The 144,179-nt window shown below is 41.7% G+C and overlaps 5 protein-coding genes and 1 long non-coding RNA gene across 7 annotated transcripts; 5 read left to right on the top strand and 1 right to left on the bottom strand.

Annotated features, from left to right (window-relative positions):
- Window positions 1-33,101: 33,101 nt before the first annotated feature.
- On the top strand, window positions 33,102-38,111 carry rtn4rl2a (reticulon 4 receptor-like 2 a). The gene is made up of 4 exons (XM_061733110.1): window positions 33,102-33,174; window positions 33,785-34,011; window positions 34,108-34,341; window positions 35,307-38,111. Exons 1-4 carry the CDS (start codon window positions 33,117-33,119, stop codon window positions 36,165-36,167), a joined length of 1,380 nt encoding a protein of 459 aa, XP_061589094.1. The 5' UTR covers window positions 33,102-33,116; the 3' UTR covers window positions 36,168-38,111.
- A 24,339-nt stretch (window positions 38,112-62,450) lies between these two features.
- LOC133453631 (N-acetylaspartate synthetase-like) lies at window positions 62,451-75,294 on the top strand. The gene is made up of 3 exons (XM_061733109.1): window positions 62,451-62,698; window positions 63,726-63,887; window positions 74,724-75,294. Exons 1-3 carry the CDS (start codon window positions 62,485-62,487, stop codon window positions 75,086-75,088), a joined length of 741 nt encoding a protein of 246 aa, XP_061589093.1. The 5' UTR covers window positions 62,451-62,484; the 3' UTR covers window positions 75,089-75,294.
- Window positions 75,295-78,675: 3,381 nt separating this feature from the next.
- Window positions 78,676-91,286, top strand: LOC133446794 (CD209 antigen-like). The gene is made up of 7 exons (XM_061724882.1): window positions 78,676-79,048; window positions 80,655-80,790; window positions 86,086-86,184; window positions 86,275-87,069; window positions 87,313-87,455; window positions 90,446-90,555; window positions 90,646-91,286. Exons 2-7 carry the CDS (start codon window positions 80,682-80,684, stop codon window positions 90,782-90,784), a joined length of 1,395 nt encoding a protein of 464 aa, XP_061580866.1. The 5' UTR covers window positions 78,676-79,048; window positions 80,655-80,681; the 3' UTR covers window positions 90,785-91,286.
- Window positions 91,287-103,386: 12,100 nt separating this feature from the next.
- LOC133453620 (uncharacterized) lies at window positions 103,387-103,970 on the top strand. Its single transcript, XR_009783358.1, has 3 exons — window positions 103,387-103,477; window positions 103,685-103,768; window positions 103,875-103,970. It is a non-coding gene; the product is annotated as an uncharacterized LOC133453620 (long non-coding RNA).
- A 106-nt stretch (window positions 103,971-104,076) lies between these two features.
- Window positions 104,077-113,504, top strand: LOC133446772 (up-regulator of cell proliferation-like). The gene is made up of 7 exons (XM_061724849.1): window positions 104,077-104,155; window positions 105,906-105,989; window positions 107,114-107,393; window positions 107,485-107,521; window positions 108,017-108,286; window positions 108,375-108,641; window positions 109,729-113,504. Exons 2-7 carry the CDS (start codon window positions 105,907-105,909, stop codon window positions 112,182-112,184), a joined length of 3,393 nt encoding a protein of 1,130 aa, XP_061580833.1. The 5' UTR covers window positions 104,077-104,155; window position 105,906; the 3' UTR covers window positions 112,185-113,504.
- A 2,720-nt stretch (window positions 113,505-116,224) lies between these two features.
- cabp2a (calcium binding protein 2a) lies at window positions 116,225-139,797 on the bottom strand. 2 transcript variants are annotated; one of them, XM_061724860.1, is made up of 7 exons: window positions 124,755-125,101; window positions 124,304-124,525; window positions 120,238-120,268; window positions 117,637-117,771; window positions 117,200-117,309; window positions 116,964-117,111; window positions 116,225-116,721 (listed from the first exon to the last, which is right to left on the bottom strand). In XM_061724860.1, the coding sequence occupies exons 1-7, from the start codon at window positions 124,800-124,802 to the stop codon at window positions 116,696-116,698; spliced, it is 720 nt and encodes a 239-aa protein (XP_061580844.1). In that variant the 5' UTR covers window positions 124,803-125,101; the 3' UTR covers window positions 116,225-116,695. The 2 variants fall into 2 exon arrangements, with proteins under 2 accessions (XP_061580844.1, XP_061580854.1); XM_061724870.1 differs by lacking the exons at window positions 124,304-124,525; window positions 124,755-125,101 and adding exons at window positions 139,128-139,310; window positions 139,657-139,797 and having other exon boundaries at window positions 116,235-116,721.
- Between the last annotated feature and the right edge of the window lie 4,382 nt (window positions 139,798-144,179).

The raw sequence follows: 144,179 nt of genomic DNA, 5'->3' as shown, positions 1-144,179 counted from the left end.
GCGGTGAAGACGTCACCGCATTCGCACCTGGAGCCACACCTGGGGCAGAGGATACAGGATGCTCCCTGGATCTGATTCGCTGATTTTTCATGTCACAAAGTTGCCAGATGAAAGCGCTGGGATCCGGCGAGGAGTTGCTAGGTAGCTCAGGGAAGAGAGAAAATACAAACGCGGAGGGATCCAAATGGACGGGCGCAGAGCCACCTGGGAGATTTGCGAGGCCCTGTGCGAAATGGCCGGGGGGGGCCCTCGCGCAAAGTTTTTTTGGTTTTTCGGGTCGGATCGGGTGTCTATATGCACAATTTTAACTCTCCAATTAGCAAAATACTGGATACCTTCCCCTGCCTCATCATCATCTCCGGCCTCGACGCGGGGCCCCGCGGCTGCTTGAGACCCGGTCGGATCGGTGATTTTTGTAACAAATTTATCAAACAAGCCTTTCAGAGAGGCATTAAACTCTTCCATATTCTTTAGTTTTTTTTCTTTTTTCATCCCCTGATGGAAATTTCCTGATTCTGTCTCGTTCTCTCGACATTGTGTGACAGTTTGTTCCACACTCCACCTGTGGATCAGAGCAGCTTGTGTCTGCGCTTGGTCTGACGTTGTATTGAACAGCAGACACGCGCATCATTGCACACATTTATTGATATGCACAGACTAGCACACATTTAGGTCTGTAATGGAACGTGACTGTTGATATTTATAAGGGAAAAAACGAAAAAAAAAAAAACCAGCCCATAGCGCGAGGCCCCTTGGGGCACGAGGCCCTGTGCGGTTGCACGGTTCGCACACCACTTGCGGCGGCCCTGGACGGGCGGGTGGACAGATAGACGGGGCGGGCGGGTGAGTTGGAGCGGCCGCTGGCCGTGGAAGCCACACTTTGTTTCTGCGTGGGGATTACACAAACACGACGTAGTGAGCGTTGCACACGCCGAGCAGAGTGTGCCTACACAGAGCTGCAAGCCTGCTGTGTAGGTGACTGACTGACTGACTGACTGACTGACTGACTGACTGACTGACTGACTGACTGACTGACTGACTGTTGGACCGTAGTGGCATTTACACCAAGGTCAGGCGGCTACACACACATGCACAGTAGCTCCTGTGGGCGTGTGAGAAGGGGGGAGGCAGTAAAGGGCTGGTCAGTGGGCACTACAGGACCCGTGTCCAGAAACGGACGAAGCAGGAGGTGTGAGGGAACAATGACACCCAGCGTGTGATGGATCCCCTCACTTACTCATTTGTTTATCACTCCTGCGGCTCTGCCAGCGTTGTGATTACAAGAGAAGGTGTACCACCAACGTGTGTGTGTGGATGCGTGTGCACTGCATGCACGCGTGCTCACGTATGACTCTATACTCTAACATTCAGTCATCTGTCCAACCTGCTGTCTGTTTCTATGAATGGCTGTGCTTCTGCTGTCCATGCCGGTGTCGTCATCGTCGTGGCATTCATTTTCACCGTCAGAAATATAACGGAGAAGGAAGAAAAAGCTCTGACCTTCACTGCTTCGTCCTCAGCTGAAACCTCACTGGCCCCGGGAAATCACAAAGTGCTTTACAATAAAATGTAGAGTAAACTAAAATGAAATTAGTAAAAACACAAAAAATAAGATGGATGTAAAAAATGACAATAAAAGACACGTATACTCAAAAACAACTCAAATGAAGACAAGTCAACTAAAAGCGTGTTTAAATAAAAATGTCTTCAGCTGTTTTTTAAAAGAGTCAACATTGGCCAGATGCAGAACAGGAGGTGGAGCGATCCACAGTCGAGGGGCAACAGATCGGATCTGTTCTTGGAACAGATAAAAGGTTCTGATCTGAGGACCGAGCTGAACGAGCTGAGGAATAAGGGGTTAAAAGATCACAAATGTGTTTTGGGGCTTGGTCGTGAAAAGCTCTAAAAGTCAGAACTAACATTTTAAAATCAATGTCTGGCAGCCAGTGCAGAGAGGATGATGTTGAGGTAACATGTTTCCATCTACCAGCACCAGTTAAAAACCTGGCTGCTGGATTCTGCACATCTGCAGACGGTTTAAGGACCGCTGGTTAAAACAAGTAAATGGAGAGTTAGAATATTTTAGCTTCCACAGAACCAGAACCTGCGGGTGCAGTTGGGGAGAGGTACCTTAACACCCCCACATTCAGTTGAAAATGTATCATAATAACCATAAAGATGCATTATAAAACAAGCAAACACGTAATATGGCTAGGTATGACTGAAGTACAACGTAAAATTTTAATAGAAACTGGAAAAACGTGCAAATGAATTCCAACAAGCTCTCAGATTGAAGAGGCTCATCAGATCTGCAGCTTAATCAAGACCAGTGTAAAATGATGCTTTCAACCTTGAAGTGGGCTTTTCTGCAGCTCGGAAGATTAAAATGGCCGATGCTCCCGAAGCAAGAGAAGGTTATGGGAAAACATCAAGGGGGGAGCACTTTTACATCTTCAGACTTTTCACTGCAGTTCTGCGGGACTTGAGCTTCAGTCTGCAGAGATCTTTCATCTCATGAGTCTGCAGGGATGAATGAAATGACAAATCATACAGAAGAGACAACACTTTCAGAGTAGAACATCAGGAAAAACTATTAGTTTAAACTGGACAAAGTCAAAAACTTCAGGACTAAACAAAGAAAGAGGACCAACAGAAAACCCTGACAGGTGGAGGAGCCTAAAGGCCGGAGGCATCAGCAGATAACTGGGGGAGGGGAGATCTGTTTCTCTTTAAAAGTTTATCTGACTTTATTTACAGTTATTATTTGATGCCTTTTCTCTCTATTTAATACATGTATTAATATCTGTCTATTTAAAAGTGTAGAAGCCTAAATGTAATTTCAGTTAATATTTGGATAATAGTTTAAGTTCATACGTTAATTGGTAATTTATGTTTATTCTGATAAAAAGGTTACTTACAGTATTTACAGATTGAAATGTTGAATGTTCGTATTTACAATGGGAAAATAATAGTTTGATTTACTGTTAAAATAGCACGTTACTTAAGGATCTGTGAGGGTGGGGCTACCTGAGGAGGCATTCAGTCAGGACAAGCATGGAGTGGAGCCACATGGTTTTTTGATCTCTCACTCTCACTCTCACTCTCACTCTCACTCTCAATCTCACTCTGTTTAGCTCTCTTTTTTATTTCCTTGTATTGGATTATTTTTGTACCGTTGTTTATTTTTGAAATAAACACTTGAATTCAATCAAGAAGATCCTGTGGAGGTTTTTTGTCATTGTGCATGACAACAAGAGAATGAGTACAGAGCATCAAGCTTAAGGCTTCATTGATCAGGAACATACAAAAAGTTTGTAGTGGTTATTTTTATATAATTCCCTCTTGCATTTTCTGTTCTTATTTATTCCCCCAAATAAATCTATTTCTGGCTTCTTAGTATTTTTCTTCATTATGCAAATGAAATATTCTGCCTGGAGTGTGTGAGTGTGTGTCCTGGGAGTTTCAGAGCAGAACAGAAATATGGAAAGAGCTAAATTTCAGAGCACTATTTTATGGCTGGCAGTATCGCCTACAAACCTTCCCAGCGTGTTGAACACACAGTTTAGTCCCATCGTAGCTGCAGCACGTCCAGTTCTCCAGTCCCGGTTTCTAGTCCCTGGCGGCTCATTAATGACCAACCAGTAGGTGAGAGGCTGACCCCATGACACACGCTGAAAGCTGAAAGCTTTGCAAGATAAACCCCCCGCAACCTTCCTGATGGAAACAGACACGTACAACGGAGACTAAAAATAAAAAGGCTAAGTCTACAGAGTTGAAAATGGAAGCAGAAATGTCAGTTTCTACGCCTTAAGGATTGCTAAAATTAAAGTGATTATTTCTTTACTTATTCGTGTGTATTTTTTTAGGGGGGGGGGTTGTTTATGTCCATCCCCCAAATGTATCAGTATGAAACATTAACTGAATGATACACGCTCACACACGGTGACAACTGGCAACAGTCGTGGAGGGTGTGGGGAGGGATCTGACCCCTTTTTTTCTTTTTTTTTTACTTCATTTTTAACTTCATGACCTTTTGTTTTACTCTTGGCTAGTCACAGTAACAAAAGTAATGCCAAATGTTTCAAATGTAAGAAAGAAATTGTGTTTAAAATATAAACTATTAAGTTTGAATAGAATTTAAAACCATGAACTGACTTTCCACATTTTAATCCTTGTCAGTATGACAGATCACATGTATCTCCTCTTTAAGGATTTATTTTTGTTCTGTTTCAACAATTTATGAGACGGTAACAAAACAAAAACACTTTTAAATTAAATAAAAACAGTGTTCTGTGTTACTCAGCAGTGTTAGTAGTGTTGCCTCTCAGCTGAAACTGAATCCCGGCCTCTTTCTGTGTGTGTGTGTGTGTGTGTGTGTGTGTGTGTGTGTGTGTGTGTGTGTGTGTGTGTGTGTGTGTGTGTGTGTGTGTGTGTGTGTGTGTGTGTGTGTGTGTGTGTGTGTGTGTGTGTGTTGGTATTCCTATCTTTATGGGGACATTGATCTGTTTACACAGTCACGCCATGGGGACCTCCAACCTCATGGGGACCAAAATGCAGGTCCCCGCGAGACAATGCCTCTTAAATGAATGCTGGAGCCATTCTGAGGGTGCCTGTGAAGTTTTAAGCTTCGGCCCATAAGTCATGTTTTTCCGTCGGGAAACACACACACAGATTTCTCACTATCGCCCCCTATCGGCCCCCATGAAGTATTGCAGTCAGTTGATTCACACACATTCTTCCATATATGGTAAGTTCCGCCCCCTTCCTGGTCCCCATAAAGAATGTTAAAAGCATTCATAGTGTTATTAACACTAATATACACAAAGTAACACTAACATGTATTAAATATGTATATATATATATATATATATATATATATATATATATATATATATATATATACACATATATGTATGTACATACATATATGTGTATATATATATATATATATATATATATATATATATATATATATATATATATATATATATATGTATGTACATACATATATGTGTATGTATATATATATATATATATGTACATACATATATGTGTATGTATATATATATATATATATATATATATATATATATATATATATATATACTAATTGTCTGATATATGGTGAAATGAAGAAAGGTACTATGAGTGAGAGGCCTGTGGTCCTTTATGTAGTTGATGATTTACAGGAATGTGTAGGTGAAATGGAAAGGATGAGAAATATTCTTGTGACTTTGGTGAACAGAACACCGGGGTCAAATGTGGAATTATTTAATTATTTAATAATACTTAGGAAGTAAATAAACTATGATACTATCTCATAAGGGTCAAATGGAATGGAGTGTATATAGAAGACCTAAATGCTGCACATGAAACATTTTTAAACAGCTTTGGTATTATGTGATAAACATGTAAGGAATAACATAGAGTGGGCCGGTCACTATAGAGAAATAAATCCCTTCAGGGTGATGCAGAAGCCTGACATGCATCCTTCAAAACCATGGAAAGACAACACCTATTCCGTATCACTACATACTGTATTAAGAGTTAAGAAGGCTCTTGAGAAGAAGTACGCTAAAGGCCTCTACAGACAGACCGTGGTTTGCGCAGCGCATACCGCGGAGTAGGGCACAGTTGGGCGCAGAGCAAGCTGCACGCGTGCGCAGAGAAAGGTGCATGCACGTGTTGCCTAGTGTTTTTCACGGCTTTTCCTAACTTTTCCCTTTGCTTTTGGACATACCATACTGAATAGGGGAGAGTGGGGTGAGTTGTGCAGGGGGGAAGATGTGCCCCCCCCCCCCTCCTTCCCTCCTCCCCCTCCCTGTGCACATCATGTTTTGCTATTGCTGGAAAAAATTATTTGAAGAAGCAGAAGTAAAGAGTTACAGAAGAACAGTGGGCTGCTGGTCTTTCAAGGAGAGGAGGCTTATTTTGGGCCTATATCATAAAATGTGTCAGTTTATTTTTATTATGTTAATTCAACCCTCCGGTCGCTAACGAGCCGGGGCTGCTGCACGAGGCTAGTGTGACCGGCTGTGAATGCTTAGTGACTGTGGAGCGGCTCATAGCAGAAGCCACTGCTCGCTCGGGACAATAACTGCAGCGCAACAGAAGTCAGAGTCTCCAAACACCAGTACAGTCTCCAATAACACTAGTACAATCTCCAAACACCAGTACAGTCTCCAATCACACAAGCACAGTCTCCAATAACACAAGTACAGTCTCCAATAACACCAGGACAGTCTCCACTAACACCAGTACAGTCTCCAAACACCAGTACATTCTCCACTAACACCAGTACAGTCTCCAAATAACAGTAGTCTCCACTAACACCAGTACAGTCTCCAATAACACCAGTACAGTCTCAAATAACACCAGTACAGTCTCAAATAACACCAGTACAGTCTCCAATAACACCACTACAGTCTCCAATAACACCAGGACAGTCTCCAATAACACCAGTACAGTCTCCACTAACACCAGTACAGTCTCCAAACACCAGTACAGTCTCCAAACACCAGTACAGTCTCCAATAACACCAGTACAGTCTCCAAACACCAGTACAGTCTCCAATAACACCAGTACAGTCTCCAAACACCAGTAAGTCTCCAAACACCAGTACAGTCTCCAATAACACCAGTACAGTCTCCAAACACCAGTACAGTCTCCAATAACACCAGTACAGTCTCCAAACACCAGTACAGTCTCCAATAACACCAGAAACAAGCACACGCATTCCAGTTCACGCCTAGAGATCCTGGCGCTAACCCCTGGCGAGCTGTGCTTGACCGGAGAAAATTGAGCTAATAGTGGCTAACATATGGACCTAACTCCGATAAGAGGGGACGCGCCGAGCTCTGTGCACCACCGGAAGATGTCATGTACCCAAAAAACGACGGCAGCGTTTGGTCCTCTGTATTTCGGACTTCCAGAGCAGTACAGTGCAGTGATCGTTGTGATTTCAGCCATGAGAGAAGAAGCATGTTGTCGTTAGGGGATTAGGGGAAGCTTCGCTCGCTCGCTGCTCTCTTCCCTGCAGCTTCTCACTGTGGGCTGCGCATCCATGTTTGTGGGGGCGTGGACTTAGACAGATCACTGATGTGAGGGGGAGGAGGGGGGTGGAACTTAGATGAGGTGCTACTTTCAAATCTTGCTAGCTCTCCAACATTACATACTATAGCTTTAAAGCCTGCAAATATATTCAGACGCCCAAAACGATGTCCTACCAGTAATCCAGTCTGCTCTGCTATGGTGTTTCGTTAGCACTACCTGTGACACGTGACTTGTGTTTTCTGATGAATAAAAGATGCAATATGTTGTTGTTTTGATAATAATAATATGACAATGATATATAGAGTAGATATTAATGGTGATAATAATAGTAATAATAATAATAATAGAGCAAATGTCTGAGAAATGAATGTAGCCTACCTATTATGCAGACACACATAATAATAATAATAATAATAATAATAATAATAATAATAATAATAATGATAATGATAATAATAAAGACCCTAGAAACTAAAGTCTCTAGTGTTGAGTGTGAAATATAGCATGTTGCTTCAGCCTGCAATAAAACGGTTGTCAATTGAATTCATAATACTTTCTCATCTCCTAATTTTTATACTCAATATACAATGCCAATGCTGTGTAAGAAGAATGATTACATATTTAAATGCTGCTACACAATAAATAGGATAATATATGGATTCAACGCTTCAGTGATCAGTGATCAGCAATATGCAGCAGTATCGGATCGGTGATTGGTTCCAAAAAACATGATTGGAACATCTCTTCTTCTTAACCCTCTTGTTGTCTTTGGGTCAAGAGGGAAAGACGCAAAGGGAAGCAAAAAGGGATGGAGGAAAGAAGAAAGGAAAGGAGAGAGATAGAAAGGTGAGGAAGAAAGGGGGAAGAAGGAAGGAAAGAAAAGGAAAAATGAAGGAAAGAAAGAAAGGAGGGACACACGCACGGCAGACATAACAGTGATTATGTCCAATAAACTTAAATAAAAAATTAAAAAAATACAGATATCAACATTTTTATTAATGTAATGGACATACAAATATCAAGAAAATCAAGGGACAGTTCACTTCTGTGATAAACTGGTCTGTGGTAAACTAAATCATTGACTATGGGGAGACAAACGACCGACAAGACGAGGGAAATGATAGTGGATTTCAGAAAGCATCCTCCTCCCCTACAGCCTCTGCACATAAAAGGGACAGAGGTGGTAAGGGCCTAAAGCCTTAAATTCCTAGGCATGCAACTAACACCAAACCTGAGCTGGAGTTTGAACGCCACATCCATAGTAAAAAAAGCCCAGCAAAGGCTGTACTTTGTTAGGATACTCAGGAAGGCTGGACTGAACTACCGCCCTCTCACCCAGGCCTACAGAGGACTAGTAGAAAGCATCCTCACCACAGGCATCACTGTCTGGTATGGCAACACCACCCAGGCTGAAAGGAAGTCTCTGCAAAGAGTCATCAAGACTGCAGAGAGGATTATAGGCACAACACTTCCCTCCATGAACTCAATGTATGCAGCCAGAAGAGAGCAGAGAGAATCATTAAAGACCCACTCCATCCAGCTGAGGTCCGCCCGCTATTCAGACATCCCGCTACTCCGACATATCACTATTTAGACATCCCCCTATTACGACATCCCTCTATCTAGACATGCCGGCAGTCCGACACTTTTTGATACCACTATTCCGACACGTCTTATTTTTTTTATATATACAGCTGCGATACCCAGGCGCCTATCTCTCTCTCTTTTCTTTTCAGCATGCCTATCACTGGTTTGATGAGGGAGTGATGTTCTTAATCTCAACAACTCAACTATCAAGTCGCAAACAAAACTGACACATATGATAAACAAACAGAACTATGCTGCAGTTTGTTTGTCAAGTTAACCTGTCACCTTCAGCACCACGGACAGCGCCGTGGATGAGCCGCGGAGCTGCAGCTGTGAGCGTCTGGACTCTGGGCTTATGGCCTGGGGCCTCATTTATCAAAACTGTAAGTAAGCAGTGTAAAACTGCTGCTACTAAATGTTTTGCTTAGGCCTACGGTGAAAAGACAGCCCAAAATATTTACACCTTTTTCAGATCTATCAAACTGTGCGTGCACAACTCTGCACCTCAACTTTGATAACTGGATCCAAGAATGGTGCGCAGTTGCGCACGTGAACACACCTCCGTCCCCGGAATGCCTACACAACCATATATGGTCAGCACGTGCATATTAATTAGCCATGTGCACTCTGTGGAGCGACAACAAAGTGACAACGAAGACAACGGGCGGAGGGAGGGGGAAAGAAAGCGAGATACATGGCATCGGGCAATAAATCAGGGAAAAACCTCCCAAATCTCAACAAAAGGGAGCAGAAAAAAGAATAATCTTATGTAATATGCCTCTTTATTCCAGACAATCTTATTTTTCCTTCTTTTACCTATGTTAAAACAATGTAAAGCAGCAGGATAAACTCAGGTGACAGAATAATAACAGTCTCAGCTGCAGATCAGTGTGCGCTGCTGCCGGTGTGTTTTTAAATTTGGAGGGTTTGTTTTTTCTTCTCTAGGCCTATGTAGGCTATGTGTGTATGAGAAACAGTGTCTCAAATGAAAAAATAAAAATAAATCAGAAGGACACGTCTGACTATAACGTAATCAATTAATGACGGAAAAGCGGAATGTTTGAAAAATAGTAAAGTGCCGCTACTCCGACAATGAAAAAAAAAAAAAAAAAAATGTCGGAATAGTGGGACGCTTAAAAAATAATGTTAATGCCGCTATTCCGACAATTAGAAGTCAATGTCGAAATAGCGGCATGTCTGAATAGCAGCATGTAACCCATCCAGCTTACTCTCTGCTCAGACACAAGCACTGCACACCTGAGACACAGTAGAGTGGACCCTACGCGTCGGCTACGCCGTCGATTTAACGCGGAACTATAATTCAGGCGAAGCTGCAGTCTCTGCGCTGATCCTGACACACCGGGACGGAGCGGATTTGGTCATGATGTTTAACCTGTGTTTTGTGATTAATAAGCACGGGTTTTAATTAAATGTAATTTAATTTGGCAGTTTGGCACAAAGGCTTGGCCTGCTTGTGGGCGAGTGGAGGGGGGCCCAATAAGAGAAGGTCGCAAGATATAAGGCGAAGAACTAAAGAAAAGGTGTCCTTTAATAAAACTTGTGCAACCATTTTTAAAATAGCATGCAGCAGAATAAAGACTCTCTCTCTGCGTATTCTTTGATTTTGGATGTCGCCTCCTTGCCACAATAACAGCAGCAGCAGATTAGCACCTTCCTTTCGAACGTATTAAATACAGACGCAATCACAATAGGCGCAACTACTTTCAGGCTTGGTAAATCTCATTGCGCGTGGTAAATTAACCTATTTGCATTTTCCCCTCCCAGTATTTAGGATTTCTGCCGGGTACGCCCCATATTGATTATTCATCAGGGCAAAAGTACTAACTGAATTGCGTGTGCAATTTTGCGCATTTGAGAGACGCAGTCCTCTTTGCACGCTGTTAGTAGATCAGCTCGCACATTGGTTTGCGGGTGCTGTCAAGTTTGCACAGGTTTTTACACACGCAAACCTTTAGTAAATCGGGCCCTTAGTGTTTGTTTTCCTGCTTTCCTCCTGACGTGCGCACAGTTGATTGATGTCTGTCAATCGCTTTCCTCCTCTTTTCTTTTTTCCTCGGGTTAAAATGGCTCCAAGGCGATCTATGAGTACGTCCTAACTTGACAGAGAAATAAAACACAGCGAGAGCACAACTAAAATGTGATATTATTCGCAGCTTATTTACAGATTTTACTAATGGAGGAGACAGCTGTCTGTCTGCTGCTCCAGCACGGCAGCACCGACAGGATCAGCACCTGTACGTCTGTCTGTCCGCATGTCTCGTCCTTTCCTTCTCCGTGGTCGTGGTGCTGAAATAACGCGGAGCACTTCGCTCTCATTACTTTTGTTGCCAATTTAAATTCAGAATATTGTTAAAGCCTGTGATTGTGTTAAGATTCCTGTCCAGGTTTTTTTTTCTTCTGGTTTCTTGCCCTGGTAGTGATTTTAACACAATGTTGTGCGTACCTGGGATGCGTTTACTGCGTCCTTTCAGGGTTTAAAGCATCAGCGACACATGGGCACATGGCTGGCAAATAATTTTATGTTTAACAGGGTAGGGCCTCATATGAAATATTGAACGGGCCGCCACAAGCTTCTTCCCCGCTACAGTCAGACTGATGGCAAAACAGAACATTTGATCTCTTATATATTATTTATTTTTATATATTTTTTCGATTCCTTGATTTTTCCACTTTGGATCACTTTTTTGAATGACATTTGTCTCTTTCTTTTTTTTCTATTTATTTCTTTCTATTTATTGACTTAGAGGGCCTGCACAAGAGTTCCTATGTGCCTGGACTACTAGTCCAGGCACAAATGGCAAATAAAGAACTTTGAATAAAGAACTTTGAACTTCTCCCCTTTAAATTGCCTGAAATCGGCACTTCCGCTGGTGGACTTTTATTCTGAAATCGTTCAACATGCGGTCAATGAAGACGTCGGATGATTACCCGGAGCTGTCTTGAGTTCGTGGTCAGCGGCGTTTTTCGGTATGTATTAATCATTTTATTGAAATATAGCAGTTTATATTTGTTCATTTATTCAAACTATCGTGTGTTGTTGTTGTTGAAGGCTAAGGCGAATTTTTCGGCAACCAGGATAGATTTATTAGGTTAATGTTAATGCACATGTAGAAAGTAAACGGATAATGTTAGAAGCCAAGTGAGAAGTCGACGTTGCACCGTGTCAAATGCTCTGTTTAGTCAATATAGTATGTAAATTATGTCTTTTAACTAAAGAAAATAGCCGTGATGCCGTGACGCTACCGTCGCACCTGCAGCATGCCGAGCTGTTGCAGCTAGCGTTAGCTCCAACAGCTCGGCATGCTACAGGTGCAACGCACAGACAACAGCAAATAATACGTGAGGTGATGCTGCAGTGTGAACGCTAACATCATCGTGCTGTGACTTTATGCTTTTGGGGGCTACAATAATCTTCTGAGAGCAGCTGAAGTTTTTAGAGTCAGTTTCTCCGGCGTAGACTGTAGGCTTCTTCAAGTTGAAGTCCACCTTGGCTGGGGGATGGCTGAGCGCACGTGGCAGCAGAGCCAGACATTTAACTGGGCCTAGTCTGACTAGGCCCAGACAGTTGTCTGTCTGACTAGGCCACTATTAGTGTTATATTATTAAACATAATAATAATCTACTAACAACGGCAATTTAATCGTGATGGTGGGTCATTAATGACAATGATGATATTGTCCATCGGCACAACCCTAGTTGGAATAGCACCGTATGCATTTTAATAAACTGTCTTTTATACATTTTTTTTTCAGTTTGAAATGCCGCCCAGGCTCAGTCCTGTTAAAGATGCCTGCCACCATGTTGGTTTAAAGACCGACAAGACATGGAAACTGGAGGTGAAATTCGTCAATGCAGTGAAAGGTAAGATGATGTCTTATAGGCGGGGAGCCAGGAGGGTCTGCAAAACAGCAGCAACAAAAAAATTAAAAAATAAATTAAAAAAACAAAATAAGATGAATAAAAATTAAAATAAACTAACATAAGAGGAACCCTAAAAAAAAATGAGACATGGTTAGCAATATCATACTTCTCTGTAATTAAGTTAAATCAGATTAAATTAATCTTCCAAGGATGCCAAAGAATTAACAAAAGAAAGAATAGGTTCCCAAATATAAGAGAACTTATCAGAGCAACCCCTAATACCGTATTTAATTTTCTCTAAATATAAAAATGACATCAGGTCTTTCAACCAAGAATTGGGAGATGGAGGTTTTTGGTCCTTCCATTGAAGTAGAATATGTCTACGAGCTACAAGAGAGGAAAAAGCAATTATATTAATCTCCTTCTTAGTAAAACTATTAAAATCTTCAGGTACACCAAAAATAGAAATTTAAAGGGCTAGAATCCACCGGTTTATTAAGGGCTTTTGAGAGAGTATTATAGAAAGATGACCAAAATGAACATAGCTTTGTGCAGGAAAAGAACATATTTGTATGGTTAGCAGGTGATAAAGAGCATCTGTCACATTTATCACCTGTATCAAACAGTCTATGAAGCTTGACTTTGGACATGTGAATTCTGTGTACAACCTTAAACTGAATCAATGTCAGCTTGGCACAAGATGAGGTATAATTAATTCTGTCTAGGGCTCTCTGCCACCATTCAGATGAAAAAATAGTACCAAGTTCTTTTTCCCAAATATTTTGAACTGTTAAAGGAAATGATAATGATGATGAGATTAATTTGATTGCATTTGAAATGTTTCTGCGAGCTACAGGTAAAGATAAAATTGTATCGACAAGCGACTCGGGCAATTGATGAGGGAAGTTAAAAAAGTTATGTTGAGCAAAGTTTCGAATTTGAAAGTATCTAAATAAATGAGATTGTGGAAGGTCAAACTTATTTTTAATGGTGTCGAAAGGAGCAAAAACTTTATCAATGTAAAATTGACTAAAATAAACCAGACCTTTCTCTTTCCACGCAGAGAAAACAGGGTCGAGAGCCGAAGGAAGAAATAAATGATTGTCACAGATAGGTATCAGTGGCGAAAGAGAGGCTATTTTAAGGTTACGTCTAAACTGCTTCCAGATCTTTAAAGTAGGTGCAACAATTGGATTGGAAATGTGTTTAGCAGAATATGAATTTAGAGGAGCACAGATTAAGGTTGATAAAGAGACTGAGTTACAAGAGTGAGCTTCCATCTGACACCAGTCTGTATTTGGAAAGTTGTACCAAGTATGGATTTTGTGAATATTGGCCGCCCAGTAGTACATCATCAGATTAGGTAGTGCAAGGCCACCTTTTTCTTTACTTCGTTGTAGAGTAGAATATTTTATTCTTGAGGTCTTTCCTGCCCAAATAAATGATGAAATAGCCTGATCGAGTTCCTTAAAAAAAGCTTTGGGGAGGAATATTGGTAAAGACTGAAAAAAAAACAGAAATCTGGGTAAGACATTCATCTTAATGGAGTTGATTCTTCCTAAAAGAGAAAGGGGGAGCGTATTCCGATGCTTAAGATCAGATTTTATCTCTTTGACCAACTTCATAATATTATATTTGTAAATTAAAGGAAGACTATGAGAAATATTAATACCTAAATTTGGAAGTGTTTAGTTGAAAAGGCAACTTCCTTGTTTTGACCAAAATTTCCTTTAATTTTTTTCTTGCAGGACGTGGATTGTTCGCACTAGGTTCATTCTGCCAAGGAGATTTTGTGGTTGAATACAGGGGTGATTTCATAGATGATGCTGAAGCGCAGAGGAGGAGGAAAGTGTACCACCCCTCCTGTGCTGCATTTTTCTTTCTCTTCAAATGGAGAGGGAAAACATGGTGGTAAGTGCACCTTTATCTCTGGTACATGCCTTTATATAATTTGTATAAATTGTTAAAATTGACTGCACAATCGATGTCTGCCATTTAATAATGTAATAACATTATTTTTAAGTAAAAGTGTTTTTATTTTACTCTCATCTCTTTGCCCATTCTTAGTATTGATGCCTCCAGAGAAGACGATTCATTTGGCCGCCTAGTGAACGATGAACACAGACATCCAAATTGCCGGATGAAAAAAATTGAGGTGGAGGGAAGCCCATACTTGTGTCTTTTTGCTCTAAAAGAAATAAAAGAAGGTGAAGAAATAACTTACGACTACGGAGGCAATGACTGCCCGTGGCGAATGCAGGTGTGTCCACAGGACAGTCCTCAACAGGTACATTCACCTTCATCACTTGATGTTTATTTTACAGCCTCTCTTAGGTTTAAGTAACTAAGTAAAGCTAATGGGGTCATTGTGCAGTTAATTTATTGTCGGTCAGATCTACTAACAGTTAAATCTAATGCCTCAATGAAGCAAAAGATAAAAGCTCTTTTAAGATGGATCTGAACCTGTCTGGACATTTTCTTTTGGCCTAAATATCACTGTAATCCAACACATTTACGATGTCCCCACAATGTACTTATGATACTATTAGTGTTAAATAACATCCAGAGATGCTTAGTCCCCGTGAAGGATGTTAACATGGTGTGTATTAAAGTCCCCATGAAGCTTGTTGTATTGAAGATGTGTAAAGCAAACACAGGTTTACTCATTAGTCTGAAATATTACAATTTTCTTTCTGTTTTCTTTCCTCTGAAGTCTGGTGTTTTGGCATGTACTAAAGTTTAAAGATCCTTGAACATGTATGTTTATCTACCTGAGTTTTATATGGTGGGCACATTAAGGTCTTAATTTCTCCATTGTTTTCTTTATACATCATTGCAGATGACATTGTGTGCCCTGGATATTGATCCTACAAAGACGTCCCATCCTCTTGCCGTGTCTGAGACACGGATGGAAGCAGCTTCGTGTTCACAGGACACTCCTCAACAGGTACATTCACCTTCATCACTTGTTTACTGCAACAGCCTCTCTTAGGTTTAAGTAACTAAATAAAGCAAATGGGGTCATTGTGCAGTTAATTTATTGTCGATCAGATCTACTAACAGTTAAATCTAATGCTACAATGTCACAATGTCATTTAGCAGACACTTTTATCCAAAGCGACGTACATTTTAGAGTTATACATTCACATTCACACACAAATGGCACAGCCTTTGGGAGTAATTTTGGGTTAAGTGTCTTGCACAAGGACACATCGACATGGAGAAGCCAAGAATCAAACCACTGATCTTCCGATTGGTGGACGACTGCTCTACCTCCAGACCACAGTCACACTAAATAAAGCAAATGGGGTCATTGTGAGGGTAATTTATTGTCGGTCAGATCTACTAACAGTTAAATCTAATGCCTCAATGAGGCAAAAGATAAAAGCTCTTTTTAAGATGGATCTGAACCTGTCTGGACATTTTCTTTTGGCCTAAATATCACTGTAATCCAACACATTTACGATGTCCCCACAATGTACTTATGATACTATTAGTGTTAAATAACATCCTGAGATGCTAGGTCCCCGTGAAGGATGATAACATGGTGTGTATTAAAGTCCCCATGAAGCTTGTTGTATTGAAGATGTGTAAAGCAAACACAGGTTTACTCATTAGTCTGAAATATTACAATTTTCTTTCTGTTTTCTTTCCTCTGAAGTCTGGTGTTTTGGCATGTACTAAAGTTTAAAGATCCTTGAACATGTATGTTTATCTACCTGAGTTTTATATGGTGGGCACATTAAGGTCTTAATTTCTCCATTGTTTTCTTTATACATCATTGCAGATGACATTGTGTGCCCTGGATATTGATCCTACAAAGACGTCCCATCCTCTTGCCGTGTCTGAGACACGGATGGAAGCAGCTTCGTGTCCACAGGACACTCCTCAACAGGTACATTCACCTTTATCACTTGTTTACTGCAACAGCCTCTCTTAGGTTTAAGTAACTAAATAAAGCAAATGGGGTCATTGTGCAGTTAATTTATTGTCGATCAGATCTACTAACAGTTAAATCTAATGCTACAATGTCACAATGTCATTAAGCAGACACTTTTATCCAAAGCGACGTACATTTTAGAGTTATACATTCACACACAAATGGCACAGCCTTTGGGAGTAATTTTGGGTTAAGTGTCTTGCCCAAGGACACATCGACATGGAGAAGCCAAGAATCAAACCACTGATCTTCCGATTGGTGGACGACTGCTCTACCTCCAGACCACAGTCGCACTAAATAAAGCAAATGGGGTCATTGTGAGGGTAATTTATTGTCGGTCAGATCTACTAACAGTTAAATCTAATGCCTCAATGAGGCAAAAGATAAAAGCTCTTTTAAGATGGATCTGAACCTGTCTGGACATTTTCTTTTGGCCTAAATATCACTGTAATCCAACACATTTACGATGTCCCCACAATGTACTTGTGATACTATTAGTGTTAAATAACATCCAGAGATGCTTAGTCCCCGTGAAGGATGATAACATGGTGTGTATTAAAGTCCCCATGAAGCTTGTTGTATTGAAGATGTGTAAAGCAAACACAGGTTTACTCATTAGTCTGAAATATTACAATTTTCTTTCTGTTTTCTTTCCTCTGAAGTCTGGTGTTTTGGCATGTACTAAAGTTTAAAGATCCTTGAACATGTATGTTTATCTACCTGAGTTTTATATGGTGGGCACATTAAGGTCTTAATTTCTCCATTGTTTTCTTTATACATCATTGCAGATGACATTGTGTGCCCTGGATATTGATCCTACAAAGACGTCCCATCCTCTTGCCGTGTCTGAGACACGGATGGAAGCAGCTTCGTGTTCACAGGACACTCCTCAACAGGTACATTCACCTTCATCACTTGTTTACTGCAACAGCCTCTCTTAGGTTTAAGTAACTAAATAAAGCAAATGGGGTCATTGTGCAGTTAATTTATTGTCGATCAGATCTACTAACAGTTAAATCTAATGCTACAATGTCACAATGTCATTTAGCAGACACTTTTATCCAAAGCGACGTACATTTTAGAGTTATACATTCACATTCACACACAAATGGCACAGCCTTTGGGAGTAATTTTGGGTTAAGTGTCTTGCACAAGGACACATCGACATGGAGAAGCCAAGAATCAAACCACTGATCTTCCGATTGGTGGACGACTGCTCTACCTCCAGACCACAGTCGCACTAAATAAAGCAAATGGGGTCATTGTGAGGGTAATTTATTGTCGGTCAGATCTACTAACAGTTAAATCTAATGCCTCAATGAGGCAAAAGATAAAAGCTCTTTTAAGATGGATCTGAACCTGTCTGGACATTTTCTTTTGGCCTAAATATCACTGTAATCCAACACATTTACGATGTCCCCACAATGTACTTATGATACTATTAGTGTTAAATAACATCCAGAGATGCTAGGTCCCCGTGAAGGATGATAACATGGTGTGTATTAAAGTCCCCATGAAGCTTGTTGTATTGAAGATGTGTAAAGCAAACACAGGTTTACTCATTAGTCTGAAATATTACAATTTTCTCTCCTCTGAAGTCTGGTGTTTTGGCATGTACTAAAGTTTAAAGATCCTTGAACATGTATGTTTATCTACCTGAGTTTTATATGGTGGGCACATTAAGGTCTTAATTTCTCCATTGTTTTCTTTATACATCATTGCAGATGACATTGTGTGCCCTGGATATTGATCCTACAAAGACGTCCCATCCTCTTGCCGTGTCTGAGACACGGATGGAAGCAGCTTCGTGTCCACAGGACACTCCTCAACAGGTACATTCACCTTTATCACTTGTTTACTGCAACAGCCTCTCTTAGGTTTAAGTAACTAAATAAAGCAAATGGGGTCATTGTGCAGTTAATTTATTGTCGATCAGATCTACTAACAGTTAAATCTAATGCTACAATGTCACAATGTCATTAAGCAGACACTTTTATCCAAAGCGACGTACATTTTAGAGTTATACATTCACATTCACACACAAATGGCACAGCCTTTGGGAGTAATTTTGGGTTAAGTGTCTTGCCCAAGGACACATCGACATGGAGAAGCCAAGAATCAAACCACTGATCTTCCGATTGGTGGACGACTGCTCTACCTCCAGACCACAGTCGCACTAAATAAAGCAAATGGGGTCATTGTGAGGGTAATTTATTGTCGGTCAGATCTACTAACAGTTAAATCTAATGCCTCAATGAAGCAAAAGATAAAAGCTCTTTTAAGATGGATCTGAACCTGTCTGGACATTTTCTTTTGGCCTAAATATCACTGTAATCCAACACATTTACGATGTCCCCACAATGTACTTATGATACTATTAGTGTTAAATAACATCCAGAGATGCTAGGTCCCCGTGAAGGATGATAACATGGTGTGTATTAAAGTCCCCATGAAGCTTGTTGTATTGAAGATGTGTAAAGCAAACACAGGTTTACTCATTAGTCTGAAATATTACAATTTTCTTTCTGTTTTCTTTCCTCTGAAGTCTGGTGTTTTGGCATGTACTAAAGTTTAAAGATCCTTGAACATGTATGTTTATCTACCTGAGTTTTATATGGTGGGCACATTAAGGTCTTAATTTCTCCATTGTTTTCTTTATACATCATTGCAGATGACATTGTGTGCCCTGGATATTGATCCTACAAAGACGTCCCATCCTCTTGCCGTGTCTGAGACACGGATGGAAGCAGCTTCGTGTTCACAGGACACTCCTCAACAGGTACATTCACCTTCATCACTTGTTTACTGCAACAGCCTCTCTTAGGTTTAAGTAACTAAATAAAGCAAATGGGGTCATTGTGCAGTTAATTTATTGTCGATCAGATCTACTAACAGTTAAATCTAATGCTACAATGTCATTTAGCAGACACTTTTATCCAAAGCGACGTACATTTTAGAGTTATACATTCACATTCACACACAAATGGCACAGCCTTTGGGAGTAATTTTGGGTTAAGTGTCTTGCCCAAGGACACATCGACATGGAGAAGCCAAGAATCAAACCACTGATCTTCCGATTGGTGGACGACTGCTCTACCTCCAGACCACAGTCGCACTAAATAAAGCAAATGGGGTCATTGTGAGGGTAATTTATTGTCGGTCAGATCTACTAACAGTTAAATCTAATGCCTCAATGAGGCAAAAGATAAAAGCTCTTTTAAGATGGATCTGAACCTGTCTGGACATTTTCTTTTGGCCTAAATATCACTGTAATCCAACACATTTACGATGTCCCCACAATGTACTTATGATACTATTAGTGTTAAATAACATCCAGAGATGCTAGGTCCCCGTGAAGGATGATAACATGGTGTGTATTAAAGTCCCCATGAAGCTTGTTGTATTGAAGATGTGTAAAGCAAACACAGGTTTACTCATTAGTCTGAAATATTACAATATTCTTTCTGTTTTCTCTCCTCTGAAGTCTGGTGTTTTGGCATGTACTAAAGTTTAAAGATCCTTGAACATGTATGTTTATCTACCTGAGTTTTATATGGTGGGCACATTAAGGTCTTAATTTCTCCATTGTTTTCTTTATACATCATTGCAGATGACATTGTGTGCCCTGGATATTGATCCTACAAAGACGTCCCATTCTCTTGCCGTGTCTGAGACACGGATGGAAGCAGCTTCGTGTTCACAGGACACTCCTCAACAGGTACATTCACCTTCATCACTTGTTTACTGCAACAGCCTCTCTTAGGTTTAAGTAACTAAATAAAGCAAATGGGGTCATTGTGCAGTTAATTTATTGTCGATCAGATCTACTAACAGTTCAATTTAATGCCTCAATGAAGCAAAAGATAAAAGCTCTTTTAAGATGGATCTGAACCTGTCTGGACATTTTCTTTTGGCCTAAATATCACTGTAATCCAACACATTTACGATGTCCCCACAATGTACTTTATGATACTATTAGTGTTAAATAACATCCAGAGATGCTTAGTCCCCGTGAAGGATGATAACATGGTGTGTATTAAAGTCCCCATGAAGCTTGTTGTATTGAATATAGAAATTTCCCTAAGTAGTGGCTTAAAAACGTCTGTCAATACATTTTACTATCATTCTCTAAAGAATGTTTGAGTCTCATTTAGCTTCATACACTACTTTTTTTTGTACTTTTCAGTTTAATTTCATACTGTATAATGATTTAAGTTGTTGCTTATTTTTACAGACTCTGAAGGACTTCCATAATGAGAATGAAGAAATTGTACCAAGACTAAGACGGACAAAAAGCATTATAGTAAGTCCACAACTAAGTGCCTGGATTAACATTGTGGAAATGTTCCACAATCTTTCATAAAGTACATGATTTAATGGAGTGTTTATTTTAGAGAAAATATGTCCAAGTGACTTTTTTTTTTTATTCTCATCTAAAAAAATCTCTTAGATGAAGGACATATTTCTTGAAGACACAGAACTGTATGATACCACATCATCAGTCAGTGGAGATGAAGACGAGTATGTTCCTGATTCTGACCCGGACACTGACAGTGATTCTATTGACCTCACGCCAAGAAAAAAAAGACTTCTTGATTCTCGTCTAAACCTTGGCTCATATATGCCTTATGAATGTGACACCACAACACCTGGATTGGACACCCACTCCGTTGCATCTGAATCCTCTGTAGAGGAAGAACCCTGCCCTGAACTTGATGTAGAGGAAGAACCCTGCTCAAGTCAGCGAACCAATGATAGTCTAGTAGTTGGTGCTCACCAAAATAAAAGTGGCAAGAGATGCTACGATAAGAGACACTATTGTTTGTATTGCAAAAAGCCATATGCCAAAATGGCAAGACATTTGGAACATGCACACATAAATATGGTCGATGTGGCAAGAGCTTTTAGCTCTCCAAAACAGTCCAAAGAGAGAAAAAATCAGCTAGAATATATTCGGAACAAAGGCAACTATGCCCATAATGCTACTGTGATGGAGTCAGGAAAGGGACAACTTGTCCCATGTAAACGGCCACCAAAAGAAGGGCAGGGAAGTGACTTTATGCACTGTGCACACTGCCAGGGACTTTTCACACGAAATGTTCTATGGAGACATATGCGAGTTTGTAGATTCAAGTCTGGATCAGTCAACCCAAAACCTGGCAAGAACCGTGTTCAGGCTCTATGTGCATACACTGCGCCTGTGCCTTCTCATATCAGCAGGCAGCTTTGGAAAGTTGTCAGTGCCATGAATCCGGGTCCTGTCACAGAAATAATTAAGAATGACCATGTCATTATTGAATATGGAGAGCACTTGCTCAATAAAGGTGGAATGACATTAAAAAGTCAACAGTGCATCCGTGAAAGAATGCGTGAATTGGGACGACTGCTGGACAATGCCAGGAAAAATACCAGGTTAAGAAAGATTGAGGATTTCATTAATCCTGCGAATTACGTGGAGATGATCAAAGCTGTCAAAAGTACTTGTGGCTATGAGAGCAGTACCAACGCATATATCATTCCCTCACTGGCAACAAAACTTGGAAATGCTTTGGTAAAAGTCAGCAAGCTCTTGAAAGCTCAAGGACTCATTTCCGGCGACCAAGAGCTTGTGAAGCGTGCATCCGAGTTCCAAGAAGTGCACAACGAGAAGTGGAATGCATTGGTTTCTGCAACAGCACTAAGGAACATCGTTGAGGCCAAGTGGAATGCACCCACTGTGATGCCCTTTACCGAGGATGTGCAAAGACTGCACCAGTTTCTCAGTCAAAAACTAGATGAATGTTGCATCACATTGTCTGAAAGTCCCTCGACAAAAGCTTGGATTAACCTTGCAAAAGTTTGTTTAACACAGACCATCATGTTTAACAGACGCAGAGAAGGAGAGGTGTCGAGCATGCCTTTGTCGGCTTTTTTGTCAAGGGACACATCAGCTCCCCATGAGGACTTGGACTGGGCACTGTCAGAGGTAGAAAAAAAGCTCTGCAGACATTTCTCCAGAATTGTCACCAGAGGAAAGCGAGGGAGAGCAGTTCCAATTCTCCTGACTCCAAAAATGCTCCATGCTTTGGAACTCCTCGTTCAGCAAAGAGATGCCTGCGGGGTTCTTGGTGATAATCCTTACTTGTTTGCAAGACCTTCAGCTATGTCACATTTCCGTGGCTCAGACTGTATACGTGGCTTTGCAAAGTCATCTGGCGCAAAGTGTCCAAAGGCGTTGTCGTCAACCAAACTGCGAAAACACGCTGCAACTCTATCCACAGTGCTCAACATGACTGACACCGAGATGGACCAACTAGCGAACTTTCTTGGTCACGATATCAGGATCCACCGAGAGTTTTATCGACTCCCTGACAAGACCCTGCAACTGGCAAAGATCAGTAAAGTTCTGCTGGCACTAGAGAAAGGAAGACTGGCTGAGTTCCATGGAAAGAACTTGGACGAAATCACAATTGACCCAAATGGTATATTTGATTTTCACTGTACTTGATGTATCGTCTTTTCATTTTGTCTGACCGAATTATAAGCGTGTCATGTCTCCTGCAGAAAACGTTATGGGGAGTGATGAGGAAGATTCATGCGGAGAGGATGGAAATCATTCATTTCCTGTTGATGGTATGTTTCAGTAATTTCATGTAAAAAAAAAAGAGTAAGATGGTTGTTTTTAAAGGTGTAATAAGGGATTTCATTTCACCGCTAGGGTTCGCGTTGTGCGCTGCCTGAACACCAAAACATTAGTCACACCAAAATAAACTCAGATTTTCATGAGATTTAATCGTAATAAAGTGATCAAAAGTATCCCGAAATGACAATATCATGATGCAGATTCATAAAAAGTCTGAATTGTTTCTTTGTGAGGTCTGTCTGCAAGACGACACGCAAACAACTGTTAAAATGTTTTTGTGAATGAGGTCTGGTGGGTCAGCGCTGTACTGTGCAAACACTGTAGTTAATTGCTCTAACAACACTCAAAATAATGTAATCTAAAGGCAACTTAAACATTATAAACTGACCGGGTTTTATTGATGAAGGCAGCTGAGCCGGCGTGACTCCTCTTGCTCCACCAGGTTGAGGTTATTGTTGCATTCTTGCAACAATAAATGACCTACTTTTGTTTTCTATGACCAGAATGTTTGTATCACTTTTGAAGTATGTCTTATCGGGTACATTGTGTGAATGTCATAGAACCGTCAACAGAGGAAACTGTTGCAGATACTTTGAAGAGTGAAAACTCAACAGACCAGCAACAAAAACTGCCATCAGCAGAGCACGGATCATCTTCTGGAGTCAGTACTGTGGGACATTCTTCCAAAGGTAATTGTTTTTTTTCCTCTTTTTTTGTGAAACAAACTTTTCTCAAGTTAATACTGGATGCAACAATGTGACGTGAAGTAGATATCACCCCAACTTGATCAATTATTAAAGAATATTTAGATATAGTTAATGAAGAAAACAGTTTTTTGAAACTTGTTGTTTGCACAGATTTTTCTTTTTGTAATTTGAAGCATTTTTGCAACAATAAATGACCTACTTTTGTTTTCTATGACCAGAATGTTTGTAGTGCATTTGAAGTATGTCTTATCAGGTACATTGTGTGTATGTCATAGAACCGTCAACAGAGGAAACTGTTGCAGATGCTGTGAGGAATGAAAACTCAACAGACAAGCAACAACTGCCATCAGCAGAGCACGGATCATCATCTGGAGTCAGTACTGTGGGATATTCCTCCAAAGGTGATGTTTTTTTGTTTGTTTTTTACTCTTTTTTTTTTGGGGACTCACTACATTGAAAACCTATCAACATCACTGTGTACAGAAAACATTCTTGTTTGTTCCACGTCCGGAAGGAACCTCAAAAACTAAAGCACTTTTAAGGGCCTTTCTTATGGCCTATAATGCCATCTAATCACAAGTTGTGGCTCGGCTGTAAATTTGTCAGTTGTAAACTGATCAAATAATTGAGGACCGATGCTTATCTCAGCTCTGATCAGCCTCTTAATTTCACTTGTACTGTATGTACTGGCACAGGACTTGGAACTGTAGCGTCTCCCTTAAGGCTGAATTATGGTTCTGCGTCAAAACGACGCCGTGTCTACGGCGTGTGGTTTTTGTACACGCAGAGGACACGGCGTCACATGCGCCGTCAGTGACGTGCACCTCCTGAAAATTGTAACTACGCGTCGAGGAGACGCCGACCACACGCAGACCGAGAGGGCTGTGATTGGTTCGTTTGAAAGCGAAGCATTTCCGGTTTCCGGTTTGAATCAGTAGTGAACTTCCAGGGCTCTTTTCTTCGTTTATATGTGATTTTTTTTTTTTTTGTTTTTGTTTTTTGCACAATAGTTGTCCTTATCTCTTTGATTTACTGTGACCGGAAAAAGTCGGATAAACCATTCAGAAAAAGATCGCTAACTAGTGGCCGCGGGGGGTACTGCACCGCGACCAAATGGAGAGACGGAGAAGTCCGAAGGATCCGTGACGACGTCACGGGTGCGCCGTGTGCTCTGCGTGTGTGTGACGCAGAAGTATACCCGCACCTTTACACTGTTAATAAAACTTTTGTTTTTCTCTCCTCACTTACAGGTAAAGCTCCACAGAAAAGAGCACGCTGGCAGCCGGCAGAGATTACGGCAGTAGAGAGGCATATGAATCAGTTAATCCGATCTTGTACTGTACCGTCAAAGAGGGATTGTGAAAAATGTTTGAGGGCTGAACCTGAAGCTCTCAGGAACAGAGACTGGCAGAACTTGAAATTTTATGTATACAACCGGATTACCGCCTTAAAAAGAAAAATGTCTAAGTAGTCTAATCTAAATGTCTATATAAGGACACAATAAGGATAGAGGAAAGAAAGTTAAGTAGAGGAAGGAGGGAAGGAGGACAGAAAGGAGGGAGGAAAGAGAGATTGAGGGGAAGGTAGAAAGAAGGGTAGGAGGATAGAGAAAGGAATGGAGGAGGGATGAAAGAATGAAGAAGGAAAGGATGTAGTCTAGATGGAAAGGGGGGTCCACGCGCACCCCCCGGATTTTTTTATGCCACCTGATTTTTTTTTTAATCCTTTAAATGTCTAGTTTCAGAATTTGGTCAGTGCCAAGATCAACTAATGTCTGAAAGCCTTCGTTTTCACACTTAATTGCATCTAACTCCAGACCAGAAAATTGAAATTTGAGATTGGCAAAGTAGCATATCCTATCATACATACAAGCCACAGAGACTAATAAACACATTTATTTTTTCTGCAACCACCGAGCAACGACCAAAACAACCTAGCATACACCTAGCAACCACTGTTAAGACCCTAACCACCCTAGCAACCACCCTAGCAACCACCCTAGCAACCACACCTAAAAGAACTTAAAACCTCCTTGGTGTAGAAGGAAAATGGGTTTCAAGGGTAACCCCTATTATTTATGTCATCTACTTTTTGTTATCATCAAAGTGTCTTCTTTCAGAATTTGTCAGGTGCTAACCTGAAATCATCTCCCAAAGGCTTTATTTTTTATCCTTGTACTGCGAACCCCGACCAGAAAACTCTAAACACCGACATAGTATGTGGTGCAACTTTTGTCCTAAACAACTTACAGAGACAAATTAATACATTTTTTAAGCCAACTCTGATAGGCCATCACGTAGCAACCACCTTTAAGACCCTAGCAACCACCCTAGCAACCGCCTCTGTAAGTTGTTTAGGACAAAAGTTACACCACATTGTAGATATTTGTGAGAAAGGCCTCAAACCAGGTCAGGTACCTATGAAAAATTAATCGTTTAAAGATCAACTTAGTAAGCAATTACAAGTTTGTCACTTATTTTTACATTAAGTAATAAAAGAATAAGTTAAAATAGATTATTAATAGATTACCTGGAGTAATTGTGGCCATCATACGCGAAGAAGAGATCCGCCATGGCGCCATTACAGTGATGGAAGAGCTCGAAGTTGTTGGTTTTCACAGCAACATCCATCATAAAGACCAGCCTCGCATGATCCATCACGCAGAGCCAGAACATTCCTGTTTTACCCAGATGTCCTCTGCGTATCTTGTCTTGGTATTGTTGGTACTGACCGATCAGGTTTAGGAGTGAGGGATCCTTCAGAGTGGTGTCAAGGTTCTCCGAAGAGCAGCAGTGGATGAGGTTGATTAGGGTCTCATGTGGGATGTCTGGCTTCTCGTCATCTAGGAAGACATCGAAGAGCAGCCGTTCAAGTGCTTCTGTGACTGCCTTCAGACTAAAGAGAGCCTTGGCATATGATTTCCCACTTAAAATGTGTTTCAGGCAACCACTGGTTGCGAGGCCTGATGTACATCTTGCAGAGGTATCTTAGCTGGACAACCTCTTTGCCTCTGATCACATTGGTAAGGATTTGTTATGTGCTGCCAACTTCTGGGCCTCCAGGCTGTCGATGTTGTCTAGTGCCTTCTCATCTCTCTGCTTTCCTCGCAAATGGTTTCGCCAAACTGTGTTGAAGAGGTTCCTGCATGACTGATGATACTTTGCTTCCATCGCAAAGAGGTCCTTGCCCTGCACTTTGCGATAAAGTGCATCCTTCTTCAATTCCTGTGCCCTGGGTTCAACAACTTTCCTGGCAGGCTCCTTGTGTTTCCAACTCTGAAACTTAGTAAGCTCTTCAAACTTGCCCTTGTACTTTGTTTCAGTTTTTTCACAGAAAATACACTCATTGGGAAACAAGAAGGAACAACGAGCTCCAAACTGACTTGTAAGAGATTTCAGATTGCGGAGGGAATCCCTTACAGACAATGATGGTTCAGCCTTTGATACTTGCAACCGAGATAATTTCCCTGTGAAGCATGTATAGCAGTTTTGATGATATCCAGTTGTTGCCAAATCCAAGCCATCTAGTGTTGATGGGATCTGGTCACAAATACCTGTCATGCGGTATGGTGAACTGGATGGTTCCTTGAGTCTCATATCCCTAATTCTGTGTAGATATGATAGCTTCTCGCTTTCAAAACATCAAAACTGCTATACATGCTTCACAGGGAAATTATCTCGGTTGCAAGTATCAAAGGCTGAACCATCATTGTCTGTAAGGGATTCCCTCCGCAATCTGAAATCTCTTACAAGTCAGTTTGGAGCTCGTTGTTCCTTCTTGTTTCCCAATGAGTGTATTTTCTGTGAAAAAACTGAAACAAAGTACAAGGGCAAGTTTGAAGAGCTTACTAAATTTCAGAGTTGGAAACACAAGGAGCCTGCCAGGAAAGTTGTTGAACCCAGGGCACAGGAATTGAAGAAGGATGCACTTTATCGCAAAGTGCAGGGCAAGGACCTCTTTGCGATGGAAGCAAAGTATCATCAGTCATGCAGGAACCTCTTCAACACAGTTTGGCGAAACCATTTGCGAGGAAAGCAGAGAGATGAGAAGGCACTAGACAACATCGACAGCCTGGAGGCCCAGAAGTTGGCAGCACATAACAAATCCTTACCAATGTGATCAGAGGCAAAGAGGTTGTCCAGCTAAGATACCTCTGCAAGATGTACATCAGGCCTCGCAACCAGTGGTTGCCTGAAACACATCCTAAGTGGGAAATCATATGCCAAGGCTCTCTTTAGTCTGAAGGCAGTCACAGAAGCACTTGAACGGCTGCTCTTCGATGTCTTCCTAGATGACGAGAAGCCAGACATCCCACATGAGACCCTAATCAACCTCATCCACTGCTGCTCTTCGGAGAACCTTGACACCACTCTGAAGGATCCCTCACTCCTAAACCTGATCGGTCAGTACCAACAATACCAAGACAAGGTACGCAGAGGACATCTGGGTAAAACAGGAATGTTCTGGCTCTGCGTGATGGATCATGCGAGGCTGGTCTTCATGATGGATGTTGCTGTGAAAACCAACAACTTCGAGCTCTTCCATCACTGTAATGGCGCCATGGCGGATCTCTTCTTCGCGTATGATGGCCACAATTACTCCAGGTAATCTATTAATAATCTATTAACTTATTCTTTTATTACTTAATGTAAAAATAAGTGACAAACTTGTAATTGCTTACTAAGTTGATCTTTAAACGATTAATTTTTCATAGGTACCTGACCTGGTTTGAGGCCTTTCTCACAAATATCTACAATGTGGTGTAACTTTTGTCCTAAACAACTTACAGAGGCGGTTGCTAGGGTGGTTGCTAGGGTCTTAAAGGTGGTTGCTACGTGATGGCCTATCAGAGTTGGCTTAAAAAATGTATTAATTTGTCTCTGTAAGTTGTTTAGGACAAAAGTTGCACCACATACTATGTCGGTGTTTAGAGTTTTCTGGTCGGGGTTCGCAGTACAAGGATAAAAAATAAAGCCTTTGGGAGATGATTTCAGGTTAGCACCTGACAAATTCTGAAAGAAGACACTTTGATGATAACAAAAAGTAGATGACATAAATAATAGGGGTTACCCTTGAAACCCATTTTCCTTCTACACCAAGGAGGTTTTAAGTTCTTTTAGGTGTGGTTGCTAGGGTGGTTGCTAGGGTAGTTAGGGTCTTAACAGTGGTTGCTAGGTGTATGCTAGGTTGTTTTGGTCGTTGCTCGGTGGTTGCAGAAAAAATAAATGTGTTTATTAGTCTCTGTGGCTTGTATGTATGATAGGATATGCTACTTTGCCAATCTCAAATTTCAATTTTCTGGTCTGGAGTTAGATGCAATTAAGTGTGAAAACGAAGGCTTTCAGACATTAGTTGATCTTGGCACTGACCAAATTCTGAAACTAGACATTTAAAGGATTAAAAAAAATCAGGTGGCATAAAAAAATCCGGGGGGTGCGCGTGGACCCCCCTTTCCATCTAGACTAATGAAGGGAAGGGAGGAAAAAAGGAATAGTCAAAACATATTGGGTAAATAGTATGGCAATTACAAAGAAAAGGGTTGTAGAGAAGTTGTTTTTTTTTCTTAGATATGTAGTTTTATGATGCCAATTGTTCAGTTTGGCAGGTATTTCTTTAAAAGCTTTTTTGTTTTGTTTTATGGTATCACAGAAGTTGTGAATTTGTTGTGAGTTTGTCTGTTAATTGCAAAATTTTAATTTGTAAAGAAATGAAGAGTTCTCCGCTAATTTACCTTGTAAATAAAAGGTATGGTTTACAAGTCAAATTGGTTTGATTTTTGTGTGGATGAGTTGACTGAGTAGTAGCGCAGTCTTCATAGGCTAACAAGACCAGACATGATCATACCTGCCAACACTCCCGATTTAAGCGGGAGTCTCCCGATTTTCAACCATTTCTCCCGCCCTGCTCCCGATTTGTCATTTCTCCCGCTTATCTCCCGATTTTAAAGTGAAATGAGTCAATGGTGTTTCACATGTCGGGGTTCCTGCATGGATGTATTATATTAACGGGTTCCTGACAAACCTGGCAACCCAACCCAAAAGCACTGCCTACGTCCAAGCTCCGCCCCATGGAGCTGCCAATACGTCAACGTCGCCGCCATATTGGATGTGGCAAGACTGCGCTGTAAACTAATACAAGTTAATGGACTTATTTTCATAAAGCGCCTTTCTACAAAGAAATTTACGTTTTACGTCTCATTTATTCATTCACACACGCACTAATATACTTGGGAAACAGTTAGGTACCAAATATAATATGTTTAATTTTCACAGATGGCAAAAATAAGAACTTTATCGATCCCACAGTAATTCATGTTATATCAGCTATAGTAGAGAACAAGTTAGTGCCGAAAAACAATATATCCCCCCTCACAAAAATAAGAAAAATAGAGAAACATATTCTCTCATCAGCAAAGCATTACATAAACATATTTTAACATTTTCAAGTCACAAAATAACATATATATATATATGTGTGTGTGTGTGTGTGTGTGTGTGTAATATATTTGAAGATTTTTTCAGTTATTTTATTGTTTGGAAAATGGTTAAAATATGTTATTTTGTTATTTGAAAATTTGTTTTGTTTGAGAAAATGCTTTGAAAAAAAGCTGAGGGAAGAGTTGGTGGAGTATCAAGTCATAGCAAGCAAGGATCTCCCACAGGAAGAGAGAGTTGAAGGTTCTGGGTTCTTCTAGGGAAAGAGGAGAGCTTTACAAATCTGGCATCACTGATGAAGGCAAAGCTCTGCATCCCTCACAGCAATGCCAGCTCAGAGAGGTCATTCAGCATGGTGAAAAAGATCCTCACAGAAAACACAATGAGTATGGATAATTCTACTCTTTGCGCACTCCTTTCTTGCAGGATAAACCATACCAGCCCTGGCCACAAGTATGTTCCTCCAAGAAAGTGATTGAAGCTGCAAAGTCTGCCACCTACAATTACAACAGGTCCTTGGGGGACAAAGGGAACCTGGAAAATTCTACAAAGATTGTATTTTATTGTTATTAATAGTAAACTTATTTGGCTCCAAGAAGGCTGTAGAATCATTTTGGGAGGTACATTTTAGCACATTTCATTGTAGCTAGGGATTTAAAGCTCATTAAAAGTCGCCTTGTTTATATCAGAGCGGGGATGTTGTGAGTGGAGCATTCCAACCGCTACCCCAGAAAATCTCCCTCTTTTTCACAGCCCAATGTTGGCAGGTATGGACATGATATATATTTTTTTTACACTTGGGAATCAGTCTCCATATATTTAGCGGATACTGGAGTTAGTTCCACAGATCTAATCATTCAGGCACAGCTGTTACCCTGTTAGCACATTTTTTAAATAGCCATGAAGGTTTTGAACCGATTCAATAGGTAATGTGTTGACATGGGTAGTATTTATAATAGTGAAATTTGTCACAATGGCCATCCTTTTAAGAATCATCCTCATCACTTGCACAACACGAGTGATTAGAAATGAGTCAATCTGCATCTTTCTAGATACCGCTACAGTAGAAGTTAAACTCCCAGATGCAATATGTTGGAGAATTTAGCAAATTGTTTGCCATGTAAGTATAAAGATAGGGAGGGGGGGGTTGCAGATCACTCACTGGGGTGGGAGGGTTTCTCTTTTTGTTTTTGTTGATTAATTGCTAACATTTGGATGTGTGTATGGGTGAGGCGGACTGAGTGTTGCTGCTTGTGTGTTTGTTTGAGTGCGTGTGTATATGGGTGGGTTGACTAGGAGAAAGACGAGCATAAATGTACATAAAATGTTTCTGTTGTAGGACGTTGTGTACCGGTTTTTGTTTTTCAATGTATATTGGACAATATGCTGCTACAACCAAAGGTACAAAGATGCGCATACTGTATGTCTGCCCTGTTTAAGTTGGCATAAAATGAATTAAAATAAAAAATTGTTAAAAAAAAAAAGGTCCCCACAAGTAAAATACGCATTTGTGTGAAGTATGTAAATTTATGCAAATAGTGTCCCCTGTAAACACATTGACTCGTTTTTACGGAGGTCCCCATGTAGCATGGGGAAAACACTACATTGCCTTTTCAAAGGTTTGAAGGTGTGTTTAGGCTTACTGACCAATGCATACTTTACCTGATTTTTTTCAGACTTGTAGAACCTCTAGAAAGGGTGGTCCCCAGGAGTGATGATTACAAACTCAGTCCCCATGAACCATGGAAACAAGTATGTGTGTGTGTGTGTGTGTGTGTGTGTGTGTGTGTGTGTGTGTGTGTTAGGCTGAATGGTGATTCTAAATGGTCCTTAGGAGTAAACAGAAGGTTGGTGGATATTTGTCTACAGGATCTAGTGGGCATGGATTTTGGATGGATGGATGGAAAGATGGCGTTCCGTGTTCCTTCATCTGATTCCAGCAGGGTGCACATGTTTCTCCTCCCTCCTGTGGTAACCGACTGAACTGCTGGTGTTCAAGTACAGGCAGTGAGTTTGGGAGGGGACTTGAAGTAGCATACTCCATCTTTTTGCTCCCTGGACTCATCCAGTGTCAAGATCCTGTTTCAACTACTCCAATTTCCTTAAATAGCAGAGGAGGGTGTGTTTCTGTCCACACTGTCCTTACGACTTTTCATACTTCTTCATCATCATTAATTATGTCACAGGCTATGCTTTAAATTCAAACATCATGAGTGCGCACTAACGTCCACAACACATACTCCTAATTAACTGTTGTTTTGAGTGACTCGGTTTTGGCTCCTTGGTGGCTGAATCATATTTCGGGGGCACCCTCCTTTTGTAAGACTAAAGCATGTCGGATTTGTTCAGCCTCTCTCTGTCTGGCTACAGTGCGCCGGAAACAGGCCATAAGTGTCTCTGAGAACAGCAGCCAGGAAACGAGCCTCTCCTCCACAAAGCCCAGTCATCATTACCGGGCACGGTGCCGTGCCTCCCTCCCTCATCCATCCCTCCATCCCTCCCTCCATCCTCCATTCACCGTTCAGCTCTCCCTCCCCCTTCATCCAACGTGCGTCGAGAAAAGTCTCCTCCTCTGACAGAGTCTGCGCGCACGTCTCCAACCAGCTTTTACGCGCGTATAGCGCGCCGAGAGAATCCCCAGAGGTCGGCCCCTCCTCTTTCCGTTTTTCTCCGCCGCCCTCACTCATTCATGACCCCGGACGGTGACGTCGGAGATTCCAGGGCGCCCACCGCCGTAGGCGCCGACGGCTTGCTCGGGTATATATGGGGCCGCGGTGGCCGACAGCCGGCACACTCTCAGTCGCTCCGACTCGGGAACCAGGCAACCAGCGGAGATAGCAGGCTTTACTTCGCCTTTCTCAGGCTAACTCGCTTTGGGCTTTTGGTTCAGGATGGACAACTCTTTTCTTTCTCGGAGCCGACGAAGCTCCATCATGCGCACTTGCAGAAGTAAGTTTTTCTTTCTGTCTTCTTTGGCTTTTGCAGGATCACACTGATCCAAGCTCATTTTTATATCTGTTAGAGATTTTGCAATTATTTCTAAGTTTTGCTTCTGAAAAATCTTTGATTAATTGACGGAAAATAGAAAAATAGACAGGATTGGAGGAATGCTGTAAAATGCGAAAGAATTAGGCTTGTATTGAATCAGGAATTGACAAGTTTTATGATTTAAAGTAACATCATAGCATGCAAAAAAGTGTTAAATGTAATGAAATACGAGTTTTAAAACATAACTCTGAAATAATTTCTATATTTTGACTGAACTTTGTTGTGATAATCCTGTGCGTAATGGCCGGTGCGCACAAGCGCAGGGTCGAAATATAACCTTAGAAACTGTTCTTTTTATTATGATTGCTATGCACAACTAAAATTGAAATTTGTAGAAGCAATATGAGGGAATTAAGTAAATAGTTTAGATATAGAAGCTGCCACAAAACCAACACAGAAGTGTGATTGGTCCCCGCGCTGTGGAGTGACATGGCGCGTTTCGGCACCGCGGACAGCTCCAGCTCCTCTGATCCTCCTCTGATCCTCTGATCCTCTTCTTCCTCCCCTGCAGCAGGTCTCTCCCTCTGGGTGCTGGCATGGCTGGTCCTCGGCGAGCTCAGTCCGGCCTCGGCGTGTCCGCACCGCTGCGTGTGCTACCCGACGCCCATGACTGTGAGCTGCCAGGCGCAAAACTTCACCGCCGTCCCCGTCGGAGTGCCGTACGAGTCTCAGCGCGTGTTTCTGCAGAACAACCGGATCACGGAGCTCAGAGTCGGGTCTTTTGGCTTCGGAACTCAGGTAAGAAAAAAGGTTGAAGAGAGCATTCAACAATTCCAGAGGAAAGCAATAATCTTTTTTGTCACAGTTTATTATATTTAGAATGATGTTTTCCAGGTTCTTTGGCTGTTTTCCAACAACATCACATGGATTGAGGCGGGGGCTTTCAGTGAGCTGAGGGACTTGGAGGAGTTGGACCTGGGGGACAACCCTAACCTCCACCGGCTGGAGGGGGGAGCTTTCCGCGGGCTTGAGAAGCTCCAGAGCCTCCACATGCACCGCTGCCGGCTCACAGCCCTGCCCCATGACATCTTCCACAAGCTGTACAGCCTGCAGTTCCTCTACCTGCAGGTGGGGGCGCTGAGAACTCCGACACACAGCACACATGCAACCACCCACAACCTTCACACACAATATCACATGTCCACTTTCAGACAGTGGTGGACAGTAACGGAGTAAATTTACTTGAGTACTGTACTTAAGTACATATCCAGAGGATTTGTACTTTACTTGAGTATTAGATTTCTTTGGTACTTATTACTCTTACTTGAATACATTTCCAAGACAAATATTTTTACTTTTACTCGAGTAAATTTCTAGGAAGGCTGAAGAGTACTCGTTACTTTCAGGTCTGCTCTTTTTTCTTCTTCCCTAAAATCCTATTGGACACAAGCTGTTTTTGTCAAAGGAGGAGACCTATCACAGTGCACGCTCTCCACTGGGATGTACGTAAAGCGGAAATACGTCAAGCCTCTTCAAAACGATACCGCCAAAGTAGCCTGCGTTTGTCAGGTTCATTTAGTTTCAGTTCATGATTGTTAATAAACTCTGCATCATCATCTGTCCTCTTATGATCCCATTCATTTGATTTGTTTTTGGTGTTTCTGCAGGTTTTATATAACATTGTGGTTCTAAAAGCAGCACATCAGTGCAGCTGGTTTCAAAGAGTTAATTCTCAGAAACAAGAGTTAAAAGATCCTTAAATTAATTTAGAAAAAATATAGCAATTTACTGATGTGGAAAATAAGAAATTTACTCTTACTCTTACTTTTACTTAAAGTAAATTTAAAAGCATTTACTTTTGGATACTTAAGTACCTTTAAAAGCAAGTACTTTTCTACTCTTACTCGAGTAATATTTTGACTGAGCTACTTTTACTTGTAACGGAGTAAATTTTGATCAGTAGTATTTGTACTCTTACTCAAGTACTGGGGTCGAGTACTCTGTCCACCTCTGCTTTCAGATGATGCAAATCAAATGCAGCGCTTGATTTTTCTCATGATTAACATTTGTTATATATTTGTTTTCTTTTTTAGGAAAATAATCTTCACTTCCTGCAAGATGACATCTTTTCTGACCTCATCAACTTGAGTCAACTGTTCCTGCATGGCAATCGTATCCGGACCCTCTCGGAGAACGTGTTCCGGGGCTTGGTCAACCTGGACCGCCTTCTCCTCCACGACAACCGCATCAGGCAGGTGAATCGCCGCGCCTTCCGCGACCTGGGCCGCCTCACCATGCTCTTCCTCTTCAACAACTCCCTGGCGGAGCTGCCCAGCCAGGCGCTGAGGGACACCCAGGGAATCGAGTTCCTCCGCCTCAACGCCAACCCCTGGTCCTGCGGCTGCGAGGCCCGCGCCCTGTGGGAGTGGTTCCGCGAGGCCCGCGTCTCCTCGTCCGAAGTGATCTGCGCCTCCCCTTCCACCCGCCGGAGCCAGGACCTCCGCTTCCTCCGCGAGATGGACTTCGCCCTCTGCCCCCTGCCCGACCCCGGCTCCATCGCCGGCTCCACCACCACCACCTTCAGCACCAAGACCCGCTGGTGGTTCCACAAGAACAAGCCCCAGTCCTCCACTAAAGGCGTCTTTGAAAAGTCCTCCGAGACCGTCAAGGCCGGTTTGTACGGGAAAGGCCCCTCCACGACCACGTCGGTAGTCAAGTACGAGCTGGGGGAGGACGAGCTGGCCCTGCCCAAACTTGATCCAGAAGAGTACTGGGAAAACTACGGCAATGAGGACTCAGGTGTCACGGTGCGGTGCTTCGAGCTCGAATGTCCACCTGAGTTCGACCTGCCTCCATCTTCCTCCGCTCCCAGAAGGTCGCAACTCTCTACCTTCTCACTAATGGCTCTTTCTGTTTTCACCCTCAGTCTCAACCTGCACCAGCTATTTGGCTGAATCAGACTCTTAGTCCCAGACCCTTCTCCTTCCAGCCTGTTTTAAAGGCTGAAGGATCCCTATATGACTCTTTGTACCCCCTTTGCCCACTCTGCTGTAAGCAAATCCTCAAGCAACAGCAAGGGAGATGGGGGGGGCGGCTAGATTTTGAATCTACCATCTATAGGGCTTAACACTTTTCAGGGCTGCTAAGAGTTCTTCAGCCAAGATCATAATACATATATCTGCAATGCTCTACAGGTATGATTTTCTGTGTCTTACCTGTATGAAGTCATGCAACGGTTCCCTGTCATCAGGGCGACGAGGGCTGAGTCCATCACTTATCTGAATGGAGTTTGATAGCAGATGTGAATGATTTTGTCAATTTTGTCATCTCAAACTTAGTCAGTACTGCTAGCGCTATTAGTGCATCCAGGTATCTGGCTGCTACAAATACTACAATTACTGTTAGAACCAGTGCTCAGTAATTACAATACTGTAACCACTTAAAGTGTCATGTAAATAGGCGTGTATTCCGTGAATGTTCAGACTGGTATCTGTACTCCAGCACCAATCACCTTCATCTTGATCCAGGAAAACTGTGAAGGCTTGTGCCTCTACGTGACAGAGCACCGTGTGCAGCGAGTGAAGGGAGATTACACTGTGATGAAGAGAGCCAGAAACAGGAAAGTTGGAGGAATGCAGAGAGGTCACAGAAGAAGGACGGCCGACAGGTAAAACGACAGGACGAGAAGCGCAGGGTAGTTTCATTTTAAAGAAACAGCAGTGAGAAAAGGCAGTGACAGTGCTGGCAGTAGAAGCGGCAACCTGCTGGAGACAAGTAATAAACCACCATCTATAGTTATTCATTAACTCATACCATCCTTCCATTTTCTGTAAATATGCTGTTGTTTTGCGACAACCACATGGATTGAATGCTTCCTATCAGGAAGCCAGATATTTTGGGTTTTTGAATGTCTTTCTGTGACATGGATACAATGTGTAATTATTGTTCAATTTAATGCAGATGAAGATATTGATAAAAAAAGATATACTGAATTTTTCCTGAATCATGCGTCTCTTTGGGGCAATGTTTGCAAAATATATTTTAATTTGAAGGGGTTTCAAGGTTTACACTGGAGGCAATATGAATAAGTAAATATGGAACAGAGTTGCTCACAATAAGATATAAAAATGCAGCAAAAAAGGAACAGCTCGCCGCTGTGTGACTAAACTGTGATAAAATATCTTGAGGACCAAAAAGTTAGACCACAAGGTCACATGGAGTGGCTTTGACTCGAATGGCTATCTGTGTGTGTGTGTGATTGTAGAAAACAGAATGAATGGCTTCACATGCTGGAAGCTCTGCAAAAGGCAAAAACGTCAGTGAGCTTATCACTTCTGACTCAACGATGGGCCATGCCAGATGAACAGATGAGGTGCTAACAGTCTGATTTGTAAATACACCGAGTGAGAAATGAGAGTCTGGAACCAGAGAGAGCAGGAGATAAATTAAGACCGACAAACTGCATGACGTGCAGACTGATGGAGGGGAGGCAAACTCACAGATTCATAGTCAGAAAAGTCGAACTCCAAAAGAAATTATTAATGCTGATGCTGCGAAAGTATGGAGAGCTAATGATATAAGTGAGCTGCAGAAGGAGCGAGAAAAAAAGCAGGAGGAACAGTCCAAATATAGGCATCTCCTTCAGTAGTTTATACATTTCTCCCTTTCAAAAGCAGATGTATATGTTATGTTGTAGGAAGCAAAACGGAGTGCTGATGTATTTCATTTCTTTTACGTCCTCAGCCTTTTTGGTACTCAATTTTTCTAAAGATTTCTCCATGTTTCAAGGGCAGTGATACAACTTTTCAATTGAGGTGACTCGGGAAGGAAGAGATGCAGCAGGAGTGAGAGAGTGGGTGGTGAATTCAGAGATCTACGCACACACACACACGCACACACACGCACACACACACACGCACACACACACACGCACACACACACACACACGCACACACACATGCGCACACACAGGCAGCTACAGAGCCAGTTGGCCTTGCGAGCGTCTTTACTTGGCTTTGCTGGAAGAAGCTGCTGCCCCTTTGCGATTTCTTGCAGATTTTTGGGAAAAATTCAGTGTCTTTAAAGGAGTCTCCTGGAGGAGGTGAAACTGAGCCAGGGTGCTCTTCAGTGGCCAGGACGGAGAGGTCACTTTCAGACGACCAAAGTGCCAGTTATACCATTTTCCCTCTGGTTTCCTTGTTTACTTTGTCGGTCTGCATGTTCTATGTTTTGTATCTAAGAGAGAAATGGGAATTCTACATCGTAGATCAGCTTATTTGTTATTTATTTTTACTGTAAAACATAAAAGAGATGTTCTTGAGAGAATAAATTCATACTTGTTTTATCAAAGTGGTTTTGTGTTTGTTTGCGTGGGAGTTTGAGTCTATGTCATGGCAACTGTCCAGTCAATCACCTACAGCAATCAAATTGAACACACACATGCACACCCACGCTACACATGCAACGCCGGGAACCACAAGCACGGTGTACATTGTGTAAGCAAGCGGTTATCCAACTTTCTTGGCTCTGCAACTGATAAAAAAAGAAAGTCAGTCAATAAAGAGTGAGCAGAACGTTTATCAATTGCAAATTAAACCTGAATAACACTCAAACAACACAATAATCAATACCTGTTCTGGAAATATGCTGACGACATACAGGTAATCAAAAACAAAGAGCACTGATCCAAAAATAATGATGCAGAAAGACTTGGTCCCCTCTCTTTCAATCCTTTTTTTTATGTTTTTAAACATAATAAAATACATCTGATTGCAGTGAGTGTTGGTATTGTATTATAGCATAGTAGTATTGTTCTGGACTTAGCTGGAGACCCAGTTTTGGCCAACTGAGCTCACATTTGTCTCTAAACACACATTCTTCTGGTCTACTCAGTAGCCCCTTTTACATTCTTTGGATGTTTATTACCCCAATTTAGCATCGTGTCTGTCCTTTCAACATTAGGTGAGATGGGGTGACGTATTGAGCCTCCTACCACTTGGTCAGGTCTGATGTAAACAGAAACGTGGGCTGGCAAGCCCCGGTATGACAAAATAAGGAGCTCCTCATCCTCAGAGCTAAGGAGGCCATACATGGGCATATTACTGAACCAAAGTCTGCAACTCACTCCTAAAATGACAGACTGTGACTTTTCAAGAAGCAAAACTCAGGTCATTAACAAACTTTAAGAGGAGAAAGTAGTTCTATGTGGCCAACGAACACAAGAGCAGGACTGGACTATACATGTTTAGATTTTGTGTTTGATGATTTTGGAGGGGAAGCCTTCTGCAAATCCAGTTGTTATGCAGGGCAGCATAAATCTGCCTGCTCCACTTCCTGAATCCAGTACTGCACCTGCCAGCTCTTCAGATGTTGGTGAGGTACCTTTTTTTGTAGCTTTGATAGTGTGTCTGTGTATCTCTCTCTGTTCTTCATTTTCTCTTTCTGATCTCCCTTTTCCTCTGGTCTTCAGCAGGAGGTTCAGATCAGGTCCTGCCCAAGGTTTCTTCCCTCCAAAAGGGATTGACTTTGCGTGCTATACCTGTGTTGTGCGTGCCCATGTGAACTCTGAATTTATAAATGATTATGTATTCATGATTGGGTGAACATTTTTGTGATTATGAAGACCAGTAAAGCCAGAGTTTGGCCCTCCTTCCTGAAGTCAGTTTTGACCCCCTGCTGCTAACTTCTGGTTATCTCGGCCGGGCTCGAGATAGCCGCTTACGACCCCCGCTGCATGGCAGATGAAAGCAGGACAGCAAAACCCAGTAAACCAGACCCCTAGAGGGGGGGGTCAAAACAGCACAAAGCAAGCAAGGAAAGTTTCTGCAAGGGAACAGACTTCCTTGGGGATTTACGACACCTGGGCCGGACGCAGCGGAGCCCAAAAAGCCAGGCCTCCATGAACTACAATCCCCCAGCATGCCTTGCGTGGGGGGGGGGCGGCGCCTACAAGCGGCGCGCATCCAATCACAAACGAGGCACCGATGACGTCACCGCAGCGCGCGTAGGATCAAAACTCTGCAGCTGCTCCCTTTCTCGCTCTCTTCCGATCACCCTCTCATCCTGAGCAGCTAGACCTTTGGCTGCGTGCCCATCTCCTCCTCCCCCCCTGGGAGGGGGGAGAGAAGATCCAGCGGAGCGTTGCTCCACGGCCGGCCCATGCTCTGCATGCTCTCGCTCCAGCTTGGCCTGGAGATCCGCTGCGGTCACGGAGCGAGGCAGCGCTCCGGCCCTCCTGCTCCTCTTAACCTTTTCTCTGCTTGAGTTCCCTTAGCCCGGAAGCCAGATTCTTCCAGATCCGTGAGCCCGCGCCTTGGTGAAAGACGGCGACGGCCCTGATTCCAGTGGACTGTCCTCGCACGCCTGGAGGCGCGTCAAGCGGCTCCGTGATCGGAGAGACCTGCCCGGCTGTGAGACGCAGAAAGACTGCATCTCTTTTCAAAGGAGGAACGTGGAGAGCAAGCTGAGCAGCTGCCCGCCTCGGGGAACCCCTGCAGGATCGTCCTGCCCGTGGGGTCTCCACAGGACTGAGCCGAGACGAGCCGCATGGTGGAGCCGAGAGAAACGAGGCCGCATCGGACTGGAACCCCGACAGAGCCCGCAGACCCAGAATCCAGAGGAGACGTGAGGTGGCGTTTGGGCGATCAGTCAGTTAGAACGGTGTAAAGCTGAACTTATGTTTAATGAGATTACTGTATGCGTATTACTGTACGTTATCATTATTGTGTTCTTTATCATCTTTATTATTATTACATTTGATTCTTTTCTTTTCATTCCATGCATTTAACTTTCATTTCATTTTATTGATTGTTGTTTTCCTAGTTAATTAATTGTTTTATAATACTGAAGCCATTTCTGCCATCAGGTTTATTTGGGGTGTTGCGTTTATCATCTTTTGACACCTGTATGTAAATAAATCCTGATTGATTTTTCATGAGTGGTGGTTGTTATTTCATGCAAGATTTGGTCACAAATTGATTTGTTTAAGCAGAGCCTAGTGTTCGGATATCACGCCTTCACTGTTATTCTGTAAGATATAGTAAGATTTGCTGTTCTGCAGGATAATTCAAATCATAATGAGACTGATTTTCTGCTGTTTAGTTATCACAATTTCCTCCGAAGTAAGGCATCGGGGGTGGTGCCCCTACGAGAATTATAATTTTTGATAATACAATTTGATAAATAGTCCACTTTATTAATTATTAATAATTCTTTAATAGAATTATCATTAGCCTTCGATAACTGGACAGCCAAGCTACCCGAGTTGCACAACACCTGGCACTCTCATTAATGGATCTCACTGTGTTAGACTTTTGGCCAGTTGTTGAGGACAATCTCCTGGTAGATGAGGGTGCAAGCCATGACATTGCCCCTCAAATAAAGCTTGCATGCATTGGTAAAAAAGGGTACAAATTTAGCTTAGGATGAACGGCGTCTGTATCATAAAACTTGCACTGCTGGAGCATCAACGGAGGCTTCATCCGTCATAAACTTCAGTGTCGCTGAGGTTTATTTGGCATCGAACTGGCTTTCTATCCTCCAACTCACAAAGGTGGTAAAACCCTGGGCCCTCATTTATCAACAGTGCGTAGAAAAGGTCCTAAATTCTGTCATAGGAGTGAAATTTAGAATGTGTGTAAGTACAAAAAAATCCGGATTAATCAAACGTGCGGACGCTGGTCGTACGCACATCAGTGATGATAAATCCCACCTGTTCTAAACTGCCGTGCTCGTGCATGGTTACCGTCATTTGCATTCAGAAACGCCTCCAATTGGCCATATATGGAGCAACAACAGCTCCCGCTTGGAGGTTTACAAACTTTATTGAACAAAATTCTGTAGAGTTTACAACAAAAGGCAAATGAAACAAAATAATCAATTATCTACAAATATTCAACATTTGGGGGGGTTGAGAGCAAAAAAAAAAAAAGATACATTTACTGACAAGCTATGGGAAGTGTATTAATAAAAATGAAGAAACAAAGACATCGTTTCATATAAGCTTTTGGCAATATCGTTTTTTTCACAGTGTTTCTCAACCCTGGTCCTCGTGGGCCCCTGTCCTGCATGTTTTAGATGTTTCCCTGCACCAACACACCTGATTCTAATTAATGGTCCTAATTAGCTTGTCACCAAGGTCTGCACAGCTCTGTTGATGACACAGGTACTTTTATCACGGTGCGCTGAAGCAGGGTAGCATCTAAAACATGCAGGACAGGGGCCCATGAGGAACAGGATTGAGAAACACTGGCCGCTAAATACAGTTTACATTCATTTTTCATATGTACAATGGAGGGGTTTTCTGTTATTCCATTTGCATTTATGTATGTGATATTTACCTAGTAAAATAATTATGTTGATCATGTTTGATATATTTCTTGGAAGATTATCCATAAATTAAGATTTGGTTGGAGTCAAAAGCTCCTGCTTGGAGGTGCAAACACCAATAAAGCTGTTCTGCAGAATAAATGAGTGTTGCATTCCTCCAGGCCACCGGGCAACGACGGGCAACAGAGACATAGTTGCATCGCAGATTATTTGTGCATTGATTGAATGAAATCCTTTCATGTCCACGTAACTAAATTCATTATGTGATGGTGCTTTTATGGCAATGTGGGTGCAATCTAGCTCCAATTATGTTTGGGAATCCGGCGATCGCATGAAATCCTCGTTTAATTTCGATTTGGTGATGTGTGTATGGAAACTGGGTGTAAATTATGGCCAGAGAAATTATTGCATCCAACACTGCCGGCATGATTTTGCTTAGTGTCGGCTGCGAAATGCCGCATATGTCAAAATGTTCCGGTGGCAAAAAATCCCAGGGTGGACAGGAGCTGGATGTGACTGGGATGGCTTGCGTTTTGTCTCTCGCTCCATTATAGGTTGTAAATCACGGCATAAATCCATCAGAATGTTTTCGCTGAGCAGCCGCTCCGTGCTCTCACAGATCAACAGATCAGCGCGCTCTTTGAAAACGCGCTCCCTCGGAGCGCAAATCCTCCAACACTGCAAGATAAGCCATGGTACTTGTATTTTCTTTTCAGGTCGTCCTGCCAAAGCTGTCTTTTATAGCTTGTCACACCAATTATTCAAAATGTCTGATGTCTTATGGATAATTTTTATTAATTGGAGGAGGAAACGGGGAACATGTGCACATGTGCACATGTTCCCCGTTAGTCACAGTTCAGCGATCTCAAACTTCACATGTAAAGTTTGAGACTCTTTTAATGGGTTCTATTTGTAGTTTTACTGTTCTACCACTAGGTTTTGTGCGTACGCATGGTCGGAGCTGTGCGTATATTTACACGTGTTTCTGCGCACAAATACATGTTGATAAATACCATACTTTGCGTGGGAATGCTCGTACGCACGCTTTACGCACAGATCTGTGCGTACGCACGGTTGATAAATGAGGGCCCTGGAGTTGATTCTCACCAGAAACTGTAAAGCTGATTGCAGACTGGTCCCACCATTACACATCTATGACCACTTCCAGATCTGCTTTTCTGTTTGATCCTGAACTACCGCCTGGTGCCAGCACTCGTAGTGTCATTCCGCAATAGCCTTTGTTTCCTGTCCCCCACCCACTCCGCCTTGGTTGTTACCACTGCCTTGCCTCCTCTTAGCACATTCTCCTCGCATGAGGGCAATATTGCGATAGAGACCTTCAGCTCTACCCTGAGCTCTTGCCTGGATGCTATCTTCTATCCACACAACCTACGCGCTTGACCCAGCCTGGCTTTTGGTTGACTAAAACCATCCGTAAGTTACACGAGACTCAGCTGCAGAAACAAAATGGCTCCAAACCTCTAATCTGTAAAAACTGTAAAAACCTTTAGTCTCTGCTAACCTCCTTCTGTGCCATCACTAAAGGAAAAACTGCTAATTACGATGACATGATCAGCTGTACGAGATACTCGGAAACTATTTTCTGTCTTCAACTTGCGGCTGAATCCTCCTCCACCTACTGTATCTGGCCCTCCATCATTATCAAATGTTCCCGTAGCAAAATGTCCAAAGTTGTGGTCACATGGTTTATGTTCCTGTGAGAGCGCTTCATGTAATTTAGAAATCCCAATCAACAGACCCCCTGCCAGGAAGTTCCTTTCCTGCAGTTTTTTGTCCCATAAGGGTCCCTGAAAGCCACTTGAGAGTTTGCACACTTCATTGCTCTCCACAGGGGCAGCATGTGTATTAAATCCACATTAATGTTGATGAGAGAGATATTGGTGATATGATGGGAATGTGTGTAAAGGTTGTTGTGCCACAAAGGGGGTGCTGATTCAGTTATTAAAGAGTTATTAATAATCGTCTTACGATAGTTATTAATAATTAATAAAGAAGATTACTTATCAAAATTAATTATTTAAATGAATGAATAAAAACGGGGGACCACCTGACTTTATCAGGAAATAATAACTAAAGAGCAAAATCCGTCTCAAAGTAGCTGTTATTCCATACGTGCCAGCCTGTTACCAGGAGTGGCGTTACAGAATAATAGTGAATGAAGGAATCTGAGCTCAGACCTTTGCAACCAGCAGCTGTGATAAATATGTATAAAATAAACACAAACTGCGGAAGCTTTCTTCCCCCAGTGGTAACTGGAAGTATTGGAGGCCTGATGGCTGGGATACTTGTCCGTGTGGATTAGTAAGGAGGGGAGGAAAATTGGCGTGATCTCTCACCACCGGTACCTTTATGGTTCTGCTGTTTCCCACTCAGGAGCCAGTGTGTGGAGCTGAATCCACCACTCTCGCTCTGAGCTTTTGACAAGAAAACAGGAGCACGAACCACTTCGGTAGTGAGGGAACATGTTTTATGGGTTCACCAACACAGGCCCCTAACAATATAATAACACAAACGTAACGACCGTCGGTCTGTATGAGAGACCATCGGCACGTTACACAGTAATAAGCAAACAAACAAGAGCAAAAACAATCAACGCTTACTGCTTTAAACTAACTCTGTCCATACACAAGCCTCTAAAGCCGGGCATACACTGTGCGATTGTCGGCTTGTTTTCAACCGATTTTCAACTCGTGTGACTATCTTTTGGATAGGGCCAGATTTCGACCCAAGCGTTGGTCTTTCCTCGTGCAGAATACGTGGGGTAACGACGAGAGATTAACACCTCACGACGAGAGATTAACACCTCACGACGAGAGATTAACACCTCACGACGAGAGATTAACACCTCACGACGAGAGATTAACACCTCACGACGAGAGATTAACACCTCACGACGAGAGATTAACACCTCACGACGAGAGATTAACACCTCAGGACGAACTCCCGATCACAAATCGTGTGCTCGCAAGAAAATCAAACTTGTTTGAAATCCTGGTCGCTGCTCGTGAGTTGAAGCAGTTGAAGCAGCTACGACCCGATTGGCCTCATCCTTTCGCAGAGAGCATACGCAATCTCTGATGTCAAGTCAAAAACTATTATTTGTAGTTTAAAGTGTTGCAAATTCACCTTACAAATCATGTTTTAATAGCAGAAAAAAAAGACCGCATTTCCCACGTCTGCATAGCCAATTCCTCGTCCAATCACGGCGTTGTCTAATCTTTTTTCATATATCGCCACACAGAATGGCACAAATTGCTAAAGGCTGATTTATGGTTCCGCGTTACACCAACGCAGAGCCTACGCCGTAGGCTACGCCGTCGATTTAACCTGGAACCATAATTCAGGCTTAAGGCAGCGCGTTTGTTTTTGCAGAGCCTCTTTGGTGTCTCCCACTTCGGAGTTCCTCCTCTTCCACTTCTTTTTGACGTTGCAGTTCCAGTACACAGAAGTCTGACGTGAGTATGATGAACGTATAGTGTGAGCAGACGGGTCGCATCAGAGCATCGGGACATACAGTGTGAGACCATTACTGGTGGGCTGTGAACTTTTGAACTCAGCGATCTAGTCGTGCAGTGTGAGATGGGGCTGAATCAAACGATTTAAAATATCGCACTGTGTCTGCCCAGCTTTACTTTGAGATGCCCTGGAGGTTGTCGGCGGTGACCAGGGATTTTTGGAACTCCTGGTTCTGGTCCCGGTCCACAGGTTACTGATGTTACACTCCCACTGGTGTGAGCTGTGAGCGGCTCCCTTTTCCCTCTGTCTTTCTTTCTCTTGGAGACAAATATTGCAGCAAAACGTAAGGCAGGCAGACTCCAGTAATTTTCTGTCTGCCTTAAGTCTCTGGTTCATCAATGGCGACTCCAAACAGACAAATTTGTGGTCAATTACCGCCAAGCCAAGCTTCCAACATCTCCAAGGTCTTTCCATCCTGCCAATGAGTTCAAAAACCTCTGCTAGCCTGCGATTCTGTTCAAGAATCACAGCTAGCTTGCGATTTTGCTCCCCCAACGTTTGAGTCTGAGTGTTGGTCGCACAGCTGATCCCTTCAGCCATGTCAGGCAGCTCTGAAAGGGCGAGAACAGCTGTCGACGATTTCTGAATTTGTCAATATGCCAGGTCACCGCCAGCTCCAAAAAACAGAAATCTGTTATCAGAAATCCAATTATGAAGGCATTTTCAACATCCTCGACCAAAAGTATGGACAGACATGATCCTCCACGTCTTCCAGGAGTCCATCGTGTATCCAGCAGCAAACGTCCCGTCAGGGCAAGAAGGCTCCCCTATGCTCTGTCTTCTCGTCGAGAAAATTTGGTCAATTGCACTGAGAGACCAGCTGACCAATTCCATGATTGTAGAAAGTTTTGGAGGATGAAAGAGGCTCCAAAAAAGTGACAAGACAAGAACAAGAGAGAGAGAGCAGCAGCAGGGCAGATAGGGAGGGAGTGGGAGCAGAAAAAGACACCTTTTGACACCTCTAAGGTCAATAAACTGTAAAGCTCCCTGGCCTTTGGGGTCATTCCTTAATTTCCTTGTTTCAAACCATGCGGTCAGCTGTAAGGAATCGAGGCTGGTCTCAGAGGCCTTAAAGTTGAAATTAAGGCTTCCCATGTTCACGTAGGACTGTGGCCCAACAAGGTTGAATTGTGAGGTTTAATATGTGAGACCTGGCTGCCCTGAACTACTGTGATGACAGCTAGTTATATGACATCATACACTGCAAAACAGATGTCACCCACAAAAAAGGAGCATACCCTTAATTTATAAAGGTGTACAGTCACCCCCTTCCCCAAAAATGCAAACTTGTTGTATATTTTAACTTGAGGACTTGCAAGCTTTGGGACTTCCATGTGGGTAAAAGCCAGATTTTGCCCCTTGGAATGACAAATTTCATTGATTTAATAAAGTTCATTTTGTTTCTGGATTACAATGTCATTTGTTGGTTCTTTTTTTCAGACAGTATGTTGAATAAATGAATATTTTCAGACAAATTTAGTTTTTTTAAATACCTGACTTGTGTCAGCAAAACGATCGCCGAAACATGTCAGGTATTTAAAAATTCTACATATTTTTGTCTGAAAAAAAGAACTAGCAAATGAGACCAATTTCATTACTTCTCATAAAATCTGTTGTATTTATTCAGTGGAAAGTGTTTCCTGTGGGATCTTTGAGGCTCCATCCAGAGTGGCTGTCAACATCAAACAGTCTGTTCTGCAGTTATATTTACACAGACATCCATACAGCATCTGCAAACTGAACTTTTTCCACAGTCACCACATTTGATAAATCATTTGCACTACTTTCATGCAATTACCAGACGAATTAAATACCTAACTTTTAATTTGAACATCAATTTGTCTGCAAACACACACAGTTCCCACTTTGTGGCGCTGCATTAACTCCGTGACTTTCATGCCTATATAAGGATGAAAACAACTCATCCGTCACGTTCCCATTGGTCTCCCAGCTTTTGTTTGGCAGAAAAAATTCCATGACGCACCTCCTTTGTGAGTACGTATACGCTGTGTGGGTTTGACTGGACGTTGTCCATGTCACTCAGCCTTCAAGACAGGGATGTGGGGAGGCGGGGCATGAGTGTGTGTCTGTCGAAGGTACAGTATGTTGAATAAATGAATATTAATGGAACCAATTTATTCAAAAGAAGAGAGGGAGCAGCAGAGAAAGAGGGAGGAAGCTTTGCACTCGTTCAAGTGCGTCACTCCTTTGCCACACTCGTCTCCACCTGCTGGGCCCCCATCCTCTATTTGTCTCTCTTCCACACACTCAGATTCACACCTTCTCAGTTTCTCATGTGCATTCATAAATTGCATCCTATCCACCTAATTTGACATCGAGGAGCTTGATTAATGCCAGCTCTCTGCCTCTTCAGCAAAGGAAACATCTTTTTCACTTCATGACATGAGGTCCTTGCCCGTTTCTTTTCACACATTTCCTCTTTCTCTAAAAGCATCCTTGACGTCAGGCTCTATGTTTTCTCCTCTCATTAATCACAGACCACTTTGATCCTCATCGTTGTGTGATCGTCTGGATGCTGTGGCAAAAAAAAGTTCTCATTACTTGACTTTGATTAATCATTCACACGATTCTGCTGCAGCTTCCTCAAAGCATCCTCTGTAAAGTCTTGTCTTGTACTTGCTCTTGTCTGGTTACAGAAATCAGAGCGTCTTGTGCATCAAAGAGGGCAGCAACTACAGTAAGTGCTGCAACAAACCGACAACAAACCAACGCAGAAAAACCGTTTGATCAGGCAGTTTTGCTGTCGGTTTGAATGGGATTGATGATGACCGAATAACACATGGAAGCATTTCAATAAAAAGAAAAAAGGACATTAAAAAAGCAAAAGAGTAGTACTTTAGTGAAGAACTTTCTACACTTTATCTGCACGGTAGCATTAGAGGTTGTGTGTGACGCCTGATTAGATTAGAAACAAAATCCCACCCTATGACATGTGTCTGTGTGTCACAAAACAGCCAGAAGAGGTGGGAAGCCACTGATGCCAGCCCCGGCATAAGATTACAGAGTTGTTGACAGAATAATATGAAAATAAGAATTTGTGTGAAAGAGAAGGAGACAGAAAGATAGCAACAGAGGAGGTGTGACGTCTGAGTCACGTACTTGGATCTCTCTTCGGCTAAGAACATTTGGAGGGCTTAAGTGTGCAAGCACATGCACGTGCACATGCAAACCCGCATTGGCAGCATTCTGCGCTCGCTGGTACGAGAGAGAGGCCAACTGGGAGACAGACGTTCCTGGATGCAAAAAACGAGTGGGATCCACACACACGCATGCATGCAAACACACACAGTCATCATACAGCTGGACAGATCCACATGTTTCAGATGACATCTGTGAAGTTGTCCAGCAGTGAGAAGGACAACGCTGCATAGAGGAAAAGTCAAGTGGAGAAGGAGGAACAAATGAAGTGCGGGGAAATGTCAAAGATACAAAACCGTAAATAATCAGCTTATCTAACATTAGCTGTTGTACACAATTTGTCAAGTTCTTTAGTGCCAGGGGGCTTACCTCTAAAACACGCAGAGGTTTCTGAGGACCAGGACTGAAAAAGATATGTTCAGTCCATTTTGCATTATTTAACAGATTGTGAAAAGGTTTTGCTAAACTTCAAACCATTTAAACATGAAATAGGATCTTCATTTTTCACAGAACATCGGAAAAGCTAAGACACGATGTGCAGGTGGTTCTGACATGAATTATGGCATGAAAGAGGAAAAAACTCTCAGTAGTTCAGCTTTGCATATACATTTAAATATTTTGAGGTGCAGAGGACGTGGTGGTGGTTTGTCCCCCAGAAGATTATCCTTTAAAGCTCAGAATGTTTGCAGAAAGCAGGGGGGTGAGCATGTCTGATCTTTAGATCTCATATCCATTAATTGGGCCACCCACAATGTTCACTTCTACTTCCTGTTTTATCTTCTGCTCTTCACTGATGAAAACTGACCCAGATAGACGACACCACAAGCTTTGCTGATCCACGTTTTTTGGACTCACATGGAGCAGCGCTGCATGTTTTTTTTTAAACACCTCTCTTGTATCCTGCAGCACTAAATGAAGCTTTGTGCTCATCTCAGTATCTTCCCACTTCTTTGTGTCTTTCTCTCACCAACTCCTCTTTCGCACCCTGCTATCCCACCTCCTTTCCTCTCCTATGTCATCCTCCTGTACTTTCTTTTCTGTTCTGCTGGTGACGACATGCCATGTCACCAAGGTGTTGCCTCGTCTTTGTGTTGCGCTGTTGTCGCTTCGTTTGGCCTGTTTGCATTGTGGCTCAACTGAATCACCGGAGAAGTTTTCGCTATTATTCAGAATCCTGCTGAAATGAGAGTGAGTATAAAAGCACAAGGGGTAACAATTAGCTGTAATTAATATGCCGGGCTGTTTTGTGAGGATAACAAAGAGATGATGATGTCAAGTGGTTAAAAAAAGGAAAGGTGCTTTTCACACACTCCTGTAACATATTAAAAAAAAAGACAAAGCTCTCGCTCTCAAAAAGGTGTCCTTCATCACATTTATTTACAAAATTATGTATATTTTCCCCCTTTTCACTTTAACATCCTTTAATTTTTGCATTTCAGGGATGAAACATTCTGAAAAGAGTTTTATTTTTGTACCATTTTCCCAACAAATATGTATAAAAGTGCTGTCACCATTGTGTTTTTGTTGTAGATGTTTCAAAGTGCATCCTCTGTTGGGCATAGGTCAGGACTTTGTAATGTGTGAAGAATGTGTTTTTGCACCGTCTTGTAAAAAAATGCATGGGTTTTCCCAGGAGAAGAAAAAGAAAAGGATGTGAAAGCGTAACCGAGCTCTGCCAAGGCCACTGATGCAACTCCAGACCAGCACCGAGGATGGCTCATGGATTTCAGTCTCGGCGCTCTTTATTGTGGAATGTTTTGCAGTACCGATTAATCCGACCACAAAGTGAACCCGTCCGAGCCCAGAGATGTTAGCAACGGTTAACAAAAGGCTTCTTTACTGGATGATAAAGTATGTTTTAGGATTTGTGACTGTAGCTCGGTACTCTTGTGCTTGAAAAAGGTTTCCTGAATAAATTGTTGTTACTGCATGGTTATTGATGTCACAGTAATTCCTCCAGAGTCCTTGAGCGGCTTAAAGGGGACCTATTATGGCATCTAATACCTATTTTAAACAGGCCCTGAATGTCTTAAAAACAAGCTTTTGATTGTTTTTGCTAAATAAATGAGAAATTCAGCCTCTGAGCCATGTCTTTATCTTCCCATTCTCTAACCTCATTATCTATGCAGGATTCTGAGTGGGCGGGGCTATGATAATGAGGCACTGTGCTGATTGGCTGCCTGAATGACGCGATACACCGCTACGAAAAAATGGCGGAAGCTACGGCCGGCGGAGTTACACCGTGTCCTAACTGCATGCGATGCGAGCGAGCGTCAGCAAAAAAATCACTTCCATTGCTTTATTTTCTATTGGACTGTCCTAACTGCCATTTTGAGCTGAACATTTGTCAGACGTCCTGCTTCTATTTTCTTCCTGTCGCTCGCGTTGAAAGCCGGTTGAAAGCGCTGTAGGAAACGGTCACGGATGAGGAATGGCTGATCCAGTTAGTTGAAATGAGAAGTTATCTCTATGATTCCTCCTCATTTCACTACAAAAACCTCAATAAAGTGGCAGCTGCTGGAGGGAGATGGACAGAGAGCGTCCGAAGTCACGCAGTGCTACGATAGTGGGACGCTCGCATGCAGTTAGGACACGGTGTTTAGTTGTGGGCGTGGTTTGCATTTGTTTCGTAATGAAAAGGGAGCAGAATCTTTTTGGCTCGTAGATCCACATCACACTGGACGGCTCATCCGGGCGGCTGTACAGACACTGCAGAATTTGGTTGCCTTCTTCTCTGAGTTGGCAGGCTGAGGGGAGACCACTTTATAAATGTTAAAGCAAGAGAAAACTTGTTTTTCATAATAGGTCCCCTTTAAATAAATCATACAGTGTCAGAGAAATATGCATATCCTTGCCAGTTTTTCTTTGAGAAAGGTTTTATAAAACATTTCCTATTTTTACCTCAGACATTTGTTGACAAACTGAAGATCCTCCGTTCATCTTTGTCCCTGATAGCCTCAAGGATACAGCCATAATTACTACTGCAACTACCTGCTGACATTATCTGTTTGGCACTACATCATTATTTTTTCTTTCACTTCTCTACGTGCGCTTAATAGCTCTGTAACAACTTTTTGGGGGGATTTTTTGCAGGGCAGAAATCCAAAAATGCATGTAGATTAACTAAAATAAAAGGGATGGAAAATACTGTTAGGAAATATCTTGTCATCATAGCCTGCATAAAAATAAATGTCAAAGATTCAAGAAGAAGTTGAAGATTTCTTATTTGCCTCTTCAGTATTTTTACTTACCGTACATCGTTCATATCATGATAACTTTAGTTTCATTTGATTCACTAGAGTTTCCTTGCGCTTTTCACCATCAACACACAGAGAAAACCTTTTTCTATTTTAAGTATTTCCACAGAAAAAATACTGAATTCAAAAATTTTAAATGTATGTCATTCTTTTTTTTCTACTGTAGTTTAGATGTTCTTATGCTTCCCTGATTATGATTGATCCAGTTTACTCACCTTCCTGCTTTTGGGATCAACTCCTGTAAACCTGAAAGCCAGATAAGCCACGGAAGCTTAAAGCATATCTTCTCAGAGATAAACTGAACTGCACTTTAGATTGTGGACAGCAAACCCCTCTACTTGTTTCTGCGTCAGTGAAACACATCTGTGTAGTTATAGAGAAATCCCTCGTGCCAGGGATGGCCTGTGTTGCACAGAAACTTGTGAGGCAATTTAAGTTCCTGTGAGAAACATGTCAGCCCTTAAAAGAAGTGGGATTTAGTGACATCTAGTGATGAAATTACAGATTGCAGCTTCAACATTAAACCTGTAGATACCTAACATCGACTGGTTTGATGATCAACTCTATAGAATCAGTGCAAAATAAGAATATCGATCAGATATCAGTACGTGTAAATAATCGTTATTAACAAGTGCCCATTGTATAGATTTTTAAATCAAAACAATGTATATTTGAACAAAAAAAAGGATATATATTATTAGGGCCCGAGCACTTACAGTGCGAAGGCCCTATTGTATCTGTAGGAATTTTTTTCTTCTTTTTATAGTTTTTTTCCTTGTTTTTGACGAAATGAGGGCTTTTTTGCCCACCTGGAGGGAATCCACGCAGGACTGGGGAAAACATACAAACTCCACACAGAAGACCCCCACGGTGCCCGGGAGTCTTCTTGCTGTGAGGCAACAGTGATAACCACTAAGCCACCGTGCTGTGATATCATATTTTGATGCAACGCATAAGGCGCCAATTCAACGCCAAAAGTAGAACGAATCTAAATAAAAAAGACCTGAGAACAAAAACCCAGGATTTGTAATGAATATATCATATGTTCTAGACCAGGGGTCGGCAACCCAAAATGTTGAAAGAGCCATATTGGACCAAAAACACAAAAAACAAACATGTCTGGAGCCGCAAAAAATGAAAAGTCTTGTATAAGCCTTAGAATGAAGACAACACGTGCTGCATGTTTCTATATTAGATATATCTGGGGGAAGATTTTTTTTTCATTATGCACTTCGAGAAAAAAGTTGAAATGTCGAGAAAAAAGTTGAAATTTCAAGAAAAAAGTCAAAATTTTGAGAAAAAGTCGAAATGTCGAGTTTAAAAAGGAAAGGAAAAAGGAAGAAAAAAAGGAAAAAAGGAAAAAGGAAAAAAAGAAGAAAAAAGAAAAGAAAAAAAAAAGGTCAAACCTTTTTTAAAAAGCTCCAGGAGCCACTAGGGCGGTGCTAAAGAGCCGCATGCGGCTCTAGAGCCGCGGGTTGACGGCCCCTGTTCTAGACATAAGTTCAATCATCCTTCTTGGTTGCACCTTTCTTTATTCGCCATCATTTCTGCATCATGCCGTATTCATTTATTCATTAGATGATTAGCGCACAAGTTCTCTACAAAATCCAGTTGAAATGTTTTATTCGCTTTTGAAACAAATAACAAAATACCAAAAGGAGGAATTTCGCAACAAGAAATGACAGAAGTTCCCAAAGAAATGACTGGACTTCCACATGGATCAGATGCCTGTCCAGAAACAAGTGGGAACGAGGCATTGCAGCCGCCCACCGCCCTTCTAGCGTGTAGGAAAACATACAGATGAACAAAAACACAAAATGCCTTCATTAGAGCCACTGTTTTTTACGTTTATAAAGCAACCCCTTTAACCTCACTGATATGATTGTTATTCTTGATCCAGCTCGTACAGTACTTATTTCACAGTTGGCAAGTTTAGGATGACTAATGAGCGAGCAGGAGTAGCAGCGGTAAACACAACTGGACCGGAGGCATGGCGGCTAAACGGGGAGATGACAGGGAAGGACACGTCCCCCCCGCGGTGTAGCCCACTCAGCACAAACACACAGTCTGGGATTGAACTCAGAGCAGCAATCCCACACTCACACGGCACAAGGACAGGCGTTTCCTTCCACTGTACTCTAAGTGAAAAAAACAACAACAAAACTGCTGCAAATGAAGAAGCGTTGTTCCTGGCTCTGGTCCAGCTCTCTCTTCTCCTTTTTATTGGGATATTGACTCTGAAGTCCTAACCAGCAGCAGAGTTCACTGCGCCCTGATCTGCAAAGGAAACAGCTTTGTTGAGCAGACACATATTTAAATAATAGTCTTTCTGAATTACTGTATTATGTAGGCTGCATGGTAATTCATTCACATTTACACATCAGAGTCGTTTCCAGGTTGTTGACTTTTTGACAAAACTATACTGCAGCTTCTTTTTTTTTCTCAGGTGTGGGCTGCTGAGTCATACTTCGCTCCCGTAACTTATAGCATTTACATCCTCCGTGGGAGGATTTTACACCAGTGCCCAGTTTACATGGTTCCCATTTTACTGCATTCAAGAAACTGTGTCTTCTGTAATGTCTTTAGATGTGGGTGCCTTTGAGTTGACTGAGTCACCAGCTAAATAAGGTAAAAGACAAGTTATCAGTCATGCCACAACTGTGCGGGGATAAACAACGATGAAAATGTCCAAATGTGTCTGTGGGATCAGCAGATAGGGATGATCAAAGTGTTGCGGATCAGTCTGGGGCTTGTATTGACATCACAGGCTGACAGTAAATTATCTCAGCTCTGACGAATCTCCATTCAGTCCAAACTGGAAATGTGACAGGTTTGGGAAAAAAGGAAAAAAAAAGGTTTTTGTTTTTTTTTAATCTTTTTGAAAAAAGATGCTGCCTAACAAGAAGCACTTTTCCAATCACAGATACTGCAGCACTTCTGTCAATTAATGCCTATATTAGAGAGACTCTGGTTGTTTTATAACAGCCAGCCACCCATTCTCCATTAAAGTACATTTTGAACAGTATTGATGGCTGTAAAAGCCTTGAGCAGAAACTGAAAGGGAGGGCAATTATCTAGCACAAATGCCTTTTACGAGAACGCAGTCTTTATACTCAAAAATGACTTATCAAATGTCATTTGAAAGTTTGAAAAATATCCACTCATGCAACAAGGAGTCAGAGAAGCATGCGTACACTATGTTACATCACATCTTCTTTTTATCGGTTCTCGGATGAGGTGCAGTGCGATCATGCGTTTTTATCTTGTTCGGGTGGGATTTTAGATGGTCCCCAGGGAATAATCTGGTGTTACAGGCACAGTTCTAGCAAGGTCTGACGAGTCCAAGACTGCAAAGGTGGCTCTGTTTTAACTGGCCTAGATTGTTTTCTGTGATCATTTCACAGATCCAATCCTGCTGAAAAAGCATGCAAAAATAATCTTCTGAATGAAGTATCAGATCAGTGAATGTCAAACAAAGCATGCCATTCCTGTTTTTATGTGAGGGTCAATGGTGCTTGAAGCAGAAAGATGAGGGCTCAGTAATCCTGCAGATAATCACCATGGGCGTCCCAACTATCTGTGATCCCAGCCTTCGTACTTCTACCAGCTCATGTCAACTTGAGCATTTTCTTTGTCATTATTCTCAGACCAACATTAATAAACGTTTGGGAGTATTATTGGAGCTGGTTAGTGTTTGATACTTTTCTTTTCAGGCTAATACCTACAAATTCCTTCATGCATTTGTTTGAGACTCGTTTCTTGTTTTCTCGTGAATAAAACTCTAACGTTTGCAAAACGAATAGATTTGCTCTTTTGGGTCTGTGACTGGCTGATGCAGATTAGTTCAACTCAGAACCCTGGAAAAGATGTTTAAACGTTCCCTCTTCCACGCCATTCAGAGGATTTGGTGTCCATGGTTTTTCCAAATCACTTTCTACTTCACCCCTGCCCAGTTGATGATCGTTCCAGAGATGCTAATTATCCTATTTTCTTTGAAAATCAATTCTCTCTGAATGTGGTGATAAAACATACTGATGATAGTTTTGCTAATATCCCTTTCAATGTATTTTCTTTTGTTTATTTTAGTGTACTGCCATGTGAGCACCTGAAGTTCATGGCCGTTCAGGTATATTTCCTCTTTTCACTTTGTGTACACAGAGTTTTGATCATGTTTTCATGATTTGTACATATTAGATTCAATGCACTAAAAAAATACTTTATTTGTCCCTGAAGGGAAATTCATTGTTGAAGTAGTTCGGATTTAAGTCCCTCCAAAGATGAATTGTAGACCCTGTGAGCAGGAAGGATCTCTTGTAGAGGTCTGAAGGATGTCTCTTCATTATGTTTTATCCTTCATTCCAAAATTTCTCGATTTGGTAGATTCAAGTTCATGAAAGGTTTTCAACACATCGCTGCGTCCTCAGCTGTTCATGTAAAGTAAAACTATTTTCACCAAGCTAGTCAAATATATACGGTCAAATTAATTTACAAGTTCATACGCTTATTGCCTAAAGAGTACTACGTATTCTTAAAAAGTCTCAAAAGAAAAATCTAACTATAAATAACAACTGAAAAAGAAAATCCCTCTGCTTAATTTCATCCAATAATTCAACCAATGACATCACTGATGTTATAAAAGACAGGAAATGCTGTAGCTCAAGGCTGAGTCAGAGGAAGGAAACAAAGTAAGTAAGTATAATCAATACAATATCCAACCTGTAACTAAATAGTGTGTTTGCTTTTTATTGAGCTGATACTTTGACATAGTGTTTAACGCTCCCACAAACAAACCCGGGATAGTTAGTGAAGCAATTCCAACCAATAAAAAAATGAAACAGCTGAAAGTGTGATGTGATGAATGAAGTGACAAGTGGTGAGTAAAATACATCCCACTGTCACCAACAGCACAGAGGTCAAATAAACAACCCTAACAGAGGAACGAGAACACATATGGGAAAAGTGAGTGTTTGCAAGCTGGAGGCAGCAGGTGTTTATCATATCCAACACCCCACATAAAACACAGAAGAAGAGATGGAGAGAGTGTGGGTGTATTTGCAGTTCTGTGTGATTGAGCTCGATTATTGTTCTCCTCATTAATGGATTCTTGTTCCTTGCCCTTTTTTAGCTGTGGGAAAAAGTTTAAGAGCAGCGTGTTAACATTTTCCCTCTAACATCAGAGTTGTTACTTATTTCATTTCATTTCATTTCATTTTTATTTATTCTGGTCATGGAAATATGCAAAGAAAAAAAGCAAGCAAGTAAAATGACAACACAATCAAAAACATATTCCATAACCAGAAAGGAGCAGGAAGAAGAAAATCTTATTCTACCTGCCCCTCCCTCAAAAGAAAACTGAACAATAATAACAGATGGTCTGCACAATTACTTGATTAATATCACAAGAAAAGAAAAACAAGAAAATAAATTGTCTGCCTCCATACGCATATATTATATATTTAGACTATTTCATACATACTTTGCTATTTTTTTCTCTTTAAATTTATATTTAAACTGAAATATGTTTATACAGCACTTTAAATCATAATTTAATGAATTCCATAACTTAATTCCAACAATTGAAGTGCTCATCTGCTTTAAGGTTGTTCGGGCAAATAAATGTTTAAAATTAAATTTTCTGCGACTATCTTTGTTATTTAAACTGAAAGTAAACATGTATTGTAAGTTTTCTGGTAATAATTTACATTTAGCTGTGTACATGATTGTGAGTGTCTGTAATTTAACCAAATCCTCAAGTTTCAGTAATCTTGATTCAAAAAATAATCTGTTGGTGTGTTCTCTGTAATGTGTATTGAAAATAACTCTAAGTGCTCTTTTCTGTAATAAAAATAAAGGATTCATATTTGTTGGATATGTGTTGCCCCAGATTGCAACACAATAAGATAAATAAGGCCTTTATTTGCATACTTATTTGTAAAAAAAAAGACACAAAAAACCCTCAAACTTCTCTCCCATGACACTGAGCTACTTTCATGCAATGATCCTTGAAAGCTGCTGTTACCAATGGTTTCACGGCTTTTCCCTTATGTTACGCCTGTCCTCCTCCACACAGATATTTGTATCATTTCATGCATCACGTCTACAATACGTCATCCCAGTTAAATATAGAACCGATTCTATTATCATGTCACTTTTGGCATGTTTGGTCTGGTCTTATGTTCAGTTATTCTTTTTAATCTCAGCAAACCCTGGAAAGCCCTCGGACCTGAAGTGAGTCACTCCCCAGCAGTTGTCCCGCCTCCTTCCAGCTCCTTGCCTTCTGCTCTCAGTCTATTTTAGTTTGATAAGAATGATGATTAAATGACTGAAACACAATAGTCGCATTCCTCTGTAGTTCTCGTGAATGCTCTTTATCTTTTGTGGCTCAGTGTTAAGCTTCAAAGCAATTTAGCAACACTTGGTTTTTGTTGGCTCTTTATTGGCGTCATTCAAATCTTGTTGCTATTATTAATATTCTATTATTAAATTTGTGATCATTTTCATTTCATTTTGGTTTTGACTAAAAGAGCGAATAAAAGCTTGTCTTTTACCTTATTGAGCTTTAGTCGGTTTTCAAATGTCCCTTTACAAAATCATGCCCATTCACAAGCCCACTGTCGAGAGCGTTGGGATGCTGTGTAACATGTAAATAAAACAGAACATTTCATAAAATCCTACTCCCTTCCCATGAACAACAGATGTTTTTGAAAGTGAGAAATTTTTCCACGAAATGGAAAATATCGGCTCATTTGATGCCAGCAATACATCTGAAAAAAGTTGGAACAGAACAATCTTTATCTTTGTAGTTTTAAGAGGAATTCATGACGTTTTAATAAACAAAATATTTTAAAAAGTTATACAAATTATAAAGTATTAAATATTTTTGAATTGGAAAAATGAATTGAATTTGAATGTTTTCCCATTCATGTCCTAAATGAGTGCAGTGAATAGACCCTTTTTGTGTTTGTAAACAATGATGACGTAAAACGTATGCGCGCGCATTTTGGCAACGGAAGTACGGCGGAGATAAACAGCGTGTCAAGCTATGCAAGGGGATTATCAACTAAAGATCACGAATCTTACCTTAACAAGTTGACTCTGACAAATGGTGTCCGACTTCCAGATCCGTGTTCTATTAATGAGTGGGTTGAAGATGTTAGAAAGTGGCCAAATGAGTTGTCGTCCCGGTCCCGGGGCGGTCCCTCCCCCCTCCCCCCTCCCCGCGGAGCTGCGGAGCTTCCAACCATGGTCGGGGACAGAAGGCTGGGGTGATTCCCAGGATGGAGACAGGCAAACTGGAAAAAATTGCATAACGCGAAGAACAATCTGGCAGTGACGGGCAGGGAGTGGAGGTGGGAAAAACCGTAGTGGCACGAGGGGGCGGAGCTGGCAGGTGAGTGAGGCAGGTAAGGAGCTGGAGGGGATGTGACAGTTATTTCTGTGACGACTTTGCTTTTCCTTTATTTAATCCCTTTTAATCTTACCTTTTCTTCAACAACAACATGTACTGTACACCTTGACTGGCATGGATTTCCAATGTATTACTTATTTAATCATTATTTAAACCGATTCTTATGTTGCCCTGGCTTTGTCAACAAACCCCTTGACGGGGAAGGGGAAACACACCAGAACCATGAAGTGACAAACATCGTGAGTAACAGTGAAATGACCCACCTCAGCAACAGAAGTCTCCCCGTCTGGCCTTCACTGAGTCTGAGTCTAGAGGTCAACAGGGGGGTCCGGTTTAATCATTTCTATTCATTATCAGATAAGAAGCCAATTAATTAGGGTCTTATTTTATTCTATTTTTTTTTTTTTTTTTTACAGAATATAGTCACAGATTTGTCAATATGAGAAGTTCCTGCTTCATTAATTACAGGAAATTCCCCTATTTGTTAAGTGGGGTTGATTCCAACGGCGATGAAGCAGTCACTTCCTCTTGAAAATGATTAAGCCATAAGGTTTCTGTTGACCGCGGTGTTACAGCATCCACTTAGTGAAAGAAAAACTGTGGCATGGACTTTTATTTACACGGGCTGTATCTTAAAAAAACACAGAATGGACTTGTCAATTACGTGTCGACAGAGCGGTTAGTGTCAGCAGGAGTGTGGGAAATACAGAAATACAGAGACTCACCCTCCAAGAATTTACCATCCGAGTGATTCTCTCACTCGGATTTTACCCTGAGATGAGTAAAAAGACAAAACTATGGTTGTTTACTATTTGTAAGCACCCCCAAAATGTTTACGGGAGCTGGGCCTAACAACATCCCTGCAGACGAGTCATCTTCCTCCTCAGATGAAGCTGACATTTAGGGGCTCGTGTGGTCCTACTGATTTGTCTCGTCTGCATACGGCAAGACACAGCTCTGCCTCACCTAAAGGGATGACCTTGTGGCTTTTGTATCACTGCTTGTTCGAGATGATGCTGCTGGCACCAGAACATTGTTGAAGAGGAGGAAGATCTCGCCTTCCCACGTCTTGCGACCCTTCTTCATCAGGGTGCCCTCTCCCTTCAAAAGCCGGCCCGGCCTGGTGTCTCAGTGCCTTCCTTCCTGGTGACGTAGCAGGGCTTTCCTGGTGTCTACGGAAGAAAATGACAAGTATGCAATATAAAGAAAAAACAACAAGACAGGTGCAGGAACAGCTTCACATACTTTAGATCAGGGGTCGGCAACACGCGGCTCTAGAGCCGCATGCGGCTCTTTAGCGCCGCCCTAGTGGCTCTAACCCTAACCCTGGAGCTTTTTCAAAAATGTTTGACCTTATTTTTTCCTTTTTTTTCTTTTTTTTCCCTTTACTTTCTCTTTTTTCCCTTTTTTCCTTTTATTTTTTCCTTTCCTTTTTAATTTCGATATTTTGACTTTTTTCTCAAAATTGTACTTCAACATTAATCTCGACATTTCCACTTTTTTCTCAACATTTCCACTTTTTTCGAGATTGTACTTCAACATTAATCTCGACATTTCCACTTTTTTCTCTACATTTTGACTATTTCCTCTACATTTTGACTATTTCCCCGACATTTCGAATTTTTTCCCGAAATTTTGACTTTTTTCTTGACATTTCGGCTTTTTTCTCAACATTTCTACTTTTTTCTCAACATTTCGCCATTTGCCTTCATTCTAAGGCTTATACAAGACTTTTCATTTTTTGCGGCTCCAGACATATTTGTTTTTTGTGTTTTTGGTGCAATATGGCTCTTACAACATTTTGGGTTGCCGACACCTGCTTTAGATGATGATCATTTTCCTGCAAAGCTGTGAGGCTTTAATGATACCTCAAACTGAATGTTGGAGTAAATGTATGTTGCTTTTCTCTGTGCTGAGGTGTTTTCCTGCAATGTGAAGATTCCCCCCTTCTCTTTCCTGGTGTCATCCTTTTTCTCAGCTGATAAAATACCCATGACGGCACTCTGAGGAACCTGTCTACCCATGTCTTGTCTTGTTTTACAAGTAAAGCTACATACCATGTAGATATATATCTTTACTTGTCATTGAGCCGACAAAGTTCATCGATCTATGTTAAAGTTCAAAAATAGGAATATTAACAGACAGTGTGTCAGGTGTGTCATTACCAAACATGAAGCAGCTTTCTATCTAAACGTGCTGCAGCGTGTTGCCGGTAAGCTGACTCATGACTCAGACTATTAACCAAGTAGGATTCTTCCAAAACTGTAACTGTGGCCTGCTGGGACATTTGCTGTATCAATGCTGCATATGTGTTGGCTCATCACACTGGTATGCCTTACCCCCCTCTCTTTTAGTGTCCGTTTTTTACATACTCTGAAGCCGTTGGATAAGGAGGGTGTAGAGTGGTCTTTAGGGTTGTTATCTGCAGCGAGACTCATTGATAAACTACTACAACTTTACTAGAGGCTCCGTCCTCACAGCGCCACGCCCCTGCCACACAGAGATCTTTTAAAAACCCACAAGAATGTTGTGACAACAGTTGACGTCCTCTCCAAGCTGCATCCTGTGTTTCTCAAGTCTGATATGGGGCACCAAGTGCAGAAAATTGTTGGCAAGAAAAGCGGTGGGGTAAAAGCTCAAACTGCAGAGATCGTGCAGGTACGGGAATTTGAGCCTGCAGATGCATCAGAAGTGCAACGGATTTTTTCTGAAGGTGTTCTGGAGATGGTAGTAGACACCGCTTTCCGAGGTTTGAAACATCACCCTGAGAGTCTGCTACTGTACGCCGCTGCCACAGGTGAGACGCCTCCACAAACCATCCTTGCTTGACTGCTTCTTTGCCTCAGGAAACTTTGTTGAGCCGTATGTGTTTGTCCACCAAACTGACAGCCAAGGACAGTTTATCTTTCAGTGACAGATGCTTAAAAACATAAAAAACAGACAGTTTTTTATTATACTTGGTTCAACATTTTATTATACTTGGTTCAAATTTCTTTTCTTTTTTTTTTGTTAACAATTTTTTATTAATTTTATGCCAACTTTTGAAAAAAAGGGCAGACAGTCACAGGCACAGCTCTATACATTTTGTTGTAGCAGCATGTCCACTATACATTTGAAAATAACAAATGCAAAAAACTGGCAAAAATGTATTACAACAGTTAAAACAAAACAAAAACATTTCATATACTGTACATATTTATGCTTGTCTGTCTCCTCCTTGACCCACATACACGGGTCAATGACGTGACGCCTATATTTTCTGAAAAACAGATTTTTTTTCAATTCAAAAAAGGTTTAAATTAATAAAAAAAATACCATATATATGACCGACCTGTCCCACATATGGACTCACTTGAATTAAAAAAAAAAAGACAAAAAGAAAAAAAAGATTATTTTTTTTAAGCGTCAAAATGTCTTGTGGTACGACCGTCCGACCAGGACTCTTGTTTTGAAAACTTTTTTGAAATCACTCTAAATGTATTTAAATCAATCTTCTGCCCTATCTGGCATGATTTCCCGAGTGTCTTGTAGTGTGTAAGATTGCAACACATTTGTATTTATATTTCCATCATAATATACAAACAAAGTTTCACTGATTATGTCCATTTTATGAAATATGTGGCGCGACCATTAAAAAAAAAACAATTTTTGTATAATACTGAAAACTTGTAAAAAAAAAAGATGTCAAGATGTTAAGCAAATTAATTTATTTTAATATGAATCATGGTTGCACCAGATGACCTTTTTTTACCCCTGTGAGTGAAAATGTATTTTCTTTTCTTAACATTAACGTTACAATGACTGCAATGTCTTTTGTCTGGTAGCCATATGTTTCACCATCACCATGAGTTGGTGGGTGATAGGACTCCTCCCAGCCATGGTGTGTATGCGCTACTTCTACAGCAGATGTATGATCCACAGTTACCTGAAGCAAGCCATGAGCACAGACATGGGAGACATTGAAGGATATTACATGAGATCACCAGGTATGGACTGTATACTGTATCTCTAGCACCACACCCCATCAAAAACAACATACAGCCCTCTGAATTCAGTGACAGCCAGAGTCCTGCACCAGCAGAGCACTGGTTCTGGTTTGTACATACTGTAGATTTATAGGCTGGCGGAAGCACCAAACTGTTACATACTCTTTAAATTACAAAAGTAGCTCAATAGTTGTTGTCCCCTGGCTCTCACCTGTAATGAGCTGGGATAGGCTCCAGCAGACCCCCCATGCACAGGAGAAAAATGGGTATAAAATGGGTATAAAAAATGGATGGATGAATTTGACATATTATACAGGCTTGCAAATGAATGAATAAATAAATAAATGATTATATAAAATAAACCTCGACATGGAGGCAACTTAATGCCAGGAAGGAGGTGAAAGAACAAAAATATGTTATTTGAAGAGGTGCTTTTAAATGATGATTTTAACCAAAAGCATCTATGACAGTCTGAGTCTTTGAGGAGCAAAGATATTCATCTTTATTATTATCGACCGTAGTCAGCAGGGAAAGAGGGTAAAGGAAAACATACAATACAACAAACACAAAACATACATGATAATATAAATACACATCAAGCTAACAAATAAAAACACAATTAAAATAAATAAAAGCAATAAAAACTATAAAAGGCATGCGTACCAATGTTTCCACATGTGCGATTGGTAGCGAACCGAGCTGTAGCGAGGGTTGGTCAGTGCTATTAAAATACCATTCTGTGATGCATGTAAGCGACCCTTGAACTTATACATGTGCATTCTCAGCAAGGCTTGAAAGGAGGGTAAGCGCAGGTCCTTAAAAAGCTCACTAGCGCTGCCACCCCTAGGAACTTTCATCAGGATCCTGAGTGCATCATTGTAGGCCACCTGGAGCTTTCGCATACTCCCTTTAGTGTATTTCACCCATAAGGGGGCTGTATATACAGGGGTGCAGTATGCTCTAAACAGATTGACCTTAACCTCAGAAGAGCAGTAGTGAAACCTCCTGACAAGCATGTTGGCTTGAGCATACAGCATCCGCCGTTGCCTGCACATGTCAGCATCATCTACCAGCTCATCATTAATGATGTGGCCCAAGTATTTAGTAGAGTTACATACAGAAATAATTTGACCTGACAAATAAAAGAGGGGAAAGTTTAGTTGCTTGTCCTCCTTAGTCCTGCATATCAACACAACGCTCTTCTTGGCATTGTATTTTACATCAAATTCAACCCCATAATCAGAGCAAATATTAAGCAGTTGTTGGAACCCTGCACTACTGGGAGAAACAATGGCCAGATCATCAGCATACATAAAATGGTTGATCAAGTTAAAACCTATCATGCAGCCGGTTCTACATTCTCCCAGCTGTAGCGAGAGGTCATCCATATACACATTAAACAGGGCAGGGGAGAGAAGCCCTCCCTGTCGAACGCCATTACCCACACTAAAGGGGGAGGATAGTGTATTTCCCCATTTGACCTGTATGCTCTGTTTGGCGTACCAGTAAGCCAGAATGCGAACAATACAACCAGGGACACCCCTCTGTTTGAGTTTGGCAAATAGCTTGTAGTGGTTGACTCTGTCAAATGCTTTAGAAGCATCAATAAACCCTATCAGCATAGAGGAGCCTCGCCTTCTGTATGTTTCCACCACCTCTTTTAAGGCATATATACAGATGTCTGTGCTGTGCTTAGCCTTAAACCCAAACTGATTGTCAGTGGTGTATATAAAATCACTTAGCCTATCTAATAACATTCTTTCTAGCACCTTTGACAGTATGCTAGCTAGGGCAATAGGTCTATAGTTGTCCATACTCCCTACCTTACCAGCCTTGTCCTTGATGACAGGCACCAACATCACTGTCAGCATGGAATCAGGCAGTATACCGTGGGTCATTAGACCGGTAAAGCAGATGGAAAGCAATGCTGCTAATCTGGGGCTAGCTAACTTGAGATGCTCAGCTGTGATATTGTCCAAGCCACCTGCCTTATTATCAGCTAACTGTCTTATAGCTTGAACACTTTCAATAGGACTGAAGTGCACCCCTTCTTCATGTAGCTCATTAAGATAGTATGGCTCACTTTTAACACAGTTAAACAGGTCAGCATAGTGCTTCCTCCATAGTTCAGTTATATTAGCAGTACCGGAAACACCTTCGATGTTGCATGGAAGTGTAGCTTTGTTACTATTAGCAGTTTTAACTTCCCTCCAAAAACCTGCATTATTTTGGCCTAGCAGTGACCCTGCCATAGTGTCAGCTCTGATAGATTGCTCATGCTTGCTGATGAAGCGCACAGCGTGTTTATACCTGGCATTAGTTAGTTTTTTAAACTCTAAGTCAGGGCCCTGTCTAGGTTTCCCTGCAATAAGCCAGGCTCTATGTGCTGCCTTAGCTTCAGCATGGTGATCTGCAACATATGCGTTCCAACCTGGCTTATTCCTTGTCTTTCTATGGTTAGTGATAAGCGGCTTACTAGCCTGAGATAAAGCACATACAATATTATCATACATAGAACTCAAGTCATTACAGTGTGAGGTATTACTACAATTAACATTAGCACATAAAATGGCTTCCATGGGTAACTGAACCTGACTTAAAAGGAGCCCTGATCTCCCACCGTAATTAAAAACATCCTCATCAGATAATTTTGACCAGTATACCCTGGCCTCATATTCACCATGGCTCTCATTGGTTATCTCTGGGAGCCTGCCAATGTCTAGAGTCATCTCAATAGGAAAATGGTCAGTTGTAGTAACATCATGCAATATTTTCATGGAAACAAGCGTTGCATGAGCATCTGAAGTACAAATCACATGATCAAGCCAGCTCACTGAATGGTGAGCTTCACTATAATAGGTAAAACTGTCTGAAGGCAGAAGCTCTTGGCTGGACAGGACAAGATTATTATCTTCACAGAAGTTCAGCAGATGTTTAGCAAAAGGAGCTTTTTTATCAGATATATCTGCATTCAGATCCCCTAAAACATATATACAAGTGCAGCTGTTGTCATATATAAAAGAACTGATAAAAGCAAGTCTATCCACATACTCGTCATCATTGTGACTTGCATCATAGGGAGTATAAATGTTCAGAATAATAAACTCTCTACTATTCAGCTTTAGATGCACAGCAATACACCAGTCTACATCCAGACGCAAAACACTGATTACAGGGTCAAGACGTTTGTGCCACAGGATGGCCACACCCCCTGAGATTCTCCCTTTAACCATACATTGAGAAAGATCCGTTGTTGATTCCCCAGCTCCGTGAAAATCATCATGAATAGAGTTCAGACCTCCCAACACTTGCTTTGAGAGGAAAGTCTCCTGTAAGCATACAATTTCACAGTTTTGTAACAGGGTATCCACTTCTAATCTCCGAGCTCTGTCACCCACACTACTACCAAGGCACAACCCACGACAATTGTAAGAGGCGACCCGCATGTTGCATTTTTAGTGAATGTCCGAAGCCAGGGCTTCCTTTTCTGTGCGCAGCACCTCATCCCTCTCAACAGGAGCACTGCTATTCATGGTCCTGGGCCCACGGGGCTCAAAGTAGCGTCGCACAGAAACCCCGGGGGGCCAGATTGCAGGACTGTACATGTCCGCTACTTCATTACAGTCAGCAGTGACATGAAACGAGCCAAAACGGCTGCCAGGCACGTCTATCTTTCTACACGTCACTGTAATATTGTCCATTTTCCCAGCCACATAGTCACGTAGATTTTCAGCAACTACATTAGGGGAGAGTTTGGTGACAAATACACTCACCCTCTTGGTTGTGATCACAGAAATGTTTGGGCACGCAGTACCAGTACCCACAATCTCCACAGCTTTACTCTTCTGCTCCCGTTTTCCCCCAGTTAACACTGGGGCGCGTCGAGGAAGTCGCTTCGCTGGTGTAGGCTTTTTACTGCCTTTAGCGACGACCAAAGACCACGGAACGGGAGAGCGGGGCTGGGAGCTCATTGAAGCCTCTGCAACGGGGGGAGGTAATGCCGCCGTCGGTCGAGCGGAGCCGATCCGACTCTGTACCTCACTTTTCCGAGAAGCACCAGGGGGATCCGTAACTCCACCAGCAGCAGCCCCTGAGCCCGAATCCATGGTGCGGCGCTCCTCCATCGCTGTCACTCGGAGATTCACAGCAGATGTAGCTTCCACCAGGTTCTTATTCACGTCCAGCTGAGCGTGAATCGTCTTCCTTAGACCCGATACTTCATTTCCCAGTTGCTCTATTCTACTGAGCAGGGCCGAGGCGTCCAGACAGCCAAATCCGACAGGTGGAAGCAGGTGCAGGAATTGTGAGGTAAACATAGGCATGTTTTCCCCAAACTCGTTGAAAAGGCTCAGACATGCCTTTATGTTATTGGAGTCCTTTTCCCGACCAGTGTGGTTGATATTACGCATCTTGGTCGTCGGGCAAATGTCAAACAGAAAGCCCTTGGATTTCACAATCCAATCCGAGGAGAAATTTGTTTTAGCCAGCAAAACAATTTCTTCCTGGTCAACAGTCTTCAATTTGTCAGAGATGAAGTGCAAAAATTCATCAACTACAATGATCTTGCTCCCGCATTGACTTTTAAAAACTTCAGGTTTAGGCCGAGGGCAAACGGCTCCACCTGCACCACCACTTGCAGCCATCTTAGAATCAAAATGGCCGATAGAGAGAGGATCTCTGTTTTGTCGACAAATGCGTAAAATTCTTTGAAATGCTCCCCATAAACCCTAAAAACGAAACCCCTGATTTCTGAACCCTCATATGTGACGATTTTCCAGAACCGCCATTGATATAACACATGGACAAGGGGTTACTGTGGGAAACTTTCAACAAGTATTGCATTTACAAGATATAAAATGTCTACTTTAAACTTTATTCAATTCAATTCAATTCAATTTTATTTATATAGCGTCTAATACAACAGAGTTGTCTCTAGACGCTTTACAGAGACCCATACCCAGAACATGACCCCCGAGCAGTTATTACATAAACAATGGCAGGTAAAAACTCCCCTAGTGGGAGAAAAACCTTAAGCCAAACAGTGGCAAGGAAAAACTCCCCTTTAGGAGGGAAGAAACCTTGAGCAGGACCAGGCTCATAAGGGGGGACCCTCCTGCCGAGGGCCAGACTGGTGGGTCAGGGACGGCAACAGCACAGCAGGCAGGTGGAAGCAGCAACGGGATGACCGGGGGTGGGGACCGCAGGCCAGCACACAGCTCCCGAAGCTCCGGCCCAATCAGCAAGTCCCAGGTTGGGGTGCAGGGTCAGGAAAAGACTTGTGCTCCGTAATGCAAGCTACAAGCCACCCACGGCCACCTGCAGGACAAAAGAGAGAAAAGGGAGGAGAAGGGGGGGCCAGCAACGGGATGACCAGGGGTGGGGACCGCAGGCCAGCACGCAGCTCCCGAAGCTCCGGCCCAATCAGCAAGTCCCAGGTTGGGGTGCAGGGTCGGGGAAAGACTTGTGCTCTGTAATGCAAGCTACAAGCCACCCACGTCCACCTGCAGGTTCCGGTGTCCGGCAAAGGATGCTGCAACATGGACAAAAGAGAGAAAAGGGAGGATGTAACTCACATGTGTCAAACTAAAGGCCAGATGTGGCCCGCCATGACATTTTATGTGGCCCGCATAGCATAGGCTTGCCCCCCGTCCCCTGAAATACAGCATTGTTACGTAATTGGGAATTGAAAATTGCGTTCCGTATTGAACCAATTGAACCACGCAGTTGATTCCGTATTTCACAATTGTCCCATGCACGTCTGTCACACACGCACACACACATGAACAACGAACTAACAATAATGGACAAAATAAAGGACAGGATATATTAAAGACAGCAAAATATGTCGGTGCGCTCTCTGTCTGTGCCCTCTGTCTGTGCTGCAGACGGCCCGCCCCTTTGCGCTCCGTTGCCTAGTTACCGCTCACTGCCGCTCACTGCACCGCGCCTTTCAAAAACAAGTCAAGTGCAGATGTCTGCAGAGATGTCTCCAGACACCCCACCTCCTCCTAAATAGAGGAAAGGTCAGCAAAAACATCGACGGGAGTGGGAAGAGTAGGGGTGCCACCTTTCAGAAATAGAAATAAGGGACGTTGCGATTTCAGCCGAAAAAAGGGACAGCCCCAAAACGTCTAAAATGCATAGAAATGTGCATTTAAAAAAAAAAACGTAATTAAAATATAATAAAATGTAATTCAACAAAGAAGAAGAACAGTTAAACTGTGTGCAATTTAATGATTTTGCTTGCATTTTGTTTTTTTGTTTTTATCATTTTCAGAACATGATCAATATTAATATATAGAGAGAGAATCCACTTGGTGTGTTCAATGACAGGCAGCATCTCATCAAAGACTAACCAAATAACTTGACCAATATACTGTAGTTGTGAACTGAGTCAACCTTTATTTTGGTATTTTTAGTTGATTACATATTATTTATGTGTAGCTGCTGTTGTAATTATTTAATGTTTGCAGGTCTTATGTGTGTATGCAGACAAATTGTTGTTATCAAACCATCAGTTGGATGCAAGGCTGTGTGCAGCCTTTTTTTTGTAAAATGTTACATGTCATACATGTTCTTTGCAGCTCAGTTTTGTTATTTTTTTCTTTATTCTCTTGGACAGTTTGATCCTTCGTTTATGGAGTTATGTGGGTTTTCATAAGCTGACACAATTTAAAAAGATGTATGTTAGAGCAACAACAAGCAAACATATGTTTTCTATGCAACTGTAAGTTTCACTTGAATAAGTTATAATTAATAATGAGTTATTTAACATTAAGGAGTAGTTACATTTATTTTACATTACATTCGATTACATTTAGTTACATTTGTAAATTACATCTGGCCCTTTGAGGACAGCCATTATGCTGATGTGGCCCTCGGTGAAAATGAGTTTGACACCCCTGATTACTGGTGGGTTGGGTCTGCTCTGCCTCTAGGGGTCGCTGTGGGGCTACTACAACATCCCAGTCCCTTCTGGCGCACAAGCAACATATTACCTAATTAACAGCACAAACTAGGACCGGGAGAAGATGATTTGGGTCAGGGGGCTGAAGAGAGGTTTCCAAGTAAATAAAAGACAATATTTATGTCAATAATGTTTAAACACACAATTTAAACCACACAATTTATTTAGGCTAATGTAAACCAGATATTGTAGACAGGTACATTATACATTGAAATAATGGTGGGCACTTGAAAATTCTGCTTCATACACATTCATTTTCGAATTTTACAGAACAAACAACGAACAAAATCCATAACATTAAAACGTTTGCTTGGTCTAGAACAGAGGTAGGCAACCCTGGTCCTAGAGATGTTTTAGAAGTCTCCTTGCCTCACCACACCAGATTCTAATTAATGGCCATCATCAGCTTCTGTTTATTTATGTATTTAAAGGTTTAAATTACAGGGACAATGCACATTAATAACACATTTAAACCAATGCAAAATGTGCCGGAATTAGCCAAAAGGCTATTTTGCATCCGCTGTCCCTGGACTGATGTTCTGTTAATGACAGTCTGTTAATGTCTGTTGTTGTGCCACAAAGGGGGTGCTGGTTCAGTTATTAAAGAGTTATTAATAAAGTAGATCACTTATCAAATTGAGTTATCAAAATGAATCAATCAAAATGGGGCACCACCTGACTTATCAGGAAAATGATAACTAAACAGCTAAATCAGTCTCAAGATAACTGTTATTCCACAGAGTAACAGTGAAGGAAGGAGTCCGAGCACAGACCTTTGCAACTAGCAGCTGTGACAAATCTGTATAAAATAAACACAAACATCTTCTCTCATTCAAATTAATCCGAATTTATTTACACAAGTGTTAAAAGATAATAAAACAACACTTAGGATAAAATCCAATGCCTAAACTACACATAAACAACAACTAACTAAACATTAACACAAACTTCAGATTATATACTGTATATGTGTGTGTGTGTGTGTGTGTGTGTGTGTGTGTGTGTGTGTGTGTGTGTGTGTGTGTGTGTGTGTGTGTGTGTGTGTGTGTGTGTGTGTGTGTGTGTGTGTGTGTGTGTGTGTGTGTGTGTGTGTGTGTGTGTGTGTCACGATGGCTGTTCATACACATGGTGAGGCAAAAGAAAAGATGGCTGACAAAGTCACGGCTTTATGGCCAAGATAAGAGTGTGCGTGTGTGGGGGGTTAGTAGGAGAGGATGAGAGGAGAAAAGTAAAGCCCAAGACACTAGAATAACTTCTCACTACCGGAAAACCAAGTTCTTCTGATGTTTCCCACACAATGAAACTAACTTCACATGTGCGCTCTGGTCGTTCAAGTGGGAAATGAGGAAGGGCTGTGTTTTCTGTTGTGAAAGAGCATGTCATCAAGATCTAGCAACGTGGATGCAACAGTAGATAAACAATAAAATAAACAAACACACTTAAACTAATAAACACAGTTGTGACGGGATCAGCGGTCCGGCTCACAACACAACTAAACTTGTTAAATGTGTTAACTATGTTTCTCTGCATAGTTTCTCTGGGCAGAAACTTTGGTCTGGCTGGTCAGTGCTCCTGGGTGAACAGCTGGATGGTTACGCTCCGCAGGTGATCCTGATAAAGAGCGTCTCTCTCTCTCTCCTGCTCTCCTCATCTCAGAGTGGATGAGGGGATGCAGCATTGGGACAGCAGCTGGGCCTCCTACAGCTCCAGGTCGGTCCGAAGGCGTTCACGTCGAAGCATGCAAGGGTCCCTTGTTCGGCTCATCTGGGCCTCGGAACGTTCGTGGGTCACTCGTTGCAGCGCTGCAGACAGTCACGATCATGGAGGAGGCCGGCCCATAGCTAGTAGCTCTTGATGCTAAAATAGGAGTTGTGGCCTTCTTCATAGCTCACAGAGAACTTCATGGGACCATGGACACGTCCGAGGTAGAAGAGACCCTGGGAGCAAAAGAGGAGGAAAAAGAAAAAAAAAGAGAGAGCAAGAAAAAGGGGAGAGTCTGCTCTTTATAGCTGGGCCCAGGCTGCGACTGCGGCCCCCCCTGCAGTTTAGGATCCATGCCCAATGAGAGGGCTATTCCTTATCCCTGAAGGGCCGTAAATGCAAATCTTGCTCGGGCTTTGAGTCATTATGGAGGTTCCTTTGAGGTTCCCAGAGTTAGGCCTCAGAGCTGGGCCTTAAAGTTCAAATTAAGGCTTCCCATGTTCACATAGGAAAGTGGCCCAACATTGTCAATGGCAGTCCTTTGTATCAGGGTGTGATGAAGCAGAGAAACATCTAAAACATGCAGGACTGCGGCTCTCTAGGACCAGGTTTGCCCCTGGTCTAGAACCTTTGAAAAATATTAACCTTCTTTCTTAGTAAGTTTTTTTTGTTCAACTGGCGGCAATGCTATGACACACTAATCCAGCAGAGTGCGCTGCAGCCCCCCCACTTCCCATGGCTACGGCACAAATAGTTGTGGAAGCTAATAAACGCGATTCCGCCCCCCCCTCCCTCATGGCTGTTGCATTATAGCATTGGTTGGGTGTCATACAGCCAAATCGTAGTTGCCGCCGCTGCTGCGTTGAATCCACCAACTCACTTAAATTTCTTGTTTGTTTTACTCTAGTTTTTATTGTGTTTTTAAGTGGTAGGTTTTTATCCAGTGATTTTAGTTGATGTGTGTTTTAGTGAGATTTCTAATTCATTGCACGTTTTGTTTTAAATCTGTTGATTCATGCAGAGGTGGCCTAGTAATAATTCATTTGTTTTTGGATTGCACGTTTTATTTGCCGTGTTAGTTTTACTCCACCTTGAAAAGGCAACAACTTTTTGTGTGTTTCCTTGATTTTGATCAGGTTCATCCTGTCTTCTTTTACAGTGTTTTTAGGATGATATTACCTCAGCATATTTTCTAAATCACTGGAGCCTAGACACTGGTTAATGTTGTTCAGTTGATGTATTTGTATTATAAGAACTATCACATGCTTTCACAACTTTTTGATTACATTGAACCACATCTTTCTCCTTTCTTGTGAAGTTTACCCATGCGTTGAGTGTTACAGATATAGTATACCCTCTGGGGCAGTGCTGTTGGTTTTTCTTAATATAGTTTAACTTAGTCGAGACGGTATGTTGTTACAGATAAGAAGCCTTGACTTAACCTTATTCAGAGTTTGGAGGAATCTTAACCGGACCAAAAATATATATTTTCTTAGAAGAAATGGGCACTCTGTATTCCAGACCAAAGACAAAATCCAGTGTACCACAGAGTTTAATACGTCAAAAAGCCAGGGTTTGTAATGCAGCAGGTGGTATCAGTGCCTTTGGCAGAAGCTATTTCACTTCTATGTAATAATAATAATTATTATTAATAATTAATTAGAGCTGCAAGCAGCGTTGATTGACCTCTCACACTTATGGCCGCCACCCCCACACGTCACCACATTCCTCAATATAACTATAAAGTGCCTTTGGTGTCCACATGAAAGTCAGCCAGTCATCATAAACATAGAAATATGTAGTGGAAATCCCTGATACATTTGCATTTTCTATATCATCCAAACTTATTATATATATAAAGCTTATTCTTCTCTTCACAAATGAGATGGTAGCACTAAACATCCTTGTGGGTAGCTGCTACCACCTCACAGATGTGCAGGTCACACAGGGAGTCTTTATTTGCTTTGTTTTAGGGAACAATGTTTTTTTTTTGTAAGTTTGCAACTCAAATAGTCAAATAGGGGGAATAGGGGAATATGTGTGTTCTTGACAAAAACGTGATCATTGTACCATCTGATGGTGGATTACTAACAAAAGGTCAACTAATCTTTCGCTGTATTTTATTCTATGTTTTACTTTGTGTTGTATTGTGTTCTCTCCACCTTCAGGTTCCTGTCTGTGGGTGGCAGTGCTGCAGGGTAAAGTGGTGGGTGTCGTAGCAGCATCTGGCCGGTTGGGGAGCTCTGTGGAGCTGCACCGAATGAGTGTGGACCGCAGCTTCAGGCGGTATGGAGTTGGAGCTGCGCTGGGACAGAAGGTCCTGGAGTTTGCTGCCTCTCAAGGATACTCCTCGGTTGTCCTGGGGACCACGGCATACACACCAGCTGCACACCGGCTCTACCGGCGCCTGGGTTTCCAGTGTGTGGGGGTTACAAACGGCTATGTCACACCAGGGGTCAAACAATCTTTCCTGGAACAAATCTTTTACAGAGTCCGGCATCATCACTACAGTCTTAATTTACAGGAGAGTTGAAAAATGAATGAATGAATGAATGAAAAATTATATGGATTTAAAAAATGGAAAACAACAAATAAAAACCAAATGGTACTGTACTTTCTGAGAAATTAATCAGAGACAACCACCCATATGAATTTTGGCGCTTTATTGTGTATTTTTGTTATTCTGACAGCCATACTAGTATGCAGTATGTACTGCATACTATATGCAGTACGTGCGGGGGGCGGGGGGGTTCACGGGTGCACGCATAACTGCAGCCAAGGACCGAGTGGACTTAAGGGGAGGGAAGGAGTTGTAGTTTAGTTTAGTTTGTAATTTGTGTAATCATGCGTTATACTTTTGATGGGTAGATGGGTTTTTGACTTATTGTTCCTAGTTTCTAAATATTGATGTGTAAGGCCTTGTATCTTTTACTTGTCGGGGTGGTTTGTCCTGCAGGTTTAAGGGGGAGTAATTAGAGTTGTGTGAGGTCAGGTTTGAGCTACCGCTACCTCTAGCTCAGGGGTCGGCAACCCGCGGCTCTAGAGCCGCATGCGGCTCTTTACCGCCGCCCTAGTGGCTCCTGGAGCTTTTTCAAAAATGTTTGAACTTTTTTTTTTTTCCTTTTTTTCCTTTTTTTCCTTTTTTCTTCTTTTCTTTCCTTTTTTTCTTTTTTTCTCTTTTTTACTCTTTTTTTGTTCTTTTTTCTTTTTTTCTTTTTTCTTCTTTTTTTCCTTTTTTCTCTTTTTTTCTTCCTTTTTCCTTTCCTTTTTAATCTCGACATTTCAACTTTTTTCTCGAAATTTTGACTTTTTTCTCGACATTTCGACTTTTTTCTCGAGATTGTACTTCAACATTAATCTCAACATTTCGACTTTTTTCTCAAAATTTTGACTTTTTTCTTGACATGTCGACATTTTCCATGAAATTTTGACTATTTCCTCGACATTTCGACTTTTTTCCCGAAATCTTGACTTTTTTCTCGACATTTCGACTTTTTTCTCTACATTTCAACTTTTTTCTCAAGATTGTACTTCAACATTAATCTTGACATTTCGACTTTTCTCTCGACATTTCGACTTTTTTCTCGACATTTTTCTCGAAGTGCATTATGAAAAAATAAATCTTCCCCCAGTTCTAACTAATATAGAAACTTGCAGCATGTGTTTCTTCATTCTAATTCTGATACAAGACTTTTCATTTTTTGCGGCTCCAGACATTTGCTTTTTTGTTTTTGGTCCAATATGGCTCTTTCAACATTTTGGGTTGCCGACCCCTGCTCTAGCTCTAGCACTGTGCCATTTTTATGCCTGTGAACCCGCAGTTGGTGTTGTGTCTTTGATTAAAAACAATCAGAGCTCTGGGAAATTCTTGGTCCCTGCCTGGCTTGATTGGTTCTTCTGGTCTAAGGGTTTATTGCATTATCGCAACCCACCCTTATTACTTAGTGGTCGCAGATGTGAATTGTAACCATGGAGACCATCACCACGTTAGAGATTAACCTGGTTTTGGAGCTAACCCAAAACTCAAGGCAATGAAGAGGAGTCAGAAAAAATCAGAAAAATCCATGAAATTTAGATATCTACTTTTAAAATAGAGAACATGTTTATTGACTGATTGATCTGTCTGCGCAAGTAAACGACTTCACTGATGACCGTGGTCTTTACGGGAAACTGTCTTCAGCTGAGGGAACATGTTAGTCACCGCCTCCCAGATGTCAATATTTTCACAATCACGGAAGCGCAAGATAAAAAAAAATACAGGAAGCAATCTGACTCTAAGGTTTATTGATCGATGCTTCCGGGTCGGTGTGAATCACTAATGAGTGTAATAATACCCAGAGTACCAAGGAACTCTAATTTTATATGCTGGGACATTTTTTATATATAAATACTGTACATGCTTGGGGTGTATGATTAAATTATTGAAATGAAAGTAGGTTGATTTTGATGAGCTAGAATTTTAAGCTCAGTATTGAAACTAACACCACTTAGCTGAAGTTTCTTTGTTTTTTGCAATCAAGATTATTCGGGTAAAGAATAACCCACGAATGACAGCAAGAGGCTTCAAGACATCACTGGAACTTGCAAACTTCTGTTTATGAATCTACTTTATACAAGTCACTGAAGGGGCAGGGCGTCCATAGTCGCAGGCCAAGGAGGAGCCAGTGGTTATCTTGGAAAAATGTTTAAAGAGCAGCTTGGCAATGCTAAATACTATTGTATAAATGTTTTGAGGGCTGATGAAATGACAGCTGAATTGTTCAGGAAGAACACTTAACATCGTGTATGGTGTCATGAGTGTTTATGTTTATGACAGTTTTACGGCACTACGGCAAGTGTTACGTCAGGATAAGCTGTCAAGGAGTGAGAGTAACTTGATACACGTGTGTATTGGATGTCTGCTGCAGTTGGGCTAAATAAACAAGAGCTTTCCAAAGATTGAAGACTCGTCAAAGATTATAAATCATTACATATGGGTAAACAAAACACGTTACCTAGATCAAAAGACCGCACCAGCAGTCAAGTATGGGGGAAAGAGAATCATGATTTGGGGTTGGGTTGTTGCCATTATGGAGGTGAAAATGAAATATCCTGCAGGATGATGTCATGAAGACAGTCCTCCAGCTGAAGCTGTAGACGTTATGCAGCTGGACATTGATCCTGAGCAAGGGAGTCCATCCGTAACAGACTCGCTCTAGTTATAAACCTTTCAGAGTGGTCCAGTCAGAGATCCACAGAGATTAAATGTTCTACATGCAATTTTTATGATTTATTTTTATGATTTTATATCCTCATAAGGATTTTGTTAAATGTTATTAGGTGGGGGCTCCTCATAAGCCTACTGGCTTGCTCGCTCCTCCCTGCACAGTTTCTTTTAACTGAACTTACTTGTGTAATGTTCTTTTTTTTTATGTTATGTGCTAAATAAACTAAACTAAACTAAAACTGTGTGGAAAGATCTCCAGAGAACCACACCAGACATTATGTTTCTGATCTGCAGCCGTTCTGGAAAAATCCATCCTGAACCGTGTGCAGGTCTGGTCCAGAAATACTGAAAGATTTTGCTCGTAGTCAATGAACTCACAGGAGGTTTGAGCAGTTATTAACTCTGGGGTCATTTACATTTTATCCTGAATTGTAAGAGTTTAATGTTTCTGCTCAATAAACATATGAAAAATGTAAAACGTTAGTGTGTTATCCACTCAAAAACAGCGTTTTTGTCTTCTACTGTGACTTCAACGAAGATCAGCTATATATTTTGGTGAATTAATACCAGGAGGTAACTTTTATTCTATAAAGAACAAAAGAGGACTTATTTTTGAACATTTAGAAGCAGGAAATAAATAAGTACATTTTACAAAGTCAGTGTAAACGACAGCTGCATGTGAGTGTGTGCTGGCAGAAATTTCTCAACATGAACTCAAACACTCACATGAACTCATCAGATGAGGAAGAACAGAAACCCAAGAGCAACTGCTGACGGTGCAGTTTTCGTGTCAAGACGTGGTGAAAAAAGCTGATTGGCCAATGTCAGCATATTTGAGGGAAAATAAATCTGGCCAAACATGTTGTTAAAGTGCAGCTTTTATCTTTGGCAAACATTTTATTTTCAACATGATTCTAAATCAACGGCCACTGATCAAACACTCATCTTTATGTGTTTGTCCTCAGATTATTAATGAATCCCCAGCAGGCGTGCACAAGAAAGACTTCTATTGAGTTTTCTGAATGACTTAATTGGCTTCATTCAGTCCGGCAGCCACGTTTCATGATTGCTTTGCATTTCCTCTTGACTCACTGAGGAAGGAAGGATGAACTTGTACCTCCCACTAACCTAAACTCCCACTTCATAACATCTGCCCCACTGATAACAAGTTCAAGAAGCTGTGGCAAGTTTCATCTGTTAAAAAATACATGAAGTACATTTTCATTTAGATTTCTGCGCTGAAAATAAATATCCGAAGTCCTGCTTGCTCCCATCTGTACGAGACAGGTAAGTTTTATTGAATTCATCGTTATATCTACGACTGTTCAGCATCATCTGCTCAACCAATAGGAGCTAAAATACTTCTATTTTTAAAAAGAAAGGAGATTAACATTGGAATAGTAAAACCCTAAATAAAAATAAGTTGACTGTAAAAATAAAAAATGTGTCTAAAGTGTGCAGTGATTTTTACATTTATTTCAACTTTTATTTAACTGCATTATGAACCTAAGAAGTTGGATGGTTTGTGTAATTAACGTTCAGTTTTGACAACATTTGAAAGGTGTACTAGCAGAAGATTGAGATGCAACCTAATGCACAGTTTCAGGTGTTTTCTTTCTATCCCTTTCTTTATACAAACACATTATTTGTGCATTTTTAGTTTCAAAGTTCTCCACACATTCTCTATTTGGAGCAGATCATGACTGCAGGCCGGCCAGACTAGCACACATTCCATCTCACGCTTTATCTATGCCTTTTTAATGTGTGCATTTTTTGTTTTGTATCGCCTTGTTGGGAAATAAATTGGTTTCCCTGGAAACGATGTGGTACTGAGGCCATAATATGTTGCTGTAAAATCTGGGCGTATTTTTCTGTATCAACGAAGCGATCAGAGAAGTGAAGATGAGATCAGATGCAACCCCGTAGTATCCCAGAGCCTGGCTTTTGGACAGGTTGCTGATAAAAGTCTGGATGATACTTTTGTTACTTGGTCTGGAGCACATGGGACACAGATGATGTGCTCCTTAATCCCTTGTCTATGTGGTTATGTCATCTATTGATTGTGTTGTCTCATTAAGAGATGAAAGGTAACCGGCTTCGGATTCTGTCTGGACCCTGAAATTCCTTTTACTAGTTTTATCATTGTAATCTTTTCATTTATGGGGCATTTAATGTTATCACCATTGAATATGATATTATTGTGTATAATCTATCATGTTTTATCATTGCTCCAGGGAGCACTTTGGTTGTAAATACGCTTTATAAATAAAGTTGACTTGATTTTATCATTGAATGAAAGAGAAACATGCATATCTGCAGCCTTTCTTTGAGAAACATTACTTTAATGCTTGATTTTCTCACGCATTTATTGATTAAAAGGACATCCTCTCCCCGTCTTTGCTCCTCCACTGTTTCTTGGGCACTGATTTTGTAAATAATGATCACCACAGCAACCTGCTGATATCAGCAGTTTGAAAAATGGAGAAGTAAAATAAAATGAAAAAAGAAATCTGTAAAATTCTCCCCCTGCTGGAGGTGCTCCTCTCCTAAATTGTAAAAAATGTGTTTTAGGCCTTGAACAATGTATTTATATAAACACATAGAGCTCTTTAGATAAAACGGGAAGTATCATTGGTTCAATCTGCATTCAGTCAAAAGCCAAAGCAAATACTGGAATCACTTCTTCTTTTTCAGTTCAGTTTGAACTTTCTGCAACTGTTTTCCTTTTGTGATTCTATGAAGTTTTACTGTTTATAGGAACCTTTCAAATAAATCACTGTAATGGAGCTATTCTTTAATTTTTTGTTGTCTTATTTCAGGAACACTCATGAGCAGCTCAGCACACCGCTTTAGACACTAACTAACTTTTTTGTTCTGTTTTTTGGCTAAAAAGACTCCAGCCCCTAAATCTGATGCAAATATGACGATCGAGTACCGTGACTCCACAGTGACACACATGGACCTGGATGAATGTAAAATCAGCTATCAACAACTGTCCCTCACAGATGGCAGCAAACTTCGTCAATCAGGTGATTTTCTGATCCAATATGGAACCGATTGTTGTCTAAATAGGTCACTGGGAGATCAGTCACTCCACTGCTAATCTCCCTGCGCTGGCTTCCAGTTGCAGCGCGCATCAAGTTCAAAGCTCTGCTTCTGGCTCATCAAACAATTACCCAAACAGCTCCTGCCTACCTTCCCTCCTTATCCCAGAGTTACACTCCCTCTTGATGACTTTGCTCAGCCAGTGAAAGACGCCTGGTGCTTCCACAACCACAACGTGGCGTGAAATCAGTAGCCAGATTCTTCTCCTCCATTGTTCCCCGATGGTGGAATGACCTACCAAACTCTTTCCGAACCGCAGGGTCTGTATCTACTTTTAAGAGCAAGTTAAAGACTCAGCTCTTTAAGGAGCACTTCTGCATCTAGTAAACTTCTCTGCTCATCGGAATGAGTTAGAAGATTTGTCCAGCTCTTTGCAGGACTCAGCACTGAGAAAGCTGCAGGCACTTATGCCAAAATGATAATATGATGGTGAATTTAAAACCTAGTTTTGCTGAATAAAGGACTGCTGGGTTGTGTGGAAAAAATATCCTCTGGCACTAGCATGGCAGCACCTGTGTCCAACTGGACTACAGCAGTCTGACCAGCACTGATCCAGCTGGACCTTCCTATGTGGTTTCTTGCTTGTGTTGTTCTTCGCTTTGGATAAAAGCATCTGCTAAATGACGGTAATAGTAGTAGTAGTAGTAGCAGCAGTAGTAGTAGTAGCCTACTAGCAGCAGATGCAGCAGTAGTAGTAGTATTAGTAGTAGTATAAGTAGTAGTAGTAGTAGTAGTAGCAGCAGTAGTGGCAGCAGTAGTAGCAGTAGTAGTGGCAGCATTAGCAGTAGTAGTAGTAGTAGTAGCAGTAGTAGCAGTAGCAGTAGCAGTAGTAGTAGTAGTAGTAGTAGTAGCAGCAGCAGTAGTAGTAGCAGTAGCAGTAGCAGTAGCAGTAGTAGTAGTAGTAGTAGTAGCAGTAGTAGCAGTAGCAGTAGCAGTAGCAGTAGTAGTAGTAGTAGTAGTAGCAGCAGCAGTAGTAGTAGCAGTAGCAGTAGCAGTAGCAGTAGCAGTAGTAGTAGTAGTAGTAGTAGTAGTAGCAGTAGTAGCAGTAGCAGTAGTAGCAGTAGTAGTAGTAGTAGCAGTAGCAGTAGTAGTAGTAGTAGCAGTAGCAGTAGCAGTAGTAGCAGCAGCAGTAGTAGTAGCAGTAGCAGTAGCAGTAGCAGTAGCAGTAGTAGTAGTAGCAGTAGTAGTAGCAGTAGTAGTAGTAGTAGTAGCAGTAGTAGCAGTAGCAGTAGCAGTAGCAGTAGTAGTAGTAGTAGTAGTAGTAGTAGCAGCAGCAGCAGTAGTAGTAGTAGTAGTAGCAGTAGCAGTAGCAGTAGTAGTAGTAGTAGTAGTAGTAGTAGTAGCAGTAGCAGTAGTAGTAGTAGTAGCAGTAGCAGTAGTAGTAGTAGTAGTAGCATTAGCAGTAGTAGTAGTAGTAGCAGTAGCAGTAGTAGTAGTAGTAGCAGTAGCAGTAGTAGTAGTAGTAGTAGTAGCAGCAGTAGTGGCAGCATTAGCACAGTAGTAGTAGTAGCAGTAGCAGTAGCAGTAGTAGTAGCAGTAGTAGAGTAGTAGTAGTAGTAGTAGCAGCAGTAGTAGCAACAGTAGTGGCAGCATTAGCAGTACTAGTAGTAGTAGTAGTAGTAGTAGCAGCAGTAGTAGTGGCAGCATTAGCAGTGGTAGTAGTAGTAGCAGTAGCAGTAGTAGTAGTAGTAGAGTAGTAGTAGTAGCAGTAGTAGCAGTAGTAGTAGTAGTAGTAGTAGTAGTAGTAGTAGTAGTAGTAGTAGTAGTAGTAGTAGTAGTAGCAGTAGCAGTAGTATTAGTAGTAGTAGTAGTAGTAGTAGCAGTAGTGGCGTCTCACAGCAAGAAGGTCCTGGGTTTGATTCCCGCCGGGGACGCTGTGGGCGCTGAAGTGCGTGTTAGTTCCCCCATGACTTCAGCGCCCACACCCTGGGTGGGGTTGTTGAAAGGGCCTTTCTGTGTGGAGTTTGCATGTTCTCTCCGTGTTCCCTTGGGTAGCAATGTGAGCTACCCTCACAAAAACATGCAGCAGTCCTGGGCTATACATACCCCTCTGGCCAACTGGGGCGCCAGATGGGGTGGGGAGGATCCAGCCGGAATAACGTGATCCTTCCACGCGCTACGTCCGGCCAGAGAAACCCCACCCTGTCTGGTGAAAAGATGCGGCCTGCTCACTCCTCAGGTTAAGGAGGAGACCTGAGCTCAGTGCAGGGCCCTGTAGAGGATGGTAGAGGATGGCAATGCCCAGGACTGTACCTTAGGTAGGAGCACTGGGTGATAAAAATGGGGGAAAAAAAAACCGGGATAAAAAATATATATATTAAAAAAAAAAAAAAAAAAAAAAAAAAGAAGTGTGAGAACCACTTGTACTTTAGTGGTCTTCTGTATTTCTACCTTAATGTGCCTTATGAGCAGCTGAAAAAATCTTTAAACATAAAACAAGTGTTCTGTAGTGTAACTGTGGTATTCTATATCCAACATGAATTGTGTTTCCATCCTTTAACTTAATTTGAAGTTTCAATTTTTGGTATTAAGATAATTGGCGGAATATCAGTAGGTAAAATAATTGTAAGAACGTTGTGTTTTTGCTTGACTGACTTAGCTTATCTTAAAATAAGATGTTAATTAATTTAACTTTACATCCATTCGGATCAAATCTATCCAAACATTATCATGTCATGTGCTGCTACTGAAACCACGTTGTGGTACTGCCAGAGCTGAAATGAGCACTAGCAGAGCTCTGGTTGCTGCTCTGGGGTTAGACCTGCTGCAGTCTGCCACCACTGTGACCGCGTGTCCCGTTGGTCTTCTACTTGCAAAGGTCGTGAAATGATCCGCCGTGACGTCTGGGTCCTTCCACAGATCTATGACAGAGCAGGTACTGAGCTGCAGCCAAACATTTGCAACTGGAGTTGTTGCTTAGTGTGTTGTTTGGGCGGTGAAATCAGAAATGACTGCTGCGTCTAGCTGAATCTCCAGGCTCCCTGTTCTTAGCTTATCTTCATTCTTGGGCCATTCCAGGTCAGCTAACAGCAAGTCACGGCGGGCTGTTTGTAAGATTAAGATACACTTTATTGTCCCACGTGTGGGAAATTCGGGTTGGGCTTTAACCCATGCTGTGCCCACAGACAACAAGGATCAACAACAACAAAGGTCAGGGACTCCTCAAGGACAAGAACATACACCATATTTACATAGACATAGACCATAGAGTGTGTGTACTAGATGATACCATTTCAATAACACAGTTCAAAGATAACCATCCTCTATATTTCATTTGCTGCTATTAAAGGAGCTTGAGGCCGGATTGTGGCAAGATTTATGAAAAAAATCCGTATACATTTTAAGTTTTCTAGTAATAATGTCAGGTGAAGCGTTCCAAACCCAAAAGAATGAGCCCTCTAGTGTATCTCTCCTTTGTCTTGAACAGGCTGTGTGCTGCAAAATGTGCTGCAATTCGGTCCCGAATTTCCCGCGCTGGGCTGCGGATGTGACGTCACATGACGCTGCATGTACGTTCTCCCCGTTCTCCCGTGCCGGCTTCACTGTTGGCTGCAGTACCCCCAACGGCCGCCGTGGTGAAGGGTGGCGCTAGAGAGTCTCATTTCTTAAAAGGATCCTCAAGCTCCTTTAAGTAGCCTTATTGAGGACGGGATAAAATAGTTTTTAAATCTATTTAGCCTCCAGCGTGGGGCCCTAAACGTCCTCCCTGATGGCAGTAACTGGAACTCTCTGTGTAAATTTCATTGCAAATTTCCCCTCTGTGGGACTATTAAAGGATTATCTTATCTTATCTTATCTTATCCTATCGTAACACGTGGGAAGGATAGCATATGATCTTATTGGCCAGCCTTAGAGCAGCCTGCTCATAGGTGGACTGCAGGTGTGGGTGTTCCTGTACACCTGTTATCTTCCATGCCGTCTGCATGAGACGAACCAACTTGGACCTTAATTGTACAGACAAATTACCGTACCAAGCGGCGATGCAATATCTGATAAGACTCTCACAAACAGCATGGTAAAAAATCAACATCAATTTTTGTTCTACACCATGAACTCTCAATCGCCGCAAGAAGTGCAGGCCTTGTTGGAGTCTGCTACAGAGCGAGTCAACATGCATACTCCAAGTAAGCGAGCTCTCAATAAAAACACCCAAATATTTAAACGAGGCAACCTGTGAGATGGCGTCATTGTGTATGACCACGGGCCTGTGGTCACCCACTCCTCTGGGGTCAAAAACCATCTCCTTGTAAAATCAATAGAACACCAAAACATTTTCTTTTTGAACTATGAAGGGTAATGCTCTAGTATCTATTCCCAGCTGAGATCTCAAGAAACTGTAAAAGTAATAATAATGATAATGGCTTGGTTTTATATAGCGCCCTTCAAGGCACCCAGAGCGCTTTACAGAGACCATTATTCATTCATACACATTCTCACAAGTGGTGGTGGTAGCTACGTTTTGTAGCCACAGCTGCCCTGGGGCAGACTGACGGAAGCGTGGCTGCCATATTGCGCCAAACGGCCCCTCCGACCACCACCAAACATTCATACACATTCAAACACATTCACACGGGGCAAGGTGGGAAGGTGTCTTAAGTAGCAACCATCCCTCAATTACACATACATTTACACATATATACATTTAAAAAATGTGGCACAAAAATTCACCTCAAACAGTTGTCATGATGCGGAAATGTAGCTATGAAAACTTCAACGGTTTTAACCAGTTTATTTGTGTTGCGAGTTGAACATTTTAAACATGCGTTTGGAGTCAGCACCTAGTGGTAGGTCTATGAACTGCAATTTTTGGTACTACCGGGTAGACTTTGACCCAGAAGTTGGAAGACTGACATTTGTTCCCAACAGTGCAGAACATACGCAACTAAACGACGTGGGGGTGGGGTTGATGCAATGAGTCCAAGATCCACCACTTTAAACCACCACGATGGTTGAAGAATTGTAACGTAATATCTTGAATTATTACATTTTTACTGAAAACAGTCATTTAGATTTGGTGAACGTTGTCACCCTGCCTATGTCCCATTTGTAACAACAACAAAAAAAAAACAACCCAAAAAAATCATATTTTTCCAAATAAGCATTATTTACTTGAAATGACATTTTTTCACAGTATTTTGCAACCCCACTCAGTAAAACCACAAGTTCCTGGATTATTTGGAAATACTAGTTTCTACTTCTGCCTTTTCGTTGTCATTCAGTTCACGCGTTGAGAAACAACCCCTTCAAGGTTGCCACAGTTAGCCTCGGCCTGCTGTGTGCTCTCCTGATAGCTGGGGTCATCGGTCAACATTTCCACAGTGAGTCTACCTGTTTTGGTTCTTCTCTTCTTCACATTGTGTTGTACCAAGATCCAATCCTAGGTTCATGTTTTTTTCTCCTCTGTGCAGACAAAAATGTGGAGCAAGACTTTCAGAAAAACGCAACAGCCCTGAGCACAGACAAAAGGAGCCTGCAAGAAAACCTGAAGACGACGCAGAAAGAGAAACGGGATCTGGAATCCAGCCGTAAACAGCTACAGGAGCGTTACGACTACCTGTCTAAAACGAAAGACCAAATAGATATCAATAACGATTTGCTGAGTCAGGAGGTAAACCAACTCAAAGTTACCCAAAGCAGCTTACAGGACACCAATACTGATTTGAAAAGGGAGTCGGATCAGCTAAAAGTCAATAGGACCCAGCTGCAGAGAGACAGAGACTCCTTGACAGCAGCCCAGAGCAACCTACAAACACAATATGACACTGTCATGAAACGCAAAAAAGAGTTACAGACTAGTTATGACTCTGTGAGCAATGACAGAAACAATCTGCAGAACAGATTCAACAACGTAACGAGACAGAGAGAGCAGCTGCAGCTGAGTTACAACAACCTAATCAAGAAGGTTGAACATCTACAAGACGGGCACAACCTCTCAGCCATCGAGAAAGACAAGCTCGCAAAGGGTCACCAAAACCTGACCATCGAGCTGGACGCTCTGAAGAGCACGTATGACATGGTTAAAACAGCACAAGACACGCTGCAGGTTTCTTACGCCACGGTCGTCCAGGAAAAAAATGAGCTTCAGAACAGGTTCAGGGACGTAGCAGCAGAGAGGGACCGACTGAAAATAGAAACCCAAAATATGACTGCTGAGAGAGACCAGCTGCTGGAAAAGATTGACAAGCTGAACGCAACGATTCAAGGTAAGCAGAGAGCATGCAACGCTTCATAAATGTTCCGGCATGTAGGACATCATGTACTGGAGCGTTTCCTTCAATAGCACTTGTAAATTGGTCCACGCTTGTTGTTGTTGATGCTTTTTAATAAAAGTAAAATGTAATGGCTCAATCACTTCCCTTTTTTTCAGTTGTATTTACATGTTAAAACTGTTAAATTGCACAATAGAAACAATTTTTTCAGCGTTTGGTGATATCCTCCAATTGCAGAGAAGAAATGCAAGATTGGATGGCAGAAGTTTGAATTCAGCTGCTACTACGCTTCTCAAACAAAGAAGACCTGGAATATGAGCAGAGACTACTGTAAATCCAATGGAGCAGACCTGGCGATCATAAACAGTAAAGAGGAAATGGTGTGTGTGTGTATATACAGTATATATATAGATATAGATATATTGCATGGTGTTACACAAACTCATTAACTATTAAGAAACAATACCATAGATTTTTATTTTCACTAAAAAAGCCGGAGTGGTTTCACAATGAGTTTACATGTATGAATATTATCCAAAAGATGTGAGTTTCTGTTTCGCCTGACCAAACATTTTGTCATTATTTACATCCGTGTGAGTCACTATTCAGTTCTTTGGCCAGATGCCATTAAATTCAATTATATTCAAATTGCATCTAGTACAATACAAGTTGTCTGAAGCTCTTTCTAGAGACCCAGAACCCCCGAGCAAACATTGTGGAGCTAGGCCGTTTAGGACTTTACCGTATACAAGTACAGCATTTTGAATTGGATCGTGTATTTTACAGGGAGACAATAGAGGGAGGCTAACCCTGGAGAGAGGTGATCTCTTTAGCTGAATCCTGTCAGCACTCATGCAGCTGCATGTTGGATCAGCTACTTAGACATCCTGCTAATAATACATTATAGTAATCTAGTCTAGAAGATACAAATGTGTGCATTAGTTTTCCAGCATCACTCTGGAAGAGGATGTTCCTTATCTTTGTGATATTACCAAGATGAAAAAAATGCTGTGTTACAAACCTGATTAATATGCTGTTTAAATGACAAATCCTTCTCGAAAATAACTCCAAGGTTTCGCACAGTTGTACGGGAGGCCATTGTAACGTTGTCTAATTCCTTCTTAATGTGTTTGGAACCAAAAACAATACCCTCTGTTATATCAGAATTTAGAAGCAAAAGTTTGTGAACAAAATGTTGCGCCAAAGTCCAGACTTTTATGTTCTTAAGACCTGCCTGAAGTTTGGCTAACCATTCTGTTACACCTGGCTTCATAGACAATTACAAAGTGTATCATCAGCATAGCAATGAAAATTGATGCAGTGGTTTTGGATAATACTTCCCAAAGCTGCATGTATGAACTGAACAAGACTTTCTGTGTGGAGTTTGCATGTTCTCCCTGTGCTTGCATGGGTTTCCTCCGGGTACTCCGGCTTCCTCCCACAGTCCAAAAACATGCATAGTAGGTTAACTGATGATTTTAAATTCCCTGTAGGTGTGAGTGTGTCTGGTTGCTTGTCTCTATATGTGGCCCTGTGATGGACTGGGGACCTGTCCAGGGTGAACCTCTGCCTCTCGCCTGTAATTAGCTGGGATAGGCTCCAGCAGACCCCCGTGACCCTGCAAAAAGATAAAAGCGGGTATATGAAATGGATGGATGGACTATGACTATCACATACAGTATGTGATAGTTACATCCCACAACCTTGGTTTTCAGCTTGAATATCTTTGGATATTTTCTCAGCTTGTTTCTACCATTTAAGCAATCCCTTTGATCAACCTTATATTGCATTTTGTCTTGCAGCCACATCCTGGAAAGATGTCTACATGGACCTTTTATTTCTTGTCACAGGAAATTGCATAGAGAAGGCCTTATACCCTTTAACTTTAATGGGCTGACTATGAATACAACTCTCTTTTTTGCAGTGATCATGGACGTTTCAATGTCCCAACAAATCAATCTGCTGGGGTTTGCTGTAGTCAGTGGCGTCCCTAGGCTAAAACATTCGGGGCTAAAGCCCCGGATGTTTTTTAATTAGCCCCGAATATGAATTAAATTATTTATTTATTTATTTATTTTTTTTTTTTTTGTGTTTAGGTTAATCTACAGTCCTCTTATGTTGATGCTTAGATAAAACAGTGGACAGATTTGAGTAACAATTCAATTAACAATTATTATTATTATTATTATTATTTATTTATTTTTCAAGCCACTTCTTTGGCTTTGGCGCACAAGTGGTTAACACCTCCAGGTCGCACGACGCACCTCGTGAGTCAAAACAGCAGGCAGCAGGCAGAAAGCTGTTCAGATGACTTGTATTCGGGATGTCACAGAAAAAGATTTCCACGTTTTAAAGATATAGCACTAACACTTTTCCTGAAAAAGCTGCACACATTTTGATATATATAAGTAAATGAGAAAGGCAAGTGTGGAGTGAAAGTAAAAAGTTACAAACAAGAAATGAACAAAGACAGTAGGTGTAGAGTCAGAATTAATGCAGAGACCTAATTGTACGTGATAAATCAATGTCTCTATGTCCAAAATTTTCAGGATCGCGCTCTAAGCGCGCACATCATAAACTTTTCAGGGCTAAGCCCCAGATGTGTCACAATCCTAGAGACGCCCCTGGCTGTAGTCACATAAGTGCTTATTTATTGGTTTATATCAGTCAGTCGTTCAATACATCCATCCATCTTTATGTGTTACACAAGTTAGGAGAGGAGAGGAGAGATGCCAAACAAAAAAGTGCTTTACATAAATAAAACAAAAGCATAAACAATTAAAGCGGATAATAAAAATATACATACTGGATACTACTAGAGCCCCTGCTCCTAAAATAGTGAGTACTAAAGCATTAGTGCAGTAAAGAATACATGGACATACATTCAGGTACTATGTAAACTTTTTAGATTCAGTCAATTCACTATTTCCCCTTCATACATGCTTACTCTATGAAGGACAATAAATACCTTTAAACGGTCCTCAGATCTGTGTCTTTCAGTGCCGGTCCTCACTGCCCAAGAAGAAGAAATTAAGAAATTACGTGCCTTCACATGCTTTCAGATTAAATTGACTAATTTTTAGTTTGTACTCTGTACTGTAAAGAGGACATTCACAAAAATGCAATGGAGTCAGTATTTGTTTTTCAAATCTAGTGGAGTAAAAGTAGCCAGACTCGCTAAAAATGATACTCAAGTAAATTCCCAAATGGTAAGAAAAAAAGTAGTTTAGTACAGTACAATAATTTCTCAGAAGGAATTGATGACGTTTCAGTGAAATTTAATGGTACAAACAAATTTGTCCACATTTGTCTGATCGTGTCGTGTATAACGAACTGTTGCACTAACTTATGTTTATGGATTTCTTCGTAGACCTTCGTCAACAGTTTGTACAGCAGTGACAAAGAGGTCTGGATTGGACTGAGTGATGGAGGATCAGAAGGACAGTGGAGATGGGTGGATGGGACGCCAATGACCCTAACGTAGGAAACCAAACACACCTCTCTTCAAATCCTGAAGTTCTGGGGTGTGCTGCTTCTTTATCTAATATGGATGACCTCCTTGTTCTTCAGGTTCTGGGCTAAAGGCCAGCCCAACAGCCACCAAGGGAGGAACCAAGACTGTGTGGAGTTCTGGCACCGTGCAACAGGGAACGGAGACTGGAACGATGAGAGCTGCACCGTTGAACAGAACTGGATCTGCGAGGTGTAACCATTTACCCTTTACAAAAGGTCCAAAGTTTGCGATATCAGTGTGTTGTTACGGTGAAGCGTTCATACCGGCTCCACCTTCAGGGTGATAACTCTACACTGGTCAAACTGAGATCTCCTCGTTTGTGATGAGTTATGTTTTATGAATTTAAATTAGCTGATGATGCGAGAGATAGCTTTTTTTTTAAAGAACATTGTGTGAAAATGCGAAAATGAACGTTCAAAAGAGATCAAAGTTTCCATAATTGTTTGTTTATAATGTACAATTATGTCTTTGATGATTACTCAGAATGTGTCCATGTATCAGATTATGATGATTCGTGTATAAAACATCCATTTTCTATATTTTGCATATATACCTTATACAGTTATAGTAGTTTGATTAGTTACAATTATTCTGTGCATGTTTGTCTCAGTTACTCTCGCTGTGAACAGATGAATATTAACACACGTTTACTTGATTCAAATGGTACAAACTATGAAATTAAACACATTAATAACTATTCAAACGGTGTTCTTCATGGCTAAAGTATACATCGGTCAAAATATAATGAAAATAAAAAGGAATTGATCTGCACAAGGCCAGAAAGGAATACAGGAATACAGTCGCCTCAGTGTTTAGTCATCCACCTGTTGAAAAAGATAAAAAGGGTCTACAAATGAAGAAAGTATAAAACTGTTGCTGCTCTCCTGGAGGAGGTTTCCCAGCCAGTGACTCCAAAAGTACAACTCAAAAACCCCAATGAGGTAAAGAACAACCTGCTGATTCTGACTCTAAAGTACAGAAATCATGGATCGGTAAATGACACTAAATAAATAAATAAAAATTAATCGCCACATGCCTGTTGTTTGAGAGTCTACAGTCTGCATTACTGCTGGGAAAACATTTAGTGCATCGAAGAGTTAAACTCTTTAAGAAGAACACTCAGCATCATGTATGCTGTAAAAATAGCACGGTTCAGCGACATCAGAAAATCATCCTGCTGGTGAAGTACGGAAGTTGTTTTTTTTAACAAGGTCCAAGAAAAAGACTTATCCATTAATTCTCACCAGAAAAGTGTTTTACTCAGTAAAGCCCGGCTCACTGGTCATCCTGATTCCAACATTTCTTAATCACTCCTAATTCCCCCTACTTGCCTTTGTATCCTACATGCGGCGTTGTGCCTGAGATTTGAGCTCCATCTGCTCGGCGGCTGGATTCCTCACCATTGTCCCATCGTCGATCAGCGAGCTGCCAGCTCCAATTTTAACCTGCATTTACGTCATGTACAAATGTGGTCGTGGGTCTTGAACACACACACGTGACTGAGAAAGAAGAAAACATGTTTGTCTGTTAAGCACCACTTCTGTGGTGATTGACATGTGATGGCTGCTGAGAAGGGCTGAGAGGTCCTGCATCATTTTCTTTAAAAAGTGGAGCTCTACATATGTTGCTTGTTTAACATTTGGTCTTTTTTTTAAGGGATAAGATTTGCCATTACTTGGTCTGCATGTGGTTTGGATGCACTCCGACAGTAATGGTCAACCTCAGCCGCAACAGCCAACCCACACACTCAAATGTACACTAACTCTTCATTTCATATGTGTGTCTGTCCATCATCTCTAGTTTTCCACCCACTCATGCAGGTAGGTGGTGAAGTCTTGGCTGGCTACGTGGGAGCAACTCCAGCACTCACAAACGGTGGAAAAAGTCACATAGTTTTAAAAGACGTTCACATTTACTGGTTTATACCAAACATTGCATCACTAATATTCACAATGGGAAACAAACCATTGTGCACTGAAAAATGTTTTCAAGTGAATCTGGAAATATGAGCTTTGAATACATTTTGAGTCTGAAGTCTGAGCGAAACTGATGGCATTGAATCAATTCAATTCAATTCTACTTTTCGAGTCCCCCGAAGGGCAGGAGGGATCAGCTGCAGATGTTTGTGTTGCTGCCCACACTGAAGGACCTAAGCTTCCTCTGTCTCATCTTATAAACAGTCTCGATGTTGTAACACTATTGTACAGGTGAACACAAAGGTATTTATACTCCTGCACCACTTCTGTTTGGAAATACTGTTCAGCTTAATCCTGGCTTTCCTAAAATCCACACTCATCTCCTTTGTCTTGTTCACATTCAAGATGAGATGATGAATATTCCCACACCATGTGCTCAGTCTCTTGTCCGTCACCGACACACCCCACACCTGCAGAGTAATCGGAGTATTTCGGCAGATGAGGTGTATAGCGTAAAGAGGAGTGGGGAGAGTACGACCCCCTGTGGTGCTCCTGTGCTGCATAAGGACCCATGGTGACACAGGGGTCACATTACCTTGAGATGTCCTGCATGTTTCCTACATATATGGTCCACCTTGTCTGTGTTATGACTGTTTGCTTATTCAGGTGTGTCAAGGCTCAAAGACAGAGAACCCAAATGCACGACACCAAACAGAATCAGAGTCCAAGAGGCTTTAATCAGGTCAAAGGGATGCAGGGGTCAAACCGTGAAGACAGGCAGATCAAGCAAACAAATCCAAAGGGGCAGGCAAAAATCCAAGAACCGGAATCAGGCAGGGTCGCAGACAGGCAGGCAGGCAGGCAGGCAGGCAGGCAGGCAGAAACAAATCAGAATCGGGAACGCTGGAAAGTGAGGCATAAACACTCGAAAATCTGGCAAACTAGAAGGTGGAAATGGGCCGGTATATGAGGGGAACTGCTGATGAGGGAAACCAGGTGTGGAGCTGGCTGGGGAAGCACAGGTGAAGGGAATGAGTGGATTTCTGGCTGATGAGGGTGGCAGGATCTGGAATGATAGGAGAGTCAGTAACACAGTAAAAAAAACCTATCCTACACTGAAACCATGACAAGGAGGGCCAATGAACATTTGATGTGAGATATTAGTGTTACAGGTCTGTGGTGATCAGGTAGAGATGGATGGGATCTTTTTGGTCCTGGAACAAGGCACTGGAACCTTCTCCTGGCTCTGGCAGAGGCTGAAGAGATGCTGCAGAATTCAGCTGGTCCAGGCAGGTTTCAGGACCCTGGGGCAGGTGCCATCTGGACCCGGAGCCTTGTTCCAGTTCGGTCTCTCCACCTTCTCTCACTGTGCTCGGAGACAACAGTGGAGCAGCAGTGAGATCTCTGACCGAACAAGAAGAGACAGCTGAGGCGGGAAAAATAAGCTGTGGGTGGGAAGTATAGTTGGCTGGGGGTAGGACAGGAGGACGATGGGACTGTTTCCGAACTGAACCTGTTGAGGAATGTGTTCTGTTCTTTGGTTCCGTCCAGACTTGAAGCCTGATGCCTCTTACATCGTTTTACTGGAGCCTGTTCTCCAGCTTTTCCTGTACACCGCCTTGTAGTTTCTAATCCTGTTTTTGTACGGTCCTTAATGATCTGCTGTCTCCCTCCTTGTTAAGCAGTTGTGTCAGGTCACTGGAGATTCAGGGTCTGCTGCTGGAGAAGGACGTCTCTGTCCTGGGGGGGTGGTGATGTCCACACAGACGTCAGTCATGGCACTGAGGTCATCTCCTCAAAACATCTCCGCAGAGCGTCTTCAGCTTTCTGTGACCACCCACTCGCAGTTATTTTGATCACACGTTGCCTCTGAACGACAGGTTTATACACAGAGTTAGAGAAAGACTGCGTTGTGTTCTTACCAAGAGCAGGTTGTACAGAGGAGCATCATCTGACGTTTGCCTGCTGGGGAAAGTGCTTGCACGGTAGTTCTTGCACAATAAAAAAACAACATCCCTGAGGGTAGCCTGAGGATGCGGTCAGTTTGTGTGAAAGCGATCTGATCTGCTGATCTGAGGTTTGTTCTGCTGCTCAGAAAATCAACAATCCAATAAAATCCAATGAGGTGGAAAGAAAAAAATCGATTTGCAGTTTAACTGCAGAGATACTCGTGGGACTGTTTAAGTTGGATGTAGTCATGACCTGAACCCGACCTTGGGTTGATCAGACATGCACGCCGCTCAGGCGCACTGCACCAGGATAATAAACCCCACAGTCTCTGAACTGCGGAAATCACTTTATTCCAACACGGCGAGATGCTCTTGGAAACATCGAAATAGATATCCAGGTGTAATCAATTAGGACTAATTCAAAGAAAAGTACCGTTTATTTACCGTAAATCATGAATAAAACAGGTATTAGGTTCAGGCAGGAAGCCAAGTAAAGATTTATTTGAACATAGAATCAAACTTCTGGTTTTCTCCGAACTGACTCCCTTTTTTTTTTTTTTTATATCTTTTTATTTCACAATAATTTTCACAATTCACATTTTCACATGCATGATTTCTGTTATACCCACATTCCTACCCTCCCCATAATTACCCTAGGGAAAAAAAAAAACATACATTAAGGGAGAACAAAATATTAATAAATATTAAAAAAAAAAATAAATAAATAAAAAAATATATAATGGCAGCAACAGCGATATCAAACTATATATATATATATATATATATATATATATATATATATATATATATATATATATATATATCCATATATACATACAAACATACATACATATAAGGCACAAGTTCGAAAATAAAGATACTCATTGGTCTCCTTTGGAAAAATTATCCAGTTTTGAGAGTAATGGGAACCAAAATTCTTGAATAATATGAGCACGGCTGTATTTTTCTAAAGTTAATTTTTCCAATGGTAAAAAAACTAAAATTTGATCCAAAAAAAACTTGAAAGTTGGAGGGGAATCATCTTTCCAAAGTAAAAGTATGCATTTCTTAGCGAAGTATGTGATCATAATTAATATCCTGCTTGACCCCCTTTTAAAAGCCGGGCTCATTAGCCTGAGTGTCTCCTCAAACTGGTTTAATTTGCAGCATTTCATGTTTTATTCACAACTTCCTTTTCCTGCAAATGGTGTCACATTTAAAAAAAACGTGACTGCGATTTGATCAGCATAGGTTATTATGAACCATGAATAGTTTCCATCTCACTCCACCCTGTATGGAACCTTGACTCGTCTGCGGCGGATATCAAGCACGAAGGCCGGCGGTTACCGCACTGATGTTCTCACGCGGTAGAGTCCTGCACCCCTGTAAACCAGTTACATATTAAACATGAGGAGGTTTGGAGTTATACTCAATCCAAAGTCCTCCCTTTTCTTCTGCCTTCGTCCTTTAGACCAACATTCCTCCCTTCAGCTTACCTGTCAGTGTGAGTCGTCTGAATCTCCGGGAGACTCTCTCTGCTCCGTAAGTTTTCACCACACCGGTACAATGATTTCTGAATGTGTTTGAGATGATCACACTGTACGTCTGTCTTAAAACTAAACACATCCCTGCTTTGACGTGGACCACAGCTGTGGATGTGTCGCTTCGGCTTGTTCTGGACATCATTCTGAAGGTTCTGCAGACCTTCTTTAGTGCATCGCTATCAGGGCACCAACACATCTCCAGAATATTAGGGAAGCTTCCTTATTCGTGTCCTCTTCTTCAGTGAAATGTGACAGTTTAGGCTCCTTAAAGTTGACTCTTGTGAACTCCAGGAGAAAGTAAACTTGAACACAATGTTTAACTTCAGACGATATTAAACTTGTTGGCTGGGCAACGAGAATTTCAAAACTTCATAAAAAGTTTCACTCTTTAACCTCAAACTTGTGGCAGCCATCCGTCAGCGGCCTGAGTTGTTAAGATAACATGTTTCCAACTTAACAACCATGGAGTATTTGTTCCTATTGTGACATATGACATAAATATGTTTTGTACACCTCATAAAACACACTGAAAGTGTTTGTTTGAACAAGTGACAAAGTCCTCACGAGGCTGAAATGGGAGCGGTTCAGGGCGACAAAGCTGTCACCTGTAGTTCGCTGTAGTTACAGTTACGGTACGGGACAAACTTGTACAAGAGACCTGTCTTTACCAGATTACTGTCGGAGGGAAAACAAATGTGATCTTATATTTGGTTGAATAACATAAAACTTAAATTAAATTCCATAAATTCCATCTCTCACGTGTTTATCGTCTGGGCTGAGTTTTTACCTCTTACTTAAAGGTGACCTATTATGGCATTTAATGTATATTTTAAACAGGCCTTGAATGTCTTAAAAACAATCTAAAGCTTGTTTTTTCTACATAAATCAGAAATCCAGCCTGTGGACCCTGTCACTAGTTTTACCGCTTATAACCTCTTTTTCTGCGCCTCAATTTTAGGGAAGGGGGGGGGGGGGGGTATGATAATGAGGCTCTGTGCTGATTGGCTCCCTGAATGACGTGTAGCAGGGGAGGAGAATAAGCCTCGCTCCGCCAGAGCAGCCCGAGCCTGTAAATTATCACAACACTGAATTTTCACAAATGGAAACTTTATTGTTAAAAAAATAAAATATGAGTTGTATATAAATAACATTTATGCACTATTTAAGCCGGATCTACCCGGCGGATGCTGAACGCTGGCCCCGCGGAGCCACGCCGGGCGCCCGGGAGCAGCGCTGCTGGAGCAGCGCGCATCACCGCGGCTTTAACGGGGGAATCTGACCGGTTCCGACCGGCCGGGACCGCAGGAACCGGCCTGGACTGGTAGCAGGGACTCCCGGGGACCGACCAGCGGAATTTCAGCCGGATCTACGCGGCGGATGCTGCGCGACGGGCGCTGCAACCCCACGGCAGGCGCACAGATCGGCTCCGGAGCGCATCCGCGGCGCATCGTCGGTTACCGGTGATCAAACCGACAGATTTGCCTGAAAATCTGGGAGGATGAAGCTGGTCCAGCCTGGGACGGACCCCCGAGGACCCAGCTCCCAAACCACCCGGGAACCTGGATGATTTAACCCGGATCCGCTCCGCTGCGGCGCCGCATCCGACTGGCTGAAGAAAGCACCGCTCCAGCAGCGGAGAGAGCTGGTTGTGGGCGTGGTTTCAGCAGCGGAGGCTGAACCTATGGAAATCTGCTCCTGTCGTTACGTAACGACAGGAGCAGATTCTAATCGGCTCAAAAAAAACCACGTGACACTGGGGGACTCTGTCCGGCGGGGGTCAGACACCTTGCAGAAATTCATGGTATTTTGTCTCCCCTGTGCTGGCAGGGTGAGGGGAGACCACTTTATATATGTTAAAACAAGAAAAAACGTGTTTTTCATAATAGGTCCCCTTTAAATTAGAAAAGAAAAGAAAAGAAAATACCCTCTGCAAGCATCTGGTTTCCTTCTCCTCTCTGTCCTTGATCTTCTGGTAGCCTGACTCATTCTTTGAAAGAGACATTTCTTTTTCTTTTATTAAACTTTATTATTCAGTAAGTATACAGTAGCTACAGAAAACACATCACTTGCATCTACAATAGTCAACATGAACAGCAACTCCAACAACAGCTACAAAACATGGAGGTTATCGGTTCAAGTGCAAAATTCAATAAAGTGCAGTTCCTTTTAAACATTCAGACTTCTGATTGCTTTTTGGTTCCTCACATTTTCAGTTGAGGATTTATAAGATTTCAGTTCCACAATAAAAAAATAGGAAAACAGGGTTTAGATCCTGAACATTTGCCTTTGTTTAAATTTGGTTGATTAAAAGCCTAATAAAATATTGTATACCCTTTGAAAACCCATTCAATACATACTATAGCATAACATCATTATTCTGGATATGGACATCCAGTTCAGCGCAGATGCAACTGTCCATGTCTGACCTGACGTGTTCGGTGTAAACACAAAGAAACAAACTCAGGTTAGACTGGCAGAAACACAAGCATCAAGGTTGTGTGTGATAATCAGTAGAGCAGGACGCTTCATTACTGGCATGTTTGGGGCGTTGTTTGCTTGTGATGTCACCGATAAAAATATTGTGAATGCCAGAGTTAATCTCCTTGAAAAAAGAGGGTTTTTGTTAAACGGCTGCAGAACAAAACAACAGCAAACTATTTTAGGTGTTAGAGATGTCTGGGACCTTGAAGGAAAAACATTTCTGCAGGGAGGGGGGCAGTCACATATAGTTTTAATTTGGATAAAAGCAACCCTTTTTTCAGTTGAAACAGCATTTTTCAGTTTATTTTGATCAGTATGAGGTAGTTGTTTTAAATAATTTAAATATTTCAATAAAATAAAAAGAATGTTCTAACTTTACAAAGGCCCCTCTGTGCAGGGGCCCCTGGTACACCATTACAATTTGCACCCCACCCCCATAAAGAACACAAGGGAACGTTGTCCAATGATCTGAAAAGCCCTGACGTTTGAGTCATGATTTCTTTGCAATAGAAAGAATAATTCAGCGAAATTAAGTTGAAATTATAAATATTTTGTACTATTGTGCAGATGGTGTTTCCAAAGCTGGATGGTGTAAGGTTCATATGAGACATCAGTGAATCCAGATGGATCATCCGAAAGAGAACGACAAGAAGTAAGATGGATTTCATTGATGTGAACTTTGAGCACCTTCACAGAAAGTGATAGAACTCATCGGACTGCTGTTCTTTCCCCTCGCTGGCCTGTGATTTATATTTCCACATATCGAGTTGCGTTTTTAAACTTTAAGTCTTGATCCCGGGGCAGGGTGAGCGTGAGGGATCTCATGGCTACGTTCCTTCGACATGAATCATCAGAGAAGCGGACTGGCTCAAAGGAAAAGGACAAAGAGTAAGAAAAGCTTGTAACTTTTAAAATGCTGTTGTTGTTAAAAACATTCTGTGATGAGAGAAACCGAGGTGTACATTTGAAACTGATTTCAGACTGAAGTCAGGACGGTCCACAGCTTCAACGGCCAGCGGGTCTGTGTGTGCCAGGTCTGAGCGCTCCATTGAGCATCCTCTGGCTTTCAAAGGCTCAGGGTAAGAAATATGGCAGTCAAAGCTGCACTAACTCTAGCATAAAGAAATAAAGAAGCAATAGATTCATAGTTTGTTGAATGTATTTGTTTTCTAGCTTTTCTTTCTGAAGGATACTCCCGCACACCTTCTTCTCACCGTACTCGTGTTTGTTGGGCCCAATAAACACGAGTACGGTGAGAAGAAGGTGTGCAGGAGTTTTCTTTTTAAAATTGGCTGCAGCTTTCCTACTCCGACGAACCTTTCTGCATATCCGGTGTGCTAAAAGTTTTCTACTTCAGACTTTCTGAAAAAATTCCATCGTGTATATTTGCCAAACTTAACCAGTTGAACTACTTCAAAAGCAGATAATAAAGCAGAATTTTCTCTGTAAATCGCATAAGTACATATTTTTCTTCCACAATAGATCGTTTATAAATACAGAAATGTTGAAAATTAAGAAATGTGCCATCTTCCAGAAAGTGAAAAACAAAAATTTAGCAGCAACACATCTCAAGAGGACACCGGTTGGTGCATTACGTGTGAAATCTGCATTAGAAGCCTGAGAACAAAAGTTCCACCAGTTGAAAGTTACAGATGTGTGAGTACACGTGTGTTTCAGGCTGTTAACACGTTTCCTACGACTGTTAAACTGATTTCAGGCTGAAGACAGCTCACTCCACAGCTTCCACAACCAGCGGGTCCGTGTGTGCCAGGTCTGAGCGCTCCATTGAGCATCCTCTGGCTTTCAAAGGCTCAGGGTAAGAAATATCGCAGTCAAAGCTGCACTTACTCTGGCATAAAGAAATAAAGAAGCAATAGATTCATAGTTTGTTGAATTTATTTGTTTTCTAGCTTTTCTTTCTGAAAGATACCAAGAAATAAAGAAAATCCATCGTGTATATTTGCCAAACTTAACCAGTTGAACTACCTCAAAAGCAGATAATAAAGCAGAATTTTCTCTGTAAATCGCATAAGTACATGTTTTTTTTTCCACAAAAGATCGTTTATAAATACAGAAATGTTGAAAATGAAGAAATGTGCCATCTTCCAGAAAGTGAAAAACAAAAATTTGGCAGCAACACATCTCAAGACTTGGGCTGAGGACACCAGTTGGTGCATTATGTGTGATTCTGCATTAGAAGCCTGAGAAACGTGTGCAAAAGTTCCACCAGTTGAAAGTTACAGATGTGTGAGTACACGTGTGTTTCAGGCTGTTGACACGTTTCCTACGACTGTTAAACTGATTTCAGGCTGAAGACAGCTCACTCCACAGCTTCCACAACCAGCGGGTCTGTGTGTGCCAGGTCTGAGCGCTCCATTGAACCCCCGCTGGCCTTCAAGGAAACACGGTAACAACACCAACTCAAACAGGCACATAAGCAGATTACAGATAATATATAACGTGATTGCAGCTATCATATTTAGATCTTTCTAAAAAACTACAGACAAACAGCTTGTTTCCTAACTGTACTAACTAAACTCCAGGTTCATGAACGCGTGCGACCAAATCTGTGTCAGATAGTAAGTTTTGACTACCAAAGGTTCCAGCACGTTGAATGACCTCATACAAGACATGTGCTACACAAATAAACTCACCTTGCCTAAATATTCCTGAAAACTGTCAAAATGTCTAATTTCCCGTTGGTTCTGCCCAGCGGACCTTCGGGTGCCAGGTCTGAGCGGTCCATTGAGCATCCTCTGGCTTTCAAAGGGTAAGAAATCTGGCAGTCAAAGCTGCACCCACTCTGGCATAAAGAAATGAAGAAGAAATAGATTCACAGTTTGTTTATTAATAGTCCTATAGGTCCATATTTTAAATACAGAAATTTTGAAAATGAAGAAATGTCTTCATCTCAAGATGGGAGCTGAGGACGTGGGTTGGAGGAGTTTTGGCAGAGGACTGTTGTCCTATTCCTTTCTCATCAAGAATTGAAACCCCCAAACAGTTCTGGGTCATCTATTTTTAAAGCAGCGCCACTTGATGGTCCAAACCTCCCTGGCATTCAATATTAATCTTTACCCTGAAAACTCTGAAATCTAAAGATTTCTCAAGTTTCTAGAACCTTTTGACACTATTATGAACTGAAGATGATGAGATATTCAAAGTCTAGAACATTGTTCTGAAATTGTGTCACAATTTAAATATGTATCAGAGACTGGAGAACCTGTGCCATCTATACTCCCGAGAGCCTCCGCCTCCTCAGGATGCTTTTTTCTTTCCCGTCATGTCACTGATGGGTTAAAAATCAACTTAATTAGCTCCATTATGTCCCTCCCGGTGCTGCTGTTTAATACCTTTTACTGTTTTACATCTTTTGTTTACATCTGCTTTGAGACATTTTCAATTGACTCATAAAAATGTTTCACTTTCAACATTTCTGTAATGATTTGTATAATCTGTTGCGAACAAATGAAAAGATTCTTCCTGGTTTGGCATTTAGCAGGAGCGGGTTTTTCGACTCAGACTAAAAGTTGAGCACGTCGATATCAGACAGAATCAGAGATGAATGTCAGATGACGATTATCTGATTTAAATCCTTGTAAGGAAGTAAATGAGCTCAATTATGTTTGATAAACTGCACTTTATACATCATAAGCTAGCAAACGTGTGAGAATCGAAAGCTGCTGTTGTTTCTGGCTTTTTTTTAAAGCTCTACATTGTCTTCATGTGCATTAGACAGATTGTTTCTTTTACACTGATTTTTTTAGATTTCAGTCTCGTCCACACTGCCACAGCAAAACATGCTTTATTTGAACTTTTTTATCTTAAAAGGCAGAAAAAAGCATAAATGGGCTCTTTTTCTTTTTTTTGCACATTTTAACAAGCAGCCCATTATTTTATATACTTTATTTTTTTAAATATTCGGCATTAGAAGCCTGAGAAACGTGTACAAAAGTTCCACCAGTTGAAAGTTACAGATGTGTGAGTACACGTGTGTTTCAGGCTGTTAACATGTTTCCTACGACTGTTAAACTGATTTCAGGCTGAAGACAGCTCACTCCACAGCTTCCACAACCAGCGGGTCTGTGTGTGCCAGGTCTGAGCGCTCCATTGAACCCCCGCTGGATTTCAAGGAAACACGGTAAGAAATATCGCAGTCAAAGCTGCACTAACTCTGGCATAAAGAAATAAAGAAGCAATAGATGAGGAAACACAGTAACAACACCAACTCAGACATGCACATAAGCAGATTAGAGGTGATATATAACATGATTACAGCCAACGTATTTAGATCTTTCTATAAAGCTACAGTAACACAGTAACTAAACTCCAGGTTCATGAAAGCGTGCGACCAAATCTGTGTCAGATAGTAAGTTTTGACTATCAAAAGTTCCAGCACGTTGAATGACCTGAAGAAATGTGCTACACAAATAAACTCACCTTGCCGAAATATTCCTGAAAACTGTCAAAATGTCTAATTTCCCGTTGGTTCTGCCCAGCGGACCTTCGGGTGCCAGGTCTGAGCGGTCCATTGAGCATCCTCTGGCTTTCAAAGGGTAAGAAATCTGGCAGTCAAAGCTGCACCCACTCTGGCATAAAGAAATGAAGAAGCAATAGATTCATAGTTTGTTGAATGTATTTATTCAACTTTTCTTTCTGAAGGATACCAAGAATTAAGAAAATTCCATCCTGTATATTTGCTTAACTTAACTAGTTGAACCAAAAGCAGATAGTGAAGCACAATTTGCTCTATAAGTCCATATTTTTTTCCACAATAGAACGTTTATGAATAGAGAAATGTTAAAAAAGATGGTACAAAAGTTCCAACAGTTGAAAGTTACAGATGTGTGAGTACACGTGTGATTCAGGCTGTTAACACGTTTCCTACGACTGTTAAACTGATTTCAGGCTGAAGACAGCTCACTCCCCAACCAGTGGGTCTGTGTGTGCCAGATCCGATCGGTCCATTGAACACCCGCTGGCTTTCAAAGGAGCAGCGTAAGATAACACAACGTCACAGTTTCGCACACATATCTATTAGAAGAGAGAGAATTTAAAGATACACCAGCCAAGCTCTTTTTAAGGAGCTTTCTTATCGCGACGTCCTGCTTGGTGCGTCAGAGTTGGAGCACGCTGTACTTGTGAAACTGCAACCGTCATGAACATACGTTGACAAATGAACCCTTAATGTTGATGTTTTGTCAGATTGACGAGCCCAGACGATGACTATCTGCACTACGAGACAGACAAGTCTTCAAAGGACATTCCTCCTCCGTTGTACACTAGAAAGTGAGCCATGCTGTTAGATTAAAGATACTTTATATTCTTTTTCTCATCTTTTTTTTCATAATTTCCATCCCCTGGAGCTTTAATTCTGGACTTTCTTTCTTCCCAGAGGGGCCCTGTGTGGAATACCTAAACACTGGGGTAAAAATAGCTCAGTCAAAGATCGCAAGGCTGGAAATATGGCCACCACACATCCTCCCAGGTACAGCATGCTAATAGAGCATCAGGCCAGTTTGTCATGATGTACAAGATGAATCAACATCAGCTTGTGAAAACTAACCGCTTTAATTTGTGGGAAACTATTTCCAGGTTGGAAATACAACAGGCACAAATTGCTGCATATCCAGTACTGAGAGTTGATCACAGAGTTCCTGAGGAGCTCTACAGCAGGTACAACTCCCTCTACAACTATGTGATGTGCTGTTACCTTCAAGCCTCCTCTACATACACTCAAATTCCTCCAGGTTCCTGTCAGGGTTCCTGGTACTATGTTTTAGTAGAAGTATGCACAACCCCTTTTAATTCCTCTCTGAGGAATATTTCTTAAAGCTCTTGCGTTTGCTGACAGAGGGGATCCCCAGTTGATCGTGGCCCATCAAAGATTCAGCTTTTTTTACCTGTTTGAATTAACATCGTTTCATTTTACCTCCTTACTAGCAATAAATTACTGGAATGCTAACTTAAAATCTATCTTAATCTATCTAGCGTTAATAAGGCCGACAAAGAAAGAAAAAGTTCTAGGTGGATACTATTGCGTTCGTAAGAAAACTTGCAGTTTCTTGACTGACCACTAGGGGCTGACCCCAAAAGCAAGACTGTTCAGTTAAAATATCTAACTTTGCAGCAGAAGAAACACATTGAATATTTATACATTGTGTATTTACATTACACGTGGTTTGAAAAAAGGTTTTGAGTTCCAAAGTTAGATTTCACATCCGAGACAACTGTATGGGGGGGACTTTTTGTACCAAATAAAGGTAGAATTATTATGAATTTATGTACAATTAGGTGCATGGTATTTTGACTGGGAGCTACCAAAGCCAATGGCTAGCTGCCATCTCTTTTGCTTCTTTTCGCTGTATTGACTGAATAAATGACTGAACCTGACAGGGCATATTTTAAGACAAATACATTTTCGTTGCATTTTTCTGCACGTTGACCTGGAGGAGTCCGATGTTGAAGCTTAGCTAACATCTGCCAGGTCTAGGGGATGTCAGAGGAGCCACCATGTGTAGATTTCATCTTGTGGATCAATATTACCTCCTAAACTGTGGAGAGAGGCTGCATCAACCGAGTCAAGTGTCAGATGAAGTTGCAACTGTGGATGAAGAGAGGTTTGTTTTAGGAGTCCAAAAGTGTGGGAGGTGGAGTCCTTGGGGGCTCATTTGGGATCATGACTCTTTGTATCGTCCTCTTCTTTCCTGTCTCAACACCATCAATAAAAGATTGATGCTGTCAAATAACAGGTTAGGCTTGGTTACAAGCACTTTTGAGCAGAAGGTGAGCGTCATCCCATAATTACGTCTTTGGATGTCCAGATTAGTGTGTGATGTTGTGATTGTCGTTTGGGTAAAGTCATGATCTCCGTCGCTGAAACTGTCCCAGCAGGCACGAACTTGTATTGAGGGAGGTGCAAAAAGGCAGCTGGACTCTGGTTCCTGACAATAGTTCCCAGGCGAGAACCAAAAACAATTCCTTTTTTTTTATTTTAATTTTCAATATCTCAGCGATCAAGGGAATGCGTTCTCGAGATATATAGAAAGTGAACATTTTGTGGAACGTCACTAACTGTTTTCTAAAATATTCGAGTGGGTGTCTAATATCAATCGTGTGCACTCAGTTAGAGTTGCCATGACTGTTTGCTCCTGTCTTTCTGAAAATATTCCCTGCAAGAATAAACTAATATGTAATTTTCCCCGAGACACATGCTGACTCATGTTTCTGGGGAAAAGCGTTTTTTTCTTTTCCTACGATGCGGATGAAGACTGAAGTTGCTTTCGTTGAACGGTTGGCAGCTTGTCATGTTAATGGCAACACAAGCTTTCCAAAACAGGGTTTCTGTTGTGTTTATTCATGCAAAATGCACACAAGTGAAATGTTTGCGCTTGTCTTCTTTACTTCGTTTTGATGTGATTATCAGGATGAAACTTAGACCTCCGGAATCTTCTGGATATCAGACGGACGTGTCCAGTGTTTCGAGGGATTGCTTCAGACAAGACCAACAGTAAGAAGCTGAATGTCTTTGTTTTTCTATGTTTACAGTCATTTAAACTTAGTAAAATATTTGAGTTATTGTTATAAGTGAAATTAAGCGTGCAGGGTCACCCTTTACCTGTTGATTGCCTCTTAAACACTTCAGGAAGCAGCAGGGCCGCCGCAAGGGGTGTGCGAACCGTGCGACCGCACGGGGCCTCGCGCCCCAAGGGGCCTCGCGCTATGGGCCGTTTTTGAAAAAAAAAAAAAAATTGAAATTTTTTGTTGTTGTTTTTTTCGTTTTTTTTCATTTTTTCCTTTATAAATATCAACAGTCACGTTCCATTACAGACCTAAATGTGTACTAGTCTGTGCATATCAATAAATATATGTGCAATGATGCGCGTGTCTGTTGTTCAATACAACTGCGTCAGACCAAGCGCAGACACAAGCTGCTCTGATCCAGACGGGTGGAGTTGGAACAAACTGTCACACATTGTCGAGAGTACGAGACAGATTCAGGAAATTTCCATCAGGGGATGAAAAAAGAAAAAAAACTAAAGAAAATGGAAGAGTTTAATGCCTCTCTGAAAGGCTCGTTTGATAAATTTGTTAGAAAAATCACCAATCCGACCGGGTCTCAAGCAGCCGCGGGGCCCCGCGTCTAGGCCAGTCAAATGATGATGATGCAGGGGAAGGTATCCAGTATTTTGCTAATTGGAGAGTTAAAATTGCGCATATAGACACCCGATCCGACCCGAAAAACCCAAACATTTCTGGGTTTTTGGGTTTTTCGAAAAACCCAAAAATTTTGAGTGCACTCGCTATGCTCACACGCGAGGCCCCCCCCCCGCCCATTTCGCACAGGGCCTCGCAAATCTCCCAGACGGCTCTGGGAAGCAGTTAAATCCATTGTTGGAGGTAGGAAGGCAAAACTGATCCTGAGGAAACTGTAAACTGCACACAGAAAGGTTCCTGGCAGGAGTCGAACCAGGAACCTTCTTGCTGCAAGGCAACAATATTAACCACCAAGTCACTGTGCCCCCAGTTTTCAAAAATGCAAATATTAATAATAAAAAAAAAAGAATCCACATGATTCTTTTCCTGTTTATTGCAAAACAAATAAACAACTCAATTTCTGCCTCTCTGTTACAGGCATGCGGAGGTAATGTGTGATCTTTGCAGCCAAGCTGGAGCTTTGAAGAACTGCCGAACCTGTAACAATTATTTCTGTGAATCTGATGCGTTGAAACACCACGGCGAGATGCCTAAACACGTCCTCACTGACGTGAGCGAAGAGGTCGAGGGCCGTTGCTGCCCGCATTCCAGGCCCCTAGAGTTCTTCTGCATGACTGACGAGGTGCCCATTTGTCGCATTTGTGTGAAGGGAAACCACAAAAGGCATGAAATAATTTATCAGAACATGCAGCGTCAGGTGAAAACACAATAAAGACATGAGAAAACACAAATAATATTGGTAGAAAGTGCGGTGCTCCCCTTCAACTACTGACACTATTTCATTACAGATGTCTGGGGACGAGGACTTTGAGCAGCCTCGTGCAGGTGACTTACACTTTTAATAGTTTTAAGTGCAATCTGCCAGGAAACTGGATGCAGCAGTTGATGAAGCAATACATCAGTTTCTGCTCCTGTAGACCTAATTGAATTAAATTAAAAAGAAAAAAAATGCTTCTTTGAAACCATCTGATTTATTTTTTAAAATCTGTCATAATCTCATCAGACCAAATGGTGAACACAGAAGCTGAAAGTTGTAATCTGGTTACAGGCAAAGCCCTTCCAGCAGTCATAATAAAGATATAACAATGTAACATGCACTATTGTGAAATATCTGATATCGCCTGGACAGAAGTGTATTTACTGTTCAGGTTTAAGGTTTACTGTAAATGATTTCCAGAGTACAGATCTTCCAGACTGATGGATTTAATGTCTCCGTTCACCAGCTGAAGTCCGTAGAATAAGATGTGATCAAACGTTTGCAATATAATGAGCTGCATGCTGTGATAAAAGGAATGACTTACTGTGTCTTGTGTTGTCCAGTGGTGCCCCCTCCTGGTGGAATCCACTTCCTGTCAGTGAAGCCGACCTCTGTGGTCCTGAGCTGGGAGATCCCCCAGGAGCTGCAGGGACCCAAACGCTTCAGAATTAAGTGGAGTTCTGTGCTGGAGGTGGAAGGTTCCCTCCCCATCAGAGACCTTAGTAAAGTGGAAATAAACAACCTCCAGCTTGGACAGCAGTATTTCTTCAGTGTTGCAACAGAAGATGAGGAGGGGAATTTAAGTAAATGGGTGACGGATCGTGTTTCCACAGGTAATCATCGAGAGACCGTTGATGTCCTTTTGTCGTCATCTTTTACGAGGCGCATTCAAACATTTGACATTTGACTGTTGTCTTGCAGCGGTGCCACCGCCTCGTCATTTAACGAAGGGACATTCAGAGTCCACAGCTCTGTTCTTGCAGTGGAGCAAAGGAGAAAACATGGAGGGCATTCCACATCAGTTCCTCATCACCATCACGAGCCCAGGAAAAGAGGCCCGGGCCATTTCCACTAGAGACTGTTATAAGAGATTGTCTGACCTGGAGCCCGACACCGAGTACACCATCTCTGTGTCGACGGTGCTGAACGATAAGTGGAGTGATCCGGTGTCTACAACCATACACACAGGTGGGATGTTTTCAAAACACTTTTTATGTAAAGAAGGAAAAAAAACGTGTCTGGGTATTTTAAATACACAAAACAGGAAACTGTCAGCTACTCTCGTTTCAAAAAATTTCCTTCTTGCTTCACCTGGTTCACGGCAGTAGATGCTTTTGTGAACAGTATTTCTGCGGCTTTTATCTGTCCAAGTAGCTCCAAACGCCACCTCCAGACTCATTTCATCAATTGTGCTCCAGCACAGTTATCAGTCTCGTTTCACGTACTTTTTCTTCGGCACCTAGGAATGTTGAACGAATGAGTAAGTTATAAGCTTAAGATCACATTTTATGGCAAATTAATCTAGAGAACCAATTAATTACAAAGGATTCAAATCCAAATGGATGGTATATAATTTCTTTGAAAACATATTTAAATAATAGAGTTGCCACGTGGAAGTTGGGCCAGCTAATGCTGAATTCCCAGCCTCACATTCTAATGTTTCCAGGAAAAACGTTGTGCAGTTAAAGGGGGACACTCAAAAGAATCTGTCTTTAACCAGCTTTTTGTTTTTCAGCTCTGGACTATCATTAAAAAGTTCTATGTCAACTAATCAGTCAGTTATACTACTTATGCATCCAAATCTGCTTGACTGTCTGGCAAGCACTCTTACAATTACCACAGTATTTACAAGGATCTCCCATTGGACAGTTTATTTATCCAGTTAACTTTAGAAAAAATATAACCAAGATATTCAAATGCCACAAAAGCCTTGACTGCCTTTTTTTGCACATGGCTATTCCAAACTGGAAACAATGGTTTAATAGACAATGGTTGATTTTAAATAAGAAAAAGTCTCTATGCTGCAAACAGTTTTGGAATCTACATTTCAGAAATTTTGCAAAAGATATGCTTTTAGTTTCTTGAAACTGAATTTTCATGTTGATGAAATGTAAAACTTCATGTCTACCTAAAAAAGGCCAAAACCATAATAACGAAGAGCATTAATGGTGGCCATGCTCCTCCTGGTGAAAGGATGTGTTTTTTTTAGCAGAACAATCCCAATAGAGATCAAAATATCTCAAACATTCATTGCTTTCTTCTTGTGATTTGACAGAGCCGTGTCTCAGGGAGGTGCTGTCAAAGCTCGGACTTGAGGACCAGTACGACTGCAAGCTCACAATAAGTGATGTTCTGGAGATCAATAAAAACGACACATCACAGAACAAACTTGAAATGCCAAAGTCACTTCCTATGGCCTTTTTAAAGAGTCTTTTTATGCTAAAGGCAAATGCTAGAAGTGTGAAGTGCGTCTCCTGCGCTTTTGATACGGACAAGAAGATGTCCATCAACCCGTTGGACCTGATAACTGCCTTGTTTCTCTGCTCCGACAGCTTTCTTCAGCAGGACATGGTTCTGAAAATGACACTCTGCCAGTTTGCTGTCCCACTCTTGCTTCCCAACAGCGAAACAAGAGAAGTCACAATGTTGCTGTGGCCTATGCGAGAAATAGTCCAAAGCTTCAGACCTTCCCAGCATGCATTCATGAAGCAAAGTTGTGAAGAAAGACTTGTGCTCTCTGATATTCCTCTGATTTCATTTGTCAGGCTGGGGAAGACGTGCTTGTCCAAGTCTCAAATATTAAACAAGCTGCTAAGTAACACTGAGCATTACCACGACAGGTTTTATCACTCTGACCTGGTGTGTGGTGATGTGCCCAGAAGAATTTCAGATGGGCTTGTTGAAATCTCCTGGTACCTCCCATGTGGGAATAGGAACGTTGACAAATTCTCTGAACCACTGACTATTGCCAACCTCCGAGGAGATATCAGGGCCTTTGATAAGCAATTCTCTTTTCTCTGTCAGACGTCATCAGCTGTTTACATCTTCTGTGATGAATCAGAGAGTGATTACTTCACCTCTTTGCAAGGAAAATACCTTAAAGCAAAGATCACATTGGTTAGCAGCAAGAAGGGGAAAACCTTTAGACTCAAAACAATGACAGTGACACCAAGTTTAAAGATAACGAATGAGACCCACAACAAAAAGACGGATGTAGAGTTGGTAAAGGTCCTCCAGGACTCAGTCTCTAAGTTCCTGCAGAGCAAACCCAAAGAAGTGTCTTTGGCAAATTTGCCTGAAAGAGCACGCTGTTGTGAGATTGCAGTTGATGAGGATACAGATGAATGCCAAAACGCCCGGAAGAATGTTTACAAAATCACTCCACACATAGCCGAAACATCAGGGTTCAAAGATATAATGCTGCCTTGCCAAGGACAAACCTGGAAGGAACTATCTTGGGTGGAGACAGAGTACTGGAGACTGCGCAAAGTTGGCAACCAGAACATTGAGGAGTACCGCATGTCCCTGATAACAAAAGAAAAGGAGCTCAGAAGAAAGCAGCAAAGATTTGCTGTGACACCTATGATGTCAAGGTTCCTTGACGGTGTTTGTACCGCAGAGGCGCAGCGCTACTATTACCTCAAATGGCTGGAAATGGAGCTGGAAGATCTCTCCCGGCACCAGCTGTCAGCTCTGCGAGGTCTCTACAAAGAGTTAACCCACAAGTCTCCCCAAGAAACCGAAGAAATCGCAGAGGTTGGCAAGCAAATTTCTGCTTGCTCTTTACAAGTGCGGCACTTCCTTCGAGAGTGCGGGCAGTCGTACGCGAGCGCGACTGGCCTGCCAGAATTTTGCAGTGCAAGGAAAACCCTGGAGCAGCTGCCTGGACTGTGCGCTCAGATGTTGCTGGATGGTTTCCCTCTTGAGCTTGTTGATGGGGATGCAGCAAACATCCCCATGAAGTGGATCGCTGACGTTCTCACTGAGCTTCACTACATCAAGCAATCCAACAGTAAGCTCAAAGTCATCACGATCATCGGAGCAGAAAGCTCAGGAAAGTCGACTCTGCTCAACACCATGTTTGGGATCAGGTTTCCCATCAGTAAAGAAATATGCTCCAAAGGAGCTTTCATACAGCTGGTAGGTGTCAGTGAAGATGTCAGGAGGGAACTAGGCTGTGACTGCATCGCAGTCATTGACACAGAGGGACTGAAGCCTCACCAGATGCCCCAAGATGATCACAGCCACGAACGTGACATGCAAGTAGCGAGCCTCGCTGTGGCACTCAGTGACATCACAATCGTTAGCTTCACTGAGACAGACATTGTAGAAATGGTCGTTCAAGCTTTCGCAAGGCTGGGAGATGTGAACAAAAAGCCGCTGTGTCATTTTGTGCATGTTCACATGTTTGAGATGTGTGCTGGTGATAGGAAGAGGAGAGATGAAGAGATGATAAAACAATTCAACGTGCTCATCCAGAGTGACCCTCAGATGAAGCGTGGCAATATCAAAACCCTCTCAGACCTGATGGAACTCAAGTCGGACACTTGGACTTGGTACATCCCTCCAGTGTGGAAGGGAACTCCACCAATGGCTTCTTTCAGCATTGATTACAGCGAAGCTGTGCAAGAGCTGAAAAAGCAGCTCATAAGTGACCTGAAGAAGTGCCCAGAGAGAAGCAATCTGATGGATTTTGTCAAGAGAATAGAAAACATCTGGAAGGCCCTGTGAGGTGAGGGAAGTGTATTCATGTAGCACAGTATTCTTCAGTCCTCGTTCTCAGGACCCACTGCCCTACATGGTTGGGATGTTTCTCTGTCCTGACACCCTCTACTCAGATCAGTTGACCATTGACAGACACCTAAAACATGCAAGGGAGACGGTCTTGATGACCAGGAATGAAAAGGACTGATCAAGCACAATTCATACAAAGATGGTTCAAACCGTTTCATGTTACAAAAGGAGAAAAACAGCATCCGGCCTCTTAAATGAGAAGATGGACTGTCTTATATTCTTTAAACCAAGGCTGTTCACAGACAAGGACAAGAACTGTCTCTTTATTGTTGCCTTATGCATACAGTGTCATTATTTGGTGTCTCACTGAATTGTGGGTACTGTGTGTTACATCTTTCCGTGCCTATTACAGTATGACTCAGTGAAAGTGATGTGTTTTTGAATGTTTTTTTGTTGTTGTGGGTGTCTTACAGATGTTTTACACATTTACCTCAAGATAGTGTACTTTTTGCATGGCTGTCATTGTAAATTAGAATGTGTCCTTAGAGCCTTTCCTGCTAAAATGCAGGTTACATGAAAAGAAACTAAGGAATAATTCCTCTGTATCTAAATAGCAGCCAGTAGCAGCTGTGAGGAATGAAGCTTTGATCTGGGTCCAAAGTGTTTGGTTGGACAGTTTGATCCCCAGGTTCCTCCATATGACACTGAACTGTACAGGTTCTCTTTAAGTCAGTTCGGACTAGGTTTTGTGCGTTTTCTCGTCTTTTAACAAAGACTTGTCTTGAGTCAATCATAGAGTAGACTAGACTTATTTATACTATTGTGAAGCATGATGATCAAGATAATGTTATAGAAAAGGGATTGTTTAAAAAACACAGCACATGCTGTAGTTTTCAGTGCTTTATTATCGTTATTTCTAACACCAGCTCTTTAAGGCCACTTTGCTACTACATCATATTAAGCTTGACAAGGCATTCCCCTATCTTAAAAACTGGTCGGTGGTCCTAAAGTCTGAACAACTCAAAGACTCCTTGTCGTCAAGCACATACAGATGGACAATGGACATTTAGATTGCCATATACAGTATCTGGAGTCATTGGACAACAGTTGCAGCCAATGAGAGACCGAGGTTGATGAGAATCCCACCAAGGAAGGGTGGAAAGCTGTGAACTTTCAAGAAAACACAACACACCATACCAACATTTAAGTAGATAATGTGTTTCTTCTTCCATGTTCTTTATGGTTTCTTTGTATTTTTTATTCATGTTCTATAAATTTGTAATCGTACAGACGGCATTACCAGTCATTTTTTCTACTGGTCCAGTATCAAATAAAGATGCTGTGTGTTTCACTTGATTACACCTATTTTTCCACTTGTCTTTGTTGACCAAATGCAGTTTGGATTTGTGATTAGGTGACTAAGTTGCTATAAGATGGTGTACTGTGTAATCGCCTATTGCAGATCAATGATGTACTGTGAACACCACAACAACATCAAGAGTTCAAACAAGACATGAGTGATGTAGTTTAGAAGGGAAATAGTTTTTCCAAAATTAAAAGCTCAAGTCTATACACATGTGAAAAGTTAACTCATTATGTTGACAACCAGACTGTGTGTGTGTGCATTTTAATGCAATCATTAAAGGTACTGTAACCATAGTTGTCAAGTTGCACACGTTTATGATCTGTGTTGTGCTAGTAAGTTAAAAAAAAAACCATTCTCATCACTGCATTCCATGCATCCAAAAAAACTATTGATTTCCCTATTTCTCTTGCGAAGCTGAGCTGTCAACCAATCGGCGTCTAGTGATGAGTTGAATTAGCAGTCACAGGGAAGATGATGGACGGACCCGGCACCGCCAAATGTGTAGGAAGAGTTTTTTTGGGAAACTCAGGCAGTGTTACCATTCAGGTCTTTGACTTTCAAGCAGAGTTCAGATGAACTTGTCCCAGGAGAGCCTACAGATACAACCAATGGCCGCTCTGTAAAACATCAGTAAAACACTTCCTATAGCGACAGAAATTGATTTATTTTCATGCTCTAAACACATGAAAACAAAAACAACATGCAACAAGTATTTGATCTGGTTTGTAATATCTCATCTATGTTCTGGCAAATTGAACTATAATCATCTACAGCTTTGAACAGATATGTGCTTGTACATATCTGCTGCCAGAAGAAATGTATTGAGAGGTGTGTGTGGTCACACGTTTGCTGGAGATGTCAGTGTTTTCAAACAGTTATAAAATAAATGATTTACTGACACTGGTTGAATTAAAATCAAAAATGGATAGCAGAAGAGACTGTAGAAATGTAATTATGGTACTATGCATGCAGGTGTGACCATGTAAAAATAAAGACGTGATCTGTTAAGAAAACCCTCCCTCTTTCTGTCTGTACTAGTACAGTGGTAAGGAAATGTAAATACTGTAAACCCAGTGGATTTTGCTAGTTCTCTACATTAATTTGCCATAAAATGTGATTTGAGATTCATCTAAATCTAATAATAGTCAAACACAATAGACTTAGTAATAGCCAGTAACACAAAACCAATTATAATTTTCTCATAATTTCTCAAACACACCTATCGAATTGGTACTGAAGGGAAAAGTTAGTGAACCAATTGATTGATAACTTTGACAACTGCTGATTGGAGCAAGTACTTTCACACCTGGAGTTTAAATAAGGACATTTTCAAATGTTTTTTTTTTCAAAAGTTTTTGAGTTTTTAAATTTTATCCAATTTTGCTGTTAATATGAGCCATCTTCTGATGTGAGCCATGTCTCACAAAAAAGAGAAGAGATGCAATTAAGACAGAGGTGTCAAGTAACAAAGTACAAATACTTCGTTACCTTACTTAAGTAGAAATTTTGGTTATCTATACTTCACTGGAGTAATCATTTTTCAGACGACTTTTTACTTTTACTCCTTACATTTTTTACGCAATTATCTGTACTTTTTACTCCTTACATTTTAAAAACAGCCTCGTTACTCTATTTCATTTCGGCCTTTAAAAAAAACTATCCAGTTAAATTGCTCCATCCGGATAGAGTGAATTTGGTTGTGGTTGTTTCAGATGTTCTTGTCCAGTTTTGTTCTTACATCCGTTCCCTCAGATTCCTGCAACTAAACTTGGATGTACATTCCAATAAAGGTTAGGATAAATGATAACATGCCTCTGAAGTTTGACTTTTTGCACCATTACAATACTTATAGGCAACTAGTCATCATATCTCCTGCTCTCTGAAACACATGTTCATGCTCAATAGTACACATATATGGTTCTTTAATATATTTGCATTATACTAAGATGCATTCATTTTCATTGGCTTTTGTCCTTAATGGCTTTTTTCCTCCTTACATTACTTTTACTTTTATACTTTAAGTAGTTTTGACCAGTACTTTTATACTTTTACTTGAGTAAAAAACTTGAGTTGATACTTCAACTTCGTCAGGAGTATTTTTAAACTCTAGTATCTATACTTCTACCTGAGTAATGAATGTGAATACTGAAGACACCTCTGAATTAAGAGTAGTCAGTCTGTGTTTAACATACAAATCATACAAACTGGTTAGTTCAGTTCAGTTCAGGAAGGAAGGAAGGAAGGATACTTAGCACTAGTTGTGGTGCAGAAAATATCTCAGCTTTACAGAGATCATAAACATCATCCCAGCTGAGAAGTGTGTTGGAGGGATCTGCATGGTTTGGGCTTACTTTGATACCTAAAGGCCTGGACCACTTGCCATCAAGGAGAATCAAGGGGAATCAAGATCAAGAAAAAATCAAGAAAATCAAGAAAAAGATGTCACCGGTTGCAGCTTGCCAGACGTTGGAAGGACAATGATCGTTAGAAGGGAAGTAAATCCATGACAGAATGGCTTCAGAAATTGTGGTGGTCCAGCCAGACCCAGGACCTGAAAATTATTATTTGTGTGTTATCATCTTAAACACACAATGTGTGTACCTGTTATTGTGATTTAGATGAAGATCACATCCAATTTTATGGCAAATAAAATTCTAAGGGGTTCAGATAGCCTTTCCTGCTACTGTACAGTATGTGACACATTCAACATGTACATTCAAGTTGAACATTTTAAAGTTAAATATTTGGATATTTCCGTTACATAAAGCTTCAGAGTTAACCTAAAATGTAGTCTAAAGATTTACAGTATTGATTATCACAAATGTAAAAATAAAATAAAACATGATTTCCTGGTATTAGGTTTGATTCAATTTAATCAGTCTTTTAAACATTCTTCTACATATTTACAGATATGAAACCTTTTAAAGAGCCCATAACATTGAAGACATTATTCTACAGTCCCCCATCCCCACATGACATTTATACAACAGTAAAACATTAAAAGGATTCTTTAGTTGAGAGGTAATGGAAGTAACTGAAAAATTACAGACACCAAGTAGTTTCTGCACATCAGAAGACAGTTAAAAGTGCAGAGTCAGGTCCATGTTGGAGTTAATGCAGGAGATTGAGGCGTGAGGAAGAGTCAGCGAGACATCATCCGCACAAACTCTGTGTAAAGAAGGAAAACAAAGGTTGTTCATGGATCAGGGAGGATTTTTCACCATCTCTTATGTCCTGAGCTTCCTACCACTAAACGGGAAGTCTGAATTTTCTACAGCCCTGGATGCTGCCTGAACCTACCAAAGTGCCTTCACTGTTGAGTAACTAACAAATTCCGACACTTGTCTTTATTTTATTCCCTCCATTATCATCTTTTTCCCTACAGCTTTCTAACTGAGACTATTGCCCACCTTCGAAGTCCACCTGTCCGTCTCCGTTGAGGTCCACGTCTCGCAGGATCTCGTCTATCTCTCGTTGGTTGAGCTGCTGTCCCATCAGCTTCTTCATGGCTTCCCTCAGCTCGCCGAGACTAATCTGACCATCGCCGTCAGAATCAAACTGGGAGGCAGAGCAGTTAGGGTAATAAGAAAATGAGTGTGCATCTCAAAACCATTAAAGCAAATATGGTTTTTGTGAAATTTCAAACCTCTCTGAAGGCATCCCTTAACTCCTTGACTCCAATCATGTCGGCAGTCTCAGCAAGCATTTTGGGACCCATCAATTCCACAAAGTCCTCAAAATCCACTCTGCCACCACCTACACAACAAATAAGCAAGCACAGAAAGATTTTTTTTCCTATATTGTTTGGTTCTGAGACAATTCACACCCACATTGATTATTTATGCATAAAGTGATGTGTTACACTTTTTGCTGGAGTAAAATGCTCATCAACCCACCCTCGTGCAGGGCCATACCATGTTCTACCTATGCAAACTGAAGAACAAAACATCATTCATGATATTTCATACGAAATGTAGGGAGGATGGAACCACAACTACTCCATTACAGTATGTCTTACTACACTGCCCCATCAGTGTGACTCATGGGTGTGTGTGTGTGTGGGGGGGGGGGGGGGGGACTCACAGATCTGCTGGCTGAGCTCTATGAGTTCCATCTCTGTTGGCATGTATCCCATAGTCCTCATGCACTCGCCCAGGTCCTTACAAGTGATGAAGCCGTCTTTGTCTTTGTCAAACTCCCTGAAGGCCTCGCGCAGCTCTGCGAGGAAGGAATGGATGGAGAATGAAGTGTGTGAGAGGACTCTTGCTGTCATGATAAAGGGGCCCATGTTCTGTGTTGCTTTCAGCTTACAACATCAGTGGGCCTAAATTGGATCCCTGAATAAATGTTGAGGTCTTATTTGAAAACTGGGAAAGTGTTCAAATTATTCACTCAGTGACTTTAACCTAATGAGTTAATGTTTTCCTATGACACCATTTTGAAAAAAAGGCTGCAACTATCATTTGCACATTACCCACGTTAGGAGGAGGCTTTTATAAAAAAAATTACAGTAATTTACAATATAGAAAAAAAGAGCAAAACAAACTGGTTTTCATAATCGCTTTGACATCTATTTTCTTGGCAGCCAGCATGAAGTTATTTTGTACCTTTCCCAACAATTTCATTTCATTTGTTAATATACATCAATATTTGGATTTCAGACGTGCAACAAATTCAAAAACAGTTGGTTTAGAGGAGTTTCAGTCTCTTTGTATGTCACCTCTCACATCACTTTTGGGATTGAGAATAACAAAGAGTTTTACTGTTATCTTGTCCAATTCTTCCTGTAAGCATGAATTACTGTAAGGGGATCATCAGTTTGAGGTTATCATTGTTCCACATTCATTCTGCACATGTTCTCCATCAGGAATGTAGCAGAACAGGATTTTTGTCTTAATGAAAAACGCATTGATGTTCTTAAAAGAAAAAAAGAAAAAGTATTTTTTGCATTAATGTTTGCCATCACAGAAGCATAAATGAGCTTTGTCAAGGGCACCGATGCATAGAGGATGTTACTAAAGTCTGGATGGTCCCTTTCAGCTCTAACTTGGATCATACAGTGCCTGTTTCTTCCAAAGCGGATCTGGAATACTGATTCATCTGATGATGATGGACTTTACACAAACATCACCGGGTGATGGTTCATCTCAGATGCCTCAGAGTCCAGAGATGTTCAGAGTGGAAATAATCTCCCTTTTTGTTTTCAGTTGCTCCACTTTGCAGTGGTTGACACAGAAATTCCTTACATTTGTACTTATATCAGCTATTGATGATTGCCAGTTATAGATCTGAGGGGAGTACTGAAGGATCAGTACTGACATTTCTCAAGATTCTTTTCATGGTTTAATGATATCATGCACTGTGGAAGTAAATTGTGAAACTCCAATATCTTTTTTTTGGTGATTGCTTTCTATGTTTTTAAACTTTTCTGTTTAATTTTTCACACATTTGTTCTAAAAGCAGAGATCTTCTGTTCATTTTTGCTCCCCAAAAACCCAGTTTTGCATTGATACGCTTGTCTACCAAATCATTTCTACGATCATCCGTCATTTATTGATTTTTTGACCGTTCCAGTGTCCTCATCACTGTATATTTTCATTTCATTGCAAGTATTGTACTATGGATTTTATACATTTGTCAATTCATTTGGGGTTTTCTGACCCTCAGAAAGTCAGTCACTAAAAGATGTTCATTCATTGGATGTAGCTCATTTACAAATATCAGGAAGTGGTTTTCTAGATGCAGACGGGTAAGATATAAGAGGAACAACCTTTATTCCCTCAGTGAAGCTGCAGCTCTGTCAAGATGTGGGGACATTTTACAGTATAGTTCTTCTGCTTTATCTTCTATGATTAAAGAGTCAATCCTAATCAATATGAAGTCATTGCAAGGGATTACAGTCATTCATTGATAAAATATTTTTGTCTTGGTTGGGAATGATTTGGTCCAAACTAGACTCTGTCCTCTATCCTGAGACCTGTGTCATGACGAGATCACACCCAAGATGAACATCTGAGGGAGATCAGGACTAAAGTCCTAAACCTAAACTTCGCTATGACGGAAAATCTTTTGGAAGACTGGCGCCCCGGTCCTCCAGTCGTTTCATGGATCTGCAGAGTCTTTTAGGCATCAAAGATGCATTTTTCATTAAGATTTCATCTTTTTTTCTTTATTTTCTTTTAGTTTTGATTGTTCGAGGATCCATTTTAAAAATGAAAAACACTCCTTTTAAATGAGTTATTACATCTGTTCCCATGGTTACTCTTCTCCATCACAGATGCCAAATGTGTTTGCTTTCCTTTTAATTTTTAATATCTTGTTGGGATTGTTTTTATTTCTTTTTTTTTAATTGACCATATCATAATTATTCCGGGTTCAGTTTGAAAATGACTTTTTTTCTGTGAATAGGCAGAGACAAAGTAAATCAGACTAGGTCAGTGGGGGTTATAGGAGTGCTTAGACTCTGAAAAATAATCTTTCACTTTGATTTTAAACAGCTGAAGTTAAAAAATAAAAAAAACTGGGCAAAGCCAGGGATACTTAAAACATTTCAATTCTGCACGGTAAGGACAACATTTTCACAGTCAAACAGGAGGATTGAAAGGAGAACAATTCAGGAAGAAGAAGAGAAACGGATCAAGGGATTGAGGGATGATTTGGAATAAGCTTTTGATATCTCTGTACCTTCCATTTCTTCTGGTCGTAGATCTCTGTCCTAAGGAAACAGTGCATAAATGAAGAGAAATGAGAAGTCAGTCACTTTCATGTTCAGTCTCTTGTTCCATTTCAGTCACAGTAACAAAACTGCTGGGAAGATTTCAGCTTCTTGTGATTCCTCTCCGTTTCTGCTCTCTTTACTGTCCAGCATTTTTTATTTCATGCTCATCCTCTTGAGCACAAATTCTATTAAAGGATTATTCTGATCTGACTGAGCCTTTTTTTTAAGTTGGCAGACAATACTTCTTTCCAAAAAAGTCAAATAGGAAAATTTCCCAAAGGAATCATAGGAAAAACGTCTCAGGAAGACGCAAAGCTGCAGGATCGTCTTCGGCATGTTCCACTGGTGATGTTTACTCTCACACGTGTTGCTCCTTGAAAAATTCAGTGGCACTTTTTAGATATCTAAACCCGCATGTTTAGTTATGGCCTGAAATCACTGATGATCTAACTCTGAGGAATAAAATGCAACTTTAGTTGATGTTGAACTGGCTGGTTGAACTGGATGTTGAGTATGCAAGAGTGGATGAAAGGTGACTCTGGGATAAGTCTGCATGTTCTGCGAGGCGGTGACATCAGCAGCAGGAATAATACAGGCCAGGATTAGTGGCTGCAGGGATGACTGCAGTGGCAGGGAGATTACAGCTGCAAATTGTATTACAAATCATGAAGGCTTATCGGTTTATCATTTCCCTATCTGCAGCTGATTTTTGTCTGCATCTGCACTCCAGTGGGGTCGGCTGTTGTTTTAGAAGACATTAACACCTGTACAGGATGAAACAACACACAGGAAACACTTCAGCTTGGTACTTTTTATTATCCCAGCGGTCAGATTTACATCAGCTACAGAGGAAACTATTCTTAGTCTTCCCTTCTTCATCACTTGTTCTCAAACTTCTGACCACTTTGTGATTAAACAGAAGAAGTGTTTGGAGCTGAGATATGTTTTGCCACAGGCCGAAAAGATTGCCAGGTAGATAAGTGTGCACACTGAAACCAAAACATTTGTGCTTAAAGGGATTTGGTCCAAAGCTCTGTGTTTGTTTCTTTAATGGGTAAGCAGTATGACGAGAGATTAATATCTGAGGAAAGGCCATCAGTCTTAACCTATCAATCTCCTGGACCAATCGTTGCTGTGTCAAGGATTCCCGTACCTTACCTACTTCCATGAGTTTAGCATCAGTAGTTGATCCTACAAGGTCAGAACTGCAGTGTTTTGAAAAGTATGTTGCATAAATGACTTCACAACTGTGCCTTTGGGTGGCAGCAAGTTGGTTTAGTAACAGTGAAACAATGCATTCAACTTTTTGTTTTGCATCTTGCTGCTAAGGCCAAATAAAAAATGTTGAAGGTGATGGGAATTTCCATTTTTTAGGTATTTGACAAAAAATGGAGAAATAGCGCACAAATACATAATAGTTGATTGTTATACAGGATCTTCCTTCACTTCCCTCTTTTTTAGCTTAGCTTAGTTCATGCTAACCTGTGATGCTTAATAATATGGCATTACAGATTAAATCTGTTCATTCTTTTTCATCTCAGGGGGTGCTACCAAAGCACCATCCTAAACTAGGACTACCAGAGCTGAAATTACGCCTGAATCAATCAGCAAAATGAGGACTAGTGGAGTTCTACCTGAGCTCTTCAGAAGTTTCCTGGCTCATTTATACACATATATATACACACACACACACACACACACACATATATATATATATATGTATATATATATATATATATATATATATATATATATATATATATATATATATATATATATATATATATATATATATATATATATATATATATATATATATATATATATATATATATATATATATATATATATATATATATATATGAATATAGCCTATATATGTATATTTTATATATATATATATATATATATATATATATATATATATATATATATATATATATATATATATATATATATAAATATATATATATATATATATATATAAATATATATATATATATATATATATATATATATATATATATATAGGCTATATTCACATCGAACATGAACTGTCCTTCATTCCTTATCCTATCCATCCTCGTCATTCCCAAAGAAAACCTGAACATTAACCTTAACATCCGCTATATTCCTGTCTATTCCTCAGGGCCATAGTCTCTAAACCATACAACATTGCAGGTTTCCTTTTGCTCATACTAGAGATTAATGGAGTTAATTCAGGCAGACCATCTCTCCAGTGTGTGTGCTTGCCTTCATCCTTCTGTATGTTTTTTTTCCAGCTTCTTCATCTCACTCTAAGAGCTACATAAGAAGTAAGAGGTACTTGTCTCTCAGATACCTTTAGATATCTCACTCGCCAAGCTCTTTGCTGCAGTTAAAAAAGCCTTCCTCCTCCCCGACCTCCAGCCTGTCAGCGCCAATAAGAGAGTAAGCCTATGTAAGCCTAATAAATGATGCTTAAATGGAGTCTAGTATAGTCCAGTATGTCTTCTTGTTAATTAAGCATCTTCAGTTTTCATTTGATTAATTGCATTTTCCAGTGTTTCTGCAATTCCTTCAGCTTTGAAAATGGACTGCTCGGTCAAGTGTGACTGAATTGAAATAAAAAGTCCAACAAACACTGTTCATGTCAAAGACTTGGATCGTACTGGCTTCAAAGTTTTACAGTGTGAAGAACTGTCACATCACTGAAACTCTGAGCCAAAGAGAAGCAGTGATAGCCCTTCAAAATATTACCAAACCCGTCAGTGTCAACCTCAAAATACCGTAAAAGAATATATTTCCCTATGAAGTTACATCAAACATATTTACGGTCCATTCACTCATGCTTTATTTGTACGTGTTCTCCAGAACCAGTTCAGGCCCAGTGGGTATCTCTGGGCCATGTTGCATCGTAAACACTCCTTTTCTCAACCTCTGCTCTAAAGGTTTTTTCAACTGGCTAAACAATCTGGAAATGATTGATATTGATCACTTTCATCTCTTTATGTAAGACTTAAATCTGGATTTAAAATGAGATCTCGAGCACCATCAGGTCAATGAAAGAGCAAAGGTCATCTGTAAGACCAGTACTCGAGTTGTAAAAAAGAATCAGGGGGGATGGTGGATTTTATCATATGGGGACAGATAATTTGTGCTGATTACAAATAATATAATATATTACAAATAATAGCAGTGACCAAAACAGCTGCAGAAATACTGCAGGAATGACATAGCAGCAGTTAAATGCAGCCTTCTGTAAGCTTTAAATATCCACTGGGCTTACATCAAATACATCAAAACACAACAATAAAAAACAATTTTCTGAACTTATCAATATGACTCTGTCCTTCACAGGATAAGTAAAATGGATCACTGCAAAAACTCACAATCTTAACAAGAATATTTGTCTTATTTCTAGTTAAAATGTCTCATTTTAATAAAAAAAAATCTCATTACTCAATACTTAAAACCAGACTCATCACTGGAAAAAACAACAATTTTCACCTGTTTCACGTAGATTTTCACTTAAAATAAGTAGAAAAATCTGCCAGTGAAACAAGATTTCTTTGCTTGTAATAAGAAGATAAATCTTGTCCCACTGGCAGATTTTTCTACTTATTTCAAGTGAAAGTTTACTTGAAACAGGTGAAAATTGTCAAATAAGTTATTTTTCTGGTCATGACTTTAAATGTTGAAATAGCAGTAAAACCACATTAATTGATGAAATGACATAAGGGATGGAAAGGAGGGATGGCAGTTTTACAGGGGGGATGATTTTGACCGTTTTTATTTCAGGGGGGGGATGCCATCCCCCCTCATCCCCCCTCAACTCGAGTATGTGTAAGACATACATTAGGGGCAACTCGGGGTTTGGAAGAAGATGGTATTGATGGAGATGACTTGTCCTAATGGGTTCAGTTCATGACTTTGACTTCCACATACCTCGGGACCGCAGGTTCACGCCGAAAATGGATTGTTGCATGTTCAAGCAATGACAGTTTTGGCTAAACAGTATTAATTGTGTGTGTAAGTGAATGTCATACGTACAAGTTGGCTTTGTGCGAAGCCTTGCCTGAGGAAGATACAAGCAGGCCCCACTATGTTGTGCAGCACGTTGCAGTTCTGTACCAGAGCGCAGAAGGGCTCTTCGAACACTCGCTCACTCCCTCCTTCCTCCTCCTCATCTGTGTCCACCTCCCCTGCACCACCCAGGGACCCCAACATGGCGCCAGCCAGTGGGGCACCGCTTCTCTCTGTGGGTGACGTCCCCTTAGACGAGAGGAACCGGCCGGATTATCAAACAGGGTTTTCATGTTCATTCCACTGACTAAAAGACCATTGCATAACTCCTACATTATTGTCCTCTTAAGGGAGTCAAAAGTCAAATTTTAAATTATTTATCAAAACTGGAGACAATTTTGAAAAGCTTAAATTGATTTTTAAATTCAAGCTCACTTTGATAAATCTGCGTTTTCTCGTTAGGAAGAAGTTTCCTTACCTTTGTCCCTTTCCTGCTCTTTTTAGAAGCTTTGTTGATGTTTCCCATCTCCCTGCCCTCCTCCCTTTACTCCTTGGTGTCCCCAACGCTTCCCCTAGGTTCCTTCCTCCTCCTCCTTTCCTCTTTATTCTCCCTTGTCTCAAACTGAAACGTCACATAAAACTCCCAAATCCATGCCAGATCCAGTGCTCCCCAGTGGCTCTCAACACTCAGAGAAGCAAAAGCAAAAGTCCACTTGCACAACTCTTAAAAGCGACTCCTCTACATGTACGGCAGTTGCAGATCCTGGCAGTCCACAGAAGGGTAGGGCAGGTGCGTCATGCCACATCAGATGCTGAACTCCCGGGCTGTCTTGGGTGGGATGGTATAGAACAGCAGCAGGGTGGTGCAGATCCACGGGTTGGGCTGGGTCATATCTGGATTGAAACAACTTGCTGCTGCCAGGCTCTGGCTCTGATTGAAGGGCTCTATCATTTTCTCTCTCACTCTGGCCCTTCCTCTCTCTCATGCAGAGAGACAGACACACACACACACACTAGTTTCTTGTTTATCTGTCGGCCCCTCTAGTCACAAGTGATTTCCTGAATTTGGACCCACCCACCTTCCCCTCGCTGCCTCTCAAACCTTCAAACATCATACTTATGGTCTCAAAATGACTAGTCTGGCAGACCTCTGGAGGTTTACGTGGGTGTTTGTGTGTTTCACAGAGCGGGAAAGGGGGAGGGGATGGTAGAATTATGGATGGAGAGTTGGCGGCCTGTTTAATCCGTAGAATTTCAGATTAGTGTGAAAGAGCTATGTTGACGGGCGAGGGGAGTAATGGGGCTCTAAGTGGAAGAAAAAGATGAAGAATATTGAAATTAGTCACTCCTGTTTTAAGAGACATGAAAACTTTCTTTGCTTCAGAGCAAACTTTTTATCGTCTGAAGTGACTGCAGTGGAGGAGCTATGGTTAAGTTGTGTTCTTATTTTGAATAACTTGTGATTTCCTACTGATCTTTTTCCTGTTAAAACACTTCTTTTTTTTAAATGTCTTTAACATGTCCAGTGCTGGCTTGGATGTTGTGCTGCTTAAAAGATTTCTACTTGTGATTGTGGCACAACATCGGTTATGATGTGTAACGGTGATAATCTTATAATTTTTTACATATGGGAGCAGTTTTCCAAAGCCCACATGATGCTCAGAGAAAGAGGCCAAATCCAGATGAAGAAGATCCATCAGGAAAAAAGATCAGAAGAAAATGAACAAGGAAGAGGGAAAATAAATAGGTTTTCCAACTGTCATGATTAATGAGTTTGGGCTGCTGATGAGGATAGGTTGGGATAAACCATCCGAATGAAACGTTTTTCTGTATTTGGGAAAATGTTAGTAGTTCTAACCTTCAAATAGGGATAAACAAAATCCACTCCTGCCTCCAAACATGTATAGATGTGTAGATGTAGATTTTACACACAAAAAAAGCCTGTCATTCTCATATATTACAACTAGTGCTATCAAGCGATAAAAACATTGTTGGCGATTAATTCATTAAGATCTGTAATCAATCTCTTTTTTTAATCTCACCTAAAAATTGCTGAAAAAAGTCTTCAAATTGAGGTGTTTTCCTTTAAATTCATTACATTATTGTGGCATATCAAAATGTTAATATATAACAAAAAAAGTGGCTTTATAAAGTATTTTTTTAACAGACTTGAACAGATGCAGTCCTAGCCATTCACATCCACTTGGCAAGAACATTCGCCAGCCTCTCTGTTGCAGAGTTGCCTAGTCTAGTTTGGGGAAGAGCGTTGCTGTGGTAACGTCGTTGCTGCTAACGTTATATGTGGCTGCACTTGCGACCGGGTGCTTTGCGTTTATGTGGCTAAACTTGAGCTGCTTCGGTGGTGAGCAATGCCCTTTCCACAAAGAACACGTAGTATTCTACCTTTATCAAAGGTGCTGTCGGGCATTTTAGAAATGTTAACTCCCTATTCACTGGACCGACAACTTTCACATGCTCCTCCATTTTCACCTCTCTTCTCCGCTACTCCCCCTCACCTGTCCAGCTACAATGGGAGTCTACCAGCATAGCTAAACACGCCCAAACACAGTGACAGCCAATCAATGTCCACTTCAAGGTGGAATTGACCATTGTTTTCCACCCACAACTCAAGCACAAGAAGCCCACCGGACAAACACAGATTTCACAATAAAATTGGGGATTCAAAAATAGATTAAACAACTAAAAAAACTAAATGCGCTAAATATGCCTGTAATTAATTAATCTCGCTAACGCGCTAATTTGACACCCCTATTTACAACCTTAATGCATTGTATGGTCTTCTATTTGAGAATGGCACAAGGGACATGGTCAAATGCCTTCTCCAGATCCACAAAGCACATGTAGACGGGTTGAGCAAATTCCCATGAACCCTCCAGCACCCTGCGGAGGGTGTAGAGCTGGCTCGTGCCATTCTGTGGGGGGTGCTCAGTGAGTATGGAGTCCGGGGCCCTCTATTAAGGGCTGTCCGGTCTCTGTATGATCGGAGCAGGAGTCTGGTTCGGATTGCCGGCAGTAGATCAGACTTGTTCCCGGTGCATGTTGGACTCCGACAGGGCTGCCGTTTGTCACCGGTCCTGTTCATCATTTTTATGGACAGGATTTCTAGGCGCAGCCAGGGGCCGGAGGGGATCCGGTTTGGGAACCACAGGATTTCGTCTCTGCTTTTTGCAGATTATGTTGTCCTGTTGGCTTCATCGAACCGGGACCTCCAGCATGTGCTGGGGGGGTTGAAGCCGAGTGCGACGCGGCAGGGATGAGAATCAGCACCTCCAAGACCGAGGCCATGGTTCTCCATCGGGAAAGGGTGGCATGCCTTCTCCGGGTGGGTGGAGAAGTCCTGCCTCAGGTGGAGGAGTTCAAGTATCTCGGGATCTTGTTCACGAGTGGGGGAACGATGGACTGTGAGATTGACAGACGGATCGGTGCAGCGTCCGCAGTAATGCGGTCGATGTACTGGACCGTCGTGGTAAAGAGGGAGCTGAGTCGAAAGGCGAAGCTCTCGATTTACCGGTCAATCTACGCCCCTACCCTCACCTATGGGCATGAACTTTGGGTAGTGACCGAAAGGACAAGATTGCGGATACAAGCGGCCGAGTTTCCTCCGCAGGGTGGCTGGACGCTCCCTTAGAGATAGGGTGAGGAGTTCGGTCACCCGGGAGGAGCTCGGAGTCGAGCCGCTGCTCCTTCACATTGAGAGGAGTCAGCTGAGGTGGCTTGGGCATCTGTATCGGATCCTCCTGGACGCCTCCCTAGGGAGGTGTTCCAGGCATGTCCCTCCGGGAGGAGACCCCGGGGAAGACCCAGGACACGATGGAGAGACTATGGGCCCGATTTACTAAGATCCTAAATAAAGAGTTCTAAATTGCGTGTGCACTGAAAAAGTTTGCGCGTGCTGTTTGCGTGTGGTTTGCGGGTGATCAACTAAGATTGCGTGCGCAATTGATAACAGGTGCAAACCTCAGTATTTAAATGAGCTGTTGCGTGTCTTATGGTTTGCGAGCGCAAACTTTGCGCCATGGAGAGTGGATGGAAAGCAGGATAGTCGCAAGCGCAAAATGAAATTTGACAAGTTGGAGTTAGAGACAGGGTCGGTGCCAGAGCAAATATTCAGAGGGGGCACGAGGCTTATTAGGGCGGGCACAAAATCAGTCCTGTAGGACAGCATTTTAAGGAAAAAAGTGCATTCTCACTGCTTTCCTATTAATAATCTGTCTAAAACATGTGGAGAAATAAAATCACTTAGATGTAAATAATGCAAGGAAGCGCACATTTTACTTTGACTGAAAACGTTTTACTCGTAACACACAACGAGGTCACATACATGTTTTCAATATATCAAGTTGATCCGTTCATGCCCCGACAGAGTGGGGGAACGACAGGCAGCAGAGCCGGCTGTCAGAGCTGACAGCCGGCTCTGCTGCGCCGGGCGGGGCGCAGGGTGAAGCGCAAAGTGGGGCGCAGGTTTTTGTGCAGAGCGAAGCGACCGGTGTACAGAGCTAGATGGCAGAGTCTGGAAGTCAGGCTCTGTTGAAGGGGCTGACTGGACAGACTGCCACCGGGATGGCTGAGTCTGTGTTGGATGGAGAGGACGATAGTGTAATGGAGGAGGATTTGTTTAAACTTGCTGCAAAGAGGAAAACACCAGAATCCGCAGTTGACAGTGAAAATGTGAACAAAATGTCTACAAAGAGACTCAGTGTTCCCCCTCTGAGTTAAGCCTTTTTCACATAGAACGGGGTGGCGCAGACTCGGCGCAGAGTCCGCGCAGGTGGAGCAGAGTCGGCGGCGAGTGGGCGCTGACTCGGAGCAAAGCAGGGCGCGCAAATATAACAAAAAAAATTGTTTTTTTTGTAAATGTATTTTTTAAATGTAATTTACGAAGGATGGTTTCACGTTCAATAAGATAAGTAATCAATAAAATACAAATTTTGGCACAAAGGCTTGGCCTGCTTGTGGGCGAGTGGAAGGGGGCACATTAAAAGAAGGTGGCAAGATATAAGGCGAAGAACTAAAGAAAAAGTGGCCTTTAATAAAACTTGTGCAACCATTTTTAAAATAGCATGCAGCAGAATAAAGACTCTCTCTCTGCGTATTCTTTGATTTTGGATGTCGCCTCCTTGCCACAATAACAGCAGCAGCAGATTAGCACCTTCCTTTCAAACGTATTAAATACAGACGCAATCACAATACGCGCAATTACTTTCAGGCTTGGTAAATCTCATTGCGCGTGGTAAATGGAGATATTTGCATTTTCCCCTCCCAGTATTTAGGATTTCTGCCGGGTACGCCCCATATTGATTATTCATCAGGGCAAAAGTACTAAATGGATTGCGTGCGCTATTCTGCGGATTTCAGAGACACAGTCCTCTTTGCACGCTGTTAGTAGATCAGCTCGCACATTGGTTTGCGGGTGCTGTCAAGTTTGCACAGGTTTTTACGCACGCAAACCTTTAGTAAATCAGGCTCTATGTCTCTCGGCTGGCCTGGGAACGCCTTGGACTCCCCTCGGAAGAGCTGGAGGAAGTGTCTGGGGTGAAGGAAGTCTGGGCATCTCTGCTGAGACTGCTGCCCCCGCGACCCGGTTCCGGATAAGCGGCAGAAAATGGATGGATGGTCTTCTATTTTTACAATGTGCAGAAACCTTTAAAACCCATGTTTTAAATCTGAGAATAAATTAATCTATAACTTTAATTTATTTTCATAATTGATGGGAATTTTGAATAGTTCAGGAGCAGCAGGTAAAGCAGCAGGCACCAGCTAGAACAGGAGCCGCCTCCAAAATACAGAAAAGAAAAAGCAAAATTAAATTCCTATTCCAGTCAGAATGGTGAACAAAGTGAGTTGTTCTGCTCTTTGCGTGAGAAACAGACTGTCTAAAACAACTGATGAAGCAGTAGGTCACGTGACCAACTGGTTTGTGAAGCCTGTTTTTCACTGCCATGTTGAGAAGCTGATGTGAACACACCTGCCTTACGTCGATCAGGAGTTCCCAGGTCCTTTAGCCGAACCCCATCGAAATATCTACAGAGCTGCCGTCAGACATTTACAGCGGACTGTACCGTTTAACAAAGTAAAAAAATTACAAACATATTAGCCATTCAGCCAACAATGATGTAAATAGTAACGGCTAGCCATTGGCTGAGAAACTGTCAGTCAATCATATTAGAAGTGTATTCATTGCTCTATATAAATTCTCCTGGCATGGTGTGAAAAAATTCACCCCACTCAGAGTTGTTATTGGTGTAAAATCAAACGATTGAGACCAGGACAGTTTGTAATCAAATATGTGAACCCGATTAGCATTAACTAGTCCATCACAGCGCCACACACATTCACTCGTAGGGCCAATTTAGATTCACCAACCACCGAGGAGAACATGCAAACGCCACACTGTGAGGATCACCGAGGCACTATCTCAGAAACACTTTCATTTTTATATATATATATATATATATATATATATATATATATATATATATATATATATATATATATATATATATATATATATATATATATATATATATATATATATATATATATATATATATATATACATACATACAGAAACTCCTTTTCAGTACTTTCAAAAATAAAAATAGAGTACTTCATTTTGACACATGGGGAAAGTGCTATTTTTTCTAAATGACTTTGATACACTTGCATTAAGTCTAAAAAATCAAATCCCCACTCAGTTTCTATTTAATGTGGCATTTCTGATTCCACGGATTTCCCACGATTAATTCATTGGCAGCTTTTTCAAAGGAGCACTATTGCTTTTTCACCAGCAGAGGGCAGCAAAGCTTAGGTTCCGGGGAAAATGAGCAGGCGCTGATGTGTAATACTCATGCATGACCACCAGATGGGAGTCTTGTGACGTCCTGTGGAGGACCACGCACCATCGTGAAAGACGAGTGATTAAAATGTTTGCGTGATATGTAGATGGTACAGGTGCAGCTGGGTGTGTGTATAGAGATGCTACATGTGAAAGTAGCATTGAAGCATTTTGGGTAAATTATTCCAACAATTCAATTCAACTTTATTTATATACTGTAGCGTCTATTACAATAGAAGTTGTCTCTAGGATCTTTCCAGAGACCCAGAACATGAACGCCCGAGCAATTATTACATAAGCATAACATAAACAATGGTAGGTAAAAACTCCCCTAGTGGGAGAAAAACTTTAAGACCGACAGTTTCTCTCAACTCCCTGTGAATATTGGGGGGAAAAAAAGAAAAAAATAACAAATTTCTTTCTCACTGAGAATTTTCTTAAAGGACAGAGAGGTGGATGAATGATGAGATGACAAGCAGCAGAGGATTTGAATCCAAAGTGTCTCAGTTATATAATGGTTTGTGCTCAGAGCACTGATCCATCTGGACACCCGGCAGATTGATGAAAAATGAAGGCCTCAGTCTTGTAAAGGGCTTTTCCTGGCATTGCTTTCATTTTCATATTTAATGAACATAAACAGAATGTGTCAGATTAACTGTAACGTTGACTTCACTATGTGAAGTACAATTGTAGTACAACCTTGTACAATTCAGAGTTGGAGAGTAAAACACTTTAACACAAAGAGAGAAAGATATGTTGTTTTGCTCAATCATAGGAAGAGAAAACATCCCGAATAAACAGTCAAACAGCTTTTTTAGCCTTAAAACCCAAAACAAAACAGCTGGGTGAGAATTCCTACTCCATCCCTCAACATTAATAGAGATACCAGATGCTTGAAAAACATGGATATGACACCGGCCAACAGAAAATCCAGCCCTGGGACGACAAGTGACACGATGGACTGCTTCCAAAAGTCAGGATTTTGCATGTCAACTACGCTAATAACTACGCTGTAGGTCGCGTTGGCTGAGATTTGCATTTGCATGTTGACATACATAGATTTATGACACAATTTGTAATTCAGTTCGTGTCAGGCAAATAAATGATTCACAAATGAAACCATGTAAAAAAACTAAATCCCACAAACAACAGAGATCATTATGTTGAGTATTCACCAGTATTTATTAAAATTGTATTAAGCTGATGTAGACGCTCAGTCGTTCAGGTCACGGGAATCCTCAAAGGAATCAAATGCAACAAGGAAAAACAGTTAAGCTAAAGATTCCTGAAAGGTAATAACCACAAACCCAAGGCATGAAAGAAGGGTATAATAACAGTTTAAAGAAATGTATATATGAATTGAGCATTCAATAAACGTCAATAGTTCAATAGTAACATAAAGAGCTCACCCTACATTCATTCTTTGTCTGTCGACTCTGAACCAACCATTCACAACCATCAATGTTTGAGACTCTTTTCTAGAGCAGCAGGAAAGTATGTGAAAATTTTGGGACTCTGAAATGGTTTTCTGCATCAATTTGCTATAAAATGAGATCTGAGCCCCAACAGTCGGGTGTGAGCAACTCAAAAACATCACTGGACCAGGCAAAGTTCTCCGCTCATGACGCAAGCAAACAAGCAAAAATTCTTCACCAGTCCAGGGGCCTCATTTATAAAAGAGTGCGCAGGATTCATACTAAAAGTGCACGTAAAGCCAAAAGCCGAAAATGGCGGGCGCAAAAAAAAATCCGGATTTATAAAACCATGTGCACGCACACTTGCACGCAATGTTCGCTTTATAAATCACAGTCCAGCTGGAACGTTGCGCAGCGGAATTCGGCTCATATCCCGCCCTCTACACGCCCACTTTTTACAATAAATGGGCCATGCAAAGTAGTATTTGCATATGAATAAGCCTGCTGAGCATGCGCAGCGGCTTCCTGCAGCCTGTTTGGACGTCAGGATGAATGAGACGCATGATGAGACGTGTCGAGCCACCGTGCCACTACATTTCACGGAGACTGGGAAGTGGGAACGAGATGTTGTGGATGAGGCCAGGAAAACTACATTATTTGGTGGTCACAGTAAAAGTATAAATAGTATATAAATAGTATTAAATAAATCGAGTGAAAATAAAACGCTAGGGCGCAATTTCCACTGGGAACAGGGGGGGCATGCCCCCCCCCCCCCCCCCCCCCCACTTTTCAAACTCATGTTTTTGCCCCCCCACTTTTTACAGTTTAAGAACTAACGGTAGGCTCAGCCTGTCAAATCATCAAGACACTCTGTGCGAAGACGGGATGGGAGCCCCCCTACCGCCTCCTCCTCATTCATTTCACCACCTCACCGCCTGCGTCGCCAGTTCCCCATGTCTTAAGTATGTTCCTACGGGAGGGTCGGGGTTGGCGTAGGGATACGCAGATTTTTCGGTTAGTTTTTTCTTTTTAAATCCCAACCTTTGCGTAGAAGGTGGCTTGCGCATCTTTCAGCCCTGTTTTGTGCGCAAGCAAGCTTTATAAATGAGGCCCCAGGTGTCCATGGCAGATCACTGCATTGAGAGCTGCTGCTTTCCAAACCACCTTGTTCTCCCCGAAGTTTGCCTAAAAACACTATGGCAAAGAAAAGTTTCATTGTCCAGGAAGAATACCTCCTCCAAGTCCTTGAGGTGAAAAGGGGACTAGTTCACCAAGCTCAAAACATGATCCTGGTGGGGAAGTACGGTGGAAGGGGAATCATGATTTGGGTTTGCTGTGCTGCCCCAGGACATTGATCACCTGTTATCATGGAGGGGGAAATGAATCTGTGAGGGTGGCTGTCCACCAGCTGAAGCTTTGTAGAAGCAACTCTACCATAGAGAAACCTCAAAGAGAAATCCATCTTAACCTCAAGGAGATGCTGTGGAATAACTTCAAGAGGGCTGCTCACACCAGACATCCTACTAATGAATCTGACCTGTAACAGTTCTGGAAAGAGGAATGGCCCAAGCTCCTCTCAAATGTTCTGCAAGTCTGATCTAGAACCAAAAAAGCACTTGCATCAAGCCCATCTGTCCATTCAAGGATTCAAGGATTCATGTAGCTTCAGAGCTTTTCCTGGTTGCCTTGTGCAACAACTGGAAATACCTTTATCCGACCAAAAGATCAAGCAAGTATAAACCTTAAGGCATTCTCGTATAAGTAACTTAACCTACACACCTTTGGAGAGAATCATGGTGCTAAAAATGACCAAATGTTCTTTTGGATCAGTTTAAATTCTCATTAGGATCTTCTCACAAAAACAGTATTCGTATATGCTATTACTTTCACTTTCAGGCACATGAAAATTAGAAAGCACATGAAAAGATAGCAGCTAACAGCTGTTGGTGGAAGAATTTAGAAAAAAACTGATAAAGCACCACTATTGCTGGTTAGAAGCAAGAATTTCTTAATTTAGAGTAAATGTGTGAACATCTTCTATTTCAGAGATTGATATATTAATAAGCTGCTTTCACAAAGTTTCTATAACTGCATAAGATAAAAAATCAAATGAAAATGTTCAGGAAAAAAAGAGCAAGAAGAAATTTTTCTACAAGGTAAAGTACATTTGATCACATACACTGCAAAAACTAATTTTTAAGAAAGTTAAATAGCCTTGTTTCAAGAAAATTAGAAGACTGAAACTATTTTACTAGTTTTAAGAATTCTAGTTAAGAAGATTTTTCTTATCTTGTGACAGAGATATTTTTGCTCAAAATAAGACCATTTTGACAGGATTCATGGAATATTTAACTTATTTTCTGAGGGGCTGAACTGACACCAGTGGTTCCTTTCAATGTGACATCATATGTTAGATTGCAACAATAGTATTCTGGATTGTCACACGTTTTACTGCTCGTACACAAGGAGGATGATACATTTTGCACCTGTCCAGATTTCATTGATGCATTTACATGTGATGTAAAATGTAGCTTTGAGCTGCCCTTGAGATCACTAGAGTCATGTGGATTAGAGATTCTGTTGAAACAATGGGATGAAGGGATAGGACGTCATAAAAGATTCAGATCTGCACGTTCTGTATCTAAATATCCACGAGTAGAGGACACAAATCTTGCTGCTCAGCATCACAGGCATAATGGTAAATCAACTAACCCACTTTTAAATCTATTTATAGTCTATAAAATCTGCTCTTATTTGTTTTATTTATATATTTTTTTCACACCAATGCCACAAACTGATTTTGTGAATTTTAACAAAAGTAGAACAATATATTTTTAGCTTATTTGACTGAAGATATATATTTTTGTTCTCTTGTAGTTAGACTTGGTTATTTTAATGTGTTCATTTAAAAAAAAAAAGAATTATAACCCCTTTACTTTCCATGTCTTACATTTGATGTTTGTCTGTCTTTTCTAGGTAGAAATTACATTTGATTTCCCAATACCATTTTACTATAAGTATACCGTTCTAAAGGGTTCACATGCTTTCTTGCCGCTGTGGATGTTGTATCAAATTTAATTAATGGGTTTTCATACAAGCAAAGCAAAGAAAAGCAATCCATAGCTTGAATCATATAACATTAAACAGAAAAGTAAACGTGATTTTCTGTATTTGCTAGAAAAATCAGTCAGACAGCTTGTCAGAGTTGAGATTATACAAAACCTCATCTTGTTCCTCAAAGGTCAAACCTTTCCTGTGCAGCATAAGTACACACTTATCTAAGCTCTAATCTGCCTTTATAGCAGAATCAATCTCTTTCTCTCTTTCTTTATGGCATTTGTCCAGCCTCCCTCATCCCAGCAGCGCTTTCCTTCACTTTCTCATTATTCAGTCCATCTGTTGCTGACTGTATGGATGAATAATCTGAACAATGGCCTCTGTACACACAGAAAATGGAGGACAGAGAAACAAAATGTTCATTTCTTCTCGGTGGACCTTTGATTAATGTTTTTTGGTTGCACGATGCAACAACAAATGTCCAAAAGTGACATTTGGAAAGATTACCTGAGATGACCATTGGTCAGGCCCTTCCGTAATGCTGTAACCTTTTTCACTTTCCGAGACGGATTTTTCATGTCCAACATTAACTACACCCAATTCACCTCACAAAATTCTCAGTCATTATTCAAGTAAGATTTCCTTGACTGCAGAAAAAAGGACACAAATATATATGCCTACATATGTACTACTACGACTTGATAGTGGGAGCTATGGATACTTCAGACCAAGATCAACCTCTGATTCTGTTCCAACAGTGCCACAGATCAGGAATGATGCTCTGCTTCATCGACTGAAACACTCAGACCGGTCAAACGAATAAGTCTTTAGGAGTCAGTCGGGCTTGGCCATCGTATAGATTGCCTAAAGCAGGGGTGGGAAATTCCAGTCCTCAAGGGCCACTGTTCTGCATCTTTTAGAAGTTTCTCTGCTTCCTGACACCCCAATACAACAGATTGTCATTACCATATTTGTGCAGACCTTGATAACAAGCTGATGATGACAATCAATTTGAATCAGGCGTGTTGATGCAGGCAAACATAAAACATGACGGGACATGGGATGCTGGCCCATGAAGACTGGAACTGCCAACCCCTGGCGTAGAGTGAGTGCCCAACAACAGCTTCTTACAGTCGCTAGAATATGTCCCTCCAGTGCTCCGTACAATACCTCTGGAACATTACAGAGACCAAAATAACTAATGTGCACCACAGCAGCAATAAGCCTAAAAGCTGCTTGGTATCTAGTTGAGCATGAAGAAGGCTGGTGTCAAGATCAAGGACACAAAAAAGAATTAGGGTAGCTATCACAGAAACAGAAATGAGCAGTAAAGAGATAACTTCCTAAGAAATACAAAAAAAAGAAGCAAAACAAATATCTCCATAGCTGAGGCACTGGAGCGCACCGAAAAAATACTCAAAGCTTTAGTCGCCCTGCTGAGAAAGTGCACTACAGTGTGCTCAGTGCCAGAGTAGCACAGTGATACTAGACTCAGCCCGTTCATGCAACACGTAAACATTAATGACAACAGCGATGGTGTGTGCTTAAATGGAGTGTCAAGAAGTGAGGAAAAGGCCCAGTGCATCATGGGAGATCCCACAGCAGCCTAGACTTGTAGTACCATAACAAGCCCTATCTTTAGGCTAAGCCTAATTAAAAAGGTAGAGCCTTCCTGCTCTCTGGATGAAAATTGTCTCGACCAGAGGGGGGGGGGGTTGGCCCTCAGGGACCAAGAATTGCCCCCCCCCCTCCCTCGTTTTGATTGACAGCATTTCATTGGTGGCATAAGGAAATCATACAAAAATAAACACTTCCCAGCCATCCCAGCTCAGATACCGACCAGATTAACTTGACTGATATCAAACGTGAGGAAACATGGGGGTGAGTGTGAACTGCAGCTGCAAGACGTGTAGCTACTCCCGCTGAAAAATCACGTCGTTACAATACCCCAAAGTAAGAAATCAGTGCAGTAGTCGTGTCACCAAACTTCATGTCCAGTCTGGAGTCCCCAGAGTTCCAGTCTGACTCAAGAGCAGCGCATTAAAGAAAAATCAGGATTGAGTTCAAGTTGAGTCCAATCTTAATGACACAGCTGGCCGCTTGTCAAACATATGTACAGTCTTAAAAACATTTTTTTCACAGTGAAGAGCAGTTTCTCACTGTCTTTTTTCTGTTCAAAGAAACTTACACTTACGTGCACTAACGTGCATCTTGCACAGTGAAATCAATAAAATTAAAGTTTCAGTTAGTTTACTGAAAAGCCTGCGATGAACTGAGTAAAAATGAAACATTATCGTTGTATTTACTTCTCCCGGTTAACCGTAGTGAACGGCTGAGCACTTTACAAAACACAGCATTCAAAGTTAACGGAGCAAAATATCATCAGTTAAATCCAAATTATCTTTAAATTGAGTCCAGTTTATTATAGCTCATGATCCGATTCATCCTAATTCATAACCCCATTCAGTCCAATTGAGACCAAAATTCAAATTTAATGTAGTGGCAATTCATGACAACATTCTAGCCAAGGAGATTACAGTGATTCTTGGTGCTATCCCCCACCTCAAGCTCGAGCTGACAATGGAAAACCATGTTAACAGGACTGAAAACAAGTCCCCAGCGGAGCCAGACTCACGGAGAGCTGCTGTCAGCCTCCACCACACAAAAGACCGATATTATTAAAGACATTCGACAAGAATATGCACAGGTCCTCATAAAGTTATCTCTGACAGAAATGTTTTAAGCCTAATCGTAAAGGAAGAGGGGGTGTCTGCTTCCTGAACACTGACTTGGAGCTGATTCCACAAAAGAGGAGTTTAGTTTCTGCAGGCTCTGCCTCTCGTTCTCCCGTTCACCCAGAGAGGATAACTCAGGACTGGATGGTCCTGGTAACAAAGATCCCCAGAAGGGGACAATTCCATCCAACTACTAACCAGTAATCAACAGCCCCAACAACTCAGATTCATGTTCCTCCTAAACCTCAAGCTTAGCCTAAACCATATTTCACTGTTTAGGAGAAATGGTCTCCATCACCTCCTGATGGATGACTTCAGTTATCATAAAACACATCACTTTCTAGTCAGGCTTCAAGTCAGTACTTCTTTCGCAATTTATTTTAAGGGAAAGTGTTGGTATTGCAGTTTATCTACAATTTTAATGAAGTTGGCATCTAACTACCAGCATCATCACCTGCTGAATCTACGTTCATAAACAGTCGTGAAATGGGTTTCCATCCAAATGCATCACAAAACCTTCCACCAGTATTTTTGATGACATATACAAGTAAAAAGAAGTTGAACCCAGAGTGACTCCTTGATGCTGAGCTCAGAGTGTAAAAATTACATTTGAAATCCAGTTTTACAAGCATTTTTAGACGCATCATCTGTCTGGACGTTGTCACGGGATACTAACAAATATAAACCATCACAAGGGCCTACACATTAGCAGAGTGCTGGACTCTTTAGGCCGTATTCAACATTCTGCGGTACATCAGCCAAGCATGCAACAATCTTCATTGTCCTACCTGTCCAAAGACTGAATCAACAATGGGACGCAGCTTGCCCTTGTCTGCCTCCTGCAGCCACATGTCTTCAGGGTCTCCTACAGGAGAGGACAGACTCAAGGCCTTGGCTTTGGCCTTCGGTGGCCTCTTGATACTCGCTGAGCTCCATCGTCTTATCGACTCCATCTTCTTCTTGATGGAACCCTGGACGGTTGAGGACAAACAGAGAAGTATTCAGCAAGTGTTGAATAATGAAGAAATGACAGACTGGATTTGTTTGTGTGTAAAAAACGACTGCAGCAGTTCTGTAAATTCATCATGTTTGAGCTCAAAAACATTAAAATACAATATACTGTCCACCCTCTTCCTAAATGAGGATGTTTTTAATGAGCAGAAATGAAGCAATAAATCAAAGTGAAAGTTTGGGAGAACTTGAGTAAGAGCCTGAGCTCAGGAGGAGAGACCCGTGCTGCCACAGCGAACCACGTGGAGCTCTGTCTCAGTGGCAAAACCGAGCGGGTTGCATGTTTGGGCACCGGCATCCACTGACCTTCTTCGCTAACTTCCCCTCTGGCAGGTCCACAGACGGCACTGTTTTCATGTCAGTCATGCTTCTGTCCAGCTGGCACTCACAAAGACGTCCTCTTCCACTCTGTGTTTCGGTCTTATCCTCTCCTCCTCTTTATCCGTCTCTACGGCAACTGACACCAGTTCATAATCAGAGTCATATCTCTCACTGCTATCGCTCCTCCTTCTCTCATCTCTCTCTCTCTCTCTCTCTCTGGATTCATCACTCGCTTTGTCTGTTTTGAGTTTACTTTTCCTCTTGCTTATCTTAACTATTGCCGGGATGAATCTGTTTATTTAAACATTTAGACTCCTTAGTCTTATGTTGATAAATGTCTGCTTTACTTGAGCAGATAAAATGTTGGTGATGAAATACTTATTTTGCAGAAGTGTGTCAGTTACAGTTGATGTATTATGGCTGATTCTATTTCTGTCCACATTTGTAACATCTCCAGTAATCCTGTTTTTATTTCCTCACTGGCTCCCTGAGCTCGTCTGCTCAGTTGCTAATGTTGATTTGTCCTCAATCCTCTGCACTTTATAGAGCTTCCTATTGTTCAAGGTGCCCTCCATATGGGACTGTGCATTAACTATATGCAAACAAATACACATGCACACAATACGTCTGCAGTAGTGATAGTCAGCACCGTCTGATGCTCTGAAACTGTGATCCTCAACGAGGCAGGAATGGTTGTCAGTAGAAAAATTAAAGATTGCATCAGTAACTGAATGGAGATTAAGGGAATATTTTCACCAGAAAAGGCCGTAAAAAATCGACAAAGAAGGTCAGATGAGCTCAGTGGAGTAAAAGCTGACATGCAAAAATGAAAAATGCAGATTAAAAAAAGGAAGATCTCCATGTTTGTTTTTATTTAATGCAAATTCAGGCTGGATTCGGGGATTCTGTAATAATCATATTTGTTTATTTAAAAAAATCAAATCAATAAAATGTGTATTTTTTCAAAGAAGACCTGAGTAACAGATATAAATCATGTCCCTCTCCTGCAGGACTTAACAATCCAGACTGCATTTTTGTTCCTCTCCTGGCAGTCAGAAGGGCTGTAAAAGGTGAGATTTATTTCTCCTGATAATCTGCAGAGAGGACGCGTCGCGAACGCTGTGTGGTCAGCTGTAACGTGGTCGTAACAAGTGAAGAGTAAATCAGATCTGATATCAGGTGTCATCGTAGTGTAACACGATGCTTCAGCGAAACCTGGAGACTCAATAACGATTTCAGGATGGGAACATCTGTGGTCACTTGAGTCGTCATCCACTTCCACAGATGCAGACTTCCACCTCAGCATCTGCAGGGTGGGAATGCTGCAGTCAAGGCTTCATAATAACATTATATACTTGTTTACCAAATAGTTGCAAAGCAACACTGATGTCTTATTTAACACCTTTATATCAACACACCTGAAAGGTTATATTGACCACCACTGAAATGAAATGTTTTTTTTTTTTTCAAAAAGGGCCAGGGACAGTTCACAAAGCCAGAGTACTTGGACGTAGCACATACCTGCTCCATTTGATTTCCATTTGACCATAATGTGCATAAAATGATGCCAGTGCTGTTAAGAGTTACAAAGATGAGCGTGAATAATGTGGCAGAAATAAACAACGTGTAGTTTGTTACATCTGAGAATGACATCAACTCCTCAGCCAAATATAGTTATCAAGCAGAACGAGGAGCTGTTTTTCATCCCACCAACTCTGGTGTCAGTTCTTAAAATACAAACAAGAAAAGGAGAGTGTAATGATGCACACACAAAGCAAAGAACAATAATACCCATAATGCACTCATCACTCACTCACTCACTCATCTTCTCCCGCTTATCCGTTACCAGGTCGCGGGGCCAGCAGCCTCAGCAGGGATGCCCAGACTTCCTTCACCCCAGACACTTCCTCCAGCTCCTCCGAGGGGAGTCCGAGGCGTTCCCAGGCCAGCCGAGAGACATAGTCTCTCCAGCGTGTCCTGGGTCTTCCCCGGGGTCTCCTCCCGGTGGGACATGCCTGGAACACCTCCCTAGGGAGGATCCAGGAGGATCCGGTACAGATGCCCAAGCCACCTCAGCTGACTCCTCTCAATGTGAAGGACTAGCGGCTCGACTCCGAGCTCCTCCCGGGTGACCGAACTCCTCACCCTATCTCTAAGGGAGCGTCCAGCCACCCTGCGGAGGAAACTCATCTCGGCCGCTTGTATCCGCGATCTTGTCCTTTCGGTCACTACCCAAAGTTCATGGCCATAGGTTAGGGTAGGGGCGTAGATTGACCGGTAAATCGAGAGCTTCGCCTTTCGGCTCAGCTCCCTCTTCACCACGACGGTCCAGTACATCGACCGCATAACTGCGGACGCTGCACCGATCCGTTCTGTCAATCTCACGCTCCATCGTTCCCTCACTTGTGAACAAGATCCCGAGATACTTGAACTCCTCCACCTGAGGCAGGACTTCTCCACCCACCCGGAGAAGGCATGCCACCCTTTTCCGATGGAGAACCATGGCCTCAGATTTGGAGGTGCTGATCCTCATCCCTGCCGCGTCGCACTCGGCCTCAAACCGCCCCAGCACATGCTGAAGGTCCCGGTCCGAAGAAGCCAACAGGACGACATTATCCGCAAAAAGCAGAGATGAAATCCTGTGGTTCCCAAACCGGAACCCCTCCGGCCCCTGGCTGCGCCTAGAAATCCTGTCCATAAAAATTATGAACAGGACCGGTGACAAAGGGCAGCCCTGCCGGAGTCCAACATGCACCGGGAACAAGTCTGATCTACTGCCGGCAATGCGAACCAGACTCCTGCTTCGATCATACAGAGACCGGACAGCCCTTAATAGAGGGCCCCGGACTCCATACTCACTCAGCACCCCCCACAGAATGGCACGAGGAACACGGTTGAATGTCTTCTCCAGATCCACAAAGCACATGTAGACTGGTTGGGCAAATTCCCATGAACCCTCGAGCACCCTGCGGAGGGTATAGAGCTGGTCCAGTATTCCGCGACCGGGACGAAAACCGCATTGTTCCTCCTGAATCCGAGGTTCAACTATCGGGCCATAATGCAATGCCGCTTAAATCGGAAGAAATGCCCCATAATAAATTATTTTTCCAGCCTCAACTTCTGACAGGACTGTCTCCAGTTAGTTCTGTTTTGACTTCCCTTGCTCCCATCTTGTCAGGGTTTGACACTTCCCCCAGTTTTTGATTCTCGGTTCTGCCCCTCCTGTTTCCCATCTGCCCTGATTGTCCGCACCTGTGTCTCGTTATCCCCTGTGTATATCTAGTCTTGTCTTTCCCTTGCTCCCTGTCGGTCCGTACTGTTTGCTCCCTCCATGTTCTCCTCTAGTTTCTGGATCCCTGTTTTGTTCTGCCAGTTTTTGATCCTGCTTAGCAGCACTTTGGTTTTGCTCAAATATAATAAATCCTGCTTTTCGCCAACTCCTACCTCCTGCTCTCCTGCTTTTGGGTCCTCAACAACCACACACTTTGACAGAACAGACCGACCCCCTGTTTCTGTTCAGCCTTTTTTTATCCTGCTTTTGGTTTTGTTTTTTGTCCAATAAACCCTGCTTTTTGCCAACTCCTGCGTCCTGCTCTCCTGCATTTGGGTCCTCAACCAACACACACTGTGACAGAACGGACCAACCATTATGGACCCAGCGGGAGAGCTCATCACGCTGCTTGAGTTCTTCTGCCGGGAGTCAGCAAAGAACATGCGCCGGGTCGAGGAGGAGTCCCCCTTCTGGGGAACACGCCTGGCTCGAGGGGGGCCAAGGTGTGTTCAAGCCCAGGGGAGACGACGTCTGCGCCAGCCCCAGCCTGTTCCTGTCCTGTGGTCCCGGGTGCATCCTCTCCTGTTTCGGTGGTGGTCCTGGATGCATCAGCTTCTGTTCCGGTGGTGTTCCCGGGCGCATCGTCTCCTGTGTCGGCGGTGGTCCCGGTCGCATCAGCCCCTGCTCCGGTGATGGTCCCAGACCCTCAGCCAGCTCCGAGGACCCGGGTTCCCCCTCAGCCAGCTCATAGGACCCGGGTTCCCCCTCAGCCAACTCCTAGGAACTGGGTTCCCCCTCAGCCAGCTCCTAGGACCCGGGTTCCCCCTCAGCCAACTCCTAGGAACTGGGTTCCCCCTCAGCCAGCTCCTAGGACCCGGGTTCCCCCTCAGCCAGCTCAGAGGACCCGGGGTCCCCCCGAGCCAGCTCCAAGCATCCCGTCTGCCCCTAAGCCGGCTCCCCGCATCCCGTCCGACCCCCCGAACGGTCTCGCCGGTCGGCCCGGCCTCGAGGGCGACCCCCCGAACTGTCTGCCCATTCCCGAGGACAGCCCCCGGAACTTTGGCCGTGTGTTGGCCTGGGCACCAACAGAACAAAATTAGAGACCTTGGACCCAAGCTTGAAGAGGTCAACTGCCGACAGAGAACTGGAGGTTATCGAGGAATAACAATGCCAATCCTGAAAAAGATGGGACGCTGTGAAAAATGTAAAAGACAAACCTCCATGTACATTTCAGCAG

Source organism: Cololabis saira, chromosome 1, assembly GCF_033807715.1.
Source record: "Cololabis saira isolate AMF1-May2022 chromosome 1, fColSai1.1, whole genome shotgun sequence".
In the NCBI taxonomy this organism is placed as follows: Eukaryota; Metazoa; Chordata; class Actinopteri; order Beloniformes; family Belonidae; genus Cololabis; species Cololabis saira.
Note: the sequence above shows the minus strand (reverse complement) of the source record. Positions and strands in the feature narration are given on the sequence as shown.

Coding starts and splice junctions, on each gene's coding strand:
- rtn4rl2a (XM_061733110.1), top strand. CDS start 33,117: ATGGACAACTCTTTTCTTTCTCGGAGCCGACGAAGCTCCATCATGCGC. Junction 33,175..33,784: donor CATCATGCGCACTTGCAGAA/GTAAGTTTTTCT, acceptor CCTCCCCTGCAG/CAGGTCTCTCCCTCTGGGTG. Junction 34,342..35,306: donor TGCAGTTCCTCTACCTGCAG/GTGGGGGCGCTG, acceptor TTTCTTTTTTAG/GAAAATAATCTTCACTTCCT.
- LOC133453631 (XM_061733109.1), top strand. CDS start 62,485: ATGGGGCACCAAGTGCAGAAAATTGTTGGCAAGAAAAGCGGTGGGGTA. Junction 62,699..63,725: donor ACTGTACGCCGCTGCCACAG/GTGAGACGCCTC, acceptor TTTGTCTGGTAG/CCATATGTTTCACCATCACC. Junction 63,888..74,723: donor ATATTACATGAGATCACCAG/GTATGGACTGTA, acceptor CTCCACCTTCAG/GTTCCTGTCTGTGGGTGGCA.
- LOC133446794 (XM_061724882.1), top strand. CDS start 80,682: ATGACGATCGAGTACCGTGACTCCACAGTGACACACATGGACCTGGAT. Junction 80,791..86,085: donor CAGCAAACTTCGTCAATCAG/GTGATTTTCTGA, acceptor GTTGTCATTCAG/TTCACGCGTTGAGAAACAAC. Junction 90,556..90,645: donor GGGACGCCAATGACCCTAAC/GTAGGAAACCAA, acceptor CTTGTTCTTCAG/GTTCTGGGCTAAAGGCCAGC.
- LOC133446772 (XM_061724849.1), top strand. CDS start 105,907: ATGAAACTTAGACCTCCGGAATCTTCTGGATATCAGACGGACGTGTCC. Junction 107,394..107,484: donor ATCAGAACATGCAGCGTCAG/GTGAAAACACAA, acceptor ATTTCATTACAG/ATGTCTGGGGACGAGGACTT. Junction 108,642..109,728: donor GTCTACAACCATACACACAG/GTGGGATGTTTT, acceptor GTGATTTGACAG/AGCCGTGTCTCAGGGAGGTG.
- cabp2a (XM_061724860.1), bottom strand. CDS start 124,802: ATGGGAAACATCAACAAAGCTTCTAAAAAGAGCAGGAAAGGGACAAAG. Junction 117,772..120,237: donor ACGACCAGAAGAAATGGAAG/GTACAGAGATAT, acceptor CCTTCCTCGCAG/AGCTGCGCGAGGCCTTCAGG. Junction 116,722..116,963: donor CGGACAGGTGGACTTCGAAG/GTGGGCAATAGT, acceptor TTCTTTACACAG/AGTTTGTGCGGATGATGTCT.